The sequence below is a fragment of the Natator depressus genome, chromosome 3 (genome assembly GCF_965152275.1).
Source record: "Natator depressus isolate rNatDep1 chromosome 3, rNatDep2.hap1, whole genome shotgun sequence".
Classification (NCBI taxonomy): domain Eukaryota; kingdom Metazoa; phylum Chordata; order Testudines; family Cheloniidae; genus Natator; species Natator depressus.
In genome coordinates, this window is record NC_134236.1 from 9,179,878 (window position 1) to 9,323,502 (window position 143,625).

General features: G+C 46.4%; 1 protein-coding gene across 1 annotated transcript; it reads right to left on the reverse strand.

The window, feature by feature from the left end:
- Positions 1-66,215: 66,215 nt before the first annotated feature.
- On the reverse strand, positions 66,216-115,912 carry PNOC (prepronociceptin). The gene is made up of 3 exons (XM_074947391.1): positions 115,791-115,912; positions 98,164-98,306; positions 66,216-70,933 (listed from the first exon to the last, which is right to left on the reverse strand). The coding sequence occupies exons 2-3, from the start codon at positions 98,287-98,289 to the stop codon at positions 70,367-70,369; spliced, it is 693 nt and encodes a 230-aa protein (XP_074803492.1). The 5' UTR covers positions 98,290-98,306; positions 115,791-115,912; the 3' UTR covers positions 66,216-70,366.
- Positions 115,913-143,625: the final 27,713 nt, after the last annotated feature.

The window sequence follows — 143,625 nt, forward strand, 5'->3', positions numbered from 1 at the left end:
CAAGTGTCTAAGTAGCCCCTGGAATCGCGGTTAAAGTTGCCCCCGCCTCCCTCTACCAAAATCTGAAATGACTCCCCTGGCTGGGAGGCAAGGACTTTTCCTGAGGGTTGGGAGGGGGTGGGGGTCAGTGTGGGGGTTAACTGTGGGAGCCTGGGGCTAGTATTTAGCTCCCTCAGTTTGTGTGGTGACGAGCCAACTGGCTGTTGTCACTGCCTCCTTCCCTTCTGAGATCTAGCAGGAAAAGCAGCCAGAGGAGAGGTAATCTGGCTCCATGAAGCCAGGCTTGATGACCTCCAGCAGTCAAAAGGGTTTCTGCTCACAGCTCAGCTGGGTGGATGCAATTCAGACTGAGCTGTAGGCAGGTGAATAAGACCTGGCAGCCCTGCCACACAACGGGAATTACTACCAAATGCATTGTCCATTGGTGTCTATCTCACATACTTGTACTGCAGCATTTAGTGGTGTAAATAAGGGAAGAAAAAGCAGGGAGGATACTTATGCTCTTGTTTTTGTTTCAGGGGATGCCGTGTGCCCACAGATTTACCAGAGCTGGATAATGTGACTCTGTTGGTTGGGCAAGAATCACCCAGAAACTGGAAGTGCTCATTAGCTGTTTGAAGCTATTTAGGTGATTTCCATTGTGGGCATGCAGCCTGGCAGGACACACCCAGAGTCACTCTCTGAGAGTGGAACCAATGGGAGCTCAAGGGTAGGAGACGGAGTTTATAAAGAGAGGGAGCCAGACCAACAGGAGGACTCAGCTGTGGAGCAGTGCAAGGATCACCAGGGTTTGCTGTAAGAGTTAGGACTGTGTTCAAGGACTTTGACAGTTTGGATTTGGACAGCAGGTTCCCTCAGCCCACTGAGGAAGAAAGAGGACTAGAATTGCTGCAGGCTTAGTTAATGGCAGGCTATAGTGGTAGAGACCCCAAAGGAGTGTGAACGAGTCAGTGGAACTATCACTTATTTCCCAATTTTAAGGAGCTGACCCCATGCCACAGCAACTGAGGAAGGTAAGTCTGCCCAGAGAAGAGTCCTAGGGGGAGCATTTGTATGTACATGCAGGTAATATTTTGCATTTGAGCTTGTGACAGTAACCAGTACTACTGGGGGGTGCATGCTTCATCCCTTGTGTCAGCTGAGCTCATTACACATACCACTGACTCCTTGCATTCCTCCATTCGCCGGCACAAGCTCCCTGTGTGCCACCTCCCATCCCCCTCTATTTCAGGGAGTCCTTGAAATTCCTCCCAAAGCCCCCTGCCAGGCTTATGTGTGCCTCCCACACTAGGGTCCCCATTCTCTCTCCCCAGCGGTTCTATGTGCCCTCATTCCCACTCCCCCCCCCCCATTCCCCTCTTTCCTCCATTGGCAGGGTGCCCCCATACCCTTTTCCTCAATGGTAGGGGCTCTGTGTGCCTCTCCTTCCCCCCATGGCAGGGTCCTCCAATCTCCCTTACCACGGGTTCTGGGTACCCACTAGCATGGCCCCTCATTGTCTACACCATACGTCAAGGGATCTCTGTGTCATGCTTCCCCCTACCACATCCCCACCTTTCTTCCCTCCAGACTGGAAGAGAGGAGTAAACATCTGATGCCCTCTCCTCCCCATTTGGAGCAGGCTTCGAGGAGGTAGGGCATTAAGAAGGAATGAAAGACACTTCTTTCTTTTCTCCCTCTGGCTGTCCCTGCTGGGTGAGTATCCACCTCACGGGGAGAGCAATTCTTTCCCTTGTTGTTTAGGATTTGAACATGTTAAACTATAGTGGGAGAATGTGCTGGGGTGGCGTTTGCTGCAAGGTGTTAGTAGGTGCCATCAATAGATGACAGCGGCTCCATGTGTACCCCATTTTCCCTCTTTCAATGTTCTGATTGTCCCCAAAATCAATATGATGCCAAGAACATTCCCTGAAATCTTGGAATTGTTTGGATGCAGTGTTCAAAAGTTATTACATTACAACAAAGAAATGCTGTTGAGTGTAAGGCCTTGAGAGCTCCGTCAGAAGTTTGTGGGGAACCCCAGGAAAGTATTCTTTTTCAAGAGCTGTTATGACAATACTCACATTTGCTTGAAGGATTACAAGTGAACTGTTATGTATTCATTCACCTATAGATTCAGTAAATAATTTCCGTTAAGGATTTTGTCACACTCCTTCTATCAGAGATTTAACTGTATATTTTCCACCTCCCTCCAAGTCATGAAAAGACTAAGCTCTGATCTATACTACAGCAGAGTTTCAGAAATAGAAAAGAAATACTGACATTAGAAAATTGCCTTCCCCAATCTTTCACCACATCCCAAGCTCCCTGCATGAGAGGAGACTCAAATAGCTTGGCTTGTTTAGCTAACCAAAAGAAGGTTGGAGAGAGAGATGATTGCTCTCTATAAAATCATCAAAGGGATAGATACAAGGGAGGGAGAGGAGTTATTTAAGTTAAGTGCCAGTGTGGACACAAGAACAAACTGATATAAACTGGCCACCAGCAAGTTTTTAGGCTTGAAATTAGAAGAAGGTTTCTAATCATCAGAGGAGTGAAACTCTGTAACAGCCTTCCAAGGGGAGTCATGGAGGCAAAAAACCTAACTGGCTTCAAGACTGAGCTTGATATAAGTTTATGGAGGGGGTGGTATGATGAGACTGCCTATATAGCCAATCTGTGACTGCTAGCAGCAAATATCTCCAGTGGCTGGTGATGGGACACTAGATGGGGAGGGCTCTGAGTTACTACAGAGAATTCTTTCCCAGGTTCCTGGCTGGTGGGTCTTGCCCACATGCTCAAGGTCTAACTGATTGCCATATGTGGGTTTGGGAAGGAATTTTCCCCGGATCAGATTGGCAGAGACCCTAGGGTTTTTCGCCTTCCTCTGCAGCATGGGGCATGGGTCACTGGCAGGTTTAAACTAGTGTAAATGGTGAATTCTCTGAAATCTGAACTCTTTAAATCATGATTTGAGGACTTCAGTAACTCAGCCAGAGGTTAAGGGCCTCTTACAGGAGTGGGTGAATGAGGTTCTGTGGTCTGCAATGTGCTGGAGGTCAGACTAGATGATCACGATGGTCCCTTCTGACCACAAAGTCTATGAGATGGACCAGAACTTCTTTAGCTCCCTACATGATACACTGGTAGGGAAGCATAATTATTTCTGGTAGTTTCAGGAGCAAGCAGTACCGTCAGTTCCATTATACTGTTATACTGGAAGGGGTTAATGGCTGTCATCTTGTCTTTGATCTATGGGAAATAACAGACCGCCTTTGGTCATGCCAGTTGCTTTTCATTCAGGCTAAATAAGAGAAACAATTAAACTCCGTTATGGAGTAAGACAGCTGAAACAACAGAAGCCCCCATCCAAGGGATGGGCCATATGGAAAGGCCTGAGCAAGAACTTGGAGAAAATAAGAAGGGTTTCCCTGGGAACCGATTGCAAACACAAGGTCTGAAACAGGAACTGAGTGATTGCAGCTGTGTTTGTCTGTGGGTGTCAGAGGCAGAAAGCACCTGGAAAGCCAGGAGAAAGTAAACAGAAAGCCACAGAAGCAGTTGTGAATGTGGCTCTGAGAAGGAGCGCAGATGGAGCTCCTTCAGGCACAGGACTGGCTGAAAAGGCAGGCTTGGAGATTGTGAGCAAGGAAACTGCCTGCTGTTTATTCCTGCATGAGGAAGGAAGACCTAGTGATTAGAGCACTAGCCTAGGACTTAAGAGACCTATGTTCAAATCCCTGCTCCTCCTGACATCCTCTGTGTGACCTTGGACATGTCATTTAGCTTCTCTCTGCCTCAGTTCCCCATCTATGAAATAGGGATAACAACACTACCCTATCTCCAGAGGTGTTGTGAGGATAAATACATTAAAGATTGAGGTACTGAGACAATGCAGTAAGGGGCATCATATGAGTATGATAGTGTTCTGGAAAACAGGATTCTGTATGTATTCACTGTAAACAAATAGGATTGTGTCAAAGAATCATATAATCAGTTTCTCTTCCTATTGAAAACAATCCAGCAAGGCCTTGAATATTGATTAATTGCTCATTCCAAGGAGCAAGAATACTTTGTGGATGTAGTAAACTATATATGTTCCTAAAGAGTAAACGGTGACAAGTTCCTCAGGTGTCACAGAGGTTCTCATGTGTGGTCATTGGGCATTATTAGAATCCAAGTCCTCACAGCCACATGCCAGACAGTACAGGAGCCCTTAGTAGAAGGAGATCCTGAGACATGAGGCCTGGTATAAGGCCTAAGGTCTGCACTAAAGTCAGGCCCTGTTGAGATAAAGCAAAGTTAGCAAGAGTCAAGCTATGAGCAAAAGTCAGGCCCTGTTACAAAGCAGATGCCTGCTTGCAAGTTCACTGTCCAATACATGAACTTAGCAATACCAGGGCGGGTGTTACAAAAACACAAGCACTCCTAGGCACTAAATATTCACTTAAACACATTCCAGAAGGGTAGCATCACAACACCCCAATACAAGGTTATGGTATAAACACACTTTCTGAAGATAACAGGGACACACTGACCCCTCTTAAAGATAAAGTCAGGATGACAGGGTGATGGATAGAGATGTTTTGATCAAACCAACATGTACAAAGTAAAGGGTGGTAACGTGAGAGGGGCAATACGTAATTTGTCTGTATTGGTGTATAAAGAGGAGTCTCAGAGGGGGTGTCTTTGTCCAGCCAAGGGGGAAATGAAAAGTCCCTCCATTCACTGAGCCAAATTCTTTATCATAGGCATACATGCTAGTGTAATTGTAGACGTTGATCCGGGAAGCTAGGACCCATTGATCCGAGAAGCTAGGACCTTGCTTCATCAGTAATTAACCTGGCCGAGTGCCTTCACTACCAAACCGAGTCTGTGGTCTTTTGGAGCAGTTCGATCAGAGCCTGCTGTACAGGCAATCTGGCCAGAGTTAGTGCAGCACACAGACAGAACACACCTGCAGCCAACAACTGACTACAGCCTGTACTCTTTGACCCTCAATCCACAGCAGGGTAGTCTCCAGGCACCCTCCCTTCATTACCTCCTCTTACAGAACAATCTATGTGATTCCTGAGTAGCCTAAAACCACAGGTATTTTAGTAAAAGACAAAAGTCTCTAGTCTTGTGCTTTGAAACTGGGTGTCATCCATGTCAAATTTCTAACAGCGAAGCAGATTAGCCACCAGAACAAACTATTATGCTGTCTGAAGTGACTCATGATTGTGAGAACCAATCTCAGGGCAGACTGTCAAGAAGCAGGGCAGAGACCCCAAACTGGTTGTATGTTCTATAATTAGATTCCACCAACCCAGTAAGAACTGTGAACTCCAAAAGCACTGTAACCGTCTTACCATGGAGTCACAGACAGGCCCCTTGGGCATTCCAGTCTATCTTGCCACCCAGGCAAACTGGTCTTAGTGATAGATGGTTGCTATATACCAAGATCACAAAGGATTCAGGTTACTCCCAGTCCCAAAGGGACCAGTCACTTACCCCAGGTCAATTTGAAGCTTACATCTCACACCAAAGGCACTGTTTGTAGCCAATCCTATAGTAAACTATCTAAGGATGTATTAACGTAGGGCTTGTCTTCATGTACAGCGCTACAGCAGCATCAGTGCAGTTGCACTGCTGTAGCACTTTAGTGAAGACACTCCTACACCAAGGAAAGAGCTTCGCCTATTGGTGTAGTTAATCCACCTCCCCAAGAGATGGTAGCTATGGTGACCGGAGAAGCTCTCCCATCAGTTTAGCGCTGTTTACACTGGGGGTTAGGTCAGTATAGCAACATCTCTCATGGGGGGGGTGGATTTTTCACACCCTGGAGCGACATAGTTTTACTGATACAAGTTTGTAGTGTAGACCTGGCCGAAGAAAAGAAACGAATTATTACAAGGTTAAAGCAGGCAAACAAATATACACAAATGAGTTAGTCTATGGGTTCAAAGGGTGATGGAGTTGTAGTAATCTGTCAGCTAGGAATGTCTTGTAGGGCTTACCCAAGTAGACCCTGGGGATCTCTGCTTCTGTTTCGTAGCTCCAAGTCCAAACAGCAAAAGAGATGAAAATTTTTCTTGTCAGCTATTTTTATTTCCTTCTTCCAGAATTCAAGCTGATGGGACAAGCCCTTTTGCACATAAGCGAAATAAACAAAGTCTTGGTATTGTAATGTCCCACAATGGCCCATTTAGTTTTGATAGGCCTTATTGATGGGCAGGAGATCATAGATGATCACTCCTGACTGGGTTCACAGTTTCAGAGCAAACATTTTTTACAGTTAAAAAGCAAAAACTTTAATATTACCGTATACCATGTGATAAAGAAATTGTAAATGCATGCAGTAATTTACAAGCATTTCACAAAGTCTAAACAGCAAACACATTGTTAGAAGTCTAGTACTTCTCTTAACCATATTAACATACAGGTAAAACAGACTAGTTTCCACCAGTGAATTTGTCAGTGTTCAGCTGAGGCCCAAAGCCTTGGCAAGAGCTGGCACCTGGTTTGCCAGCATCACACAAATTACCAAAAGAAGGGGTGGATTCTCCATCTCTTTATGTCAAATCAAGATTTGGTCCCTTTGTGGAAGAGTTGCTTTGGCCAAATCTAATACAGAAGTAACTGGATGACATTCTGTGGCCTGTCTTACACAGGAGAACAGTCTTCTAGACGAGCGTCATGGCCCCTTTTGCCTTTTAAAATCTGGATCTGTGTCACTACAGGAAAATGAGCAATGTCTTACATTTCTGGAGAACTCTCCATCCCACATCCCACACCAGCTCTTGATTTCCAACCTCATGTTCCTGCCCTGAAAGACTTGTCCATGACTGTTGAGTCTGTATCACCTAGAAAATCACACTTTCAGTGTTTGGATATAAAAGCTGTCTCTAGATAAGAAAAGCTTGGTAAAAATCTGTCATTTATGGAAAATGTGGAGAGTCCAATGAGGTTAAGGTGGGAGGGATAAGACGTGAAAGGGACAGAGGGTAAAATATTGAGGGATGAAACCAGGTGGGAAAAGAGAAATGAAGAGGAAAGAAACCACAATGGAAAAGAAAGGAGAGACTAAAAGTGTGAGATAGAAGGAGAGCCCCTGGCCTATAAGTTGGAGCCGGGGGGCCAATGATCCCATAGAACTGTGCTCTGAAGCATGCAAGAGCGGTGGATTGGGATCCCTTTCACAAGTTCCCAGAGTCCTGCTCTGCAGGGAGGGACTGAGGATCTGCATCAAAGGGTATGTCTACAGTCTACACAGCAAAAGAAGACCCACAGCAGTAAGTCTCAGAGCCTGGGTCAACTGATTTGGGCTCACACTGCGGGGCTAAAACTAACCGTGTAGACATTCCCACTCAGGCTGGAGCCTGAGCTCTGAGACCCTCCCCCTTCACTGGGTTTCAGAGCCTGAGCTCCAGCCTGAGCCTGAAAGTCTGCATTGCTATTTTTAGCCCCATAGTGTGAGCCCTGCGAGCCCGAGTCAGTTGACCCAGGCTCTGAGGCTTGCTGCTGCAGGGGTTTTTGGCTTTGTAGACATAGTCTTAGTGATTTCATTCTAAGCAAACTGCACGAATCTAGAGGTATAAACTCTCCCTTAGGCCTTTTCTAAGGGCTCTATCTCTGTGTTGCAGAAACACGAAATGATAGAAAAATTAAACATAAGAGTTAACAAGAAGGTGCAAAATATGCCGTCTCTTTCCTGTGCTGCAGGGAACTCGCCCTAATCCAGCAGCAGGATGAAAACTAACGTGCACTGGCAGCTTTTCTAACTTGCTCACGTGGGCGCCTCTGACGCACTAGCGGCCAGAAGTTGGTGTGGAGTTAATTAGCTAACATCAGCGAGGAAAGGATTTACTAGTGTGACCTTGGACAGCAAGGGAGTGTGGAGAATGAGTGGTGGAGAGAACACTGTTTTGAATGAAAAATCATATTAAATCTACACATCATGCCCACAAGCCCAATAACTGATTTTTACGAGCTACTTGATGGTGATGCACATCAGCAGACTTGCTCTTAAAGGCATACCGATTGCTCAAGCTGGGCTGGTAAGGCTGGGTATGTAACACCAATGTCCAACCTCTGCCCCTTCCCAGTGCTGTGCTCTGAATGGAAGGGAGGACTGGGAGAAATGCACAGGCTCAAATGCCTGAGAAAGTGGACACAGCAGTTTGACAGTGACAAGACTGCAACTCTTGTGGTCAGTAACTGTTCCTGGTGCTTCCTTCCCTCGGTGGGGTACTCCTTTCTGTGCAGAGCTCTTCCTGAACCCACTCTGGATTGGGCTTCTCTGACAGCCCAACAAAAGTGGGAGGGGCAGGGCCCACAGTGTCTGTTTTTTTCCTTCCTGGGCTGGCTCCCCCACCCCACTCTCCTACTTCCAAGCAAGCCAGATGGAGGCCCCGGTGAGCAGCTCCTCCTTATGGTCCAGTCTGGAACTGTACCTTCCATTTTAACTTACCCTTTGACCAAAACACTTGCTGCACCCTTGTGTTAGACCCACTTCTCCGATCAATGTGAATGCTTTGCATGAGTAAACCCTAATACTAAAGGGTGGCTTTGTCCTGCCATGGCCCTACACCTACCTCCTGCTTGGATGGCTCCTGCTGCCGAGGCTGGGAGTGGAGGAGCGAGGAGAGGCAGATGCTGTTGATGGTTTCTATAACGGGACACAGACAAATGCAGAATCTGCGAAATGCCAGTTTTTGTCCCCGAATGGTGGGAACCATTGATTGGCTCCCGAAGTAGTGATACTGCACATTTGGTGGGCAGGAGTTGGGGGGCTGAGGGCAGGGAATGAGACAGGAAGGGAAGAAGCAGTCTGGATGGAGAGGTAGAGGTAGTGGGGAGGGATAAAAATGGCAGATCCACCCCCACAAAGGTTAAAGGGTAAGTGGAGCCTCTATCAAAAACAGCTGGTGTGGAGACTCACGTTTTTGTGCATACACTTAGTGTTGAATTTTGAACCTGAAAATAATCACACAAATCGGGAATGGAAAGCTTCCTCTTGGATCAGAAGGCAGGCAGCAAACTGTTATATTTGGTTAATCTTGTGATTCTGGGGTGCCTGGCTCCATTCATTTTGAATGCTTGGAGGTTGGAGTGCCCAAGCAATGCAAGATCAAATCACACAATAGTAGTCTCCTAGGCTGAGATCATCAAAGGTAATGGGAAAAATGGAAATTTAAGAGGCTAAATACCGCTGAGGATCTGGACCCTAGATCACACCTCGTCATTGCTTTTCTCTTGTGACCATAAAAACTTAGGCCTTCAAACAAATTAAAGCAAATCTATCTTCAGCAGTGACCACTCTTCCTGGATACTCATCATTTGTGTAAAAGTAACGTTAACACAAATTGACAGCATATCACATCTAGGTTTACAACTGAATTTTAAGTGTGGAATTTTCCCCAGAACTTGTCTTGTCTTTAGAGCTCAGCAAATAGTTATTTTTACGTGTTTCTTTACTAGCACTTTGGCAAATGAAACTAGCAAGTTAGCATCACTTGCAGGCTCTCTCTCTCTCTTTGAGTATATTCAGAGAGCTGCCCATTAATTCATATTTGTGAAAAAGTGGAAAGGGAAAGAGGGAGTTTTGGGGGGGCAGGAGACAGAGATGTTCTCCATTTTTTGACCAGCTGTCCATAGAATCCTCTAGGATTGACAAGCTCTGAAATTCTAATGTAAAGGCAGACAGAAATTTAAAAAATGCCTTTCAAGGCATCTTTACACCCCCAAAAAGAAGGGGAAAAGGTCAGAAGGCCAATTATTTTCTTTGACTGCAGGTCACCTTTAAAACATACATGGTAGGTCCCAAGCCGCTTATGCAGAGCCCTGGCAGTCAATCAAATGAGTCAGTACACACTTCACTTCACATTGAAATATAGTTAGTGACTGTGGGAAGCGAATGATAGCATGGCATAAAATGAACACCCATGGATTCAATCCATGCACATGGCAGATTGTGTGTGGGAATAAACAGCAGCTCCCCGAGACTCCCTGGCCAGAGCCCTCACACTCTGTGAATTAAATGAGTCAGACAAGGATCTGGCTGCATTCTTCACAAATGGAATATATAGACATGGTTACTTAGTGTCAATGTTTAAGAGAAAAAGAATGCAAAGTGTGCTAGATAATAGCCCATATATATTGCCCCTGTCCCCTGCTGCCCATCTCTGCTTGGAATTTTTAAGTCCAGGGTTCATGTATGTAGCCAAAAGAGAACACAACGATCTAAAATGTTCTAAGATTTGCTAGAGCTGCTCATTTCTTCCTATATCTTTGCCCACCCTCTTCTTGCAAGTCAATTTACCAGTGATTTCTGTAGGCGCGGCTTCTGTTTGTAAAGGTTAGGACAGTCAATCATAGCACTGTAATTATGTCATCTGATTCCAACAACCCAGCTGCAAACTGAATCCAGAATACTGAATTAATGCTTCTTGGAACCATTCGTAAAACCCTGGGAGTTCAAAAATGTGCACGTCTGACGTTTGGGCTGTTATGAATGGATGATTTGGGGAGAATCCTCATTGGCATATGGACAGTTCATGAACAGAAAACTAAGGGCCATTTCTGATGAATGGATTGTACATGTAACCCCCAAGAAGATGACCTAGATTCCTGGGGCTCTGTCTGCTGGCAGTTCAGAGAGAGGCACGCTATCCCTGGTAGGGAGGGGGAGCCCAGGCAAACTCAGAGTCTGCTCGGCAACCGACAGAGAGTGAGATGCCCTTCCCAGGGAGTTCAGGAAAGGGGAGAAGCCATTTTTGAGTCCGTCTGGAGCCAGCCAGGGCAGGATTCGCTGTGTGGGGAGCCGGCAGGGCTGTCCTTACCCATACGCAAAGTACGCACCTGCGTAGGGCACCAGGAAATCTGCGTACTGCTCCAGCCCCTGCTCCGGCTCTTCCCCAGGGCCCCTGCCCCTGCTCCACCCCACCGCACCTCTTCCCTGCCCCAGCCCCACCTCTTCCCGCGCCTGCTCCACCCCAGCCCTGCCCCCACTCCCCTGAGCTCTGCAGCAGGGCCGGGGCTGCACTCACTGGCGGCGGGAAGTGCAGCAACCCAGCCCCAGCTGTGCCGCTGGTGAGTGCTGGGGGGTGGGTCCCTCCTGCCCCCCAAGCCAGCCCCGCTCCTCCCCACCCCACCCCCCGTGGAGGCCTGGGGCCCATTCCCTCCCGCAGAGGCCTGCCGGCCCCCCCCCAGGGGGGCTGCATAGGGCCCCAGACTAGGGACGGCCCTGGGAGCTGGTGAGTCCTAGGCCTGCATGCAGGTTCCCCTTGAGAACTGGCCTCTAGGGCCCTGAAAGCAAGATCCCTCAGCTGGGCTTTTCCTTCTCCACTGATGATTCCCAGTTTCATAGAGTTTTACTGGGAAACTTCCCCAGCCAGGCTGAGTTAGCCCTCCAGTTCCCTAGGTGAGACCAGTCACCACTGGTCAGCTCTTCTCTGTCTGCTAGTTCAGGGCTGCTGCCTGCTGTGTGTGTGTCTGGATGCTGGGCTCGGAGACGACAGTTTGGATTTTAGTGTAGTTGTGTAATCTGCAGCTTGAGCCCTGTACCCCTTTGTGGTGAGGGGAAATCCTGGGACCAAAGCAGCCTGATTCCTGCTGGAAGAGGATCCCTGCCAGCAGAGATCAGCCCCTCTGCAGTGACTGAGGAGTCCAGAGTTATCTCTGAACCTGAGGATCATTCATGGAGTTTGTGAGTGCACCATCGTTTAGTCAGTCAGGAAATTTGTTTTGGGGACCCCCTACTCCCTGAACTGTGTCCTCAAGCCAGGGCGTAAGGGTTTAGGGATTTTATAACCTGCTGCATATTCAACCTGTGGAGGGATTTACCACCTTCTCCCACATGAGTCCTTTGGGCTGTACTGAACCCAGTCAGCCACGCTGCTAAACCCCTGCAGAGAAGAATTTTGTGGTCATAGGTCATCAAGGGCCCCAACAAAGTACGCGTACCAACGGGACACTAATCTTATGTTTGCTACATCAAGTCACGTGACTGGGGAAAGTCACAGGTATTAGCAGCGTGGGCACCGGTGAACCTAAAAATAGTGTTTTACCCTGTTATGTTATATTTGTCTCCTGTTTAATATAATTATTGTGTTGAACATATTGTATGTGTTTGTGTTATTTCTTGGAAGTTTCCAACTATCTGACAAGTAAGTGGGGATTACCCTGTGGCTAGAATTTTCCTCCCAAGCTGCCCTGGTGACCCTGCCAGGAAGGAGGGAGGGGGGTGGAGGCACTGCCGAATACATTCATAGGAAAAAATAAAGAAGATACACCCCGCTGAGTGGGTGGCGGGATCCAGAAGAACCCAGACCTGTCCATCAAAACCTGTCAGCAGATTGGCATTAAAGAAGGTAACCGGGTGGAGAGGGGGTGCTACATACATAATTAATCAGTAATTAATCATCCATCTCTGCGTTCTGTGGTGTTCTTATGGCAGTACACAACAACACAGCCAACAGTTCAGGGAAAGGAAGTGAATAGGAATCATATTTGAAGTGCAACTGCAGAGGGAATTGTGTTTTAATTGAGGAAAGCAAGCAGTTAGTAGAGTTAATTAGGATTCTTTGTTCATCAAATGTACGAATATGTAAGCAGCCTCCACTGGGGGAGGAGTCTAGACCCCTCCAGGCTCTCTAGTGTCCGCAAGTGTGTATTGCATCTATGCAGTTCTGCATTTGATACCACTGGAATGTAGAGAAGCAGAATGTAATTACCCTTAACTGATATTTAGCTTGCAGGCTAGGCTTGACTGATGATTGCAAATGGTTTTACAGCTCCTGTGCGTGACAACCACACAGCCCCCGTCACCATTATGGGGCATTGGTTCAGTGCTGACTCAGAAGGAACAATGCCACTAGAATAGTGCAAGAATGGAATATTCCTTCCCAAGGAAAAAAATTGAGATTTTGAAAAAATTCTTGTTCCAAATCAGAACCAGAAAAAAAAAATGAAATTTTTCACAGGAACAAAAGGGGAGGAAAATTCTGTTTTGGCAGAGCTGAAATGGCAAGTTTTGGCTTGCAAGCCGCTCATCTGAGGGGTGGGCAGGTTCACTGGCTCCATGGCAACCCACTTGGTGGGTGAGTGGGCTGCCTGGTTCCTTCGCTGGCCAGCTCCTGGCTACTTGCCTGTTCCTGTTGGGCAGCTTAGTAGCTGACTAAGAGCCCATGAACCCAAGCAGCCTCCTCGGTGAGCTGCTGGGGAGCCTGGGGAGGTGGGCGGGCCAGGAAAGCATGCAGGATGGCCAGCCTGCCTGCTTGGTTTCCGTCAAACGTTTTGACAGAGTCAGCATGTTCCTGTGGAATATTTAAGTTTAGCGGAATCAATGTTTTCTGGTGGGGAAAACTATTCCATCATAAAACTTTTGACCCGCTTTAAATTGCACTGATTGAATCATCATCATCACCTCTTCCTGTGCTGCATGAGTTTGCCTTCTAAATACCAACTCCCAAACCTCCCTAACCTTGTGAGATCAGATAAGGTCACTGCTCAAGGTGATGTGGAAGTCCTGCAGCTCTTTTCTGAAGTGTGTCATAGCCAGTTATACAAATAAAACTAACACCCTTTTAGAAAATGACTAACTTCAAAGTTGGCGGCTGTTGGCCCTTTCACCCCCTCAGTCTGTAAAACATAAATTACTCCAAACTACTTAATTGTCATGTCTCTCTCTGTTGGGCTGGCTTTATGACAGTCACTCAACCTCCCAAGTGTGACCAGGAATTGCAGTTTGACAAAAGGCTGGAACGTCATTCAAAACTAAATACTTCCAGGGCTTGTTTTATGAATGCTGACGACAAGAGTTGCTGCTGGTTATGCAAAATAAACTCGTTCTGAATCATTGAGCTCTTCATTATGTTGCCAACCTGCTTGTCGGCTGCTTTATTTCCTCTCTTATTTAGGCAATGGGAAACCATTCTTTTCTTAAAACTTGTGGATTAATTTCAACTTCAGGATGATAAAAATGCTGCAGTATTAGCAGGATCATCTGCCTAACAGTGTAGGCAGCCACTCTAAAGCTTCCTACGCACAGATCTGCCAATGCACTGGAGTCCTCATCAGAAGTACTCCTTCTATTGCAGTACTGGGGACCCCTGCACAGCTCTGTCACCACACCTTAGTCCTGATCTGCAGCAGCCTCCTGTTATTCCAGCCTTGCCCTCCACCAGCATTGATCTGCCATTGTACCTTAGGCCTGAGCTGCAGCATCTCTTCACTGTAATGTCTGAGAGCTTAGTAGGATTCCAAAAAGGATTGGACATTTCTATGTCTAATGAGAACCTCCACAGCTACATTAGCTAGTGTGTGTATATGTATGTATTTATGGAATGCTTGTCTATCATATGGATTCTTGTATGTTTCTCTGAAGCCTTTGATACCAGACTTGAGGAGCCACTGATCCAGCATGGCGATTGCTGTGTTTCTGTGTGAATGGTGCTTCTGCTTACTGAGAATTGGTGGGCAAATGTTCAGCTACTCCACCTCATTGCCTGAAGTGGATCTGTTGGCTCAATCTATTTACATATCCGTCTAGTTCTCGTGCGTGCCCCTACCATGTCTGGGCACCTTCAGTTCTTTGGTTGTGGTCTTTACATGTAACCCTTGCATGGAGAGCTTTGCCTCAGGTAGTCACGTTCATAATGCATAGCTTGACCACAGCAGGTGGAAGTGAGCCCATACCAGGTGGCATGGTGTTCTACAATTTTATTTCACTCTTGTAAAAATCCCACTGGATCTTTAAAGTCTCATCCAAAAGACTCCCATAGCCATCCTCTTGGTTATCAATTTACCGCAGAAAGACAAAAGGCTGACCTGACCCTGCTCGGAGTTGAATATGTGATTCCGGCAGAGATGGACCCAAGTTGTCCTAAAGTGGGTGGGAGTCAGATCCATGGTATTGGTTCATCCTGCTGTAGAGAAGAAGAATTGTCCAGTGGTTAGGGTGCTAGCCAAGGACTCTGGAGCCCTGATTTCAATTACTTGCTCTCCCATACTCTTGGACAAATCACTTAGGACCACATGTGCAAAGGTCTTTAGGCGTGTAAGTTCACAATTTAAGTGCCACTCCCTTCTCAAAACAGCTGTATAGGAACTGCCTGAGTTCTCTAGGTACCTAAGCTTCCACCAGTCAGCATTCACAAAGCCACCTATGTGCAGACAATGAGCTGCTTGGAGCCCTAGCTCAAGCCGAAGTTGGATTCTCAAACTAGGCAGGGGAGTGCATATCTGTCCAGCGGGATCCAATCCTGTAGGTGTGCTTTGAGCACACCTGGTACCTGTCATGAAAGACAGCTGGGGTGAGCAGATCAGGAATTTTTCAACAAAACCTTTGGGTACATAATTTTGAATAAATAATGCACTGGACCAGACAGAGAGAGTCTGATTCTATAGCCCATTGGTTACATCACTCACCTGGGATGAGTGGCTCAGGTTCAAGTCCCTGCTCCCTTGAATATTTAATTATTTATACACAATGGAATGGCTCCGGTAGGAGAAACTGAGAGAGGTCCACTGCAGAATAGCCAGCAGCCTGGGGGTTAGGGCAGTCACTAAGGACGTGGGTTCAAGTCTTTTGTCTGAATCAGGCAGAGTAGGAACTTGAATTTGGGGGTCCCACATCCTATGTTAGTGCCCTAATAATCAGTCTGCTGTGGAGGGGTGTCTCTTGCTCTCTCTGGTTTTTCTTGAGGCAGGTCTTTGTTTCAGCCAGATGAGTTTTTGCTGCTAGGGTGTGAGCTACCTAAGTGGCTGACTTGGTTAAGGTGCCTAACTACAGGAGAAGCTGGCTGAACATCCGAACCAGAGGGATGTGCCTGTCTCTGGCCCATCAGCCAGGCACTGAAGCCTTCTTTTATCTCCCTGCTCCTTTCCTCTGCATTTCACTCCAGATTAGCTTAAGTGGCTCCCTGCTCAGTGTGCTGGCTTCTGAAAATCTCTTCCTTAGGCACCTAACTCTCCCCATGCATTGTATGGAGAGCCTGGGTGTCTAACTCAGGGCTGAGGATTGCACTGCAATATTGTGGATATGGCTTTTCAGTACCTCAGTTATCCACCTGTATAATGGGAATAATAGCTCTGTATTATCTCATGGGGGTGTGCGGAGGATACATTAGCTGAGGTGCTCAACTACTGTTGTAATGGTATGAGTATCTAAGGTAAAAAGCCAACAACAAAGCTCAAAACCAAAGTTCCATCAACATCTGAATCTGGGATTATGGTTTGTGGCCCATGTCTAGATTCTAGGGAGTCAAACCTGGTGTCCTCTGTGATGGGGCATGCAAACACCACAAAAGGCAGGAGAAGGTTACTGGGCTATTGGATGCCTGGGGCAGGAGTCAGGCTTCCAAGGAGGAGTTAAAGACCCTGCTCAGTTGGAGAGAGGAAGACATGGAGAGCAGATGTGCAGCTCTCACTATGCAGAAGAGGGCTGGCTGGGGCAAGACTGATCAGGGCACGTGGGGGGAAAGATGTTTATTTTTTGTATTTGTTATGGACTTTGGGTATTCCAAAGGGGTAGAGCTGTAAGTGACCTAGTCACAGGGCTAAGTAACTGCAACCTGGAAGATGTTGGAATATTGGAAGCTGGGGAAAGCAGTGGAAGATCAACAGGGAAGCTGGGTCTGATTGGCTGCTACACTGGACAGTGTTGCAAGGGGGCGCTCTGGAATGGATATGCTGTATTATGCCTCCCCGCCCCAAAAGAGAAGGTGCATTGTGTAGCAAACAATGTAATGTGGCCATCAGTAAGACCTAAGAGAATGATGCTCCCTGCCAGTCTGGTCTTGTAGCAGTTGGTATGGGTAGAAATATTAATTAGTGGAATTTCCCTCTGGACAAATTTATGGTGCCGATGCTGATCTTGCTAACGAAATATACTTGTATCCAGTGGGGGTTTCTTCATATTTCTTTATGCTCAGTGCACTAGAAAATGTAGATGGAGATTTGTTTCTCTGAAATTAAACTGTGATTCTCTTATTTAACTGACTTCATCATTCCTAAGGCTATAACAGAGCCAACTGTTTGCTGGGAGGTGAAACCTGTGCTAATCTGTGTTTTATGGGCACTGGAAATGAGATGGGAGGAAGAAAAAATAGTTAGTAGTGTGAATAGCAGAGAATCAAGAAAAAGCAGGAGTTTTGGGTTTGAACGATCCCCCTGCAGAGTTCAGAGTGTGTGTGTTTGTGCCCAGACTTTTTTTCAGGCCCATCTTTAAAGTATTACAAGAACTTTGTATAGATAGAGAATAGAGGGATATTTGACCCTCCACCCCTTTCTCCCCAACCAACACCACCCATATGCATTTTGGGTATATTTGAACTGCAGCCACAAGACACTGGTTTCTATGGAAATGCTAAAAATAGCTCTGAAGTTCTCAGCCGCTATTTATTTGTCTCCCTGAATCCTGAGTTAACTCCTTCTTCAACTTCCTCCCCATCCCGGATGCATGCTGAGGTGAAGGAGATATTTTTTTTAAAGATAGGGAAGATAGGGAACTTACTAAAATGAGTCACTCCTTTGAAGTACAAAAACCATCCCCTCTTCCTCCGTAATAGCAAGTAGTTTACAATGACAAATGCCATGATGCAGAGTATACTGCATTGACAGCCCTGTAGACTGCCATCCTCAGCTCCCCACATTCCCTGCCCTGGAAGGACCCTCTGAGAGACATTTAATCCCCATGGGTTATTAACCCCTGGGTTCCTCTGACATTATCAATGAGGAGACCCATTAGTGTTTTTAGTGATGCAGACCCCTGCCTGCATGAAACTGGAGTGAGATCCACTCAACTAATTTCAGACCGGGGCCATTAAATAGCTGTGAGATGGTAGCAGTTTTATTGGCTACCAAAATGGGGTAGATTTGAACTAGAGACCTAATATTAAAACTCTCCCTGAGCCACTCAATGACTTTGTAATGAAATGTTCTATGGGGTATATTAATGAGGCTCTGTTTGTCCCAGTCCTGATTTCCATGGCAAAAAGAGCGATTTCTTCCACTTTTTATTATAAAGTCTTCTCCTAACTCTCCCATTCCTGTGGTATCTGAGCACCAATCTCTACTCGTGAATGACATCCTGGTTTCCATCGTTGCACCCAAATAAATCACTTAACTTCACACTCATTTTTACAGATGCCGGATCACAAACAATGCTAGGTCCCGGTCTGTCCCCACCCCCTATAATCCCAGCCCATTTAACCATGATATTAGAGTGTTACCAGTTGCCATGTCCCTGCTCTAAAGTGTGTAAAGACTTCAGAAGGTAATTTTATTCTAGCAGTCCTTCAGTACTGTCCTGAGTCTGTGTGACAAACCACCTTCAAATGTTTTTATTCACTTGATACTTGTTCTCCAGCTAGCTGTAATTGTTCTGTAATCTCTTGGGGGAGAGCTGCATGGGCATTTGCCGACTCAAGAACCACCCTTGTCTTAAAGGCACCAGTGTTTGAAGATCCTCTGATGGTGACATTTAGGGTTTAACACTTTCGTCATATTTTTCTTCCATAACATTTTGTGTGTTAGTTTAGTTCTCATGCTAATGTAATTCATAGATTCTGAGGCTAGAAGGGACCATTGTGATCATCTAGTCTGAGCTCCTGTATAACAGGCTATAGGCCTCTCCAAAGTAATTACTAGAGTAATTACAGATCTTTTTTAAAAAACATCCAATCTTGATTTAAAAATTGTCTGTCATGGAGAATCCATCATGACCCTTGGTAAAGTGTTTCAATGGTTAATTATTCTCACTGTTAAAAATTTACGCCTTATCTCCTGCCTGAATTTGTTGCAACCATTGTACTGTATTATACCTTTCTCTGCTAGATTGAAGAGCCCATTATTAAATCTTTGTTCCCTGTATGGACACTTATAAACTCAATCAGCCCTTAACCTCCTCTTTGTGAAACTAAATAAACCGAGCTCCTTGAGTCTCACTATGCCATATTTTCTAATCATTTAATCATTTTTGTGGCTTTTCTGTAAACCCTCTCCAATTTATCAAATCCTTCTTGAATTCTGGGCACTAGAACTGGACACAGGGGTCACACCAGTGTCAAACACAAAGGTAAAATAATCTCTCTACTCTTCCTCAAGATTCCTCCGCTTTAAAACAAAAGGGAAGTATATTTTCACACAACACACAGTCAAATTGTGGAACTTGTTGTGAAGGTGAAAAGTATAACTGGGTTCAAAAAACAATTAGACAAGTTTGTGAAGGATGGGTCCATCATGGAAGTTAGGACCATCAAGAAGTTCAGGAATACAATCCCATGCTCTGGGTGTCTGTAAACCTTCAACTACCAGAAACTGGGACTGGACAACAGGGGATGGATCACTTGACATTGCCCTGTTCTGTTTGTTCCCTTTGAAGCATCTGGCCCTGGCCACTGTCAGAGGACAGGATACTGTGTTATTTGTTCCTAGGTGTATATATTTTCACTTAACCTTATTTAAACACACATTGCTTGCACTCAGCTACTAAGCAATCCAAATTTCTCTGTATCAGTGACATGTCCTTTTCATTATTTACTACTCCTGCAAATTTTGTGTCATCTGCACACTTTATCAGTGATGATTTTGTGTTTTCTTCCAGTTTCTTAATAAAAATGTTAAATCGCATGGGGCCAAAAACTGATCCCTGCCAGACCCCACAGAGAAACACCCGTTCGATGATTCCTAGTTTAAAATTACATTTTGACTTACCAGTTAGCCAGCTTTTAATCCATTTGTGTGCCATATTAATTTTGATTAATGAGCCCCTTTTTCTAGAGTCCAATATGTTATTTTATTATTTGTATTATCAAGCATCTAGGAGACCTAGTCATGGACCAGGACCCTACTGTGCCAGGTGCTGTACAAACACAGAACTAAAAGACAGACTTTGTCCCAAAGAGATTACAATCTAAGTATAAGAAAAAAGACAACAGATAGCTGCAGACACATGTGGGAATCTAAGTGTGATGGGGGTGTACAAACCCCACACTGAGCAACAAGGGCTGAAGGGCTCATTTTTGGCTCAGCCAGCCCCACCCCGCCACATCTGCTGCAAATGTGCCATCTGCCGGAAGAATTAAAAGGCAGTGAATTAGCTCAGTTGACAGGTGGTGCTGAAGGTGAGCAGACCTGCAGCCCACAGCTCCAGCAAAGCAGAGTGAAGCAAAATCTAAAGGCTCTGATGCAGCTGCCCAAAGGGGCCCTCCATGAGGAAAGGGAGGCCCCTCCGCAGAGACAAGCAGAGAGGGAAGTATCCTGTGGCCCTGGACAGTGGTGACTCCCTCTTGCTTCCTTGTGATTTGGATTTTCCCACCAGGTGAAGGTCTTGGACTAAGGTGACCCCAGCGGGGAGACAAGAGGAAGAGGCCCAGGGAGGACAGCCTTAAGTAGTCTTGGTTGCCAGGTTACTGGTAGCCCAAAGGGCCCTGGGTTGGAGCCCGGTGCAGTGGGAGGGCCCTGGCTCCCCTCCCCACAACCTCCTTAGCAGTCCGGGGTTGTGGCTGTGACCACTAGGCCACGGTTCCCAACCAGACCCTGAGTGGAGACCATTACAACTGGTGGAGAATGGGGGCATTCAATCCCACCCCTGAGAGAAGGGGTGATTGACTGACCCAGGTGGCCAAACAGTCTGATTTAGAGCAACGTGGGCTGGTCGGCCATCCATGATGGAGTTGGAACGGTTGCTGAAATGGATGACCGAGAACCAGCAGCATCAGCAGGTGGCGCAGCAACAGCAACAACTCCTGCAGCAAATGGTTCGGACCTAGCGGCCCAACAACAGGAACAGCAGCAAAGGTTAGTTCAACAAGTTGTGGCGCTGATGCAGTCCCGGGGTCCCCTGGAGCCTCTCCATCAGGGGGCCTGGCCCCAAGCTCAGGAGCCCTGCCAGTACCCATGAAGCTCACAAAGATGGGCCCAGAGGATGACCCCGAGGCTTTTCTGAGAACATTTGAGCGGGTGGTGACGGCTGCCCAATGGCCCCCTGACCAGTGGGCCATCCTGTTGGCATGCTACCTAACGGGGCCGGCGCAGGCTGCATACCGGGGACTGGATTCAGAGAGCGCCCAAGACTACCCCCCAGGTCAGAGCGGCCATCTTGGAGTACCTCAACGTTACTGAGGAGACCTTCCTCCAGAGGTTCTGGAGGGGAAGGTACCCTCCAGGGGCCCGACCCCGGGTTGTCGCCTACAAACTGCGAGGCCAGGAAGGGTGAGGGGGCCAAGCACCTGGGGGATGACATCCCCCGAGGCCTGGGCCCTGACCAGCAGTCTCAGGGCTAACCATGGGAGCCTGTTTCTCCTGTGGGTGTCCTGGCCACCATTATCAGGAATTCCCCTATATGGAGTGCAGCTATGGGTAAGTATGGACGGCAGAGAGACGTACCCGGAAGTGCACCCCAGCAAAACTAACAGTTTCTGTACAAATAAATGGGACTGAGGTAATCAGTGTAGTAGACTCAGGGTGTGGGCAAACCCTGGTCTGGGACGACCTGGTCCCCAACCCTGAAGCCCCCAGAGAGACCATCTTCCTGCAGTGCATTCATGGAGACATCACACCAGTACCCGGGTAGAGGTCACCATAGGGGATAACACGAGGCCCCTTATAGTAGGGCTAGCCCCAGCCCTAGACTACCCTGTTATCTTGGGTCTGGATTGGGAGCACTTTTCTGACCTATTGAGGGGATGTAGACCTGTTCCCGGGAGCACGGAGGAAGTGCCTGAGGGAACCAGGGCAGGCAGGGAAGCCCCGCCCGTGACCCTGGTGGGAGTAGGTGAGGAGCAGGACCCCGGGGATGGGGGTTCCCGCCAAGAGGGAATGCTGCCGGAAGATCCGCCCAATCAGGAGATGTTACAAACTCCGCTCCTGGAAGGGGAGTTATTGACCCGAGAGACGGATTTTGTGAAGGACCAGAGGAAGGATGAGACTTTGACCCATGCATATGAACAACTCCCAGAGATTAACGGTGAGGTCATAGATCCCCACCGGGATGCGCAGTACCCCCACTTTGAACTCCAAGAGGAATGATTATATCAGCTGGAAAAGGACCATCGGTTGGGGGAAATCCATTCACAACTCCTTGTCCCTTGGCTGCATCGGCGAGAAGTCATGCGATTGGCCCATGCCATCCCCTCTGCAGGCCACCCTGGACAGGAGAAAACTCTGGCCCAGATCTTAGACCGCTTCTTCTGGCTTGGCGTACATCAAGAAGTTAAAAACTTCTGCAACTCCTGACCGGAATGCCAGCTAGTCGGGCCAAAATGGGGGATGAAAGCCGCCCTTGTCTCTCTCCCGGTCATTGATGTCCCCGTCAAACAAATTGGAATAGACTTTGTCGGCCCCCTGGAAAAAAATGCCGCCAGATACAGCTTCTCCAGCTGTGTGGGTGGGGGAGGGAGGCAGCTCCTCTGGCTGCGGGGGGCACAGAAAGTACCCCTCCAAAAGTGGCCAAAATTTTATTCCTGTGCACGCCCCTGCAATCAGCTAAATGGAAAGAAAAGGAAAGGGAGGAAGACAGGACAGGGCAGGAGAGGAGAGGAGGGACAAAGCTGGGGTGAAGCGACTGTGACAGGGAGGCGGAGGGTTGGAGCAAATAGCCAATTGGCACAGGGCAGAGAATCAGTCAGAGGACAATGTATGGTTTTGACTGTAATGTCCAGTCCAGACCAAAGATGTCCCTGCTTTGGATGCTGCTGTGTCCCTACCAGTTGGAGTCTGGCAGATTGCTCTCTGCTGTTTTCCCCCAAGGCCACACACTGAGGAAGGAAAGGAAAAGCACCACTTAGGTCCCTCCTGCTACAAGAGGGGGGTCTTCCCTGCACAGTTCCGAGGCTAGGGAGGTGCTTGAGGGGAGGGTGGCATCAGCTGCGCCCCATTTTACCCCCCTCCCCCGGTGTAGCAGCCCCTGCTTGGCTGTGGCTTCTCTTATTGGCTGGAGTCTCAGGTTGGAAGTTCTCTGCAGTTTTTCACTGCAAGGCCACACACTCCTACTACAGCTCTGCCAATGCAACCAAGCTCAACTTTGACGGTTTTGCCAAACCATGATGCTCTCATTCAAATCCCTCCTTAAAAAAAAATTTGTCCTGCCTGTGACAGAGTAGGGCAGGCTGGGAACCCTCGCTAGGCTATAAAATAAGAGTTACCAGAGAGGAGTCATTCTGAGACAGGCTAGAAAAGGAAAGACCAGCAGCCTGCCCTGCAGTAAAGAACCCCAGTTTGGAGGTATGTGTCACTTTTTTGTTTCTTTCTCTTGTGGCTGATAAACTGGGATTTAGCCTTTTATCCCTCCGTACCTTGTAGGTGTTAAGCTCTTAGCTCCAGTGGGTTATGTTTAAAATAATTAAACCCTTTCCAGTAACCCTTAGGCTGTTGAACATGTTGATTTGATCATAATGGACCCTTCTGACCTTAATCTATGAATCTGTGTGTACGTGCCATAACTGAGTAATCATGGATTTTATTGCTGTATTATTGCTTTTCCCTCCTTACTCTTTGTTGCTCTACTCCTTGTGTCATATCTAATGTTCGATTGTAAGTTCTACAGAGTAGGAGCTGTTCTCTTTACTTGTGGGGTGGTAAAAATAGCTTATTGAGCCCCTTACTATTCCACTTCTGGACCCCTCACGCAGCTCTGCCAATGCACCAGTCCAGACCTGCAACAGCCCCTGCTATTCCAGATCTCTCTTGAGCAGAGACTACATTATATAACTAATACATTAGCAACAAAGCTTGACTTCTTCTTGAATGTACTTGACAATTTAGCTGCTCAGCAACTGAGTTCTACCTGGATGTATCTGATGCATTCGGCTCCAGTACATGCGGGTAGCAACTGCTTCTTGTGATTAAACCAGAACTCCTTATTTGTTCCCCATTATGACCAACTCTCTGAGAGCTGACCATCAGGAGCATTTCACACAATAGAAAAGTGTGAAAGATAATGCAACAAAAATCTAGGCAGAGGCTAGAGTATTTAAAATTTGTCCCTTCTGACCCTCTTGCTGATGGCTAATTGTCTTGTAAATATAAAGTGTAAATGTCCCAGAGCAGCCTTCTCTCTAGCCTGGACATTGGCTTTTCCAGCACAGTGTTGCTGACTGATATTTAGAAGAATGTTGAATTTTAAAGGATTAAAATGCATGAGAAGGAGGGAATGGATAAGTCTTTTAGGTGGTAAACTTTTCTTCCCATTCTCCATCCATTTCTCTTCTGTTTCTTTCTCTTCATTCTTATATGGAAGCAGTTTTGGATCATTCGAGCTGGGCACTGCCCTTCTGCTTCCCTGCAAACAAACCAGAAGAGAAAGAGGGTCAGAAAGTGTAGCAGGATAACAAATCACAATGAGGAGCTGTCAAATGTTGGGCACCCTTGTGTGGAGCACTGTGTGCAGGCTCAGTCTCAGATGTGGTAGAGATGGAAAAGGGCCAGATAAGGGCAGTGAAGATAGCTAGATGGAGGGAGAAGTCCTGATGGGACTTGCATATGAGAACAAATGGCAGAAAATGATTCCTTAGACTGGAAAAAGGTGACCTATTAGAGGAGACTTTAGTCAGGTAGTTCTGATTATGACAGGTCTGGTAAAACCAATCAGTCCCTATTGTATACACTTGCCCATAATGTAACTGCAAGGGACAGTGACATAAGAGGAGATGGTGGGTTCTCCATCATTTGAAGTTTTTAAATTAAGCCTGGATGTCTTTTAAAAAGATACACTCTAACTCAACCAGAAGTCATGGGCTTGGTGCAGAAATTCCTGGGTGAGGTTCTCTGGACTGTGACTCTGGACTGAGGAGGTCAGACTAGTTAATCATAATTAAGGCTAAGATTATATCACAGAAGTCATGGATTCCATGACTTCTGTGACCTCCGTGACATTTTCTGTTTCAGCCTCAGGGCAGCGGGGCTGGAGCTGTCTGCTGGCAGAGGGCCCCGCAGTTCCCAGCTGCCACAGGCAGTGGCAGATGCTGGACCCCCCCCACCCGATCCGCAGCAGGGCTTGGCTCAGCCTCATTTTGTCATAGTTACTTTTAGTAAAAGTCAGGGACAGGTCACGCACGGGCTTCCGTGAAGTTTTGTTTATTGCCCGTGACCTGTCCCTGACTTTTATTAAAAATAACTGTGATGAAATCTTAACCTGAATCATAATGGTCCTTTTTATAGTTATATCTGCTAAGATGAGAGAAATTAAATCTCATGATTCAAGGCCCCATAGCCTGCTAGGGTCAGGAGGGAATATCTCACTTCCTCAAATGGATCGTCTGTGGATTTTGCCTTCCTACAAGGTATCAGCCCTGGTCCCTAGTAGAGGCAGGGTACCTAAGGGACACTTCATCTGATCTGATGTAGCTCATCCTATATCAAACACTGTTTTTAACTTTATTTTGTCCCATTTCAGTTGTTAGTATCTTGTGGCTAATAGATTCATAGACTTTAAGGCCAGAAGGGACCATTATGATTATCTGGTCTGACCTTCTGCATAGCACAGGCCATAGAATCTCTCCCAGTGATTCCTGCAGTGGAGGGATATTGCCGTCTCCAGCACCGTTCCCTCTGATTTCAGGCTCAGAGAATGATACACGCTAGCCAGGCCTTAGTACTCGACACAGCCGTGGAGAGAGCCCAGATAGTCCCACACAGCACTGGCGGTGTGGGGGAGCATGCTCATGTAACGCCGACAGACCCCGGTTGTCGGCAGGCGGGATCGAACGTGGGACCTCTGGAACTTAGTGCATGAACCTATATTGCGTGAGCTAAAAGCCATATGACTGTGGCATATGAATGTGTCTGTAGAACAGACTCATTAATCTCTCTCTGAGTGGTCTTGGTGCCAGTAAAGGGGACAGAACACCACACCCAGGAGGTGAGTGGGTCACATTCACTTCTGTGAGATGGCCAAAGACTGTTCAGTTATGACTCCTCTGGCCTTAAGGAGCTGTGCTCACAAGTTCTGAGTTCATTTTATCTAGTGCTTTTCAAAAAGTGGTGGTGGTGGGTACATGTGGGTTGGAGGCCCTCAGGGTCTGGATGGGGAATAGGGAAGACTGCTGGGAATGCCCCATTTCTAGTGGTAATGAATGGCTTGGGCAGAAGCCTTCCCTTGTAAGTTACCTTCTCCTCCCATGATTAGGGTCTCTGTTCTCTTTCCTCTGTGCTGATTGGTCTCAGTTTCTCCATCATCCATGGTCAGCTTCAGTCTTCTCTTCCTCACTCCCCTTTCTCAGAAGTATTTTGGAAATGGCACTAAAGAGCGTCACAGTCTTAAGGCTGCTGCATCTCCCCTTCACTGCAACCAAACACAGAGGGTGATGGCAGTGCTGCCAACTCTTTCTTGGGATAGTTGGTGCATTTCCCAAAGCCCTAGCTCCTGGAGGTGTGTGAGGTGAGAATCTCAGGCTTTTGTTAAAATAAGTAAGTTTCACAATTGCATAGAAAAGCTTGAAAATGTGACTCAATTGCACCCCCAAAGGCTCAAACAAGAAGGTAAATGGAAAAAAGATGACTTTTATTTTAAAATTTTCATGACTTTTTTGGGCCTGACTCATGATTTTTAAATGCTTGGGCTTGGCAATATTGTGACAGGCAGCAGGGAAAGGGACAAGGGAGAGACCCACTGGCAATGGAAACCAGACAGATGGATACGGGAACATGACTCTCCAGGGAAGGGAAGAGAACATCACTGACCCAGCCACACACAGGAGCTCACAGGTGGCCAACTAGACTCCTTCACAGGCATACTGACAGACTGCCCCAAAGGTGAGGAAAGGTGGGATCTTTGAGAAGTGGGTCCAGTGGTCTGTGGGGGCCTGGACAGAGAATGAGACAGAAGTTCAGTTTGTGCCAGGAGGCTAGAAGCAGGGAGACCAAGAAGTGTATCGGAGTTGGGTGAAGGGAGAAGAGGAAGTGTATTTGGGGAAAATTCTTGGGTAGGGGGTGGGGCTGGTGGGTTTTAGAAAGAACCCAAATGTTGGCGTCTGAGCTCTATTTAGTCTAAATTCACCTACGGAAGATCTCATCAGACATCTGAACACAACAAGACAGTAGGGAGTGGGAGGAGGGAGATGGATTGACTCGTTCATCTGCAGGCAGGAATCGTTAAGAGTTTATTACTAGTACAAAGAGGGGAAGTCTCTGTACAACACACAGCATGGTCTCTAGCATGGTCCATGCTGTCTGAGCCATGCTTAGTACATTCCAACGCAACCAGGGCCATGATGTAGAGAAGGGCAAGTGTCCTTGCTTGAATAGACATTTCTAAGGCTTATTAGAGAGACAAGGTGGGTGAAGTAATATATTTTATTGGACCAACTTCTGTTGGGGAGGGAGACAAACTTTTGAGCTACACAGAGCTCTTCAGGTCTGGGAAAGGTACTCAGAGAGTATGTCTGCACTGCGATTAAAAAACCCGTGGCACTTAGTCCTCAGAGCCCAAGTCAGCTGACTTAGGCTCCTAGGGGCTTGATCTGCAGGGCTAAAAATTGCATTGTAGACACTCGGGCTGGAGCCCAGCCTCTGAGACCGTCTCCCCTCATGGGGTTTTGGAGCCCAGGCTCCTACCTGAGCCCAAATGTCAACACTGCAATTTTACAGTCTCACAGCCCAAGTGCCCCCCTACCCCTGAGCCTGAGTCAGCTGACCTGGGCCAGCTGTGGTCTTTTGCTGCAGTGTAGATGTACCCAGGGTGTCACAGCTACGTACAAGGTGGAACGGATTGTTTAGTATAAAGTAGTTAACAACTATTGTAAGAAACCATTACATGAGTTGGCCTCAAGCCCTGCAGCCTGAAATAAAAAGAATCTCACTGTCGGGAACAGTGAAGGAGCATCACCTGTAGGGGATTCAATTCTAGCCTTTCCTAGCAGGGGATGAGTGCAGGAGTGCTGGCAGTGGGGGGACCCCAGCAGGAGGGTGTGGCAGTGAGTGGTGTAGGATGTTAATTGTTGGGGAGTGCCTAGCTTGTTCAGTCTTGACCTCTGCGAGGGGGGGAACTGTTGCAGTATTTAAAGGGGATGAATATGTAAAAATGTAACAGGATCTGTTTCATACCTGAAGTCTGTGATGATGTGTTTGTATCCTTAGCTTTTTTGTCTGTCCTGTCAGACACTGCTGTATTTTCCCTGGAAGCAAAGAACCCAGATTAACACAGACAACTCAATCATTACTGGTAGGCTCTGTACTGTCACACTCACCTGGATATCCTGGTGCAGATGTGATTAGCAGCATAAGTGCTGCCAGGGTATCCATCCCCTCACTACACCGTGAATGCCTGTCACTCCGGTCTCCCACTTTTTGGGAGATAGGGCCCCGGTCTACTTGGGATTGGCAGAGCTGTGAACAGGACCCTACGTTGGTGGGAGCCTAATAAATATAGCCAAGATATAATCCAGATGCTCCTTCCCTCTGGAAGTCTCTCCCAGCCCCTGTGGAGTTCAGCGGAGTGAAAGAAGAGTTGCTATTTTATCCCCAAAGCTCAGCCTTTATCACTTTGGGTCCACATTCATTTCATGGTCTGCACCACCAGTCCAGATTCAGGAGCAAGGCCCCCATGGCAGAAAGCTCCACCTGGAGCAGAGGCTACTGCAGAGCAAAGGTGCTGCAAGCTTCTGTCCATCGAGATGGGTAACGCTAGCCAGGAAAGGGGTGTGGCTAGCTCAGATGGGGTGTGTGTGAACTGATTCAGTTTCCCCATGGCAGCACCTGTCTCAGGGATACAACCAAGTACAAGAAGCAGTTAGAGGCCAAAAAGCATCCTTTAAAAAGTGGAGGTTAAATCCTATTCAGGAAAATAGAAAGGAGCATAAGCTCTGACAAGTGAAATATAAAAATATAATTAGGAAGGCCAAAAAAAGAATTTGAAGAACAGCTAGCCAAAGACTCAAAAAGTAACAGCAAAAAATGTAAGTACATCAGAAGCAGGGAGCCTGATAAACAACCAGTGGGGCCACTGGATGATCAAGATGCTAAAGAAGCACTCAAGGAAGGCAAAGCCGTTGCGGAGAAACGAAATGAATTCTTTGCTTCGGTCTTCATGGCGGAGGATGTGAGGGAGAGTCCCAAACCTGAGTCATTCTTTTGAGGTAACAAATCTGAGGAACTGTCCCAGACTGAGATGGCATTAGAGGAGGTTTTGGAATAAATTGATAAACTAAACAGTAATAAGTCACCAGGACCAGATGGTATTCACCCAAGAGTTCTGAAGGAACTCAAATGTGAAATGACAGAACTGCTAACTGTGGTATGTAACCTATCAAATCAGCCTCTGTACCAGGTGACTGGAGAATAGTAAATGTGACACCCACTTTTTTTTTTTTTAAAGGCTCCGGAGGTGATCCCGGCAATTGACGGTAAGCCTGACTTCAATACTGGGCAAATTGGTTGAAACTATAGTAAAGAACAGAATTATCAGACACATAGATGAACACAATTTGTTGGGGAAGAGTCAACATGGTTTGTGTAAAGGGAAATCATGCCTCGCTGATTTACTAGAATTATTTATGTAACAGAATGTTGGGAATCGATAGGAAAGGGATAGATAATAAGACAAAAATATCATATTGCCTCTATATAAATCAATGGTACACCCACATCTTGAATATTGTGTGCATATGTGGTCGCCTCATCTCAAAAAAGATGTATTGGTATTGGAAAAGGTACAGAAAAGGGCAACAAAAATGACTAGGGGGGTGTAACAGCTTCCATAGGAGGAGAGATTAATAAGACTGGGACTTTTCAGTTTAGAAAAGAGACAACTAAGGGGGATTTGACAGAGGTCTATAAAATCATGACTGGTATGAAAAAGTAAATATGGAAGTGTTATTTCTCCTTATAACACAAGAACTAGGGGTCACCAAATGAAATTAATATGCAGTAGTCTTAAAATGGACAAAAGAAAGTATTTCTTCAAACAACACAGTCAACCTGTGGAACTCTTTGCCAGAGGATGTTGGGAAGGCCAAGACTATAACAGGGTTTAAAAAAGAACTAGATAAGTTCATGGGGGATGGGTCCGTCAATGGCTATTAGCCAGGATGGGCAGGGATGGTGTCCCTAGCCTCTGTTTTCCAGAAGCTGGGAATGGGCGACAGGGTGGATCACTTGATGATTACCTGTTCTGTTCATTCCCTCTGAAGCACCTGGCATTGGCCACTGTCGGAAGACAGGATACTGGGCTAGATGGACCTTTGGTCTGACCCAGTATAGCCAATCTTAAGTCCTATGGAACTGAAAGCCGCATGAACTCCCAAGGAAAGGCAGGAGTGGAAGTGTTTTGTGGCCTCTCCTGGAGTTGGATATGTCCCTGGATGCAGCAGCTCTTACTGGCACAGCCAGGAGCCAGTTGTGGGACAAGGACAAAACTAGCTCTAGTTGTGTGGGCAAGTCTGGATCTCACATTTGCCTTGACCAATGGGCATGCAGGTACATTCGGGGCTGCCTAAGCTTTGCCCAGTCGAGGTCTGCAGTTTGATTTGTCAGGAGCCTGAGGGCTGCAGCCAATTTAGATGAAAGTAAGCAGACTGTAATCACTCAGATCTTCAGTACAGAGTTATCGCCCATGGAGAGTACAGGTCCCAGAATGCATTGCTTTCATGTTGATCTGAGCAAACCCTTCACAGTTTTACATAATCTCCTGCCACCTTCCCTGCAACCTATCCTCTTCTTGCTCTTCTTACCTTCACTCATATTTCCTCCTTGGCTTGAAACAATCTCCCACTCCCTTTTGGCTAAGTATCCTCTATCCTTCAGATCCTTCCTTAAAACCCACTCTTCCCTTCTCCTCGCACCCTCACCTGTTGTCCTGTTTCTTTTCTTTGCTGGCTTAAGATGGAAGCTCTTCAGGGGAAGGACTGTGTCTCATTCGATGTCTGTAAGTTTACAACACTAGGAATGGTTCTTAGTAGTGATTTAATGTACCAATCAATTCTGAATTAAAAGATCCCCTGCATCTGAGGTCTATGCCATGTGGCATCCTCTGAGAATGGTGTGTGGCAGGCCCCTCAGTCAGAACCACTATGCCCCTTTGCCACATACCTGGCCTGATCTAATGCTGTGCTGGAGTGCAGTGAGCTGCTGTTGGCCCTTTCTCCCAGATCCCCTTCATTTCTCACCACATCTGTCTGTGTGAGACTCTCATGCTCTTTGGACTCCGAGTTGAGCTCCGGCTTGGTGTCTGTGCTTGGCCCTTGGGTGAGGCTCTCTCTGCTGCTGCTCTCACCAAGAGGACTTGCAGCATTGCCCACCTCCTCCTTTCCCTTCTCTTCTGCATCTGCATCCTCCTGAGCCTTGTTCTGGCTTTCTGGCTTTAGGGAGTTAAGTACAGTAGCAAATCAGAGACTGCAAACATACAGCAAGACAGCTACATCAGGAGACTAAAGCTTATGGTGTGACGGTGAGGGGAGAAAGAGCTGTAGCAATGCAGCATATGATGGGCCAGAGATAATGAAGAGGCTACAGCACCATAGATTTTAGGGTTAACTTACAGTTTGAAAGAGACAGTGGAGAAGCTATATGGGAGGGGATGATCATGGGAGGCAACTGTGGATGCTTGGATGGACACTGCAGGCAGGTTGTATTTGAGCTTATCTTATTTGCATATGCTGAAGGTGAGGCTTGTGCCCACTGTGGACTCACCACCACCTCTTCTTCCTCCTCGCTTGCTAGGATTTGCACACTGAGGTTGTCTCTGCGCATGCAGGAATTGGGGCGCAGGTAGCAGTCCGGGGGGTGATGCAGCAGGTAGATGAGTGACAGCCAGCGATCAAAGAGGAGCTGCTGCTCACCCGGGGAGGCATAAAGCTGCAGGTAGTAGGAGCGCCCGTTGATCAGCTTGAGCTTGATGCGCTGCCTGTCGGGATCGTGAACGGAGATGCGCACAAACTTCAAGGGCAGGAGCCTACAAGGAAACCCCAGTGTGAGACCAGATGGTGCCTCTTCGCTGAACCTCTGCACCCATCACTGTGTGGAGGAACTCGGAGTGCAGAGGGAAGAGCTTGAGTGGAAATGCATGGGGAGTATGCTGGTAATGTGCTGTTGGCTTAAGAAGAGACTCCAGGAGCCATTTCTCAGCCAAGCATGCAGTAGTATCTGTTGGGAGCAAGCTGGGCCTTTTTGCCCTTAATTTTGGGAACAAGCTTTTTGCCAGAGCTTTGAACAACAGCAGCTCCAAAGAGCTAGTGAAAGCTTAGCGTGGGGGTCATATCATCTTCCCTAGGGATAGCCTAGTCTTTTGCAGCTTCTGCTTGTAGGTGAGTGGAATCCTAGAACTCTATTCCCTAGGGAGATGCTCCAGTCTCAGACAGGCAATATAGCCCTGGGAGACTCTAAAAAAAGAAGCTGGGATAACTATAGGGAATCAATCCTACTTTGGAGATGCGTTCTGTCTCCGGGTACCCAGTACACTGGGCAACAGACAGGGAGTTAAAGCACCAAAGTTAAGCGCCAAAGCACTTTGCAGAGCAGGGAGTCTGGTGCCAGGACCACGCAGGCTAGTGCAGCGGCTGTTCTGTGCACATCAATTTTATAAACAGATGATGATGCTGGCCAGAACGCCTGGGTTAGATCCCTGCTGTGTCTGAGCAGAAACAAAGTCATCTTGACTTTCCACCTGGACAATCCCTAGAGCTGGGGAAAAGAGTTCAGCTGCGTTACTCCCACTAGCACTGTGCTCCAGGGCTGGCCTTACAGGGCACCTCTACACTGCTGCTGGAGGTGTAATTTCCAGCCTGGGTAGACATACGTATGCTGGCTTTGATCGAGGTAGCGCAATGAAAATAAGTGTAGCTGCAGTGGCACAGGCTAGCCACCTAAGCACTTAAGGTTTTGGACAGAATTATACTGGGGTGGCTAGCTCATCCCGTTACCTGCACCCTTACAGCTGCATTGCTGGTTTTGGTGTGCAAGCTCAATCAAAGTTAGCACACGTGTAATTTCTAGCTTGGGTGGACACCCCTCTAGCTGCAGTGTAGACATACTCACCTGAGCGGAAGCCCTGTGGTGATACTAATCTACAGACTTTAGCCCAGGGTATAACTGTGTTCTCTCCCTTTCCTTTAGGAGTATGTCTGTACTGCAGCTGGGAGGTGGGATTCCCAGTGCGGGTAGACGAAACTGAGCTAGCTAGGCTTAAGCTAGCACACGAGTGTGATGGGTTGGGTCACAGAAACTCCCTCAGGACTGTCACTAGATGTGTCTCACCCTTAGAGATGTTCCAATAAGCTTCTTTCACAGACTGGACTCCTTCCTAATCTGGGCCAGATTCTTTTGAGACCAACGTTGTAGTTTATGGCCTGGGTCCAGCAATCGCGTACACCCCCGTAGTTACTGTCCTTTGTCCAAGTTTCTTTCAGGCATGTCTTTGGGGAGGAGGGGCCATCTCTTGAGCCAGCTGAAGACAGGAGTGGAGGGGAGCGTTTTCCGGCCGGGGGTTTGTTCTCAGTGGTATCCCAGAACATCTAGTGTCAGTCCTGGGGGAGTTTCTGTGCCCCAACCCGTCACAACTAGCCGGAGCCATTCGGACGTTGTGGTGCAGGCAGCAGCTCAGGCTAGCCAGCTGGGCTCAGACCCAGGGCCTCAGGCAGGCTTGGGCTTGGGAGGCTGGCTCCAGCTGCTGACTGCAGCAACATCCACACTGTTACTTTTAGGGTGCTAGCTTGAGCTGAGCTAGTGTGACTATCTACTCGCTCTGGGAATCAAACCTCCCGGCTGCAGCGTAGATACACCGCAGGAGGCTACATGAGTGAGTAGAGGTCAACACCCCCGCCTCCCAAAGCCAGCCCGCGTAAGGGCAGGACCTTTGTGAACTCACCTGGTGAGCACCAGCTGCTCAGTGCGGCACCCTGCGGAGACCTGGCCGTTCTGCCTGGGCACCGGGCGAGCGATAAGCATTATGTTGGGCAGTGGCAGTTTGTTGTCGGTGGAGATGATGCCGATGGTGGCCTCGGTCGGATGATTATGGACATCCACGTTCTTGCCCTTCCTAGTAATCTGTGCAGAAAGGCTGAGATATCATGGCAATAGCTACATTGCAATACAAGGGGAGTGGATACTGTACAATAACTTGCTCACTTCACTGCTACTTCCCCCTCAAATCTCCATCTGATTTATTTGCTTTGTCCACTTGCTGCTTCTTATCATAACCTAGACTGTGAGCTCTTTGTGACAGGAACTGTCATTCTCTGGCATGTCTGTACAGTGCCTGGTGTGGTGGAGCTGTGATTGGCACGCCTGTATATGGCACCCGTATAAATACCAGCATGTTGAGAAAGGGGGTTACACCCAGGGATCTCTTTCAGCTCTGGGATTGGGGGCAGTAGATAAACTCTTCAGCATTTATGTAACCTTTAGGGTATCTTCCCTTCCGACCCATGGGAGCAGAAGGGAAGTGTCTGAGGCCTCTCCCGTGGACTAGAAGGGGACATATTCTGCTTTAGCAGTAGACTGATAAGACCCAAGTTTCTAGTATGATCCAGGAGGGGGCCTGTGCGCATGGGAATGAACCTCCTTGCACTATTCCACCTGGCCACTCCCTCCTTCTGTAACACTGCACACCTGTGTGGGTAGTGTGCAGTAGGGATCGACCCTGGGAACTCTGGGTCTTAACATATGAGCTTTACTGCCTGAGCCAAAAGACGCACCTCAGCTAGTTAACACGGTAGCTGGCTCATCAACCCCTATGTGTGACCCGGCCCCCACCGCTACACAGGGACAGCGCCACCCAGTGTGGATTACAGCTGAGAGATAGATGCCTAAAACTGCCAGGGAGATGCTTCTACTGATCTCTGGTTCCAATAGCTGTTAAATCTCTATGCCTGTTGAACAGGTGTGATGTTACTATCCCCTTTCTGCCCCATCCCCATTTTGCAGATTGGTGATGTGATATGCCCAAGGTCTCAAAGTCAGTGGTAAAGCCAGGTGCTGGAACCAAGTACTCAAGGCTCCCAGGTCTGCGATCCAACCCTCCCACTTCAATGTCCAGTCCCCATTTACCTGGATGAAGTTGCTCTCAAACATTGCAACAGACCGAAAGGGAGGATATTCCCCTTCATCCAGGTATCTTTGAAGGTCTTCCCTGTGGGGGATCCAGGCCATGGAAGAGACCTTGCTTTCTGACTGGCTGATAGTGGAGTTCATCACACTGCGGTGTCTGCAAACAAAACCCTGCAGCTTCAAGACTGGTACCAGAAACCCAGAGTCCATGATGACAGAATGAACCAAAGGCAGGAGGCTCAAGGGCTTTTCTAGCTCACCTTGTGGCAGGTTCTGTCTCTAGCTACATACCACACTCCAAACAGACAAGCATGCACACAAGCAAACATGCACATGCAAACACCCATGCGAAGAATCAAACTTTCTAACTCACACATGGGACTCTCTCAAGGGTCTCTACAGTCATCTGAGGGCTCCATTTTACACTTACTGGGAACTCATGTAAATGTCCGAAAGTGCAAAGTAGTGGAGAATCAGGGCCATCATATGGAGAGTAAATGGAAGCATTCAGTCATCAGCTTGCTAACTAGAGATGGCCCTGAGCTTGGACATGGACATACACATTCAGCCTTCTCTGGAGTTCTGATCAGCTGTCTCAGCTCTGGACTAATAGCTAAGGCCCTGTGTAAATCATGATTTCATGGAATGCCTGGAAATCATGAAAATACTTCAATACCATAATTTTTTTCAATATTCTCAAGTGTATAATATAAAGTAATTTATCCAAAAAACCAGCGTAGCAAACTGTGCAGCCCAGCTGTTACGCACCCGTGTGTCCTGTTCTTCTGCATGCGCAACATAGAGTGCTGTGTAAGTGAATTGATCTAAATGCAATCTAGGTGAGAAAAGCTGAAACAGGAAACTGGATGTCTCTAAAAAAAGCTAAAAAGGTGTCTGCCGCAGATCTCGTCAAGTACCAGCCACCGATATCCACCAGGAGTTTTACACAGTGATGGCAGCAACCTCCTCTGTACCTCCTGCAATGCTACCGTTGATCACTACCAAAAAGGGTCTGTTGACAGGCAGCTGGATTTGGGTTTTCACCAAAAGAAAGATGGAAATTCAAATTGTGGCAATGGCTTTACTTGTGAAGGAACAAAAATTCCTCATTTCAAAATTCTGTGGAAAACTACGTAAAGTACGTAACTCTAAATTTTAACCTTACACAGGGATTTGTTTGCACAAATATGGACAACCAAAAGCTAAGGGAATTCTTCAGTCCTAATGTAGCAAATGGTTGATCGATTCCTTCATCAGCCTCACTAAGACATGAATATATAATGTTACCAATTGTCACAAGGATGAGATTATAGCATTGGTAAAGCAGTCTGATTGTTTGTCCATGATCACTGTCAAATCGACTGATGCTCACAATCCATATGTGTCACATTTTATTTTGTTTTGCAAGGCCTAAACGATGAAGACACATCTGATTCAGAACTGAAACGCTGTGCTGGCTGATATGATTTGTTAATTACAACACCATTGCACAAGCTATTGTAAAATGCTAGAATACCTTTGGGGTGGATTTTGATGATAGTGCTGCATTTATCGCTGACAGTGCATCGTACATGTTAAAAGGTTACAGTCCAGTACATCAGGGATCTCTGCTTAACTCAAGGTACGTCTACACTTACAGTGGTGTGTAGAGCACAGACACTGCATGCCCAGCTACCATGGGTATAAATAGCAGTGTAGACTGTGAGGTGTGGCTTAAGCTAGTGGAGTGCCCTACATGCCTGATTCCCCCCCGCTTCCCCCAAGGGTATGTAGGCTCTCTACATGCCCAGGCAGTGTCTCCAATGTCTATGGTGCTATTTAAAGCTGGGTAATGTCCTACTGCTTCCCCCTTGCCAGAGCCTTTCACTGCCCTGTGCAGCTAGACATAACCACATGGTAGCCCTTGCTAGTGACGTTTAGGGAACTGTATATGTTTGTGTTTACTGGTGACTTTAGTTGTAATATTACTTATGCATGCACTGCGACATTCAGTACTTTGCCCCTTTATACTATCATTAATTTTCTAAACAAAATTTTGTGATTTACACAGAGCCCTGCTAATAACAAAGGGGGATAGGTACTGGCGGGTGTGTGTGTGTCTAGGGAAGGGAGAAAAGATCTTAGCCCAGGTCTTCCAGTCTGGCTGAACTGTATGGAGCAGAACACCCAGAGTGCAGGGGGAGTGAACAGGTGTCTTTAGGCCCTTTTGTGGCCCCTGATCTTCTTGCTGTAAACTGAATTGTCTGACGATGGTCCCGAGGAACTGTTCTTGCTGCTGAGGCTTGCAGGGGTGTAGAAATGCCCCTGTTTCCCCAGACGTGCCGCCAGCTTGGCGGGTTAGGAGAGGGGTGGTATTGGAGCAACAGCTGTCTCATATTATTCATCTCTGTAAAGGATTTTGCAACATGGTCAGCATGAATCTCTACAGCATCTGGATGGCACCAGAGGATTTCTCTGCACTCCAGTGATCCTTTCTGGTAGCTGGATGTACCAGTTTTAAGGCAGTTTTGCCGTAATAATGAACAGGAGACTCTGGCCTAAGGCTTGAAGATGAGATTTGAAACTGGAGTGAGTCAGGTGGAGAAATACAGGTAAGCTCTTCTAGGTGGCATGAGCTTTATAGGAGAGCTGAGAGTGCAAAGACTAGATAGTCAAAAAGGCCTGGCTCCTGCTGGATAAACAGAGGGAGCTGAGAAGAAGGCAGGCATTCCTATGGGGGTCTGTCTACACTGCACACTAAGCCTGGGCTCTGACTCAGGTTTGAGCCCAAACCTTCCTTCCGTCCACACACAAATCAGTCTGATTCAGGTCAGCAAGCACTCAGTACCCATGTGCTAGGACACCAGTAGAGGGATGGGTCAGAGCCTGAATCCTGTTCTGACTTGGATACAATTCCTCTCATTTTGCAATGTGGATGCAGCTCAAGCCTCAGACCTGAGTCAGAAGGTCTGCGCAGTGTAGTACAGAGGCGTTAGCACAGCTGTGAGACCTGGGTCCAGCAAATGGAAGTCCAGATTTACAAAGCGGTGGGGATGCTCAAATGTGGACCGGAAACACTGAGTCCACAAGCCTGGGTCCTGCAGACCCAGGTTCACAATGCAGCTTAGACATACCTTGGCAGGCAGGAGAAAGCAGATGGAGAATTTCATCCCTTTGTGCTGAATTATCTAGCAGAATGTGGGACAATTTGATCAGGGAGAACTCTGATGCCTTTGTTACTGTAGGCAAAATTATCATGTTACAACAAACATGGAATAGGGTGTAACAATACAATGGGACGGGATGGAGAAGATAAGCAGAGCTAAGTCTTTTGATTTAATGCTGAGGCTTACAGGTGCGTCACTTACCTGGAAGCTACAGGTACAAGCTGATTCTTAGAGACCTTCTCTGGAAATCCCTTCTTTAGGATTCCTTCCCTATTGGCAAGACAGTCTTTTTTCCAAGCACCCTACATTTGGTAGGTGAATAACATCTGGATGGTGTCCTCAGAAACACATCCTAAGCCAGCTGGGAAACAGGCTTGATGCCAGCTCCCTGTAACCATAGACATGATGCCTACATTATGATGTCATCAGAGGCTATCTGTGTTCACCCTGTGTTCGAATAAAGCCTTTCCAGAGTGTTTGCCTTCTGTTATGACCCGCTCCTGCCTGCTTCTGCAGGCTCAGGCCCCTTAAAGAGGAGTGGAGAATGATAGCATGCTGAAGGCAATGGGGTTTTGTAAAAACCCTGTGTGTGTCTGATGATAAAGCCACAAAACTACCCAGCTGCTATATGATTGAAAATGAAAAGAGTGTTATAGATATTGTTTTTTTGGAGGGGAGGGAGATTTCATTTATTTAATTTTTTTAAACTATTTATTTGGGAAGTTTTTAACAAGTTTACAAATCCTTGCCATGCAATTATCAGAAACAAAACAATCCATTACAGCAGTTATCTTTTGTTTAAAGAGACATGATACAGGAATATAGTCACTGGATCTTTCTATTTAACAGGGTGCTACCATGTTACAGAGTGAGCATCATTACAACACCTATGTTTCGAGTGATTTTATTAAATTGAGTGAAATCTTTATATACACATTTAACAGACAAGGTATGTCTATCAAATGTTAATATTAAAAATAATTGGACAGGTGTGCTGGGCTTTTTGCAGGTGAATGTACTTTGTCCGAGTACTGAATAAAAGATAACCAAATATCTTCGTATCTATCTGTCCTCTGTCAATTTTGCTGAGTACGTAATTGGTGTGAATTCTTCCATAACCACAACTTCCTATATATTTTTAACCATCCTCCATGGTTGGGCTATTTTTCTTTTTCCAGTGAGAAGCTACCAATAACCAATGAGAGATTAAATCTTCATTTCCTTTTGTGTGACCCTTTCTGATTGGTTATCCTCCTGGGGCTTCCTAAGGATCATTTGGGTCGTTTACATAGTCTTGACACACCTAAGTACATACCTTATTACAGAATTACCAATACTAAGCAACACATTGTATATTGACCATCTATAGTTATAGCACTCCCTCCCCCAGTTATTTAAAGACAACCTGAACATGCTATACCATTCATATTAACTTCTTTGGGGGCGGGGAGGAAGCAGAATGTTTCCTGGTCAGGGAAGTATCTCAGGAGAATAGAAAGAAAGGAAAGATAAAGGAGAAAGAGGGATGTAATTCTGTTGTTATCCTCCGTGTATATCCTTCTTGATTATCCTATCAGAATAGGAATACCATGTCTGTATCAAAGCATCTTGATGATTTCAGTATTTCTATTGTATTATTTTCCTGGGCAAGGCATACTATTACTTTTAATCATTTTATTGTGAATTTTTCCGGCACTGTTCTCACAAAATTTGTCAGGTCCTCCACTGGTGAGGCTACACCTGGAATATTGTGTCCAATTTTGGTCCCCCCACTACAGAAGGGATGTGGACAAATTGGAGAGAGTCCAGTGGAGGGCAATGAAAATGATTAGGGGGCTGGGCACATGACTTATGAGGAGAAGCTGAGGGAACTGGGGATATTTAGTCTGCAGAAGAGAAGAGTGAGGGGGGATTTGATAGCAGCCTTCAACTACCTGACGGGGGATTCCAAAGAGGATGGAGCTCGGCTGTCCTCAGTGGTGGCAGATGACAGAACAAGGAGCCATGGTCTCAAGTTGCAGTGGGGGAGGTCTAGGTTGGCTACTAGGAAACACTGTTTCACTAGGAGGGTGGTGAAGCACTGGAATGGGTTACCTAGGGAGGTGGTGGAGTCTCCATCCTTAGAGGTTTTTAAGGCCCGGCTTGACGAAGCCTTGGCTGGGATGATTTAGTTGGTGTTGGTCCTGCTTGAGCAGGGGATTGGACTAGATGACCTCCTGAGGTCTCTTCCAACCCTAATATTCTATGATTCTATATTCTATGGATGGTTGAGGAACAATAGCAGGCTCTTATTTTATTTAAGGGCATTGATGCATATGCAGTGCTAAGGCGAGCTGGGTATCTTGTTAGAGTAATATATCTTTATCTCTGCATTTCCTGGGTATCTAATGCTTGAGAGTGTTTTAACTCCTACATTCAAGGAAAGTAATAAGCATTCCAACCATTGATATGTGCCCGCAGCCTTAACTTCATTTTAATGAAGTTTGTTGGTGTAGAAATTTCCTTAGTTTTTAAAACAGGCATGGCATGGTACTGGTGAATGATGGAAGTTTTCAGGTTGGGGACTTCCCCTCCATTCCTCCTGGCTTCCTGAGGTTGGCAGGGTGAGATCCAGACTAATGCACATCTCCGACATTCTCTAGGAGGGGAGCCCATTTTCTGCTGACCATAGGGGCTCCACAGGAATAGAGCTGTTCTCAGACAATTGTATCACCTGGTTGGCAAAGGGTCCCACAATCCCTGTGAGCTTTAGGAGGGCATGGGTGCCTCCAAACTCCTATCCCAGAAGCCCTATTCCTATGGACTGGTCATGTGACCTAAGAACATGGGGGAAGAGGCTTTTGTTGGGAGAGCTGCAGGGATTATTGAGGGTTGGTAAGGAAGCTAAGGAGCAGCTCAGCAGGAGAAGAGGATGGGGAGAGAAACACCAGTGTTTCCCTTGTTTCTGCAGCTGGTGAACCCCTTGGCTTACAGCAACAATATCCCAGTGAAGCAGAAAGATATGAGCTGTATTTTACAGATAGGGAAGCTAAGTCACAGAGGTGGTGACTTTCCCAAAGTCACTTAGGAAATTCTTGGCAGTAGAGCTGGGATCTGGGTCTTTAATTACATGACCAGACTTCCTTCTCCTTCAGAAAAAAGGTGCAAGTATGTGGCATTTCCAGGGAAACGAATTCCCTGCCAAGAGCTGATTGCTGTGGGCCATTAACATATAAGAAATCCTGTAAGCCAAGACCATTATTCCTGTTCGGATAGAATATGGTTTTATAACTAGTGTCTTTCATACTCTAGGCACTTAACAAAGCAATGAGCTCTATACTTCCTGTGCTGTGACTGTTGCAGGTAAATGCGTCAGCCCTCCTGCACTCAGCTGTAGCTCACGCGCAGCTGTGGGTGTTAGCAGCTGTTTTCCTGAGAGAGTAAAGGTTAGCTGGGGCCAGGGCACTCCCTACCCTGATTGAACGTGGCCATGGCATCTGTAACTTGCTCCTGAACAGAGACCAGGAATGGGCCTAGGGGAACTTGCTTTGACATCTCAGGTTCCTCAAGCACAACTGTAAAAATCCCATTCCCCTGCCTGGATCATTGTGTTGTGTATATTGAGGCTCTCAGTCTGTCTTTTGAAAGAGTAAACGATTGAACAGGGAGTTGCACTAAATGCAGACCAAATTACAACTGTTCTTAATCAAAATCGGGTTACAGTAGAACCTCAGAGTTATGAACACCAGAGTTATGAACTGACCAGTCTACCACACACCTCATCTGGAACTGGAAGTAATCAGGCAGCAGCAGAGTCAAGGGGGAAAAAAGCAAATACAGTACAGTACTGTGTTAAATGTAAACTACAAAAAAAAAGGGAAAGTTTTTTAAAAAAAATAGATATGACAAGGTAAGGAAACTGTTTCTGTACTTGTTTCATTTAAATTAAGATGGTTAAAAGCAGCATTTTTCTTCTGGATAGTAAAGTTTCAAAGCTGTATTAAGTCAATGTTCAGTTGTAAACTTTTGAAAGAACCATAACGTTTTGTTCAGGTTACGAACATTTCAAAGTTACGAACACTCTCCATTCCTGAGATGTTCTGAACTCTGAGGTCCCAGCAGGTTCCTTTCCCTACAGCTGTTGTGTAGTTTTTATTAAATGCAGCTTTTTGGGAAGCTCATTCCTTTCCTCCCTGCATGTACACCAAGAGATGTTATCAGCCAGTATGGCTGGATCAGCTCTTGGATGGGAGGCCATGTCTACACTACAAATGTTGGTCGATGCAAGTTACATTGGCATTCAGCTGCGGAAGTTAGTGTATTGTTCATGTGCGTGCATACCTGGCTGTTTTGCATTGGTGCTGCACATACCAAGAGTGCTTGAGTCTTGATGCAAAATGCAGTGCACCATGGGTAGGTATCCCAGTGTGCCATGTGCTACCATCTTGTGCAATGCCTTCTGGGAAGCTTTTACAAAATAGTTTGGGGGACAGATAACTCACGTAGGGATCTCTGGAAGGTAGAGGTCAAGTTCCCAGCATGCAACTTTTTCCCTCCCTAATGCCAATTATATCCCATAATTTTTGCTTAAAAAAAATCCCACAAATCCACATGGCACTATTCAGTGTCTGCCAACTCTGACAAAAGCATGGAGCCCACACAGTTGTGTACTAGTGTCATGCATCCTGTATTTGCAGTTTTCAAAATTTTCCAGTATTATCAGAGCTGCAGGAAGGTCCGTAACAGTGGGGGGGACATGATTTCTTTGAGGACAATTTGCTGAGGGACATAGTGAAAAACAATTCAAGGTTCTTAGTGGTGTTCACAGAGCAGCTGCAGATGGTGGAACACCACTTCTGGGCTTGAGAAATGAGCACTGACTGGTGGGATCGCATTATAATGCAAGTTTGGGATGATCAGCAGTGGTTGCAGAACTTTCAGCTGCAAAAGGCCACATTTCTGGGTCTGTATGCAGAGATCGCTCCAGCCCTTCAGCGCATGGACACCAGAATGAGAGCTTCCCTGACAGTGGGGAAGTGAGTGGTGATTGCACTTTGGAAACTTCAATGCTGCATTGCTGCCAGTCACTGGGAAATCATTTTGGAGTAGGAAAATCCACAATGGAGGCCATTGTCATGCAAGTGTGCAGGGCCATTAATTGTGGCCTGCTATGCAGGATTGTGACTCTCACTATGAACTCTGATGGGACAATAGATGGCATGCATATCCCTATTTTGGCACCAGCCCATGTTGCTATAATCTACATACATAGTATATGGTTTCTATGGTTATGTAATGGTGTATGATTATGGTTAATAGTTTCTATGGTTATGTAAGCTTTGGTGGATCACTGGAGATGCGTCTCTGACTAGCCAACATGGATGCCAGTGAAGGTGCATGACACTTGCATCTTTAAGAACACAGAACTGTTCAGAAAGCTGCAAGCAGCTTCTTTCATGACCAGCAAATTATGATTGGTGATATTGAAATGCCAATAGCGATCCTGGGGGACCCAGCCTACTCCTTGCTCCCCTGGTGCATGAAGCCATACACCAGCCACCTCATCAGCACCAAGGAAAGATTCAACTATCTGCTCATTAGCTGCAGAAAGACAGTTGAATGTGCTTTTGGTAGATTGAAGGGTCGCTGGTGTTTACTCACTAGATTGGATTTAAGTATGAAAAATATTCCAATGGTGTTAGATGCCTGTTTTGTGCCGCATAGTATATGTGAGGTGTCATAAATATAAAGGGAAGGGTAAACCCCTTTAAAATCCCTCCTGGCCAGAGGAAAAATCCTCTCACCTGTAAAAGGTTAAGAAGCTAAAGGTAACCTCGCTGGCACCTGACCAAAATGACCAATGAGGAGACAAGATACTTTCAAAAGCTGGGAGGAGGGAGAAAAACAAAGGGTCTGTGTCTGTCTGTATGATGCTTTTGCTGGGGACAGAACAGGAATGGAGTCTTAGGACTTAGTAAGTAATCTAGCTAGGTATGTGTTAGATTATGATTTCTTTAAATGGCTGAGAAAATAGCTGTGCTGAATAGAATGAATATTCCTGTCTGTGTGTCTTTTTTGTAACTTAAGGTTTTGCCTAGAGGGATTCTCTATGTTTTGAATCTAATTACTCTGTAAGGTATCTACCATCCTGATTTTACAGAGGTGATTCCTTTTTACTTCTATTAAAAGTCTTCTTGAAAACTGAAATGCTAAGAAAACTGAATGCTTTTTCATTGTTCTAAGATCCAAATGTTTGGGTCTGTGGTCACCTATGCAAATTGGTGAGGATTTTTACCAAACCTTCCCCAGGAAGTGTGGTGCAAGGGTTGGGAGGATTTTGGGGGGAAAGACGTGTCCAAACTACGTTTTCTCAGGAACCCAGATGAAGTTTGGTGGTGGCAGTGGAAATCGAAAAGGGTAAAATAATTTGTACCTTGGGGAAGTTTTAACCTAAGCTGGTAAAAGTAAGCTTAGGAGGTTTTCATGCAGGTCCCCACATCTGTACCCTAGAGTTCAGAGTGGGGAAGGAACCTTGACATGGTGGCAGAGTGGTGGGATTAACCTGAAATCCTTTTGAGATCAATTTGAGATTTTCTGAACCAGAAAAACAGATTTTAAAAGGAAATTTTTTTTTTCCTTTGGGGCTGCTGGAAAGGAGGTCCAGCTGAAAGCAGCTATTTTTTTCTCTGCTTTGGGGCCAGAGCAGAGACAAAAGGGGATTATCTGTGTGAATTGCAGGTTTTCTTTGCCTGGAGGCAGAATAGTTAACCTCCTGCAGGGAAATTCACAGTCTTCACAAACCTAAGGTTTTTTCCCCTAAAAGTAAATAGGGGGGTGTTCTACCCATTTGCCTGGAGACAAAAGTGGTAGGGTTTTTTTTTTTTTTAGGATTTTGATTTTTTTTTACAAGGAGCACAGATTTGAAAAGGAAATTTTTTTTCCTTTGGGGCTGCTGGAAAGCAGGTTTCCAAGTAGTTGGGGGTTTTGCTTTGATTTGGGGCCAGAGCAGAGACAAAGGGAATTGTCTTTTTCTGTAGGCTGACAATCACTATCAGAGAATAGGTATCCTATTCCAGCACAGCAAAATTTTACAAGCCAAGTTTTGTTTGTTTTATTTCTAAACCCCGGGTATAAAGTTAGTTAAAAACAGAGAGGTTAGGATGACAGACTCCATGGCTTAACAAAAGCTGGAATTAGCCAGATTTGAGGCTGCTGAAAAACAAAAGGAACATGAAAGACAGATAGAACTCATGCGGATGGAGAAGGAGGTACAGGAGGCTGCCCACAGGAGGGAAATGGAGGCAAGGAAGCATGTGGAGGAGGAGAAGGAAAAAGAGAGGAAGCATGTGGAGGAGGAGAAGGAAAAAGAGAGGAAGCATGTGGAGGAGGAGAAGGTAAAGGCTCAGCAGAATATACCAACAAACCCTAGCAATCCTTCTCCAGGTACCACTTCCCATCCCAGAAAGTTCCCCACCTACAAGGCAGGCGATGATACTGAGGCCTTCTTGGAAAACTTCGAAAGGGCCTTCCTTGGGTACAGCATCTCTACCGACCAATACATGGTAGAGCTGAGGCCACAGCTCAGTGGACCCTTAGCTGAGGTGGCGGCTGAAATGCCTAAAGAACACATGAACAAGTATGAACTGTTTAAATCCAAGGCGAGAGTCAGAATGGGGATAATACCCGAGCATTCTCGTTGGAGGTTCAGAGCCCTAAGGTGGAAATCAGACGTGTCATTTACCCGACATGCCTACCACATTGTGAAACATTGGGATGCCTGGGTATCAGGAGCAAGTGTTGAATCTCCAGTAAATTTGCCCCTCCTAATGCAAATGGAACAATTCTTAGAGGGTGTTCCTGAGGAAATAGAAAGATACATCCTAGATAGGAAGCCCAAAACAGTAATCGAGGCAGGAGAGATTGGAGCCAGATGGATAGAGGTGGCAGAGAAGAAGAAAACTGGTCGCAGTTGGAGCGGAGACCAGAAGGGACAATCCCAGACCATACCCTATTACTGGGGGCTGCCCAAGGCCCCACCTACCTCCCAAAGAACCCTCCAGACACCTTATCGTCCCACCACCCCGTTCTCCAGCAACCCGCCTCGCCCCAGTGACCCGTCAGCTGGACGATGTTTTAAATGTAACGAGCTGGGGCATGTAAAGGCCAACTGCCCCAAGAACCCCAACAGATTACAGTTCATTGCACCGGAATCACACCAGAGATCCGCAGGCCCCGATACCTCCCAGATACCCTTGGAGCGGAGGGAAACTGTGAGTGTGGGCGGGAAGAAGGTCACCGCGTGGAGGGACACCGGAGCACAAGTGTCAGCTATCCATGCTTCCTTAGTGGACCCCAGTTTAATCAACCCAGAGATCCAAGTGTCGATTCAACCCTTCAAGTCCAACTCTTTCAATTTGCCTACAGCCAAGTTGCCTGTCCAGTACCAGGGCTGGTCAAGAACGTGGACTTTTGCAGTCTATGATGATTATCCCATCCCCATGCTGTTGGGGGAAGACTTGGCCAATCATGTGAAGCGGGCCAAGAGGGTGGGAATGGTCACCTGCAGCCAGGCTAAACAAGCCGTGACGCCTAGCTCTGTTCCGGAAACTTCTATCAGGCCCCATCAGAGGTGATGGACCCGGACCCCAGGCCAATGTCTGCAACAGCAGTAGTGGATCCAGTCCCAGAGACCCAGACGGAACCAGTCCCAGAACCGGAACCAGCCGAACAACCAGCACCAGACCCATTGCCAGCACTGAATCCAGTACTTGCAACCTCAACACCAGAGAGCGCCACTGAACCTGAACCGGCAGCAGCCCATAACCCTACACAAGAGGCTCAGCTGGAGCCTGAACCCCAACATAGTATTCCAGCGGAGAGTGGTTCACAGTCAGCGGAAACAGCCCCATCCCCTACATCGCTTCCAGAGGGACTAAGCATAGGTCCACAATCCAATGAGGAACTGATGTCTCCAGCATCAAGGGAACAGTTCCAGATCGAACAGGAAGCAGATGAAAGCCTCCAGAGAGCTTGGACGGCGGCACGGAGCAACCCACCACCTCTCAGCTCTTCTAATCGATCCAGGTTTGTTGTAGAAAGAGGACTTTTATACAAGGAAACTCTTTCTGGTGGACATCAGGAAGACTGGCATCCTCAGAGACAGTTGATAGATCCAACTAAATATCGGGCCAAGCTCTTGAGCTTAGCCCACGATCATCCTAGTGGCTATGCTGGGGTGAACAGGACCAAAGACCATTTGGGGGGGTCATTCCACCGGGAGGGAATGGGCAAGGATGTTTCTACCTATGTCCGGTCTTGTGAAGTATGCCAAAGAGTGGGAAAACCCCAAGACCAGGTCAAAGCCCCTCTCCAGCCACTCCCCATCATTGAAGTTCCATTTCAACGAGTAGCTGTGGATATTCTGGGTCCTTTTCCAAAAAAGACACCCAGAGGAAAGCAGTACATACTGACTTTTTTTTGCCACCCGATGGCTGGAAGCAGTAGCTCTAAGCAACACCAGGGCTAAAAGTGTGTGCCAGGCACTAGCAGACATTTTTGCCAGGGTAGGTTGGCCCTCCGACATCCTCACAGATGCAGGGACTAATTTCCTGGCAGGAACTATGGAAAACCTCTGGGAAGCTCATGGGGTAAATCACTTGGTTGCCACTCCTTACCACCATCAAACAAATGGCATGGTGGAAAAGTTTAATGGAACTTTGGGGGCCATGATACATAAACTCGTAAATGAGCACTCCAATGATTGGGACCTAGTGTTGCAGCAGTTGCTCTTTGCCTACAGAGCTGTACCACACCCCAGTTTAGGGTTTTCACCATTTGAACTTGTATATGGCCGTGAGGTTAAGGGGCCATTACAGTTGGTGAAGCAGCAATGGGAGGGATTTACACCTTCTCCAGGAACTAACATCCTGGACTTTGTAACCAACCTACAAAACACCCTCCGAACCTCTTTAGCCCTTGCTAAAGAAAACTTACAGGATGCTCAAAAAGAGCAAAAAGCCTGGTATGATAAACATGCCAGAGAGCGTTCCTTCAAAGTAGGGGACCAGGTCATGGTCTTAAAGGCGCTCCAGGCCCATAAAATGGAAGCATCATGGGAAGGGCCATTCACAGTCCAAGAGCGCCTGGGAGCTGTTAATTATCTCATAGCATTCCCCACCTCCAACGGAAAGCCTAAGGTGTACCATATTAATTCTCTAGAGCCCTTTTATTCCAGAGAATTAAAGGTTTGTCAGTTTACAGCCCAGGGAGGAGACAACGCTGAGTGGCCTGAAGGTGTCTACTAAGAAGGGAAAAGTGCTGGTGGTGTGGAAGAGGTGAACCTCTCCATGACCCTTGGGCGTATGCAGTGACAGCAGATCAAGGAGCTGTGCACTAGCTACGTGCCGATGTTCTCAGCCACCCCAGGACTGACTGAATGGGCATACCACTCCATTGACACAGGTAATGCTCACCCAATTAAAGTCCAACCTTACCGGGTGTCTCCTCAAGCTAAAACTGCTATAGACCGGGAGATCCAGGATATGTTACAGATGGGTATAATCCGCCCCTCTGGAAGTGCATGGGCATCTCCAGTGGTTCTAGTTCCCAAACCAGATGGGGAGATACGTTTTTGCGTGGACTACCGTAAGCTAAATGCTGTAACTCGCCCAGACAACTATCAAATGCCACGCACAGATGAGCTAGTAGAGAAACTGGGATGGGCCCAGTTCATCTCTACCTTGGACTTAACCAAGGGGTACTGGCAGGTACCGCTAGATGAATCTGCCAAGGAAAGGTCAGCCTTCACCACACATGTTGGGCTATATGAATTTAATGTACTCCCTTTCGGGCTGTGAAATGCACCCGCCACCTTCCAAAGACTTGTAGATGGTCTCCTAGTGGGATTAGGAGAATGTGCAGTCGTCTACCTTGACGATGTGGCCATATTTTCGGATTCCTGGGCAGAACACCTGGAACATCTACAAAAAGTCTTTGAGCGCATAAGGGAGGCAGGACTAACTGTTAAGGCTAAGAAGGCCTAAACAGAGTGACTTACCTTGGACACCAGGTGGGTCAAGGAACTATCAGCCCTCTACAGGCCAAAGTGGATGCTATCCAAAAGTGGCCTGTCCCAAAGTCAAAGAAACAGGTTCAATCCTTCTTAGGCTTGGCCGGTTATTACAGACTATTTGTACCGCAATACAGCCAAATCGCCGCCCCACTGACAGACCTAACCAAAAAGAAACAGCCAAATGCCATTCAGTGGACCGAAGAGTGTCAGAAGGCCTTTAACCAGCTTAAAGCGACACTCATGTCTGACCCTGTACTAAGGGCCCCAGAGTTTGACAAAGCGTTCCTAGTAACCACAGATGCGTCCGAGCGTGGTGTGGGAGCAGTTTTAATGCAGAAAGGACCTGATCAAGAATTCCACCCTGTAGTGTTTCTCAGCAAAAAACTGTCTGAGAGGGAAAGCAACTGGTCAGTCAGTGAAAAAGAATGTTATGCCATTGTCTACGCCCTGGAAAAGCTACGCCCATATGTTTGGGGACAGCGTTTCCACCTGCAAACTGACCATGCTGCACTACAGTGGCTTCATACCGCCATGGGAAATAACAAAAAACTTATTCGGTGGAGTTTAGCTCTCCAAGATTTTGATTTTGCCACCCAACACATCTCAGGAGCTTCTAACAAAGTGGCTGATGCACTATCCCGTGAAAGTTTCCCAGAATCAACTGGTTAAAATCGTCCTTGAGTTGTGGAAAATATTGTTAGTCTTTATGTACTTGGTAGTATATTTAGAGATGCATGTGTCTTATTAACTCTGTTTTTTCCTAGAGCTCCAGGAAGAAATCCCAGCCAGCGTTTCACCCTAGCTGAGATTTGGGTTGTGTGCCATAAATATAAAGGGAAGGGTAAACTCCTTTAAAATCCCTCCTGGCCAGAGGAAAAATTCTCTCACCTGTAAAGGGTTAAGAAGCTAAAGGTAACCGTGCTAGCTCCTGACCAAAATGACCAATGAGGAGACAAAATACTTTCAAAAGCTGGGAGGAGGGAGAAAAACAAAGGGTCTGTGTCTGTCTATACGATGCTTTTGCTGGGGACAGAACAGGAATGGAGTCTTAGAATTTAGTAAGTAATCTAGCTAGGTATGTGTTAGATTATGATTTCTTTAAATGGCTGAGAAAATAGCTGTGCTGAATAGAATGAATATTCCTGTCTGTGTGTCTTTTTTGTAACTTAAGGTTTTGCCTAGAGGGATTCTCTATGTTTTGAATCTAATTACCCTGTAAGGTATTTACCATCCTGATCTTACAGAGATGATTCCTTTTTACTTCTATTAAAAGTCTTCTTGTAAGGAAACTGAATGCTTTTTCATTGTTCTAAGATCCAAATGTTTGGGTCTGTGGTCACCTATGCAAATTGGTGAGGATTTTTACCAAACCTTCCCCAGGAAGTGGGGTGTAAGGGTTGGGAGGATTTTGGGGGGAAAGACGTGTCCAAACTACGTTTCCCAGTAAGCCCAGATAAAGTTTGGTGGTGGCAGTGGAAGTCCAAGGGCAAAGGGTAAAATAGTTTGTACCTTGGGGAAGTTTTAACTTAAGCTGGTAAAAGTAAGCTTAGGAGGTTTTCATGCAGGTCCCCATATCTGTACCCTAGAGTTCAGAGTGGGGAAGGAACCCTGACATGAGGCAAAGTCGGAAAAGTTGCTGCTGCGGTGGAGAATGGAGGTGGAGTGGCTGTCTGCTGAGTTTATACAGCTGGACACAAGGGCCATTGCCAGAGCCCACCGTGGAGCTATGTGGTTAGGGGAGACTTTGAAGGAGCATTTTAACAATCAGCTACAGTAATGTGCTGTGCCTGACTGTGCTCTGGCCCTAACGGTTTGTTAGGAATGTAACGTTGTAGTGCTTGGTGTACGTTTATGCTTATAACCCTGTGTCTTATAGTGAACCTAGGAATTATCCTGTTTTGCTGTGCATTTATAACTGACACTCTTTCACTCACACAATGCATTATGCAGTGCTTGCTGTACATTACACACGATTGGGTGGTTTCTTGAAGGTACGAGTACTGTTGGGCTGCACGCTTAAAGTATTGGGTGCTTTGATTCCTACTATACACTCTGCAGTATGTGCAGTGAGCTAATGAAGCTATATTGTTTTTTAAATGGAATTTTATCAACTGACAAAAGCAGTGTAAAAAATGTATAAGTAAGAGGACAATACAATGCAAACTTCAAACATAAATTAACCAAATTAAACTTTAAATATAGAAAGGCAGCAAACAGCTCTGTCCATTTCAGTGCAGAAATACAATCCAGTTTGGCTACACATACACTGACCTATGAGAGGCATGGTTGGTGTATGTGAAGCTGTGGTTGTCCTTACTGTCCCCCAGCATACAGTGGTAAGGATGTGACCCATGGTGCCACCTGGATTGTTGGAGGGGGTGTAGGGAGCTGCCATCATGGAGTTCTCCAGGAACTGCAAAGGGTAGTGAGTCCATGATTGTTGGACCTGTAGGTCAACCTAGAGTCTGCAGCATTTGTGTTTGCTGCCTGAGAATCCCCATTGTGTCCTGGTGCATCTCCCTCTCTTTTTTTCCTGATGTGATTCTTGGCTCTTTCTCCATTTTCTCCTGTCCTAGCTATCTCTCTCCATGCTGTCTGCCATGTTGGCCTGCCAGGCCCTTTGTTCACAGTTCGATGCAGAACTGGCTTGCAGCATCTTGCTGAACATGTTCTCCCTAATCCTCTTCTTTCTCCTCTGCAACAGGGTCAGGCATTCTGTGGGTGTGGGGAAGATTCCCCCTCAAGGCCACAATGGCGGCAGCTATAGATAAAACAGACAAACGTATTGTCTTTACCATCACAATGGAAAGTGAAAGATACATTTCAAAACTCTCTTCCTTCGTCCCCATTAACATTTTTTTAATGAGGCATGTCTTATTGACACTTCTGCTGTGCACCGTACTGCTTTCCAGCCCCAGCTATGATGAGTATTGCCCATGAGGGACTGGGACTGGGGGGGAAGGAGAATGAAATTAACATTTTAAGTTGCATGAAACAATTTGGTCCATATATCCATGGGTACAAGCATAGGGCAATGGCACTGAAAATTGGCTCTAATTTCCACAGGCGGCCATGATTTTAGCTGATATCTCACTCCTGAGAGTGACAAAGGCACAGAGAACACAGCTGCTGCTGGCATCCAAAAGCCAGTTGGACCCACATGCCACTAGCCTGTTTACTGCAATGATGCCAGACGAATTCTGTAAAGAGTGGTGTGGGAATGCGTCCTACTGTGAAGGAAGAAATAAGGCTGCCATCCCTAGAATCCTTCAGGAGAAGACCACAGAGTATCTCCATGAAAGTTTCATTGAGATCTCCCAGAAGGATATGAGGGACATCAACAAACTGCTCTGCATGCCCCCCAAATCCTTGCCTAATCCTACGGGGAATGAAAAGCAGATCATAACTCTACCTCTGTTTGTTGTACCACTACCTCTTCTTGTATGAGTAAAACAATGAAAAATTGATACATGGTATGGTTCAGGGCAACTGTACCGACAAACTGGTGACTACAAAGAAACCCCTAGAGTCAGGTGAAGGATTTATCCTACCAGAATCTATGTTAGTGTAAGCAGAGTCAGGATGGGCTCCACCCTGACATCTGGTGGTGAGGTGTGGCAAGTAGTGGAAAAGAACTTCAGAGGCTGATCTCAATTTGCATAGGCACACCCACCCCACCTAGAATGAGGCCATAACTGCCCAAATGGTCACTTTGGCTGTTGTGGGATCCCCAGTGTCTTTGTTATTGGGGCGGGAAGAGTAAATTGTTATTACCCTGATTATGGGAACTGTGCTTGGAACTGTACTTGGCCTTTTGTTATGATGGAGGGACTCACCATCAACTGAGTAGCACTCGCTAGGCAAGGGACATGGGTTCCAAAACTCTGTGAAGGGAGAGAGACTTGAGACAGGTATTAGTACCTGGTGGTGTGGGCCCCTTTGTGAGGGCCTGAAGCACCAATTGCACCTCTGTCTCTCTCCACTGTGGAATGTCAGAGCTAATGTTGGGTCTATTAAGAGTCTTGCTACAGGTACTGTGCTGCATTCACTTTGGCCTTATGGTGCACCAGCACTAAGGCCCCCACTACTATGAGCTGAAATCACTGAGAGCTGAAATCACTAAGAGCTGAAATCACTGAGCACTGTGTCAAGTAGTGGGGAGCCGGAAGATCTAGAGTGCAGTGGTGCTGTTCGTGAGACGGCGAGCTGTGCAGAGCGGAGCCGTTCGCGAGACGGCTAGCTGAGCAGAGCTGTTCGTGGGACAGCGGTGTGTTCGCGAGACGCCGAGCTGAGCAGAGCTGTTCGTGGGACGGCGAGCTGTGCAGAGTGGAGCCGTTCGTGAGACAGCGGTGTGATCGTGAGACGGCGAGCTGAGCCGAGCTGTTCGTGAGACGGCGAGCTGTGCAGAGGGAGCCGGTCGTGGTGGAGCGGAGCCGTTCGTGAGACAGCGGTGTGTTCGTGAGACGGCGAGCTGAGCCGAGCTGTTCGTGAGACAGCGAGCTGTGCCGAGCGGAGCCGGTCGTGGTGGAGCGGAGCCGTTCGTGAGACGGCAAGCTGAGCAGAGCTGTTCGTGAGACGGCGAGCTGTGCAGAGTGGAGCCGGTCGTGGTAGAGCGGAGCCGTTCGTGAGACAGCGTAGCAGAGCAGAGCCCTGTGGGGCAGTCAGCTTCAGGACACGTAAGGTACCCCTTACCTCTTTCCCCCACACACAGGCACATTTTAGCCAGACTGGGGAGTAACACTCTGCAGATGAACTTTTGAACTCTGGGGCTGGACCTTTTGGATTTTGGGTGATTTGAGGATTGCTGGACTCAAGAGACATTTGGGTTCTGGGACTCAAGAACCCGAGGGAAAGGATGTGGCCCAATTTTCTGGGGTGGGTCTTTGCTCATGGTTTGGTTAATGAACACTAGTTGTGGTGTTTTCCCAATTTAATGCTGATGTCGTTTACCTCATGTTATTAAAGATTCTCTACTACACCGAGACTCCGTGCTTGCGAGAGGGGAAGTATTGCCTCTTCGAGGCGCCCAGGGGGTGTGTAAGATTTTCCCAGGTCACTGGGTGGGGGCTCGAGCCAGTTTTGTATTTGCTTTGATGAGAGGGAACCCCTGTGTACTGAACCCGGCCCTTGCTGCTATCAACTTGGCCTGGCAGAAGGGTTACATTTTTGGGGGCTCGTCCGGGATAAGACTGGGTCAGTACCCCTCGCAAGCACATCTTAGGTGAGTCATTAAATTGGGAAAACCCAGCATCTGGTTGTTGTTGTATTGATCTGTTATATTTGGGAAAGAAATTACAGTTTGTATAATGGCTCTACATTTGCTAGAGGATTGGTGCAGGGGGATGAATATTAACCCTAGGAACTGTGTCCTGGTGACCGGGGTGCCGGAGGCGTTCGATGAAGGCTCGATAGAGCCTACCTTAAGGGCATCCACTGAGTACCTGAGTAAGTGTAAAATGCGTGGGCGCATGTTTGTGAGGGAGGACGGAGATTTTGCGGTACTGTGTGAGCTGCCGTCGGCTGTGGACCCTCTACAGGTTCCAGGCACGATAGCAGTGGAAGATGGTGAGTGGAAGGTAATAACTACTGGGAGCCAGCCCTCACCAGCCCCTGCCTCTGACGTGGAGTTTTTAAAGAAAATGTCAGCCTTTTTGGGGAAAGAGGGGAAGACCCTGGCTGATATGCCGGGTCTGTTGGGCCTTGACCCAGGAGTCCCACCCCGGGAGGCTGCTCCATCACCTGATGAGTGGGTGAAGGCTTTGGGGCAAGCATTAGAGAAGGTTGTGCCACCCCACCCTGAGGCAAACCCCTATCGTAAACTAAGGTTGTTTTCTGGGGGTCCCACCCCAATACCTGGGGAGGAAGCATTTGAACCCTGGCTGGAACACACCACTGAAATGCTGCAGGAGTGGGCAGTACCTGATGCTGAAAAGAGAAGGCGACTAGTAGAGTGCCTCAGGGGGCCAGCCCTAGATGTGATTCGCACCCTGAAGCTCAGTAACCCTGGGGTCAAGGTAAAGGACTGCCTAGAGGCCCTTGATCATGCCTTTGGGAGAACCGAGGGCTCAGAGGATGTTTATTGCAAGTTCCTCAATGCCAGGCAACAAAAGGGAGAGAAAGTTTCTGCCTATATACAGAGGTTGGAGAAATTATTACAGAGAGCCATCATGAGGGGAGCAGTAGCGGTTGAGCAAATGGACCGGACTAGATTGGCTCAGATTGTGAGAGGAATTCAATATCAGAACCCAATCCTTCTCCACCTTCGATTAAGGGAGCGCCAAGACAATCCACCAGGTTACTCTCGACTGATAAAAGAGGTCCGAGAGGAGGAAGAGAGGCAGGCAGCTGGTGAGGTTTGGGAGGTTCAGCCACCCCAGGCAACTGCCACAACATCCATACGAACACCCAAGGCGCTGATGGTGAATCCTCAAGAGGAACTTACCCAACGAGTGCAGGTCCTGACACAGAAAGTGGCTGAACTAGAGAATACTATCGATTCAGCAAAGACTTCAGGGTACAAGGAACCCCCCGTTACCACGGTCCAGAAGACTACATTTAGAACCTCTGCCCCACCCCGGCAACACGGGAAAGGGCAATCCTTCTTCTGCTACCGGTGTGGCCAGGATGGGCACATTGCTGCCAGGTGTCAGAATGCAGAGAATCCCCCGCTAGTATACCAAAAGCTGAGGACCACCTGGGGAAAGTCGGGAAACGGCCCCAGGGCCTGGGAAGGGAGCCGCCTAGGCCTGCAGGGTTTGGAGGCTCCCCTGCGAAGAACCATGCCACCCGAATCCCCCCAGGATTGATAGGACCTCGAGCAGAGGTCACTGTAAAGGTTGAAGGGACAGAATGTAGAGCAGTGCTTGACACGGGATCCCAAGTGACTATCATATTCCAGTCTTTCTACCAGCAGATACTTATGCATCTGCCTATACAGCCCTTGACAGGGCTTGGCCTATGTGGTCTCAGCATGGATGAATACCCATATCAGGGGTATGTCATTGTACACCTGGAATTCCCAGAAGAGATCGCTGGGGTAAGACAGGAGGTGGACACTGCAGCTTTAATATGCCCCGACCCTAAAGGTGTCTCTGATGTGTCCGTGCTAATAGGGACCAACTCCAGCCTCTTTAAGGTACTTGCAGATTACTGCAGACAACGAGCAGGGGACCAATACCTGAATACCTTGGTGATACACACACATTGTGCCGCAGCCTACAGAAAAATTGAGGACGCAAAAAGAGTGATGCCTGATTTGCCGGTGGGAGCACTGAGGTACGCAGGCCCGATCCCCTTAGTGGTGCCTGCAATGACAGAAAAGGAGGTGATTGTCATGAGTACCTGCCTGAAAGGCAGTAAGAGAACATTAGCAGTGGTAGAGCAGCCGACCGAGGGAGGGCTCCCTGAAGGAGTGCTGGTTCTTAGTGGAGTCATAACCCTACCTGCTGAAGCCCAGGAAGAGGTGACTATACTGATTGCTAATGAAACGAGTCGTGATATTTTTGTGAAGCAAGGACAAAAGATAGCAGACCTCTTTGAGCCTGAGTCAATTGTAACCCCCCAGTGGGAAACTCAAGTTCCAACGATAGACCCAGCAAAGTTTGACTTTGGAGATTCACCAGTGTCCGAGGAGTGGAAAGATCGCCTGAGGAAGAAACTTTGTGAAAGATCCAAGGTGTTCTCACTGCATGAGTGGGATGTGGGATGTGCAAAAGGAGTAGAACACAATATCAGACTACATGACTCTCGACCTTTCAGGGAGAGATCTAGGAAGATTGCACTCTCTGAGATGGAAGATGTGCGACATCATCTTCAGGAGCTGGCTGCGAATGGCATCATTACAGAGTCCCGCAGCCCATACGCCTCACCCATTGTGGTAGTCCGTAAAAAGAATGGGAAAATCCGGATGTGTATTGACTACCGCACCCTAAACAGCCGTACTGTGGTCGACCAGTACACTATGCCTCGAGTGCAAGATGCCTTAGACTGTTTGCTGGGAAGCCAGTGGTTCTCTGTGTTGGATCTTCGAAGTGGGTACTACCAGATCCCTCTGGGAGAAGAAGATAAGGAGAAGACAGCCTTCATCTGCCCATTAGGGTTTTATCAGTTCGAACGCATGCCCCAAGGGATTTCTGGAGCACCTGCCACCTTTCAACGTCTCATGGAGAGAGTTGTGGGAGACATGAATTTACTGCAAGTGTTAGTTTATTTGGATGACCTGATTGTGTTTGGAAGAACCTTAGAGGAGCATGAAGAAAGACTTCTTAAAGTGCTTGATAGGTTGGAGGATTATGGTCTGAAGCTTTCAATTGACAAATGCCAGTTCTGCAGAACCTCAGTGAAGTATGTGGGTCACATCGTGTCCCAAGAGGGTGTGAGTACTGATCCTGATAAAATAGAAGCACTCACTACATGGCCACGTCCAAGTAACTACAGAGAACTCAAGACCTTTCTCGGATTTAGTGGCTACTACCGCAGATTTGTGAAAAACTATGCTACAATTGTAAAGCCTCTGAATGATCTTACCAGGGGACATCAGTCCAGCAAGAACAAATCTAAGTCCAAGAATAAGGGGAGGTCCCCAAAGCCCCCCGTGCAGAGACACTATGGCCCATTTGAACCATTTGGGCCACGGTGGGATGAGAGATGTGAAAGGGCTTTTCGAGAAATCATTATTTGTCTAACTCATGCTCCAGTCCTAGTTTTTGCTGACCCAAGCAAACCATTTATCCTGCATACTGATGCCAGTTTGGAGGGTCTGGGAGCAGTCCTGTACCAGGAAGTGGAAGGCAAACGTAAACCTGTAGCTTTTGCCAGCCGAGGATTGTCTGATAGTGAAACTCGCTATCCCACCCACAAGCTGGAATTTTTGGCCCTGAAATGGGCCGTCACTGAGAAATTTCGAGACTACTTGTATGGTGCTCAGTTCCAGGTGTGGACAGACAACAATCCACTGACTTATGTGTTAACAAGTGCTAAGCTGGATGCTACAGGGCAGAGATGGGTGGCCGCCTTGGCTAGCTATGAGTTCAGCATTCAGTACCGATCAGGGAGAAGCAATGTAGATGCAGATGCATTGTCCAGGCGTCCGCAGGCTCCAGAAGTTGCTGTGATACCCACAGATGGAGTGAGAGCTATTTGCAGTGTGAGTCGCCGAGAGCCAGAGGGCCGTGAGAGCCTTCAAGGATGTGTTGCAGAAGCTTTGGGCCTGCCCCCTGAATGCATGCCTTCTGCTTCAGTGAACTATATTGCATTGGACCAATCTCCTTTGCCCATGCTCAATGCGGCTGACTGGCAAGAAGCCCAGCGGCAAGATATTGACATTCGTGATACACTACTTGCCAAAAGGGAGGGGCGAAGCCCAGCTGCGGTTGTCCCACCTAACCCAGAGGGTAAACTACTATTGAGAGAATGGACCAAACTACAACTGATTCAGGGAGTGCTACACCGAATGACCACCGACTCTTTACAAAAACAACGAGCACAACTAGTGCTGCCAAAAAAGTACAGAGCCCTGGCCATGAGGGCCCTGCATGATGACTTTGGGCATTTAGGGATGGAGAGGACCCTGGAACTTATTCGTAGTAGGTTCTATTGGCCCCGAATGGCTGAAGATGTTCGCAGGAAATGTGAGACTTGCGCTCGATGTGTTCAAAGGAAAACTCTGCCCACGAGGGCTGCATATCTCAAGAACATCACCAGCAACAAACCTTTGGAATTGGTATGCATTGATTTCTTGTCTGTAGAGGTAGACAAGAGGAATGTTGGGAACATTCTAGTAGTGACTGACCATTTTACACGGTATGCACAGGCATATCCCACACGTGATCAGAGGGCCACCACCGTCGCTCGAGTATTGTGGGACAAATATTTCTCAGTCTATGGATTCCCGGCTCGGATACACTCTGATCAGGGGCGGGATTTTGAGAGTCACCTTCTGAAGGAGGTGCTGAAGATAGCAGGAATTAAAAAGTCTAGGACAACGCCTTATCACCCCCAAGGTGATCCTCAGCCAGAGAGGTTCAACCGAACCCTATTAGATATGTTGGGAACTTTGCGACCAGAGCAGAAGGCAACCTGGAGCCAGCATGTCGCATTTCTGGTGCATGCCTACAATGCCACAAAGAACGATGCTACGGGAGTCACCCCATATCTGTTGATGTTTGGGCGAGAACCAAGATTACCCATAGACTTGTGCTTTGGTGTATCAGAGGATGGAGATAGCTATGAAACTCACCAGCAATATGTATCCCAACTAAGAGAAAAGCTGCGGGATGCTTATCGCTTAGCTACCGCTGCAGCTCGGAAAAACGCAGACCGCAACAAACATCGATATGATGCTAGAGTGCGTTCGCAGGAGCTCCAGCCGGGGGACAGAGTCCTGCTGCGAAATTTGGGTATTGCTGGCAAACACAAGATAGCTGACAGATGGAAGGCAATACCTTACCTGGTGATGGAAAAGCTGGGAGATCTGCCAGTCTACAAGATCAAACCTGAAGACGGTCCAGGGCAAATAAAGACGGTGCATAGAAACCTTTTGCTCCCTGTGGGGGAATTGGTAAGCATCCCTTATGAGACGGGCCACGACAGGGCAGCCGGGCAGAACAGAGGGGCTAGACCAAAGCCGCCATCCAACACAGACAGCGGGCCCCGTGCAGCTAACTTACCCCTATTCTGCACATCTGAGAGTGAGTCTGAGGAGGAAGACACAACCCTGGTGTATCCTGGGATGGAGACAAGATTTCAGTCTCGATCAGCTGAACCAAACGAGAGTTTTCCCTCTTCCGCCCTAAACCCCATGGCGGAATTATTTAGGCCCATTGCTGACACCCCTGTGCCGCTGATGAGACCCCCGTGTGATGACACACACAGGTTATTGGCCAGTGGAGACACACAGGTAGAGGATGTCCTGGGCACCTTGGACCCTCCCGCGTTAGAACTAGGAGTGCAGGGGCCTACGCCAGTAGCCAAGGGACCCTCAAAGGAAGCCTCTCCATCCGTCAATCAAGAGGATGTTCCCCCTACCTCGGCAACAGAGAGTCTCAATAGACGAGACAGGGTGATAAGACCAGTAAAACGGTTGACTTATGATGCACCTGGGGTGACTAGTGAGGAGCCAATACATTTAGCACACAGGATTGTGGAAGCCAAAGTGGGCTTCCTGAGGCCCTTTAGAGGAAACCAATGAGTTGGTATAAAGGGAGTATGATTTGTCGGGACGCCAAATTCTCGGCTGGGGGGAGGATGTAAGCAGAGTCAGGATGGGCTCCACCCTGACATCTGGTGGTGAGGTGTGGCAAGTAGTGGAAAAGAACTTCAGAGGCTGATCTCAATTTGCATAGGCACACCCACCCCACCTAGAATGAGGCCATAACTGCCCAAATGGTCACTTTGGCTGTTGTGGGATCCCCAGTGTCTTTGTTATTGGGGCGGGAAGAGTAAATTGTTATTACCCTGATTATGGGAACTGTGCTTGGAACTGTACTTGGCCTTTTGTTATGATGGAGGGACTCACCATCAACTGAGTAGCACTCGCTAGGCAAGGGACATGGGTTCCAAAACTCTGTGAAGGGAGAGAGACTTGAGACAGGTATTAGTACCTGGTGGTGTGGGCCCCTTTGTGAGGGCCTGAAGCACCAATTGCACCTCTGTCTCTCTCCACTGTGGAATGTCAGAGCTAATGTTGGGTCTATTAAGAGTCTTGCTACAGGTACTGTGCTGCATTCACTTTGGCCTTATGGTGCACCAGCACTAAGGCCCCCACTACTATGAGCTGAAATCACTGAGAGCTGAAATCACTAAGAGCTGAAATCACTGAGCACTGTGTCAAGTAGTGGGGAGCCGGAAGATCTAGAGTGCAGTGGTGCTGTTCGTGAGACGGCGAGCTGTGCAGAGCGGAGCCGTTCGCGAGACGGCTAGCTGAGCAGAGCTGTTCGTGGGACAGCGGTGTGTTCGCGAGACGCCGAGCTGAGCAGAGCTGTTCGTGGGACGGCGAGCTGTGCAGAGTGGAGCCGTTCGTGAGACAGCGGTGTGATCGTGAGACGGCGAGCTGAGCCGAGCTGTTCGTGAGACGGCGAGCTGTGCAGAGGGAGCCGGTCGTGGTGGAGCGGAGCCGTTCGTGAGACAGCGGTGTGTTCGTGAGACGGCGAGCTGAGCCGAGCTGTTCGTGAGACAGCGAGCTGTGCCGAGCGGAGCCGGTCGTGGTGGAGCGGAGCCGTTCGTGAGACGGCAAGCTGAGCAGAGCTGTTCGTGAGACGGCGAGCTGTGCAGAGTGGAGCCGGTCGTGGTGGAGCGGAGCCGTTCGTGAGACAGCGTAGCAGAGCAGAGCCCTGTGGGGCAGTCAGCTTCAGGACACGTAAGGTACCCCTTACCTCTTTCCCCCACACACAGGCACATTTTAGCCAGACTGGGGAGTAACACTCTGCAGATGAACTTTTGAACTCTGGGGCTGGACCTTTTGGATTTTGGGTGATTTGAGGATTGCTGGACTCAAGAGACATTTGGGTTCTGGGACTCAAGAACCCGAGGGAAAGGATGTGGCCCAATTTTCTGGGGTGGGTCTTTGCTCATGGTTTGGTTAATGAACACTAGTTGTGGTGTTTTCCCAATTTAATGCTGATGTCGTTTACCTCATGTTATTAAAGATTCTCTACTACACCGAGACTCCGTGCTTGCGAGAGGGGAAGTATTGCCTCTTCGAGGCGCCCAGGGGGTGTGTAAGATTTTCCCAGGTCACTGGGTGGGGGCTCGAGCCAGTTTTGTATTTGCTTTGATGAGAGGGAACCCCTGTGTACTGAACCCGGCCCTTGCTGCTATCAACTTGGCCTGGCAGAAGGGTTACATTAGGGTTGGGGTTAATTCTGGTGAGCTTATTAGCATGTATCTGAAGAAGTGGGCTTTTTACCCACGAAAGCTTATGCCCAAATAAATCTGTTAGTCTTTAAGGTGCCACCGGACGCCTCATTGTTTTTGTGGATACAGACTAACACGGCTACCCCCTGATATTAGCATGTGCGTAGGTTCTTTTATCATTTTTAATATGGTTTCTCTCTAATGCTTCTTATCTGAAGAATAAAATAGGCTTGCAGAGAAAGAACTGTGTGGTACTGATAACTCTGGCAATTACACCTGTTAACCATCCCTGAAGAGAAAGCCAGCAGATGTGCTTGGGCACCCAGTCTGCACTGGGGAAGACAGTGAAGGTGGGGAACTGTGCAGCCTGGAAATACCTGGGACAGAAGGGAGAGGTGTCTCTCCTCCACCCAAGAGAGGCAAAAGCTGGGAACCTAAGAGTGGGTGTCCTTGCTGGGCCGCCTCTTCTTGTATGAGTAAAACAATGAAAAGTTGATACAGTAAAACAATGAAAAGTTATGGGTTCAGAGCAACGGTACCTGTATTTCCCCTTCTGGCCTAGGCTGGAGAGTCTGGCACCCTAGGGGTGGGGTGGCAGGGGGTAAGGGGACGTGGGCCTGCCCAACTCCACCGCATCCCAGCCCAGGACCCTAACAGCAGCGGAGTGGTCTGCCACTGGGTCAGCCGCAACACGCTGCTCTAGAGTCAGTCAGCAATTTAGCCAGACAGTTGTCAGCTGCCCCCGAGCTACTGCCTACCTCCCGGGGGTTTGGTACCTCTGTAATCCACAGGTCCTCTGGGTACACAGCTGCTGGCAGTCCCGACAACTCCTCTTCAGGGTCAGTCTCCACTGGGGGCAGGGTGCGGCAGAGCACAGATTCAGATCCAAAGTGCTTCAGCAAAGTGGAGGTGTCCATCTCCTTCCCTGGCTTCCGCTCAACTGAGCTGCAGAGCCCTCCCTTTATACTTCTTGTCCCACCCTGGTACTTCCAGCAAGGAGCGTGTGGCTCTGTCCACCAGGGGTAGTGTAGTAGTCCCTCGCTCTCAAGTGGGGAGGGAGGCCACTCCACCTCACTACACCAAGTATTATTTTATTAACTACAGTTGATTAATAACATAGTAAAAGCATCATGATTGGTTAATACTTAAATCACACAATGTTTTAATACCATGTGCTGCAAAGAGCTACAGGAGACACAATGTTAAAGGTGATATTCACAATGACCTAGATTGTTAAATTCCTGAGAAACCTGTGTATCTAATCCAGGCTTTACATTCAAATGTGAATGACCATGGCTTGGAGGGCGGCAGAGCGGATATCGGTATCCTTAGGGAAGTTTAAAAATTTCTACTAGCGAGTGAAAGAAAATGATCATGTATTCAGGAAATGCTCAGAGGCAGGATGGGAGTCAGAAGCACAATTGGTGCTGCTCCTTATTATTATCCCAACACTCAGCCTGGAGGAGGCAATTTCTAATAAACACTGGAGACGAGTCCTGATGGCATCAACTGCTTTTGTAATCATTACTTTAATTTTGTTTTGCACGGCCTGCCTTTCACAGCGGAGAGATTTCTCAGGAGCTAAGTGTGTATCCTCTCTAGGCCCAAAAGAATAAAGGGGAAATTTGTGTGTGTGTGTGTGTGAGAGAGAGAGACGGAGCTCAGCACGGAGTGGGAGTGGCAATCCATCTGTCTGGGTAAGGTATTTCTAGGGCTTGTGCAGATCTATCTTTGCTATCTCCGTGACATTCTGAGTAGCCGTGGCCCGCGGCACAGCTGCTGCTGTGAAGTCCTAGCTGGCTGCAAGTTAGTTGTGTTATTATCCCCCCGAAATAGTTTGCATGGTGGGAGTTGGTTAAAATGTCTCTTCCGGTGAATTTGAAGCTGACTAAAGGCACTGAGTTGATGGCATTGGAAGATGGAAGCCCCCTGTTTAGCCACAGGGCAGGCATAAGGCGGGCAGTGGGTAGTACAGATGAAACACACTGGCAAAGTGTATGTAGTGTCCTTGGCTGAAGGGAAATAGCTGACTGCCGCTGCCATCTAATCAAGTTAATCCTGTACCTCAGGGGTTAGAGATCTGTGTTGTGGTGCTGAAGGTCCTCCCTTAGCATGCAAATAGAATGAAGGGTACAAACTGATGGAGCGGTCATTACACAGGTATCTCCTCCCTAATCTAGGGTGAGAGAGCCATTCAGTAATCATATCCATCAGACTTGGCCTGGTTTCCAGTAAGGATACAGACTGGTCTGAGATGTGGACACCAGCATCTACTGAGACAACCCCACCTCCCACCCCAGGGATCTCATGATTGGACTAGCTTTGCTGTGCTGATCTAGATGAATTTCCCTCCCCACCCCCCCATGCTATGCACAAAGACTTTTTGTTTTGTTTTCTTGCCTAAATAAAAACTCTGTTTTTCATTATGGATAGAAGATTGTGTATCACTCAGAAGAATGTGTATGCATGTGTCTGCAAACTGAGAGCGTGCCAGCTAGTTCGTTTGTATAAACCGGTTTGGAATTTTTATCAGTGAATGTCGACTGAAATGTCGAGATAGGCAAAGTAAGAACAATGCTGCTTTAGAACTTACTAGTGTTTGATTTAAGGATATTTACTTTGTGTATTTTGACCTGTGATCTTACAATTTGTGTTTTAAGGGTTATAAAGCTTTAACTACAGTATTTGAATCTCAATGTCTACTCTAATTAAATAATGATTGTCTCATCCCCCTATTGCAATGGTCCCCATACTGTGGGGCGCGCCCCTCCTAAGGAGTTGAGGAGGAACATTTGGGGGGCACAGCGGGGCCCCGGCTAGCCCTCCTGGCCCCAGCTCTGCTTCAGCCCTGGCTCCTGTTGCAGCCCCATCCCCAGCTGTGGCTCCTGGCTGCGACCTAAGTCCCTGGGTCCCGGCCGTGGCCCCTGGCTCCTGGCCAGAGCCCTACCCCAGCCCCACGCCCAGCCCCAGCTCCAGCCCTAACATTGTTCCCTGGCTCCTAACCATGGTTCTGGCCCCAGCTGTGGCTCTGCTCCCAGCCCTGACCGCGGCCCTGCTCCCGGCCTCACCTCCCAGCTGTGGCTCCCAGGGCGTGCAGGCAAATTACATTAGGCCTGGGGGGGGTGACTTAAAAAATTTGGGGACCACTGCCCTATTGTGTGACACCCCCCATAATTTTGTGCAATTATGAACATTTAAATAGATAAAAATCTAAACGAATAATTAAAAATAAACATCAATATTATCTGTCAAAATTATAAAAAAATAATTGAATTCTGCCAAGCCTATGTCTACATTAGCTCCACTTGCATGCTGCACATCAGCTGGCTACGGTTACATCCTTCATGGTCCTGAAGGTGTAAGTGACTAGACAGACGAAATGGATGTGGTTGGTAGGGCGCTGGATAAGATCCAGCTCATAGGCGCTGACTCCGGGGCTGGGTGGAGTGGGGGTGGGGCCTGGGCAGAGATGGGGGTCGAGCACCCCCCGGCACTTTGGAAAGTCGGCACCTGTGTCCAGGAGAGGTGGATGCAGGCATGGCATGGGGCACAAATGACTTCTTGGAATTCCACAGTTCTGTGAAGACTTGGCCCTGTATCTCCTTGTGGGTGTGAGACTAGTGGGAGGTAATGCTCATTGCCTTACCATCCTCTGTAAGGATCCAGAGGCAGGATCAGAATGGGGTCCACAAGTCGGTTCCTTCCCTATCTCCTCCCCAGAAGCGAGACCAAAGTGGGAAGGAACTGACCCATGGTCCTGGTCTCTTCTTCCTTCCATACCTAAGGGAAGCCTGCTTTCCTCCATGCAGGCATGGCAACTCTCAATGTTTGTCATGAGTCCAGCAGTACTTTTTCCTAATGCCCCCACACCTGGAGTCACGTGATGATGTGAGAATCTCAGCCTTCATTTTAAAAAAAACCAACAAACTTCTACCCTTGTGGCAGTAGAGAAAAGCTTCAAAACCTGAACCCAAATGCACTCTAAAGACTCTGAGGCCAATAACCCAAATGCTTTATTTTATTAAAAATTTTCATGGTTTTTAAACTAATCTCATAATTATGTTGAGGTCTGATTGGTGATTTTTGAACAGTTTGGGGTTGGTTATATTGTCCTGTGGGACCCTAGCAGTGGAGGTGGACGTTTGTGGGTGGGGTGCTCAGGAAGCCAGACCCAGTGATTGTGTCGATCACAATGATACAGTAGAAATAGTAAACTAATTTATTAATCATTTTTTGCTATGTACAAGTTTAATGGAGAAATATTTGTATGAAACAATTAAAAAGAACTGGTTCTTTTTACAAACAGTAACGGCAGTGACGCAGGTAAGACCCAGGCTTGTTGTTTATTGGTCATGCTTTCGTCTGCGAGTTAGGCAGAATAGGGCAGAGCGGCAGGCCCGGCTCCATTTGTCATCCTGGGAGTTACAAAAATACACCCTCTAAAGTGACAGCACTGAGACAGCAGCTAGGACAAGATACATGCCATGGGAAAGAGACATAATGAAAACACAGACACCTCTGTATCGCTGAGCAAAGAAGTCAACCCCGGAGTGATTATAAAATCTCAAGGAATGCTGACCAGGAAACCTTGTTTTCCTGCTGCTTCCTGTACCAGCCTTTAACTGACAGGCTGGTGCTGACTCTGACAACCCTTGTATACCTTACTGGAATTGAACTGTAAATGGATACCTGTGTTCATGGCAGTAAACAGTTCAACTCTTAACTGGGATGGAAAGAGAAGTACTTGGTAATTAAAGAAGGGGACTAAGAGTTGGGACATCTGGGTTCTGTTCCCAGCACTCCTCTGGGCTCACTGGATTACCTTGGTCAAGTCATGTGACTTCTCTGTGCCTCGGTTTCCCTATCTGTAAAATGAGCTATAACAATCCAAGAGTGATGTGAGGCTTAATGCTATCAAAATTTAAGTGTTTTGTGGCCCCTGGGGGAAGATGGTAGAGAAGTGTGAGGCATTTAAAATAATTACAGTAGGATCAAATTCTGATGCCCTTATTCATACAAAATAGCAATTTACTCCATATGTGGGTCCACTCATGCAGTAAGGCATTATTTAACATCAGTAAGGGAAGCAGAATACAGTCCTTAGGTTTCATTTACGCTCTTATATTTCTGTAGTTTCTAATAGCAATATTGATCTCCTAGTCAGACATTTCCTGGCAATTAACGACCAGCTGGGTAAAGGACTCAGGGAGGTGGGGGGGCATTGATCAACATTCTCATCGCATCTCCGTCAGTACCTGGCCCAAGCCAGGGAAGCTAATGATCCAACCAGCGGACCAAATTCAGTGATGAATCCTGGTCATGTGCCACCTGAGCCATGTGCATATGCGAAGAAGGAGGAGGACTCAGCACCTCGCCTGCCAATACTCAGACAGGGAGATGACAGCACTTTGTATTGCAATAGCACTTGTTCTCTAATGAACTCAGTGCACTCTCCAGAGTAGTAAGGGGGTAAATATGATCATTACCCCCATTATACAAAGGAGGAAACTGAGGCACAAAGAGGGGAAGCGATTGCCTGTGGTCTCACAGTGAGTCAGTCGTGGAGCTGAAAATAGAACCAGCATGTATTAGAGACACAGAGGACATAACAGGAGTATCATTTTAAATATCCTTACATAGTATCACCACTTGGAATGGTCTATTGCTTTTTACAGGGGGATGAAAAAAAATTTCTGTTGAAATTCCAGACCCACAGATCTAGTTTGGTATTTTCAGTGACCAATCAGATGTTAACTCTTTTGTAAAATCTGTTTCCTCCACCAGTTGTACAACCCATAGTCCTTTGCTCCAGTAAATTCACAATCCAGTTGCAGATGGATGCACCCTTCTTTACATCCTGTCTTTAACTGTTATTGTTCTGTTAAACTGTAATGTTAAACAGCTTTCATGCCCCACCATAGAGGTGGCTGCATTGTGGTAGTTGGTAAAGTGATTCCTGAATAAGAGTCTGAAGTGCTTTGGGATCCACCAGAATGAGTTGGATGCTATATAGATGTATATGAGATATTTTAATCCAAAGGATTTTTCTAAGGACAAACTGAAGCAATGTTCTCACGAATGAGTCTGTATTTACACACAGTGAAGGGGCCATTAAGCTTCTTTAATTTTTTTTAAAAAGGCAATGAATTTGGTGCTGGATGAGCAGTCCTGAAAACTGTAGTCCTCTTTAACCACAGAGCACGTGCAGTACAGGCAATGGTAATGCCCACTGTCTTTGATCAGATATTACCCACTCCCAAAGTGCCTTGATTCTGTCCTGGAGGGACACTTCTAGTGGTAGAGCTCATTTCCCATGGCCCAGTCAGCCCTGAGTCTCTGCTGAGGCTGCCAGCTAGTGGCTCTCCTGTTCAGGTGTGTATGTGAGCTCTCATTTGTTTCATGAGAGCTGAGTATTTTGGAATCTCTAATCGTGTACAGTTCTCTCCCTCTGTCCTACCATGGCTCTTTCACCTCCAACTCTGAAGAGGCCGCCTTTTTACTTTGAAACCCTGCACTGTAACCGTGCAGCTGTCGTGTATATATGCCCTAACTCTCCTCCAGGCGGTGCAGGTACATAATCAATCCTCTGATCCCAGAATAATCCTCCTAGCCCACATAACTGATTCTGGTGTCAGAGTTCTTTTTCCTCCCCAGCTGTGAGCATGGGGGTTCATCTTGTAAGTGACACTGCAGTGTCTGGATAAAGTCAAAGAGTAAGGATGGTTGCCAGCTTCACTGAGAAAGGAGGGCAGTGGGCAGGAGCGAGGTGAACTCATGCAGAGAGGAAAGGTTTTTTCTGGCTTGGGGGGGCTGTGGTTACAACACAGATAAAAATTGTAGTAACCGTGTCCCTGTCACTAAACCCTTGATCAGTCCAAGGTGTTAACCTGGTGTGGGGACACAAATAGGTCCCATCTACACTACAGATTTATCCATGTTGAAACTGGGCTATGTGATGACCATGTTCTAACCCTGTCCTCTGCCAAAGTTACAGTTGGAGTGTACCTGGAGCCTTCTGGTGTGGGTTAAGTCTCAGAAGAGAGCTCAAAGAATGAATGGGCATTGGGAATCAACTCTCCTCTCTGCCCCCAGGGCAGGGCTCAGGCATGGTGGTGGGGCAGTGTGTACTGAAGCTTCTGTAACCACTGGGAAATTTATATTACAGGTCCCTGTTTGTGCCTGGGCTTAGACAATGATTCTATCACAGCCAGAGCTATAGAGCCTGTCTCTTTAGCTCAAGCTGTAGCAGCTCAAGCTTTCACGCTCAGGAGATTCCCGATTCAGTTCGTGGTGTGGTGGCCATCAGACTTGCACTCCTGCTGGCCCATGGCATACTTGTTTTGTAGTTGATTAGCCTCCAGGGATGTTAATCCAGCACATTTAACCCAAAGAAAATGCATTTAAAATAAACAAACAAAGTCCCCATGTGGAGCAGGGAGAGCAGCATGGGTGTTAGGTTTGGAAGGGCTACATTTTTAAAAGCAAAAGCCCAGATTGAAGAAGGAAAGAGTGACATGACTGATTTTAACAACTCCATCTTGTTGGGCTAGAAATTGTATCCCCCAGGGCATGCTGGTCCCAGGTAGAGAGGGTTGGCCATGGGATTTCCCTTGGCTGCTCTGGAGGGGGATTACCTTGGTGGTAATGGGTGCCAGCACTGCCCCTGGAAGTCACAGGCCTCATAGGTTTGTGGATTCTGTAGTTAGCGGAGCTTTGAGTTACTCATGTGGCCCTGTGAGACTACAGGGTACATCTACGCTACAATTAAAAACTGGCTGCTGGCCTGTGCCTGCTGACTCACGCTCAGGGGGCTCAGGCTAATGGGCAGTTTAATTGCAGTGTAGGCATTCAACTCAAGGTTTAGGACCCTGCAAAGTGGGAGGGTCCCAGAGCTCAAGCTGCAGCCCGAGCCCATGCAATTAAAAAGCTCCTTAGCCCAAGTCCCACTAGCCTGAGTCAGCTGGCACAGGCCAGCCACGAGTGTCTAATTGCAGTGTAGACGTATCCTAAGGGACCAAAACACTTGGAAATCCATTTTGAATGTGAAAAGAGAAACCTGACTGATTCTCTCTCTCTCCCCTCACAAGTAAATTCCCATTCTAGTAAACCTAGACTGTAAGCTCAGGGCAGGGACAGTTGTCTTGTATTTGCAGTCAAAAGTGCCATGAAAATGTAGAAGAATTAATACATTGGATGATTCAGAAACCACCACCACAAGGCTTTCCCCCCTTGATTCTGAGCAGCAATGAATCCGGTTGTGTCTGGTGAACCATTCCTAACACAGGCTCTTTGGGATCAGGGAAGGGGTTGACTTCTTTGGCCATAGCAGACTTAAACCGATTCACTATGTGTCAGTGACGTGAAACAGAGTTTCCAGTTAGATCTCGTTCTGTTCATTCAGGTCATTGGTTAAGCTATCGTACTCGCTGGAGCGCGGTGACATGCCCAGGTACTGCTTCAAGAACTCGCTAAATCTCTTCTGGTTGTTCCACTTCCGGGCTGACTTCCTGACCCCGATGAAGCCCCCGTACCGCTTCTGCACCCCCTGCACGGTGGGCTCCAGCACCTGCCTGTAACTGTACTTTCCTTTGAGGAAGCCACCAAGCCGCTTGGAAATATCCTTGGGCTGCTCTTGGAAGTCACCCAGCGGGGTCTCACTCCCATTGCTGACACCCTTGTCCACCTCCCGCTGGTGGATCAGGCTGCTCACCTTGGAAACTCTCTTCTCACCTTCCACTTTGCTAAGATCCACCACTTTGGTGAGGTCATTGAAGTGCTTCCGGCTGCCTCTGAACAGGCCACTGTTTTCCATCTCTAATGGCTGGTAGGAATCTTCTTCCAGGCTGTCAGTGCTCACCTGTATGGATGACTTCCCAGCCACTTTGGTGCAAAGCTCCCAGGTAGTACTCGAAAAGGCCTTCCCTTCGCACTCCATGATGCAGACCTGCAGAGAGGAACAAAACAAGGAGGCTTTCAATCGGCCATGCAACCTTTTCTCCAGCAAGTGGAAGTAACCTCCTGCAGGACACTAATACAAGGTCTGTGCTCTGCTTCAAGCCCTACTTAAGCCCTCAGTGACAATTGCTCACCAACGTGAGCTTGTGTAACCTCCTGGGTGTGGTGTTCTGTCCCAGCTAGTGGCACTGGGACCACTTAGAGAAAGAGAGAGAGATTAATGAGTCTGCTCTACAGCCTTAGCTAACAGCCATATGGCTTTTAGCTCATTCAGTAGAAGCTCATGCATTTAGCAGAGGTCCCAGGTTCGATCCCGCCCACCAGGACTGGGGTTTGTTAGTGTTACAAGTTAGGGCTCATCTGGGATTTCAACTGGGAAGTCTCTGAAGCTTGGGACGCGCTTCCTCAGCTAGGGGAAGTGTAACCCACACACCTGCTGGGTGTGGTGTTCTGTTCCATCTAGTGGTACTGAGACCACTTAGAAAAAGAGAGCGAGATTAATGATTCTGCTCTACAGCCTTAGCTAACAGCCATATGGCTTTTAGCTCATTCAGTAGAAGCTCATGCATTTAGCTTCAGAGGTCCCAGGTGTGATCCCACCCACCGACAACCAGGGTCTGTTGGTGTTACACTTGGGTTTCCCAAGCTGGCTGTTTGTTAGCCAACAAGTAATAGCTGTAGACCATTGTACAGATCTGGCAAAGACCTCAGAGTCTTTCCAGGATTCTGCCTAAACTGCTAAGGAACCAGTAATCTCAAGATGTTTGAAAAGGGCTGCACAGAATAAGGATTAATTGAAGCAAGTAATTATGCTAATTCCCAGGCCTGCAGGCAGAGCTAATTTTGGTATGCATGGAGTTCTGCACATCAGAGGAATGGCATGACTTTGCTTTTCTAGCTGGCATGCCCATGACATAGTGTTGCTTTTTTGACCTAGGCAACTAGTTACATTTTGGGGCCACAATAGGGTGACCAGATATCCGAATTTTATAGGGACAGTACTGATATTTGGGAGTTTGTCTTATGTAGGCACCTATTATTCCCCAGCCCCTGTCTTTCACACTTGCTATCTAGTCACCCTAGGTAATGGGGATGTTCTAGCTGGAAGTAGAAATTGATGGAATCTGGTATTTAGCTTTGATACAATCTTGTTTATTTACAAGGAGTGAACAAGGACCTGCTTCCCCAAACGCAGTAGGAACCACGAACAAAAGCAGCTGCACGCTCTCTAGCCTTTTCCAGGGTCACACTGTGTTCACTGACTACTGCTGGGCTTTCTTGCCTCTCCCGCCGCCTCTCTTTGTTCTGTCTCTCAATTTCTGTGTGTTCTGCCTACACATGAACACCCCCCCTACAACCAATACTCAGCAAAACCCTTCCACCCACTCAGTCAAAGAGCTCCTGGGTGGGCTCTCTTAGGCCTTAGTTAAGGGGCCACACCCAAAACGCTTCACAGCTATTTTAAGTGAAGGGTGAATTCTCACATCAGTTTCAATGAGGTTTTTATTTCACCCATCACAAGGTTTAATCCAGTTCATAACAGCAGCATTTAAAATACAGAGTGTGTGCGTTAAATGCACCCTTCTGCTGGAGGACATTTTGAAACAAATCTTTTGTTTCAGCCTCGTGGCAAAATACATTCCCATCAGCCACAGCTGTAGAAGGTTGTGCAGAGCCCCCCCTGCTGAGGGGGCTAGATCCCATTCATGCTCATCCCAACTGTCCGATTACAGCAGCCTGTAAAATGCCTGCAACTGTGTAATGTTGAGGTTATAATACTGCATAACAGCCCCTCTGATCTGCAGAATGGTATTTAATTAGCTTTTTGTAAGTGACTAAAAGATCTATGGGGAAAGCAGTTGTGCTCACAATGGGGCTATCTAGCCAGCCCTGTAATCCTGTCACTGAAGCATGTTTGGAAATTGTATAGTTAACACCCTTCCACGTTTTTCCTTCCTTTCTCTGCTTTGGCTGCTTGGCAGCACTGAACTGTCTGTGCAGAGGATTCACAGACAATATTCAAACCTGATGTTGGAATTATCATACTGCACCCGTCGTAATAGTACCTGGGTAATAGTATCTGGGCACCTTTTACAGCCCAGCAGGCATCCCTTTAGACACTGTAGACACAAAGCTAGATTTTCTTCTCAGTTATGCTGGTACAAAGCCAGAGTAACTCCACTGACTTGCATCGGGTGAACTAGTCTACCCAAAATCAGAACTAACTAGCTTGAAATGATCCTTTTTTGAGCTTTGGAACTGCTCCCTCTCCCTTAGCTTTCATTTGTTTAAAAACCTTCTGGTCTCTGGTTCTGGCATCCCCACTATGAAATACACATGTGGGATGCTGTTCTCACCATATGTCTGACTTAACATTACTGGTTATCTTTACAATAACAAGTCTGACCCTGAGAGGCTTCCCCCCCAACTATAGGAGAGTTGAGAGATTCCAGTAGGTCAAGTAAGTATCTGAACTTATGGGTTCTCAGACACTGTCTCACTGTGTGATCTTGGGCAAGTCACTTCGCCATATGTCTGTTTGCTCATCCATCAGCTTGGAATGATAATACTTGCCTATCCAGGGGCAGCTAATGCTTGTAAAGTACTATAGATTCCCCTGGGTTGAAAAGAGCCACAGAAATGCAATGCCTTCTAGAAGTGCACAATGTATTAATTATCCAAACTGATCTTCAAGACTGTTCACTTCACCTCCATTTCGCAAGGACTTATCTGTGCATCCTCAGTCTGACTACTGGGGAAGCAGACAGCAACTGCTTCAAAAAACAATATCCACTCATTGGTGAAAATGATTCACATTTCCCTTTGAAGTTTGTGCTTCTGTTCCACTCTCCCTCTGCTTATTACCGCTCTGTCCTTAATCCAGGCATCATCCGCATGCTTCCTCCTTTTATCAGACCTAGTTCTCCCCAGGCTAGGATGCGGATCAAACAATGGGCCATGTGGCCACAGCTTTTGCTGTTAGTCATGGTTAGTAAGCCTCATGTTGATGACTAAACCAGCCAACGGGGAAAACTGGTTCAGGGAGAAATAGTATTTTTTTGTTATCTTCAGAAAGAAACCAATTTGGTCCTCACCAAAGTTGTTTGTATGACGCAGGCTGGGCCCAAATGACACACTGGTTGCAGCAACAGATCGATCAAACTAAACGATGTGTAAAAAGAAAAGGAGTACTTGTGGCACCTTAGAGACTAGCAAATTTATTTGAGCATAAGCTTTCGTGAGCTACAGCTCACTTCATCGGATGCATGCAGTGGAAAATACAGTGGGGAGATTTATATACACAGAGAACATGAAACAATGGGTGTTATCATACACACTGTGAGGAGAGTGATTATTTGAGATGAGCTAATACCAGCAGGAGAGCAGGCGGGGAGGGAACGCCACTAGCCATCACCTTCAGCCCCCAACTAAAACCTCTCCAACGCATCATCAAGGATCTACAACCTATCCTGAAGGACGACCCATCACTCTCACAGATCTTGGGAGACAGGCCAGTCCTTGCTTACAGACAGCCCCCCAACCTGAAGCAAATACTCACCAGCAACCACACACCGCACAGCAGAACCACTAACCCAGGAACCTATCCTTGCAACAAAGCCCGTTGCCAACTGTGTCCATATATCTATTCAGGGGACACCATCGTAGGGCCTAATCACATCAGCCACACTATCAGAGGCTCGTTCACCTGCACATCTACCAATGTGATATATGCCATCATGTGCCAGCAATGCCCCTCTGCCATGTCCATTGGTCAAACTGGACAGTCTCTACGTAAAAGAATAAATGGACACAAATCAGACGTCAAGAATTATAACATTCATAAACCAGTCCAAGAACACTTCAATCTCTCTGGTCACTCGATTACAGACCTAAAAGTTGCAATATTACAACAAAAAGACTTCAAAAACAGACTCCAACGAGTTACTGCTGAATTGGAATTTAATTTGAAAACTGGATACAATTAACTTAGGCTTGAATAGAGACTGGGAGTGGATGGGTCATTACACAAAGTAAAACTATTTCCCCATGTTTATTCCCCCTCCGCCCCCCCACTGTTCCTCAGACGTTCTTGTCAACTGCTGGAAATGGCCCACCTTGATTATCACTACAAAAGGTTTTCTTCCCTCCCCCCCCCTGCTCTCCTGCTGGTATTAGCTCATCTTAAGTGATCACTCTCCTTACAGTGTCTATGATAACACCCATTGTTTCATGTTCTCTGTGTATATAAATCTGTGTGTAGACCCTGCTAGTTTGGGGGCTCCAGAGATGTAGCTTGCACAGGGAACAGGGCCGCACAGAGACTATCTACCTGGGCTGGGGAGTGGACACACCAGAAGTGTGATTGACAACCTGGGTTTCCCCTGGGAGGTACTGTCCGAGGGACTGCATGACCAGAGCAAGAGAGACCCAGAAGAGAAGGGGGGGGGGGGTGATTGTTAACCTCCACTGCCACATGGAGAGGAAGCCGTTTTCTGACTGTCCCAATCAGAGGGCCTGAGTCTGCCTCAGAGCCCCAGAGAGCCCATGGGCCACTCCCCACACTGGAAGCCAGGAGTCAGCTGGGCCTTGATTCGACTGGGACATCAACCAGCTGCATGCAGAAGCTGCCTGCAGCTCAGACAGTGATACCTATCTGCCCCTCAAACAGCTCTCTTGATCAGGCTGCGGGTGGCCTTTGGGGAGAGGTGAGGTTCTCTCCTAATACTGCTGGGAATAATTAAGAAAGGGATAGATAATAGGATAGAAAATATCATGTTGCCTCTATATAAATCCATAGTATGCCAACATCTTGAATACTATGCGCAGATGTGGTTGCCCCATCTCAAAAAAGAAATATTGGAATTGGAAAAGGTTCAGAAAAGGGCAACAAAAATGATTAGAGGTATGGAACGGCTTCTGTATGAGGAGAGATTAATAAATCTGGGACTTTTCAGCTTGGAAAAGAGACTGCTAAGGGGAGATATGATTGAGGTCTATAAAATCATGACTGGTGTAGAAAAAGTAGATAAGGAAGTGTTGTTTACTACTTCTCATAACATAAGAACTAGGGGTCACCAAATGAAATTAATAGGCAGCAGGTTTAAAATAAATAAAAGGAAGTATTTCTTCACAGAATGCAGAGTCAACCTGTGGAACTCCTTGCCAGAGGATGATGTGAAGGCCAAGACCATAACAGCATTTACAAAAGAACTAGAAAAATTCATGGAAGATAGGTCCATCAATGGCTATTAGCCAGGATGGACAGGGATGATGTCCCTAGCCTCTGTTTGCCAAAAGCTGGGAATGAGCAACAGGGGATGGATCACTTGATGCTTACCTGTTCTGTTCATTCTCTCTGGGGCACCTGGCACTGGCCACTATTAGAAGACAGGGTACTGGGCTAGATGGACCTTTGGTCTGACCCAGTATGGCCGTTCTTATGTTCTTATGTACTGGTATCGTGGTGGGTTTTTACTAGGTGTTGTAAAATTGCTTGCAGCTTTTAGTCACCATCCCTAGCTCCGTCTCCTGTCCCTTTCTCCTCCCTTAATGATCCCCTTTCCTGTTCCAGGGCGTAAACTGTTGTTATTTTTGATGTGGTTTAGATTTGCTATGTTAGTTTTATCTAAGAGGTCATGGGATATTAGCCCTGTGTATGCCTGCCTTTAGGTGGGGGCACCTATCACCTGGACCCAGAGCCCATGGGTCCTAAGGGGAAGGGAGAGGGTCTGAGAGTAACGAAGGGGGGTGGAATCAGGGACTACACCACCTTTACAGATTGGGGCCCTCTAGGAGGGAACTACCCTTAGAAACCATAGGTGTAGTTTGACTTCTATATTTGTGTGTGTGTGGGGGGGGGAGCTGCAGTCAGGCCAGTGGGGCTGCGTTTGCGGGTGGGGGGCGGGGAGGAATTCTGTGCCTGCCAGTGCCCTGCCAAACCACACCCATGTTAGAAACCAGTAGGTTTATTAATTATGTAGCTCATGGGCCTGTCTTACCAAAGTCCAGGGGTGTCTGGACCTGGCGTCTTGGTTGTGACCATCTTTTTTGTATATCTAATAATGGGGAGAACACCTTACATTAAAACAGAGGGCTCTAGGAGTATGGAATGCTATTCTCAGCACTCCTGGTAAGATCTATCCTGAGTTGTGAATGCTCTCTTCAGAGGTAAGTATAGACCTGTTGGTGAACCGTATGCCACTTTCATTGTAACTCCTATGTGGTGGTATGGTTTTACTCTGGTCCATGTGGCATTTTTATAGCATCTTGCTTCTGGGGAACCCAAAGTGCTTTACAAACACAGTAAAGGCTCACCCTTGTTATATTGGCATTATGAAAAGGGGGCAGCCTGTCCATACAGTAGTTAGTTGCAGCCAGCTTCTGTTATAAAATCCTATTTCTAACACCCTACAGCTTTGGTTCGGAAAATTCCTTTAAACTAAAAAGTGCCACATTTAGTCTGAAACAACGGAGGACTGTTTCTGCAAAGTTTGAAGAAAATCAGTCTAAGTGACTGACTGGTCAATAAATACCTAGATTTGAAGAAAAATGGTCTAACATTCCTTTGTCTCCCTCTAGTGCAGACTGGTTATCACTATCCCTTCAAACTTTTTATAGTCACCTCTCCTTGCAAGCCCAGGCACTAGCTGTGTTTGAAGAAATTAGATCATTAATAAGTTTGCTTGCTTACAGTGTTTTTGTGAGGGATAGTTTGGGGCTCAGTCCTCTGGCAAAAAATGCCCTTGACATGAATGTCAACAGACTTCATTGGTAGTAGGATTTGGAACCAATAGAACCAAATAGAACCAAATATTTGGAACCAAATAGAATACCATTTATTTAAATATTTGATGTTTTCTACATTTTCAAATATATTGATTTCAATTACAACACAGAATACAAAGTATACAGTACTCACTTTATTTTTATTTTTATCACAAATTTTTGTTCTGTAAAAACAAAATAAATAGTATTTTTCAATTCACCTCATACAAGTACTGTAATGCAATTTTTTTATCATGAAAGTTGAACTTACAAATGTAGAATTATGTACAAAAAATAACTGCATTCAAAAATAAAACAATGTAAAACTTTAACGCCTACAAGTCCACTCAGTCCTACTTCTTATTCAGCCAGTCACTCAGACAAACAAGTGCAGGAGATAATGCTGCCTGCTTCTTGCTTACAATGTCACCTGGAAGTGAGAACAGATATTTGCATGGCACTGTTGTAGCCGGCATTGCAAGATATTTATGTGCCAGATGCACTAAAGATTCATATGTTAGGTTGGATATTAGGAAAAACTTTTTCACTAGGAGGGTGGTGAAACACTGGAATGCGTTACCTAGGGAGGTGGTGGAATCTCCTTCCATAGAAGTTTTTAAGGTCAGGCTTGACAAAGCCCTGGCTTGGATGATTTAGTTGGGGATTGGTCCTGCTTTGAGCAGGGGCTTGGACTAGATGACCTCCTGAGGTCTCTTCCAACCCTGATATTCTAAGGTTCTATAAAAAGAAAAGGAGTACTTGTGGCACCTTAGAGAAGTACTCCTTTTCTTTTTGCGAAAACAGACTAACACGGCTGCTACTCTGAAATCTAAGATTCTTCATCTTCAGCCACCATTTCAGAGGATATGCGTCCATGCTGATGACAGGTTCTGCTCAATAATGATCCAAAGCAGTGCAGACCGATGCATGTTCATTTTCATCATCTGAGTAAGATGCCACCAGTAGAAAGTTGATTTTCTTTTTTGATGGCTCGGGTTCTGTAGTTTCTGCATTGGAGTGTTGCTCTTTTAACACTTCTGAAAGCATACTCCACACCTCGTTCCTCTCAGATTTTGGAAGGTACTTCAGATTCTTAAACCTTAGAGTGCTATAGCTATCTTTAGAAATCTCACATTGGTACCTTCTTTGCGTTTTGTCAAATATGCTGTGAAAGTGTTCTTAAAATGAACAAAATGTGCTGGGTCATCATCTGAGACTGCTATAACATGAAATATATGGCAGAATGCAGGTAAAACAGCAGGAGACATACTACTCTCACCTAAGGAGTTCAGCAAAATGTAATTAACGCATTATTGTTTTAACGAGTGTCCTCAGCATGGAAGCATGTCCTCTGGAACAATGGCTGAAGCATGAAGAGGCATATGAATCTTTAGCACATCTGGCACGTAAATATCTTGCGATGCCAGCTACAACAGTGCCATGTGAACGCCTGTTCTCTCTTTCAGGTGACATTGTAAATAAGAAGCCGGCAGCATTATCTCCCGTAAACATAAACAAACTTTTTTGTCTTAGCAATTGGCTGAATAAGAAGTAGGACTGAGTGGACTTGTAGGCTCTGCAGTTTTACATTGTTTTGTTTTTGCAGTTATGTAACAAAAAATATTGACATTTGTAAGTTGCACTTTCACAATAAAAAGATTGCATTATGGTACCTATATGAAGTGAATTGAAAAATACTATTGCTTTTGTTTATCATTTTTACAGTGCAAATAATAATATAAAGTGAGCACTGTACACTTTGTATTCTGTGTTGTAATTGAAATCAATATAATTGAAAATGTAGAAAAACATCAAAAAATAGTTAATAAATTTCAATTACTATTCTATTGTTTACTAGCACAATTAAAACTGCGATTAATCACAATTAATTTAAAATAATTTAGAAGAAGAATTAAGTCTTCTTTTCCTTTTTTTTTTTGAAATGTTTGGGAAGTGTTTAACATTTGTACCTTCTCTCTACTCTCTGAAATCACATTGCACCACACTTTGCACTGTGGTAGATTCAAACACACTGGCTCAAGCTAGAGTACCTTATCCAGTTAGAGCTACAGAGGAATTTTAGGCACAATGGGAAGTTAGTCAAGACATTAGGGTTGATGCCCCCGGCTTTAGTGGCCTTTGTTCTGTAGCTCATCCATAAGACAGCACTGCTAGTACTTAGTGCTGCTTGTCCTCATGCATTAACATAGCACTGGCTCAAAGGAAAGAGCATCGTCATTTCCACGTCCTACAGCAGTGAGATTTCCTTTGGAGGTTCCTAGCCACCCCTCTTAGTTTATACTGTCTGGCCAAATGTTATGGCCACAGGAAGTTGTCCCACCGGAGCCTAGGACTGCAGCCTTTCCCTGTCTTTTGCTTTAAACCTGACCATGCAGCGCACACACTGAGGACAGCAAGTAGAGCATTACTTCCCCACAAAGATCATGCTAACGGTCAATTTAACAAGTCAGCTAAAAGACACTATCAACTGTGCCTCCCCGTACCGTGCCACCGCTTCACTTCCAAGCCAGTGAGCAGAAATAGAGGTCCTGAATGCTATTGACTGAGCTGATGGGTGCGGGGAGGGGGAATGACATCTGTCTCTCCTTCCCCCACGCTGCTGCCCCCAGACTATTCTCTGTCAGAATGAGAGCAGGTGCAATTTTTAATGCTTCATTTCCAATAAAAGATAATGAAACTCCTTTGTTGCCACTCAAGCGTACTTGCAAATGGGTTTCCACTTGCCGTTTAGGCACTGATCTGTGTCTACATTAGGAACATTACATGCTAGACATGGCTTCCACAGGAGGATTCAATGGAGCTCTAATGGAGCGAGAGGCCCTCGTTGTCAGGGTTCTCCTCTCTCTCTCTCTCTTTAACTTGTGCCTTCCAGGGCACACAGGCACCTACTGATTAAGGCTGACACAGTGACACTGCCAGGGGTTGGAATGGGGGTGGGAGATAAGGGTTGGGACTGTCCCAATGAATGTTACATGCCAGATCCACTTCCCTACTCCCAGTTTCTAACACCCCTTTATTTTTAATTTCCCAGAGCCATAATGGTAGATCCTGAGCTGTGAATAGCGCCCCATTGATTTACACCAGGTGTGGGTCTGGCTCAGAGTGAACTAGACTGAACAGCTCATCTACATTTGCCAGATAGACCTGCTCCACAGAGTTTCTCCCCCCAGTCCTTTACACCTCACCCCAAATTCCTGCCCCCACTGACAGCAAGTTGATATGATGACGAAGGACTTGAGGTCATGCCCATAACTTTGCAGGATCTGAAGCTGGCTAGGGCATCATTAAGAAGTCTTAACCAGCCAGCCAATTAGGTCACAACACTGAAAAACTACTCCTACATTTTCAAAGTGTTGAGTGGGGCTTCACCTGCCCATGAGACTGAATGAGAATTAGTTGGCTGATGCTTAGAAAATGTAGGCATCCCATATCACATTTCAGTATAATGTTCTCACTGTCAAAACCAAATCTTTCTAAGTCTACTGTGCCTATCACTTTGGAATCTGAGCCTCCCTGATTCAAGTCATCCTCTGCTTTTGTCTCAGTGTCACACACTGGCCCACCACCAGCCAGTCATCTCCTCTCATGAAACAATTATTTCCAATGCCACTAGTCACCTACATTTTACTGGTCATTGTTGCTGGTGGCTGCATGCCAGCTATCATTCATATCCGTCCTGCCACGTTCTCAAGTGGAACAAGAAACTTAGCTCCTTGCAGGGCAAATCAAGTCTGTCATAATGTAAAATGCTCTTCTTCGGTGCTCAACTTGCATCTGGCTTGAGACAAAATGTGAGATTGTACTGGACACCACCCAGTGTCCCAGAATCGCGAGCTAGCAGGAAGTCTGAGCTCTCGCCTACATCTCACTTTCCTTCATCTTGCCTGGAAATATTCCCAACATGGACAACTGTCAGTACTCAATGGGCATAAGGTCTAACTACCTGTCATCCTTGCTATTAAACTCTGTTTCTTTAGGGCAACCACGTACTAACCTTCTTGGCCTTTAAGGCTAAGGAGACAGTCCTCACTACTAGTGCACCAGCAAAAAGTGTAGCTGAGAGACTGGACAGAACCAGATCCTCTCCAAAACAGAATATGTCTATATTCCTCAGGGAAAAGCCTAATCTCGCTTACACCAGATGACTCCTTTGACTTCAGCAGTTATGTCCAAGTGTGACTGAGATCTGAATCTGACCTGTCACTCTATAGAACTGGTAGCCTGGATCAGTTTCCCCAATTCCTATAAAAGGGAGCTCCAGCTATGTGCTCAGTGCTGCACGAGCCACAGCAGTAAGGAGCGCTGCCTGACGAGCTTATGGATAAGCTGTTTACTGACACAGAGAAGACCTGATATGCTGCGGAAAGCAGAGATGGGAATAACTGAGCATGCTTCAAGCTTCAGCCTTTTGAGGTAGTTCTGTGAAAAAATGGTGGAGTGGGGGCTAGAGCCAGCTATGGGAAAATAATTTTTTGCAATAAAAGAAGGAACTGGAGGGACTTTGCTCTAACTTTCAAGAGGAAAAAAATAAATCTTTGAGTCTTGAATCTTAGCCTGAGCTGGGAACGTGTCAGAAATCTGAGCATATGATAATGGGGGTTTATAGTAGCTGATTCACAAATTATTGCTATTAATACAGAAAGGGAGAGCAACCTCCTGGGCAGACTATGGTCCTGATCCTGTTTCTCTTTAAGTCATTGGTCCTATATTAATAACTATGATAAGTGAAAAGAAAAGGAGTACTTGTGGCACCTTAGAGACTAATCAATTTATTTGAGCATAAGCTTTCGTGAGCTGTAGCTCACAAAAGCTTATGCTCAAATAAATTGGTTAGTCTCTAAGGTGCCACAAGTACTCCTTTTCTTTTTGCGAATACAGACTAACACGGCTGTTACTCTGAAACCTATGATAAGTGAGCAACAGGATCATAGGAACAGCCTTGCTTTATCACCTTCTAGTTCTTATTTACTTCCCCATGCAGTCCATTCTTTTGTACTCATTTGCCACCCTCCCTCCTGCTCCAAATACCCGTTCGCTTAGCTGCCTGCCAGGGGCCACTCATGACGCCAGCTGCTAACGCAGATTCTTCCAGTGCATGCATTCGTTCATCATCCCTAGTTATTGCCTGGGCTACTGAGCCAGAAAGTGACCATCTGCACAATCCCTCGCTACGAGGCCATCACATCGCTGCTCCCAAGCACAGCAGCAGCAAGAGCTCACAGAAGCCTTCTCCCTTCTGCTGTGCCCTTGAAGGGCTGTTGAAGGTGCAGCATGTTATGGCAGGGATTAGTCATAGTGCTGAAGCACAGAGACCACGGGAAAGCACAGCATGGGATGATGATGGGTGTTCAAAACTAACCGTAATGATGCATCAGCTGTGTTAACTGTCTGTTGTCCTTTACAGGGAAATTGGGGGTGGGGAGTCAAGAGCTGTAGAGGTTCCAAAGCCTCCTCTCACAGACCAAGTCAGCCAGCAGGAGTGTCTTCATTAAAGTGCTACAGTGGTGCAACTGTGCAAATGTAGCATTTTAAATGTAGACTTGCCCTCAGAATGAATCCAGGGCTTGGTGTACAATATAAACCAGTACCTTCCTAGGACCAAGTCATTTGCACTGCATGTCCTGTGCATGGTTACAAGGTAGAGCGTACAGGAGGAGGTAACTCTAACTGGGGGTCTGTTGTGCTCAAGGTTCTCAACTGGGGGGCATCAAACTTTAGGGGAGTGCAGTGAACCAGGTCAAATTTGAGTTAGTGGTGTTGAGACCTGGCACAGAATTCCGGTTGCACTTCTCAAACTAGGCACTCTAATGACTTCAGCTCTACTCCAGCAGCTATGCCCTGAGTGTAGGGAACTCAGCCCACCTTATCCATCCACAACAAAGAGTTTCATTTGTCAGTGAAAAAAACAATCCTAATCATACAGTGGCTGAGCTACTTCACAACCTTCTTTAAAGCCATACATAGCACACACCAAAACATTTTACAAATTGTTAATTAGACACAGAAGGCAGTAATTACCCACACCTTATTAAGAGCCTGATCCTTCAAGGTGCTGAGGATACTCAATACAAATACATTAGAAGCAAGAGAAAGACCAAGGACAGGGTAGGCCTGTTACTCAGTGAGGGGGGAAAAACAATAACAGAAAATATGGAAATGGTAGAGGTGCTAAATGCCTTTTTTGTTTGTTTTCACCAAAAAAGTTAATAACAATTGGATGTGTAACATAGCAAATGCCAGTGAAAATGAGGTAGGATCTGAGACTAAAATAGGGAAAGAATAAGTTAAAAATTACTTAGATAAGTTAGGTGTCTTCAAGTCACCAGGGCCTCATGAAATACATCCTAGAATACTCAAGGAGCTGCTGACTGAGGGGATATGTGAGCCATTAACGATTATCTTCAAAAAGTCATGGAAGATGAGTGAGATTCCAGAGGACTGGAAAAGGGCAAATATAGTGCTAATCTATAAAAAGGGGAATAAGAACAACCCCGGGGAATTACAGACCAGTCATCTTAACTTCAGTACATGGATAGATAATGGAGCAAATAATTAAGTAATCAATTTGCAAACATAAGAACAGCATACTAGGTCTGACCAAAGGTCCATCTAGCCCAATATCCTGTCTTCTGACAGTGGCCAATGAGAGGTGCTTCAGAGGAAATGAACAGAACAGGTAATCATCAAGTGATCCATCCCCTGTTGCCCATTCCCAGCTTCTGGCAAACAGAGGCTAGGGACACCATCCCGGACCATTCTGGCTAATAGCCAATATCCTCCGTGAATTTCTCTAGTTCTTTTTTGAACCCTGTTATAGTCTTGGCTTTCACAACATCCCGTGGCAAAGAGTTCCACAGGTTGACTGTGCATTGTGTGAAGAAATACTTCCTTTTATTTGTTTTAAACCTGCTGAAATTTATTAATTTCATTTGGTGACCCCTAGTTCTTGTGTTATGAGAAGGAGTAAATTCCTTATTTACTTTCTCCACATCCGTCCACACCTAGAAGATAATAAGGTGATAGGTAATAGTTGCATGGATTTGTCAAGAACAAATCATGTTAAACCAATCTAATAGCTTTCTTTGTCAGAGTAACAAGTCTCGTGGATGTGGGGGAAGCAGCACATGTGTATATCTTGGCTTTAGTAAGGCTTTTTATACTGTCTCGCATGATCGTCTCATAAACAAACTAGGGAAATACAAGCTAGATGGAGCTACTATAAGATGGGTACATAACTGGTTTGAAAACCATTCCCTGAGAATAGTTATCAGTGGTTCACAATCAAGCTGGAAAGGCCTATCAAGTGGGGGTCCCACAGGAATCAGTTGTGGGTCCGGTTCTGTTTGATATCTTCATCAATGATTTAGATAATGGCATAGAGCAATGGTTCCCAAACTGGGGGTACTGACCCCTCAGGAGGTCATAAGGTGGTTACAACTCCTTGGGACTGACAGCTCCCAGCCTCCATTAAATTAAATTACCCCTCCCATTTTTAATGGATCAGCGGGGGTCACACTCAGAGGCTTGCTGTGTGAAAGGGGTCACCAATACAAAAAGTTTGAAAACCACTGGCACAGAGAGTACACTTATAAAGTTTGTGGACAATACCAAGCTGGGAGGGGTTGCAAGTGCTTTGGAGGATAGGATTACGGATCACAGAAGCTACAAGATCGCATGCCCTGATTCTCATGGGTGACTTTAATTTTCCTGATATCTGCTGGGAGAGCAATACAGCGGTGCATAGACAATCCAGAAAGTTTTTGGAAAGCGTAGGGGACAATTTCCTGGCGCAAGTGCTAGGGGAGCCAACTAGGGGGGGCGCTTTTCTTGACCTGCTGCTCACAAACCGGGTAGAATTAGTGGGGGAAGCAAAAGTGGATGGGAATCTGGGAGGCAGTGACCATGAGTTGGTTGAGTTCAGGATCCTGACGCAGGGAAGAAAGGTAAGCAGCAGGATACGGACCCTGGACTTCAGGAAAGCAGACTTCGACTCCCTCAGGGAACGGATGGGTAGGATCCCCTGGGGGACTATCATGAAGGGGAAGGGAGTCCAGGAGAGCTGGCTGTATTTCAAGGAATCCCTGTTGAGGTTACAGGGACAAACCATCCCGATGAGTCGAAAGAATAGTAAACATGGCAAGCGACCAGCTTGGCTTAATGGTGAAATCCTAGCGGATCTTAAACATAAAAAAGAAGCTTACAAGAAGTGGAAGGTTGGACATATGACCAGGGAAGAGTATAAAAATATTGCTCGGGCATGTAGGAAAGATATAAGGAGGGCCAAATCGCACCTGGAGCTGCAGCTAGCAAGAGATGTCAAGAGTAACAAGAAGGGTTTCTTCAGGTATGTTGGCAACAAGAAGAAAGCCAAGGAAAGTGTGGGCCCCTTACTGAATGAGGGAGGCAACCTAGTGACAGAGGATGTGGAAAAAGCTAATGTACTCAATGCTTTTTTTGCCTCTGTTTTCACTAACAAGGTCAGCTCCCAGACTGCTGCGCTGGGCATCACAGAATGGGGAAGAGATGGCCAGCCCTCTGTGGAGATAGAGGTGGTTAGGGACTATTTAGAAAAGCTGGACGTGCACAAGTCCATGGGGCCGGACGAGTTACATCCGAGAGTGCTGAAGGAATTGGCGGCTGTGATTGCAGAGCCCTTGGCCATTATCTTTGAAAACTCGTGGCGAACGGGGGAAGTCCCGGATGACTGGAAAAAGGCTAATGTAGTGCCAATCTTTAAAAAAAGGGAAGAAGGAGGATCCTGGGAACTACAGGCCAGTCAGCCTCACCTCAGTCCCTGGAAAAATCATGGAGCAGGTCCTCAAAGAATCAATCCTGAAGCACTTACATGAGAGGAAAGTGATCAGGAACAGTCAGCATGGATTCACCAAGGGAAGGTCATGCCTGACTAATCTAATCGCCTTTTATGATGAGATTACTGGTTCTGTGGATGAAGGGAAAGCAGTGGATGTATTGTTTCTTGACTTTAGCAAAGCTTTTGACACGGTCTCCCACAGTATTCTTGTCAGCAAGTTAAGGAAGTATGGGCTAGATGAATGCACTATAAAGTGGGTAGAAAGCTGGCTAGATTGTCGGGCTCAACAGGTAGTGATCAATGGCTCCATGTCTAGTTGGCAGCCGGTGTCAAGTGGAGTGCCCCAGGGGTCGGTCCTGGGGCCGGTTTTGTTCAATATCTTCATAAATGATCTGGAGGATGGTGTGGATTGCACTCTCAGCAAATTTGCAGATGATACTAAACTGGGAGGAGTGGTAGATACGCTGGAGGGGAGGGATAGGATACAGAAGGACCTAGACAAATTGGAGGATTGGGCCAAAAGAAATCTGATGAGGTTCAATAAGGATAAGTGCAGGGTCCTGCACTTAGGATGGAAGAATCCCATGCACCGCTACAGACTAGGGACCGAATGGCTAGGCAGCAGTTCTGCGGAAAAGGACCTAGGGGTGACAGTGGACGAGAAGCTGGATATGAGTCAACAGTGTGCCCTTGTTGCCAAGAAGGCCAATGGCATTTTGGGATGTATAAGTAGGGGCATAGCGAGCAGATCGAGGGATGTGATCGTTCCCCTCTATTCGACACTGGTGAGGCCTCATCTGGAGTACTGTGTCCAGTTTTGGGCCCCACGCTACAAGAAGGATGTGGATAAATTGGAGAGAGTCCAGCGAAGGGCAACAAAAATGATTAGGGGTCTAGAGCACATGACTTATGAAGAGAGGCTGAGGGAGCTGGGATTGTTTAGTCTGCAGAAGAGAAGAATGAGGGGGGATTTGATAGCTGCTTTCAACTACCTGAAAGGGGGTTCCAAAGAGGATGGCTCTAGACTGTTCTCAATGGTAGCAGATGACAGAACGAGGAGTAATGGTCTCAAGTTGCAATGGGGGAGGTTTAGATTGGATATTAGGAAAAACTTTTTCACTAAGAGGGTGGTGAAACACTGGAATGCGTTACCTAGGGAGGTGGTAGAATCTCCTTCCTTAGAGGTTTTTAAGGTCAGGCTTGACAAAGCCCTGGCTGGGATGATTTAACTGGGAATTGGTCCTGCTTCGAGCAGGGGGTTGGACTAGATGACCTTCTGGGGTCCCTTCCAACCCTGATATTCTATGATTCTATGATTCTATGATTAAAATTCAAAATGATCTGGACAAACTGGAGAAATGGTCTGAAGTCAGTAAGATGAAATTCAATAAGGACAAATGCAAAGTACTCAACTTAGGAAGGAACAATAATTTGCACATGTACAAAATGGGAAATGACTGCCTAGGAAGGAGTACTGCAGAAAGGGATCTGGGGGTCATAGTGGATCACTGCTGCAAAAAAAGCAAACATCCTGCTGGGATGTATTAGCAGGTATGTTGTAAGCAAGACATGAGCAGTAATTCTTCTGCTCTCCTTAGCATTGATTAGGCCTCAATGGGAGTATTGTGTTGAGTTCTGGGTGCCACATTTCAGGAAAGATGTGGACAAATTGGAGAAAGTCCCGAGAAGAGCAACAAAAATGATTAAAGGTTTAGAAAACATGACCTTTGAGGGAAGTTTGAAAAAAGGTGGGTTTGTTTAGTCTGGAGAAGAGAAGACTGAAAGGGGACATAAAAGTTTTAAACTACATAAAAGGTTGTTACAAGGAGGAGGGAGGAAAGTTCTCATTGACCTCTGAGGATAGGACAAGAAGCAATGGGCTTGAAGTGCAGCCAGGGTGGTTTAGGTTGGACATTAGGAAAAACTTCCTAATAAGGATAATTAAGCACTGGAATAAATTGCAGAGGGAGGTTGTGGAATCTCCATCATTGGAGATTTTTAAGAGCAGTTTAGACAAACACCTGTCAGGGATGGTCTAGATAATACCTAGTCCCACCATGAGCGCAGGGGACTGGACTAGATGATCTCTCAAGGTCCCTTCCAGTCCTATGATTCAGCTGGTGCTCAGCATAACCTGCTGAATCAGGTGGCCAGCTCTCCAAGTGTCATTAGACACGTGGCTAACATGTCTCTGTATGCAAACTTTATTTGGTCAGATCATGAAGGTAGAGCACTTGTATGAAAAAGGAAAAGGTTGCCGTGGTGTCAAAGCAGCACATTTACTACCAGAGCCCTGTATGAGACGTTAGAAAGCTAATATCCTGAAACGCACAATTTCAAGACTGGACGTGTGAATAAGATAAGCTGGCATCTCTCTGGGGGCAGAGTTAGGGTAGTTTGGGTGCCTTGTCTGAGGAGTACATGGTTATGTAGCGGTATCATTTTTGCTATTGGAAAAAGGGATGGGGCTCTAAGTTTAAAAAAAATGTCTATGGTGGGGTGTGATTCAGACAAGATTAAGGACCTCTGCTTTAGTACAGCGGTTCTCAAACTATGGGGCGGGCCTCCCAAGAGAGGCACAGGAATGTGTTAAGGGAACCACGAGCTGTGTGCCTTTTTTTTTTTTTTTTTAAAGAGCTCCAGCTGTCAGCTCGGATGGTGGGGCTTGTGCACACCCGGGTTCTCCTCCTCCCCGCCCTCCGCAGGAATCCCTCACTGGGAGGCAGCCCAGACTCAGGATCTCCTCCCCTGCCAATCCCTCACCTGGTCAGCCCCAGGGTGGCAGCAGAAGTGCAGAAGTAAGGGTGGCAATGGGGCGCTAAGTCTGCTGTGAAAAGTGATATTGACAAATATCACTTTTCACATTGCCACCCTTCTGTGCTGCAGCTGGCACAGCACTGCCTTCAGAGCTGGGCACCCAACCAGCAGCCGCTGCTCTCCGCTCTGCCTTCAGAGCTGGGTGGTGATATATGTACTTGGGGAGGGGGCATAAATGACTACAGACACAAAGAAGAGGGGCCTGATCAAATAAGTTTGAGAACCACTGCTCTAGTAGATTGAATGATAGGATGACTAAAAACAAGTGAAGAGCTATAAATGTAATTAAGTCAAATTCTCATTATGCTCCTGACAAACTGGAGTAACTCCATTGACATCAGTGGGTCATTTGGATTTACACTACATGACTAAGGAGAGGGATCAATTACCAGTACGGGACTGAGTACTTCTGAGCATGTCCTGTGTGAACTTGATGTCTCTAGACATCTGAGCAGATTCAGACTGAGCTGAATGCTCATGTAGTTGATCCAAGCGCTGTGCCCTGTAGTATCTGAGCATCTTCCAGGTGGTAGCACTCTTTCTACAAGATGGTAAATTATTTATATGTGCTGCCCCTCTGAGAGCTGTTAAGCTGTGTGAGGTATTAAATACCCTGTTGCTGCTCTCCAGGTCTAAAAGAGTGCAGACTGAAAAACGCAACTGTCAGTCCATGTTTTTTTTAAGCAGGAGAATAGAGAGGAAGACTAGTTTTGTGGTGAAGGCCTTGGGGGAGGGTTTGGGAGATATGGGTTGAGTCATTTGCTCTGCCACAGAATCTGTGGCTTTGGGCAAGTTACTTAATCTCTGTTCCTTATCTATAGAATGGGGACAAAGACGTTTCCTTTGTCTGTATATATTTAGGCTGCAAACTCTTTGGGATAGTCCCTGCCCTGAAGAACTCAAAATCTAAATCGACAGGCACTTGCGCAATAGGCCCTGATCTTCGCTGCGGCCTCTTGGTGCTACTGGAAAGCACTGCACACAATAATTCTCTCATTTAGAGAACTGTAAAATCCACATATGTTAAAAGACAATCCATGTGCAGTTTATGGTGAGTCTTCTCCTGGCAAACAGAGCCAGCCAGCTCAGAGGGTATGTCTACACTGCAAAGAAAAACCCACTGTACCAAGTCTCAGAGCCCAGGTCAAGTGACTGGGGGTTGTGGGGCTTGTGCTGTGGGGCTAAAAATACTAGTGTAGATGCTCCAATTTGAGCTGGAACCCGGGCTTCAAGTCCCACCCCACTGGGGGGATTTCAGAGCCTAGGCTGCAGACAAAGTGGGAACTTCTATGCTGTTATTTTTAGCCCAGAGCACAAGTCAATTGACTTGGGCTCTGAGACTCAGCGCCGTGGGTTTTAATTTGCAATGTAGGCATACCCAGAGAAGTGCAGTGCATTCCCTACTGTCCCAACCATCTCCTCCCTCTCCCCCTGCATTTCCAGGTTGGCACTGGCCAGAATCACACTTACAAAACATAAGCCTAACACAAAGATTTGAAAGATTTGGAAGATCCATGTTTGGTTCCAAAATCACTGGGCTGGGTGATGTGGAGGCAGCATGATCAGCTGATGTCTTGGTTGGCTGTAGCTAGGCAATTACACTGTGCTCATCACCATAGTATCTGGTCATCATCATCTAAGCATTATTATCCCCATTCTACAACTGGGGAAACATGGGCACAGAGAATGATTTGTCCAAGGTCGCTTGGCAAGTTAAAGGCAGAGCTAGGATGGGAGTGCAAGACTTTTGAGTCCTAGGGTAGTGCCCTAACCATTGAGCCATATTGCTTCCCACTCCTGCAGATAACAGGTGCACTGAGGGTCCCTAGAAGAACCCCCCACAATAGGAATTAACTTCTTCAGCACATTTATAGGAGGTTTGCTGAGGCAGAAGGTGCCTCCTGCAGGCCAAGTCTGGCCCATCTGCTGCAGGGTGATGGATCCTGCAGGGCATTCAGTGCAGAAGATGCATCCTGTGAAATGTACCCAAGTGACTCAGGACTTGTCACCATGACAAACTCAAGTAAAACACTGCCGTGATGTACTGTCTTGGGCTTGTTAAGAAATAGAAAGGGGGAGGGGAAATCAATACATACCAAGTAGAAAAGAACAATAGGGAAAGAGAGGCGCCTACCAAGGCTGTCACAGAGGATCAATAGAGAGGAAAAGAAAGCATTATGAACTGTGAAAAAGTACTGGCCAGAGTCTTTAATGGCTCTCATCCCTGTGTGCTCTTTAATCAAGTGCTGAAGGCAAGTCTCATTTTCCTGCACAGCAGGCTAGAAAGATCGGAGCAGTGATAACCAAGGAATGAGAAGATACTGATCTAGACACCCAAACTTCCCTAGGGAAGCTAGGGCCTGATCCGGAGAGTGGTCAGCAAGTGCACCTCCTACTGACTTCCATGGGAGATGCAGCTACTCATCACCTCTCGGGATCAGGCCCTTCACTTCCATCATAGGTTAGGGAAGATAGAAATATCCTTTTTCCTATCCTTCCAGTCCTGCTCTGCCCCTCTCCACATGTGTGATCTGCATCAGGAGATGCTCTGAACTAAGTAATGCTCATTAATCAGTTTACATGTTGAATCAGATCAGAACGTCGCCTTGTATCGGCACAGTGAGCCTCGCTGGTCTTGACAAAGACAGTTTTCATTTGTACGTGTAAGGCTGAGTCCTGAGGGACAAACAGCTGGCAACAGGGATGAGTTGTTGAGACGAGTTAGAGTGGGAGTGACTCAGGAGACTAGCAAAGCTTAGCATGGTTTCTGAAAATGTGTCTAAAGACTAGATTATAAAGTTACGCGCCAGCTCCCAAGGCTCATGTCTGTTGGGGTCGGGGAGTCGGGTCTGACATGCTGATTCATTCCTTTCCAATTAAAAGTTTCCATTCTGAATGCACTTACTGCTAGCTTGACAGCCCTGGAGTTTGAAGTCCTCTTGTTATCCCCAGAACATTTACAACAGGAGTGATCATGTCAGCTTCCTCCTTCGCCATGCCTCAACCTTGCCCAGGAGGAGAGACCACTTCTGGGAGTCAGATGGCCACGCACCCTCCATGGACCATGCAGTTGTTGGTGTCTGTGTTGAGAATGCTGAGAAAGGGGACTAGCTATTGTCCATTATGTTAGGGGTACCTGGGTGCTGGAAAGGGGGTGTAAAGACACCAAGAGTGTCACAGAGGCCACCAAACAGGCAGCAGCTGCTTTTGATTATTACCAACCCAGGCTGGATTCAGCCAGAGGTGTTTGTTTTTGTGTGTGTGTCTTCAACGCACTATTTTACATGTAAAAGAGAGGATGAGACTTAAAATACTTCAGAGTAATATTCATGCATGAAACTATAATGTGGCCAACGCCTTTATTCTAAATGGTGGTTTGCATTAGCAGTGGCTGAGCTTCCGAAAGGGTACAGAGGTTCAGATGAACATCCAAAAGTTTGGCTTACATTACTGAGACTGTAAGCTCTTTGGGGCAGGGACTGTCTCTTTATTCTAGGTTTGTACAGCACCTTGCCAAGGGGTGCTGGTTTATGACTGGGGCTTCTAGGCATCCCAGTAATACAAAAAATGAAGAATAATCTAGACATTTTGGATTTAAACAGCTGAGGCTGGAAATCACATGAGAACTGCTTTTCTCTGAGTATTTAGCACTTTCCCTTCTAGCTGCAGTGCACAGGGTTGTATGAAAGAAACAGAATAGGGATGGCAAAGTTCGCCCAAACCCAACTGGAACTGAGGAGGACGTGTGGGGAGTTCTGCTCCCTTGAGCCTGGTAGAAGAGGGATATTTCTCCCTTGGCTTTTAGCTGTGTATCCCCACACCTCCCTTATTGTAACCCATGTCCAGCCCTAGCTTGGAGTGGGAAGGCAGATTGCACTGTAAAATTGATATGAATAATTGGCTCTTCAGAGCCCAACCGGCCAGAGTGGTCCCTGTTAAGCAATGGGAGCGGCTGAGCAGCCTTCCTGCACAACCCCTTACTGCCACTGACGCAGGAAGCAGGAGACTGGATGGAATCTAAACAGTTGTATGGATAAGAGCACTAACCACAGCCAATCTGCATTCAGCAATATGATTCATTTGGCCTAATCTGTCATCATCATGTGCCCAGATTAGTGTGACCAACTTTGTAAATCCTTTTCCTGACACTTCAATCAGTACCAGGAGGCATCTAAAGCCAGCCCTGAACATGAGTATGTAAGCAGAGTCAGGATGAGCTCCACCCTGACATCTGGTGGTGAGGTGTGGCAAGTTGTGGAAAAGAACTTCAGGGGCCAATCTCATTTGCATAGCCATACCCACCCCGCCTAGAATGAGGCCATAGCTGCCCAAATGGTCACTTTGGCTGCTGTGGGATCCTCTGTGTCTCTGTTATTGGGGCAGGAAGAATAAATTGTTATTACCCTGATTATGGGAATCAAGGACAGTGGAACTGTACTTGGCCTTTTGTTATGATGGAGGGACTCGCCATCAACTAAGTAGCACTCGCTAGGCAAGGGACATGGGTTCCAAAACTCTGTGAATTGAGAGAGGTTGAGGATAGGTATTAATACTTGGTGGTATGGGCCTCCTGGTGAGGGCCTTACATGCTAATTGCACTTTCTTCTCTTTCCACTGTGGAATATCAGAGCTAATTTTGATTCTATTAGGAGTCTAGTTACAGACTGCTGAGCTGAATTCACTTTGGGTTAATGGTGCACCAGCACTGAGGCTCCCCTGCTACAAGCTGCAATCACAAAAGAGCTAAACTTACTAAGAGCTGAAATCACTGAGTGTTGTGTTAAGTAGTGGGGGAGCCTGAAGATATATGGTGGAGCAGTTTGCGGGACGGTGAGCAGAGCAGCTGGTGGAGCAGAGCAGTTTGTCACATGCCTAGAGCAGCTCATGGGGCGGTTGGCAGAGCGGAGCCCCATGGAAAGTTGGAGCCATCAGATTTGGACCACATAAAGTGCCCCTTAATTCCCCCCCCCCCAATCTCCACCCAGGTTGGGAGGTAAAACTCTGCAGATAAACTTTTGAACTCTGGGGCTGCCCTGACCAGGGACAGAGACTTTTGGGTCGTTGGACTTTTGGGACTTTGGGTGATTTTGGGTTGCTGGACTCAAGAATCAAAGGGAAAGGACACCCCCCAATTTGCTTGGGGTGGGTTTTTTTGCTCATGGGTTGTGTTATGAATACTGTTGGTGGTGTTTCCCCAACATAATGCCACATTGTTTCTCTCTGTTATTAAAAGGCTTTTTGCTACACTCAGACTCTGTGCTTGCGAGAGGGGAAGTATTGCCTCTTGGAGGCGCCCAGTGGGGGTGGTATATATTTGTCACTGGGTGGGGGCTTGAGCTGGTTTTGCATTGTGTTATTGGAATGGAACCCCTAGATACTGAACCCGGCCCTTGTTGCTGCCAACTCTGACAGGCAGAAGGGTTACATGAGTGTTTGTGGATCAGGACTCGCAGTGCAGCAGGTATCCTAGCAGACTGTGTCAGTCTGAAGTCAGAGACACGGTAAAGCTGGTGCATTAGGTCCCCCAGCTCTGCCACCTCAACCCTGTGATGAGGGGGTGGGGGTTACTTCAGGCCCTTTATCCACCTCTTCCAGTGTAAATACAAATCCTTGGAAATTCTTCCTCTGCACAGGACACCAATAGAAGCTACCATTACCCATACAGATGGGCATTCTATCAGCCACTTCCCACTGATTATTAATATGCACCAGACGGGAATCAAATCCTGACTCTCCTTGAGCCCAGCTGTAACTCCCTAGGCAAACTGCAAACCCTTCTCCTGGGTGCAGTTACTGAGACTTGTTTTTTATGAGCTGGGCTTTTCCGCTCCTTTGCCTGGTGCATTCTGTGGTACCTCTCGTGAGCCATAAACTTCAACAGAAATTTATAGAGCCAGACAAGGCCTTTCAAACACATTGTTGCCAATAAAACTGGTCAGGACTCACTGCCTAACAAACACTGTGCTAGAGAGAGAGAAGGAGGTGTGAAGAAGAAGAAAAGTAGGACCAATCTTCTGTATGGACTTAAAGCTTCAGTAGAATAGTGGGGGGAGCAGTGAAATGGTTCAAGCCAGCTATGATCTAGGTGCTGTAATTAAGTGTCCCTATCACTCCCAACACTCTTGTCTCTGTCTGGGCTGACTCGAGGGTTGACACTTCGAAAAACTCTTTTGTCCTCAGAACAGAGTCACATCAGGAAATGGCTCAGATTCTATCTATGAGCAGTTTGGGCCTAGAGATTGTTTTGGGGTAGGGTGGCCAACTTTCGCATTTGTGAAAACTGGACACTGAGCACTGGAACCTCTCCCGCCCCCTGCTCTGCTTCTTTCCCTCGAGGCCCCGCCCCTGCTCCTCTTCCTCTCCCCGCCCCGTCGCTCGCTGCTATCTCCACCACCCTCCCACTCCCAGCTGAGCAGGGCTCTAGAGGTGACTGGGGCAGGACATTGGAGAGAGAGCCGGGCTCCAGGGGTGAGTAACTGGGACAAGACGCGGGAGGGAGAGCCAGGCTCTGAGGGTGAGAGGGTGACTGGGGTAGGGCAGGGAAGAGAGAGCTGTGCTCCAGAGGTGGGGTGCAGGGGGGCTGAGTGGGGCAGGGAGAGCCACACTCCGGGCACAGGCGGTTGGGGGTGGGTGAGTGGGGCAGGCAGAGCCACACTCGGGGCAGGACAGGGGAGCCGCTGGTGCCTCCTTCCACCCAAGCCCTTCCTGAGTGCTCTTCCAGGCTACAGCAGCCCTGGTGTCAGAGGCTGGTTACAGTAGGCAACCAAACTTTTAGTGTCTGGTCAGCAGCGCTGACCGGACCCGGCCAGGTTCCCTTTTCTACTGGACTTTCTGGTCGAAAACCAGACACCTGGCAACAGTATTTTGGGGGGTGGGAAGCTGACAACACCAAGATCTCAGCTTTCTGATTGGGGGCCCTCAACATATCAGATTGAAACAGCCCACTTGTGTGTCCACAGCCCCAGCAAGCCTGTCTTTCTGCGTTATTTTTAATGCACCCCTTGCTATAGTGTCGAAAGTCCAAGAAGCAAGTGTCCTAATGTAATCAATCTCAGAAATTCTAGGATTGTGGGTGGAAATAAGACCTCTCAGTGTCTAACTGACCTGCACACAGGTGACATCTGGGTGAGAACTTGTAACCTGCTGCTCTTAAAACACAGGCCTTTACCATTGCTAGCCATGTATATAAGGCCATAGCTGTACACGGTGCTATGTTATAGGTACGCTGTGCCAAACATACAGGTCCCACAAAGTATTCCAGCTTTATGAGGTGCCTTCCAGGGCTCCTAACAAATTCAGAGAAGAGAAGGGTGGACCTGATTCACCACTGTGCTATGCTAGTTTTACACTGGTGTAACTCCATTAACTTCTATAGGATTACTCCTGATTTACACCAGGGCATGCTAGCTCAGAATCAGGCCTTTGTTTCTATGCTTTGTATTTACTTGACTGTCCCTCTAGCCATTGATCATCTTAATCTGTAGCCATAAAAATATAGCTGGATGTCTCACACATTCATAGATAATATAGCTCTCCTGCAAAGCAGCCCCCAGGTCTGTCCCTGGAAGCCCTAGGAGATGAACGGATCTGATCTCCCACCTTACTTCCAAACGCTCCTGAGAGTCCTTTGCATGGGGCTGCCCTGGCTGCTAATGCAAGGAATAAAGGATTCTGGAGTGGATGGGTGCAGGTGGGGATCTCACTATGGGGTACAAGATGACCCTGGTATATTTCAAACAAACAAACAAAAAAAGAGGGATAGAAGGTGTCATAAATATAAAGGGAAGGGTAACCACCTTTCTATATACAGTGCTACAAAATCCCTCCTGGCCAGAGGCAACATCCTGTTACCTGTAAAGGGTTAAGAAGCTCAGCGAACCTGGCTGGCACCTGACCCAAAGGACAAATAAGGGGACAAGATACTTTCAAATCTTGGGGCGGGGGAAGGTTTTTGTTTGTGCTCTTTGTTTACATGGTTGTTCTCTCTTGAGACTGAGAGAAGCCAGACAGAAATCCATCTTCTCCAACCCATCCTAATCCAAGTCTCCAATATTGCAACCAGTATAGGTAAGCCAGGCAAGGCGGATTAGTTTATCTTTTGTTTTATGTGAATTTTCCCTGTGTTAAGAGGGAGGTTTATTCCTGTTTTCTGTAACTTTAAGGTTTTGCCCAGAGGGTTTTGCCCTCTGTGTTTTGAATCTGAATACCCTGTAAAGTATTTTCCATCCTGATTTTACAGAGATGATTTTTACCTTTCTTTTTTTTAATAAAATCCTTCTTTTAAGAACCTGACTGATTTTTCCATTGTTCCAAGATCCAGGGGTTTGGGTCTTTGATGATTTTGTAACAAATTGGTTAGCATATTATTCTCAAGCCTCCCCAGGAAAGGGGGTGTGTAGGGCTTGGGGGAAGACGTCTCCAAGTGGTCTCTTTCCCTGTTCTTTGTTTAAAATGCTTGGTGGTGGCAGATTACTGTTCAAGGCCAAGGAAAAGTTTGTACCTTGGGGAAGTTTTTAACCTAAACTGGTAAGAATAAGTTTAGGGGGTCTTTCATGTGGGTCCCCACATCTGTACCCTAGAGTTCAGAGTGGGGAAGGAACCCTGACAGAAGGGCTCATTTATTCCCGTGAAGCACTTTACCAATTCTAATGCCCCCCATCTCCGGATGTGGCTCTAGGTGATTGCTTGTGTTATCTGTTCCTAATGCTGGTGACATCGGGACAGGGCAGCGTTACTGGTGCACCTGGGACATCTGCATGTCAGTCGCTGGAGAGTGAGTGAGGCTATGGCCTTGACTGACTTACGAGAACATTGAAGTTGTCCTGTTGGTTGTACAAGTGTCTGTTGCAGCTCAGACAGTCCCTCTGACAGTCGCCGAGCACGTGGGCAAACAAACACAGCAGCAAGAGATCCCACAGCAGAGCCCCCATGGCGGCAGTTGCAAGACCTAGAGAACAGAGAAACAAAGACAAGTAGCACATTGAAGAGATCACTCCCGGTCTGTTAGAAAGAGAACTTCTCCATTGCTGAGTCACCAGAGCGGCAAAAGCTCTTAAGCAACCAGATTATTTTCCCAGTATACTAACAAGGTGCATGTGGTCTGACTGGTCAGTAACTGCCAGGATCACGCTTTCATTTTTGGAAACAGATACTGCATTTGCTTTTGCCCCAGTCAGTTGGTTTTTCCCCAAACTGTCCATGATTTTACAAAACTAATGGTCAGGACTCCATTGTTCTGTTACCAACTCTGCCACTGATTCCCCATGTGACCTTGGATGAATCATTTAATTTCTTCAGATCAGTTTCCCATCATTAAATTGCAGGTCGTGTCTCTCCACAGGAGCAGTGTGAGACTTAATTGTTTGTAAGGCACTTTAAGATCATGGAACAAAAGGTGCAAATAGTCAAAGTAAACTGTTAATGAAGAGCCTCTGGTCTGAAAACGTATCTGTCGAAACTATTCAGCAAACGTGAGTAATGAATACACTCATAGGCGACCAAATTTGGCTTCCAAACAATTTGATAATTTAAAGAGCAGCTAAATCCATAACAAACAGTATTACTCATAATACTCCATCAGCTCTTAGTGACACATGTAAGGGAGATATTGTCAAACATATGGGACCAAATTCTGCTGTCAGACACATTCATACATTTCACATTGTCTTCAGTGATAGATGTACTTGTCTGGTACATTAATTTTATATTTGAGATGGTGCTGGAGGAAAACTGCATATCAGTGAGCTAAAGTGGGCCAAGTTGTACTGTCACTCTTACAGGGGTATACCATTAAAATCAATGGGTGCAGCTCTGCCCTTCTTTGTGGCACTCTTCAAACCCAAAGCAAGTTCTGTTAAGCTTTAGTGTAACTGAAACAGGTTTTAAAAGTTAATTCTATGTTGATGAAGGATTGGCTGGAGATGGAATTTGTCTAGACAACAGAGGTATCCAGATGTGAAGTTTACCTCGACCCTGGAGTGATCACATGTTGGCTGTGAGGGGAAGTAAGTTTTTGTGACCCATCATAGTTTCTGAGCTGAGGCTGCCAGCCAAGGCAGCTGATTTAAAGCCAATTAGGGACGCAGTTTGTGGGATGTAGATCCTGTCTGCTAGGAGCTGAGCAGAGACCACCTCCCGTCTGAGCTAGTAATCTAGAAGTGAACGTGTTTGCATCTCATTCCCAGTCCTTGGAGCCATCCTCTTCTCCAGCTTCAGCTTGTTTGTATTCACTTCACTTCTCTCTGCCTCTCTAGTCTCTCTCTATTTCCAACACAACTAGAATACAAGTTTCTCTTCTATCTAAGGTTTCAGAGTAGCAGCCATGATAGTCTGTATCCGCAAAAAGAAAAGGAGTACTTGTGGCACCTTAGAGACTAACCAATTTATTTGAGCATAAGCTTTCGTGAGCTACAGCTCACTTCATCGGATGCATGTCATCTGATGAAGTGAGCTGTAGCTCACAAAAGCTTATGCTCAAATAAATTTGTTAGTCTCTAAGGTGCCACAAGTACTCCTTTTCTTCTATCTAAGTGCTTCCATAGCTCTTGTCATTGACAATATGACAACCCGAGCCCTCTCCCCAGGTTTGGTTGGCTCTAGGGCTCTACCTGAAAGACCTTTGTACCTCAGATCCTAATTTTCTATCCCACTTCCACCTCCACAAGTGCCAAAACTAGTTAGCAGGAATCAGTCAGCAGCTGCTGAGAATGTGAACGTAAGAACGGCCATACAGAGTCAGACCAATGGTTCATCTAACCTAATATCCTGTCTTCTGACAGTGGTCAATGCCAGGTGCCCCAGAGGAAATGAACAGAACAGGTAATCATCAAGTGATCCATCCCCTGTCGCCCATTTCCAGCCTCTGGCAAACAGAGGCTAAGGATACTGTCCCTGCCCATCCTGGCTAATAGCCATTGATGGACCTATCCTCCATGAATTTATCTAGTTCTTTTTTGAACCCTGTTATAGTCTTGGCCTTCACAACATCCCCTGGCAATGAGTTCCATAGGTTGACTGGGCATTATGTGAAGAAATACTTCCTTTTGTTTGTTTTAAATCTGCTGCCATTAATTTGGCATATGGATGACTCCTAGTTCTTGTGTTATGAGAAGGAGTAAATAACACTTCCTTATTTACTTTCTTCACACCAATCATGATTTTATAGACCTCTATCATATCCCCCTTAGTCATCTCTTTTCCAAGATGAAAATTCCCATTCTTATTTATCTCTCCTCATATGGAAGCTGGTCCATAGTCCTAATCATTTTTGTTACCCTTTTCTGAACCTTTTCCAATTCCAAGATACCTTTTTTGAGATGGGACGACCACATCTGCACGCAGTATTCAAGATATGGATGTACCAGGGATTTATATAGAGAAAATGTAATATTTTCTATCTTATTATCAATCCCTTTCCTAATGACTCCCAACATTCTGTAGGCTTCTTTGACTGCCACTGCACACTGAATGGATGTTTTCAGAGAACTATCCACAATAACTCCAAGATCTCTTTCTTGAGTGGTAAGAGCTAATTTAGACCCCATCATTTTATATGTATAGTTGGGATTATGTTTTCCAGTGTGCATTACTTTGCATTTATCAACATTGGATTTCATCTGCCATTTTGTTTCCCAGTCACCCAGTTTTGTGAGAAAGGGATCTTCGCAGTCTGCTTGGAACTTAACTATCTTGATTAGTTTTTGCAAAAAGAACAGGAGTACTTGTGCCACCTTAGAGACTAACAAAATTATTTGAGCATAAGCTTTCGTGAGCTACAGCTCACTTCATCGGATGCATTCAGTGGAAAATACAGTGGGGAGATTTATATACATAGAGAACGTGAAACAATGGGTGTTACCATACACACTGTAACAAGAGTGACCACTTAAGGTGAGCTATTACCAGCAGGAGAGCAGGGGTGGGGGGGAAAGCTTTTGTAGTGATAATCAAGGTGGGCCATTTCCAGCAGTTGACAAGAACGTCTGAGGAACAGTGGGGGGTGGGGGTGGGAGTAAACATGGGGAAATAGTTTTACTTTGTGTAATGATCCATCCACTCCCAGTCTCTATTCAAGCCTAAGTTAATTGTATCCAGTTTGCAAATTAATTCCAATTCAGCAGTCACTCGTTGGAGTCTGTTTTTGAAGTTTTTTTGTTGAAGAATTGCCACTTTTCGGTCTGTAATCGAGTAACCAAAGAGATTGAAGTGTTCTTCAACTGGTTTTTGAATATTATAGTTCTTGACGTCTGATTTGTGTCCATTTATTCTTTTACGTAGAGACTATCCAGTTTGACCAATGTACGTGGCAGAGGGGCATTGCTGGCACATGATGGCATATATCACATTGGTAGATGTGCAGGTGAACGAGCTTCTGATAGTGTGGTTGATGTGATTAGGCCCTACGATGGTGTCCCCTGAATAGATATGTGGACACAGTTGGCAACGGGCTTTGTTACAAGGATAGGTTTCCTGGGTTAGTGGTTCTGTTGTGTGGTGTGTGGTTGCTGGTATTTGGTTCAGGTTGGGGGGCTGTCTGTAAGCAAAGACTGGCCTGTCTCCCAAGATCTATGAGAGTGATGGGTCGTCCTTCAGGATCGTAGATCCTTGATGATGCGTTGGAGAGGTTTTAGTTGGGGGCTGAAGGTGGTGGCTAGTGGCATTCTGTTATTTTCTTTGTTGGGCCTGTCCTGTAGTAGGTGACTTCTGGGTACTCTTCTGGCTCTGTCAATCTGTTTTTTCACTTCCGCAGGTGGGTATTATAGGTTTAAGAATGCTTGATAGAGATCTTGTAGGTCTTTGTCTCTGTCTGAGGGGTTGGAGCAAATGCGGTTGTATCGCAGAGCTTGGCTGTAGACAATGGATCGTGTGGTGTGGTCTGGAGGAAAGCTGAAGGCATGTAGGTAGGAATAGCGGTCAGTAGGTTTCCGGTATAGGGTGGTGTTTATGTGACCATCGCTTATTAGCACTATAGTGTCCAGGAAGTGGATCTCCTGTGTGGACTGGTCCAGGCTGAGGTTGATGGTGGGATGGAAATTGTTGAAATCATGGTGGAATTCCTCAAGGGCTTCTTTTCCATGGGTCCAGATGATGAAGATGTCATCAATATAGCGCAAGTAGAGTAGGGGCATTAGGGGACGAGAGCTGAGGAAGTGTTGTTCTAAGGAAATGGCTCACTTTGATTATCACTACAAAAGGTTCTCCCCCCCCCCCCCCCCGCACTCTCGTGCTGGTAATAGCTCACCTTAAGTGATCACTCTCATTACAGTGTGTATGGTAACACCCATTGTTTCATGTTCTCTGTGTATATAAATCTCCCCACTGTATTTTCCACTGAATGCATCCGATGAAGTGAGCTGTAGCTTACGAAAGCTTATGCTCAAATAAATGTGTTAGTCTCTAAGACGCCACAAGTACTCCTTTTCTTTTTGCAAATACAGACTAACACGGCTGCTACTCTGAACCCTTGATTAGTTTTGTATCATCTGCAAATTTTGCCACTTCACTAGTGTTTACCCCATTTTCCAGATAATTTATGAACATGTTGAAAAATACAGGTCCCAGTACAGACCCCTGGGGGGCACCACTATTTACTTCTCTCCATTCTGAAAATTTATCATTTATTCCTACCCTTTGTTTTCTTTCTTTTAACTGGTTACTGATCCGTGAGAGGACCTTCCTTCTTATCCCATGGTTGCTTACTTTGCTTAAGAGCCTTTGGTGAAGGACCTTATTAAAGGCTTTCTGAAAATCTAAGTACACTATATCCACTGGATCACCCTTGTCCACATGCTTGTTGACCCCCTCAAAGAATTCTAGTAAATTGGTAAGCCATAATTTCCCTTTACACATACCATCTTGACTCTTCCCCAACAAATCATGTTCATCTATGTGTCTGATAATTCTGTTCTTTACTATAGTTTCAAACAATTTGCCTGGTACTGAAATTAGGTTTACCAGCCTGTAATTGCCAGGATTGCCTCTGGCGCCTTTGTAAAAAATTGGTGTCACATTAACTATCCTCCAGTTATCTGATACAGAAGCTGATTTAAATGATAGGTTACAAACCACAGTTAGTAGTTCTGCAATTTCACATTTGAGTTCCTTCAGAACTTGGTTGAATACCATCTCGTCATAGTGACTTATTGCTGTTTAATATATCGGTTTGTTCCAAAACCACCTCTAATGACACCTCAATCTGGGATAGTTCCTCAGATTTGTCACCTAAAAAGAATAGCTCATGTTTGTGAATCTCCCTCACATCCTCTGCCATGAAGACTGTTGCAAAGAATTCATTTAGTTTCTCTGCAATGGCCTCATTTGTTTAGTTTAGTTTAGTTTTAGTTTCTCTGCAATGGCCTTATTGTCCTTGAGTGCTCCTTTAGCATCTCGATCGTTCAGTGGCCCCACTGGTTATCAGGCTTCCTGCTTCTGATGTACTTAAAATTTTTTTTGCTGTTGCTTTTTGACTCTTTGGCTAGCTGTTCTTCAGATTCTTTTTTAGCCTTCCTGATTATGTTTTTTTTACACTTGCCAGAGTTTATGCTCCTTTCTATTTTCCTCAATAGGATTTAACTTCCACTTTTTAAAGGATGTTTTTTTGTCTCTAACTGGTTCTTCTTTGTTGGTTAGCCATGGTGGCACTTTTTTTGTCCTCTTACTATGTCTTTTAATTTAGGGTATACATTTAAATTGAGCTTCAGTTATGGTGTCTTTAAAAAGTTTCTATGCAGCTTGCAGGGACTTCACTTTTGGCGCTGTACTTTTTAATTTCTATTTAACAGACTTCCTCATTTTTGTGTGGTTCCCCTCTCCGAAATTAAATGCTACCAGGGTGGGTTGCATTGGTGTTTTCCCCCGCAGAGGGATGTTAAATTTTATTATGTTATGATCACTATTACTAACAGGTTCAACTATATTCACCTCTTGGACCCGAACCTGTGCTCCACTTAGGACTAAATCAGAATCTCTCCTCTTGTGAGTTCCAGGACTAGCTGATCCAAGAAGTAAGCATTTAAAGTGTCAAGAAACTTTATCTCTGCATCCCATCCTGAGATGACATGTACCCAGTCAATATGGGAATAGTTGAAATGGGCCAATAGAAGACTATGCTACCTTGTTTCAAGCACCTTTCATCTGAAGATCTGAATACACTTTTAGCCATGAATGAAGACTCACACTTCTGTGAGACTGGGGTTGTTTATTGCCATGTTATAAATGGGGAAACTGAGGCAAATAGCGGTGAAATGACAAAATCAAGGTGCAGCAGTGAATCAGACCTGAAGAAGTGGTACCCAGGACTCCTGCCAGTGGCTTGTTCTTTTAACCATCCTTCCTCCCCTTGTTAAGGAGACTTGGTACATTTCAAATTAAGATATCAACTTAAACAAAAGTGAGTAAAGCAGGTGGCCCACCATCTTTTCCCTTGTCCCCCAAAGTTCTCACCACTGCAATTCCAGCACTGGATATATTATTGTTTATTGTTTGTACTATAACAGCACCCAGGCGCCCCGGTCAAGGATCTGAGAGTCACTGTGCAAGGTGCTGTACAAGTACATATAGGCTGAGGTCTGACCTATCTGAAAGCTCTCTCTTGAGCTGTTATATGTAATCAGCAGGGCTGGGAGAAGTGGAACAAGGACTTGGGTCCTGGCACACAGGAGAAGCAGGTTTTCTTATTTGCATGACAGTAAGAGAGGAGACATGACACGCAATTACTCATGAACAGAGTCCAGGAGCAGCGCTGTATTGCAGGCAGGGTGCCTGTCACCAGGGTGATTTATGCTGAATACAGTGGGGATGCCAGTCTCTCTGCTTCCTGTGAAATTCCTGATCTGCATTTCCCCTGCATGGGGCAATGACTCCCACAAAGCAGGGTGGTGTGACAGATGTTCAGCATTATGTCTCCTGTCTAATGAGATGTTCTGTTTGTGATTCGCATTCCCGTCCTCAGTGTCAAGCAATCTCTGCATGTGTGGCACGAAGCTGGCAGGCTTCGGAAGGCCCCCTCCCTGCACTGTGACTTTCATTTCCTTCCCTGACACTGTAAGATTCTGCTCAGAGGTGACAATCCATGAATGGGGGTCCGCCCTATGAACTGGACATGAGCTGGGACAGCATGGGGCATTGCTTTCGATGGCACTGTTCTCCCTGAGCAATACACTGAGGGCCAGGAGCTCCTTCTGATCAGAGACCAAGGACTGGATCCAGAGACGATGTGTAGAGCAGCACAGATTCTACTCACTCACACATCAGTGGATGTGGATGAACAGAAGAACAGTGGGATTCAATCCTGAGCCCCACTCTGGCCCTGTTGGGCATTGGTCTTGGTGCGAAGAAGTTAGAAAGCAGCCAGATCTCCCCAGCTGGGAAATCCCCCCACATGGAAAAGTTCTCCACTGGCAGAGAGTCAGGCTAACTGACTCCTACACCAGCACCTTCTGCAGCCCATAGTACAGGGGGCATGTCAAGTCATTCTTGGTGGCAGAGGGAAAGATGGCATAGCCAGAACATGATGTGCTCTGGCAAGTAGATGGCAGATGATTCCTTGGGATCATGGCCATCTGGGTGTAGTTTAGACTAGCCAGGGCTTCCCTGAACTGGCCCCAGGCTGCTGAAGGAGTGGGCAGCCAAAAATGCCACGACAGATCTAAGATGTGCCTGTAGCATTTAAAGAAGCTGCTTGTCTCATTCCTCACTTTTGTAACCTGTGCCTTAAGACTACCATTTTTTTGCCACTGTGAATAAACTTAGCTTAGAAGAGGCAGACGTGAATCTTATTCCAGAGGCTCATTTGCCATTACTCAGTTAGGTGAATAGCTTGAGCAAGGTCTTTAACCTTAGCGCACGTCACCATTCAAAAACAAAAATAATGAATCATTTTATGTAAGGAAAGGCAATTCCCTCCACACTGGTCTTATTTGTCACAGTGTCGTTCTCCACAGTGGGGATAACAGCTTTTATTCAAATGATTAGCAGCTCAGAGCTGAAATTCCCATTCACCTGTATAATCAAAAACATTTTGTGAACTAGTTTTTTTTAGGGTGTTTCTGATGACAATAGTAAGGGATAAACAAATTCTAAGAGGAAACTGTCTAATTGGGATGATTTGGGAGGCTACAAGGTTAACTAAGCACTTGAGTATGCTTTTTACCAACTCCTTGTTGCAATAAGAAATCAGGTATAGTGCTTGTGATTGCAGCATTTGTTGCTCTGCCTGCTATCCAGCTTGTAATTGCCTTTGAACAAATGCAAAAGTGAGATGTTTGATACAGACCTAATAAACGAGGGCCAAATCCTGATGCAGTTGAAGTCTGTGGCACAATGCCAGTTGGACCTGATTCTGACCTTGCTCACGCCAGGGTAAATTGAAAGTAACCTGATCAAAGTCAGTGGAGTTCAGCGGGTGTCAAACTGGTATGAGAGCAGAACTGGGCCTGTTGACTTCAGTAAGACCAGGATTCGGACCACAACATTTCTTTTTGCTTCTGCTTGTGGTTGCTGTGTGAAACAGGATCTAGTGCAACCCCTAAAAGTCTTTGTGGGGAAAGAGAGAGAGAGAGGAGGTGGGAAAACAGAGAAGGCTGGAGAAGAAGATACTTTGAGACTTAGGGCCAAATCCTGGTTCTGTTCCCTTTGTGCCAGCTATCTCATTCCAGACAAGGATGAGAATCCAGGCCCCTAGCTCATGCGAAGAGGATGGGCATAACTCCCTCATGTATAGAGTTTGCATGCATAGCTCTCTTGACTTCAGTGAAAAGGGTGTATAGGACTTGGCTCAGGGTGCCTCACTGGAAGAGATTTAAAAGGGGCTTTGTTACAGAGAGATGAGATGAGTCCACTTGCATAACTGAAGTGTTGCATATTACATTGTGAATCCTCTTTAAAATCATTCCCCTGGGTACAGTTTACTGCAGCGATACCGTCAGTGGGTTGGAATGTGGTCACAGGATAATGTTACTTAACCACCTGCTGCTGCAGCATCAATTTACCGAAAATAAGTGATCAGATCCCTGTCAGAGCTGCCTCACGTAGCACAGATCTGAGGTTGGGGTGGTGCCCACAGCTGGTGCTGCCCCATTCACCCGACGTGGCACCTTTGCAGTGTAGAGCTAATCGAGGCACACATATGCATGTAGCCTGTGGAAGAATCTCCCAAAGGGAAAACTAGACTGGACAACGCACTGGAGTATATACATAGGGAATCACCTTGTACTGGCATCTGAGGGATGGACTAGATCTGTGGCTCTCAACGAGGGGTACGCATATTCCTGGGGATACGCAGAGGTCTTCCAGGGGGGTACATCAACTCATCTAGATATTTGCCTAGTTTTACAACAGGCTACATAAAAAGCACTAGCCAAATCAGTACAAACCAAAATTTCATGCAGACAATGACTTGTCTATACTGCTCTGTATACTATGCACTGAAATGTAAGTACAATATTTATATTCCAATTGATTTATTTTAGAATGATATGGTAAAAATCAGAAAGTCAGCAATTTTTCAGTCGTAGTGTGCTGTGACACTTGTATTTTTATGTCTGATTTTGTCAATAAGTAGAATTTAAGTGAGGTCAAACTTGGGGTATGCAAGACAAGTCAGACTCCTGAAAGGGGTTGTGATGTTGCACTCCATCTGTTTATGGAAATATGCTTATGAGTATGAATATAATGTAACTGAAATATGCTTCATGCAAAAGATAAGGTATCTTTACAAAGCTTATGATCTACTGAGTGTGTTCGTCCTATTTGTATGAACGTATCATTCTTGTATCTGAAGCTAAAAATATGAAGTATTACTCTAAAGTCCTATTGTAACTATGCAAAGTGTGAGCCATTAATGGTGGCTTAGGATCTTGATGGCTCTCATTAACTAGAACAATTGGTTGTAAATGGCTCTGTTTACTTGTAAGCCTTCCTGTTATTGTGTGACTCAGGCCGGAAAGAACGGAGGCTTGGGGGTCTCACAGAACATGTGACCATATCACCTGGTACTGGAATCCATCTTAAACCTGGTGCTTTTCCATTTAGAAGGAGGGGTGGGGACCCAGAGAGACAAAAGATTCCTGCCTTGTGCCAAAGCTATAAAAGGGGGTGGAACAGAACAAAGCGGCTGCCAGTCATGAGAAATCCCTGAGTTACCACCTGAGTTGGAACTAACAAGGTCTGTACCAGGGGAAAGGATTGGGCCCAGATTAAGAAGGAGTCTAGTCTGTGAAAGAAGCTTATTGGAAAAAGAAAAGGAGTACTTGTGGCACCTTAGAGACTAACCAATTTATTTGAGCATAAGCTTTCGTGAGCTACAGCTCACTGTAGCTCACGAAAGCTTATGCTCAAATAAATTGGTTAGTCTCTAAGGTGCCACAAGTACTCCTTTTCTTTTTGCGAATATAGACTAACACGGCTGTTACTCTGAAGCTTATTGGAATATCTCTGAGGGTGAGATTTACCTGTATTCAGCTTCTTAAATGTATTAGGCTTAGACTTGCGTGTTTTGTTTTATTTTGCTTGATAACTTACTTTGTTCTGTCTGCTATTACTTCAAACCACTTAAATCCTACTCTTTATACTTAATAAAATCACTTTTGTTTATTAATTAACCCAGAGTAAGTGATTAATACCCGGGGGAGCAAACAGCTGTGCATATCTCTCTATCAGTGTTATAGAGGGCAGACAATTTATGAGTTTACCCTGTATAAGCTTTATACAGAGTAAAATGGATTTATTTGGGGTTTGGATGTGAAGGTAAGAGACCTGGGATCATTTCCCAGCTCTGCCACTGTGTGGTCCTGGGCAAGTCACTTTACCTTGCTGTGACTCATTTATCCCATCTGCAAAATGGGGATCATTCATCTTCCTCAGAGGGATGTCAGGGTGTGGAATCCATTAGGGCCCAAGCATGCCTGATAAGCGCTGCCCTGAGCTGGTGTCTCAGCGCTACCCCAGAGGGAGCTGCGGAAAGGATTATGGCTCCTTGGGCCTCTGCTGCACCTTAGGATGGTACAGCATGTCTGGCCCTGGTGTCTCCAGCTGGCTCTGCTGGCTGGTGTTGGGGCCATGGCATGTTTTCCCAGCAGTTCGTGGAGGAAACAGGTGCAGTCACATGCAGGGCATGAATATGCCATCTCACGTACAAGACCAGGCAAAGTAATCAGAGCAGTTCTGAGATTTGGAGCTAACATGTAGTTTGTTTACCTTAGGGGTTTCTACCGCCACCCATCACCCCGGCATCTGAGCACACCCTTGTGTATGTCACTGCTGAACTTGGCGCAGAGATATCTATGGATGTTGCAGCTGCTTGTTCCAGGTTGCCTTGTTGAATGTGGTCCCGTGACTCTCGTCCTATTGTAAATGCTCATTTCACTGGTTGATCAGAACCCAAGTGAGAAAAAGGGGATTTGGGTAGAGGGAAGCAAGCTGAGTGTAAACAGTTTGAAGCTGGGGGATCGGACAGGCATAGGAGGGGACATCTGTCTATTACTGGAAAATCAAGGTTGCAGTGCCATGAAAAACTAGTTTGTCCAAAGCTCTGACGCCTGAGAACAAAGACTCAGTTTGAGCCAGGGTCAGCTCTAACTTGGGGAAACATTTGAGCTGGTTCCAATCTGATCTGGTTTGATCTAGTTAACTTCTCTGGGGCTTGTAATAGTGGCAAATGTAGAGAGGAAAAGGCTGCCCTCAGGATCCTCAAACCATGATTCTTTTCCCAGGCTGAGTACAGGGAACACATAAGGCAGTAAAGAAATGAAAGCTGGGCTTCTTCTTTCTGCTTGGAAGTGAAGATATGAAGGGCTGGTTCATACAAAGTTTCCTTAATTCAGTGTTACCAGCAGTGTAGGAGTGTTACCCAGCTTCCCATAAAGTCTGGAGTATCAGATTCATAGCACTTTGGTACCAGGGTCACACACAGTTTCTCTCTGGCTGGAGTAGAGTATGCCGAGGGCATGGAAGGGTTAATCTCAGTAGCTTGTTTGTTGTTTGCCGACTGTATAAGGGAGAGAGCTGATAAGGTTTGGAACTACTTTAATCTTTGCTGAGTCTCATTAAAGCTGGATGGCAGAATGAGTCAGAGGATTGGCAAAAGCTTCCAGAAGAGGGGCTGGGAATGGCAATCACCCTTTCAACTCACCCCTAAAAGTCATTCGGATTAATCTCTCTCACGATGCACAGAGGTAGAGTGACCTAAAGGGCAGAGCATGGTTTAGAGGGTCAGGCAGTGCTGTGTTCTAACCCAGTGCTGCCACTGATTCCCTGGGTGTCCTTATGCACATTGTGTCACCCCTTTGTGCCCCAGTTTCCCCATCTGTAAAATGGGGGTTACTGGTTCTGGCTGATCTGTCTCACACAGTGTTATGAGGGCTAATTACTGAAGTGCATAGAATATCTTGGAGATGGGAAAAACTCTATAGAAGTGCTAACTGTTACTATCTGTGGCATCTCTCTGTCTGTGGCATCTCCTGCTTCTTTACCTGGTCACTACAAGGCTCTGGTTTTAAAGCCTGTTCTCATTTTTCAACTCTTACATTTGGGCAGCACCTGAGATCCTTGAATGAAAAGTGCTGTAGTGGTAGGAAGTGCTATCAAGCTCTTACACTGGCCATTCAGGCCAGGCTAGATGATCTTAATGGCCCTTCTGACTGAAATCTGTTAATCATTCTACAAAGCGCAGTGGTTATTTTAGAATTAAGACTAGGATAAAGAAACAACACCCTACCAATACGTATTCATTTACAGCCCTTTTATTGGAGTCTAATGTTTAAGACCTCTTCTTTCCCTTGACTTTATTAATTATTATTTCAGCCCAGAACGGCTGGCACCACACGCACTGACGTCAGTGAGAGTATGTGGCTTCCATCCTGCTCTCATGCAAGGCAGTGGGAAAGAGGCAGGTGTTGGCTGTAATTAATATAAAGGGGATTCTTTTGTGGCAGCTGCTGGACATATTCAAGACCCAGTAGTTCTTGCTACTTCCCAGACTAACTAGACAAAGGCTGTGCTCTCCCCCGTACTACAAAGGGCAAAATGCCAGTGAGCCTGATTTTGACCTCACTCACACAGTGTAAACCATGTAACTGCAACAGAGTTGATCCTGATTCATACCAAAGTAACTGGGATCAGGATCAGGCCCTCCAGGCAGCTTACCACACTCCTTTAGTCCCCAAAAGAGGTTTCAAGTTCACTGTGCCCTAGAAAGGCAGATTGCAACTGGCTGTCACAAAGTGGCTGAGGGAGACACACAGACTACCATTGAGTCTTTTCTTTCCTGCTAATTGAAAGATTTTATCAGCCCAGTCTCTCCAGGCACTAGCAATCATCACCCAGTGAATGAAGCGCACCACAGAGAATTGGCTGGGACAGACATGTTCTGGTTAGAGAGATAAGCGAAGCAGCTGATTTGTACTGCTGTGCAATGTGAAATCCTGGCTTGGCACACAATTGCTTGTGGCTCTCAAGAGATCAACCGTGAGGTGGGGTCAGAGCAGCAGCTATGAACCTTCCTGCTGTCATAAACCTCCCAAAATCAGCCCAGTCAGAAAGGGATGGGGGGTCCCAGGGATGGAGGGCAGAGACCTGAGCAAGGGCACAGAGGGCTGAGATATGGTCAAGAAGCAGCCACAAGTCCCCAGCTAGTGAATGTAGAGCCAGCGTAAACAGTTCCTACCCTGGCCTCACCCACCCCACCTCCCACGCAGCCCCAGGTGTAGGGGCACATGGCCAGAGCACTCTGGCAATCTTGGTTGGTGGACAGCCTTTGGAGCCCAGAGCCAGCCAGGGTAGTTCAGAGCAGCCCCTAGGTTGTCTTAAGTTACACGAGGGCTGGGCGGACTTGCAACCAGCCCCAGGATTGGGAAGCCACCCCCACCCACACCCTTCTGCTGGTCATAGATGAGGTTCTGGCCCATAGACTTGTAATAACATTCAAATTCCAAATTTGGTGTCATTAAATGTAGCCAAAAATATGCCAGTCTAAGTCTAGCAGTGAGCAAAAGGAGAATTTCTCTCCAGATTCCCTCTCTGGGCATCAGCTTGGTGACTGCCCTCTCCAATAGGAATAGCATTTAAGGTACCAAGGTATGAAGAAGGATTTGAACTTGTCTTCTGAATGCTCAATGACACAGGGCCAGGCCCTGGAGCCCTTCCTTCATAGTTGAAATCAACAGAACTGCAGGGTCAGAACTATGAGGCTTTATAAACAGCAGGGAGCATGGGAGGAAGAATGAGTGTGAAGGCAGGGAACCAAAGAGATGCCAATAGCTTCTGTGAGAGGCATTCCAGTAATGCAAATGGTGGCGTAAGACACTCGAGCGTACTAGCCTATAGTCATCCCATCTCCACCCACAGGGTGTCAAGAGGAGAATGTACCCTTATTCACGGAATTAGCAAAAAGTATAGATGAAGCTGTAAAGATTTTTCCCCCAGAACAAATATGTGCTCAGCAGAAATCTCTGCCTGGAATAGGGGTATTGATGTAGCTTCCAGAGGGGAAGGGGGTGGGGGAACAAGGCGTCTCTCCCTTCCAACCTGACAGGGAGGGGTGGGGGTATGCAGATTCATTCATGTTTTGTAAAGTGTTTGGGATCTCTGGATGGAATGTGTTAGGGAAGCATAAAATATTGGTAATTATTATCACTCAATGTAGCTTAATTGTGCTCAATTTCTATTGTGAAGTAGCCAAGTTGTAAAGCACTATGGAAATCCAGCCTACCAATTCAGATATTAGGAGTCTGGCTATTGGAGGGATATCTGTGGTTCCAGACAGGAGCATGTTGGAGGTATATAAAATTATGAATAATACTGAGGCCACTTGTACTGAGCACAGCTCATGAGATCAATCAAGCACGTCCATTAATAACCCTTTTCCATATGATACAAGTGGAAAGGGAGGCATAAAAAGAATATGCTATTTTTAAAAAGCAGCGTATGATTAAGCTGTGGAACTCGCTGCTGTAGGATGTTGTTGCGTTGAATGGGTTAGTAAGATTCAAAAATTGATTAGACATTTAGATGACTAAGAATAGTACCGGCCAGTTAGAATAAAAACTACAAGGCCCATCAGTCCTCATGCATCAGGGCACAAACTGATCAGTAGCAGGCTACTAGGAAGAAATTCCTCCCCATCAGATAACACTGCAGAAAGCACTTTGTCGGTCAAAACATGTTGCCATTTGGTAATACTGCTGTGAAACAACCTAAGAAGTCAAGACTGAACCTGTTCCTGTGACCTACTGTATCCAAGCCAGCCAACTCTTCAGCTCAGAGCTAGTCTTACTTCACGCTGCAGATAAGCCTAATGCTGGAGTCTGGCAGTACTAAAGACCGAATACTTCCTCTCATAGGCATTTTCTATTGCACTAAAGCACTTTATCCAGGCAGAGAACCAGTGGCAGGATCTTTGCCCTCTTGTTTGTCTTTGGAAAATTAATTTAAAAGGTACTGATGCTTTTATACTGAGCGTTTGTGAGAGCAGGCTCAGAATCATTAATTCCCCCTCCCACCCACTGGCTGCTCAGCAATCTCCTAAAGGACGTGGCAGAAGCCCCATTGCTTGGGACATGAGGCTGGACACAATGTCTAAGAGGGAACCATCCCACAGTGGGGAGAGGGGATGGGCTGGATGGTCTAGTTTTCCTTCTGTAGACTCAATAGCCGGAAAAGTTAGAATCGGTGACAATATGATCAGTTTTCTATAGCTTTGTTGGTGTGTGTGGAGCTGTTGCTCTGTGGGTGAAGTGATACTGAATCAGTCATGCTCTTACTGAGCTAACAGACAAGGAAAAGGGTGATTTCCATACCAGGGAATGACAAAGAATTGTACCCTGCATTCTTTAAAGTTTTCATTTATAAAGTTAATCCATCCATAACATTCTTTCATTCATTCATGCACACACACCGAAGTGAGGCCTGAGCGTAAGCCCAATTGGAAAGACTCCCATTGTCTTCAATGGGCTTTGGATCAGGCCCTTGGTCTGAACACGCTGTGGCTAGCAGATGTCAGCTTCTGTTAGTCACAGGGAATGTGTCCAACTGATTTCAGCAAATAGCCACAACATTGCCCCATAGTGCCCCCCACTGGCAACAGTTAAAACATTGGCAGTTTTGCTCTCTGAATCTCTCTTCCAATGCTAAGTATAAAGTTATGACTAGCCTGTCTGTAAGCAAGGAAGAATCTGATTCATAAAACAGAAAATGCTGTTTTAAAAGATGTATGTATACAAAATAATAAGAATATTTAACATGTCTAGAGTATCTTAAAGCAGTTCACAAACATTATTGAAATCACACTCCTTTGCAAGAATGGGCGGATAAGAAGAAAATTTTATTTCTGTCTTTAGTGAGATTTCAGTGAGGGTTTTTATTGGCCATAGATTCCTCTAGTTTATTTGATGCTTGCAGAAAAGCAAGTGTATTCTCTTGTTAATTCACTAAATTGTTCAATTGGTCATAATTGGCCAAATTATAAGATGGAGTAAATCTATAGATTCAGAAATGCAATTTAGAGGTAGAGCAATGTTGGGAAAAGGTTTCCTTGCCGTTCTCCTTCCAGTATAACCCAGTTTGAATCTCAGTCTTCCTACCCTTTCTTGTCCTGCACGGGTGACTGCAAGAATACTCTGTTTACCTTTTTGTGTGTTTTCAAAAAGATCAAGGCACCGCCCCTAATTCAGATGTCTTTGAGAACACCTTCCAGTCAAGTTCCAAAGTTAGTGATCTCTTTTGTTCTTGCTTTAAATTAGATGAGATAGAAATACCGAATGGGGAAAATAATAGTGCAGTGCCAGAGGGAATTCTGAGCCTGGGTCAAAGAAATTCTCCTGGGAATAACTGCACAAAGCTCATAGCAATTTATTTTTTAAAGATAGCAAACAAAAAATCCCCCATTTTGTTCAACTGAGGATCAGGCACCTGCAAAATATTTGTCTAGAATGAGCAGTCATGTAAATGATACCTGTCTAATAAATATCAATAGAAATAACAGGGAGGGTAGAAATCAATAAACATATTACCAAGAAGATGATGTGGTTTTTCCACAGGGTTAGTAGATTTCAATACACTGAGCAATTCCATCTTCAGTTACATTTGGTCTTTCATGTAATTAGGTCCAAGAAAGATTTTCTAGGCAGCTGGATTGTGAAGGCAAAACTTTTTTTTCTGAACCACTCACCCAAACTAGCATCTTAAGCAGGGTCTGATCTTTTAGTCCCTTTCAGCCAGAGAAACTCCTTAAAGAGAATGTATTTATTGTAACCCTTTAAACGGGGGGGAAATCTCAGTAAAACCAAAAGCCTCTCCCATTGTCTTTATACTAAAAGGATGTCCTGATCTGAAGAAGCACCTGCATGCAGAGAGAGAGAGAGAGAGAGAGCCCTTGTGGTCCTCTGTTCCCCAACGACACAAAGAGAAGCAGTGCTGGTATTATCAAGCAATTACCTACCTGAGGGTGTGTTGTCAGTAGCAAGGCTTCCTCTGATATGTGAGTCTTCCACAGTGTCTCTGTCACAGTGGTGTGTGTATATATATATATATACAGTATACACACACACACACACACACACACACATACATCCACGTATCTCCCGCCCCAGCCTACCACCACGTGCATCGATGAGCCCACCCCCAGGATGCTGGCTGGCTGACACGCTAACTAACAGCCGGGGAGCAGCACTGTGCCCTTAGCATCTCCCCCCCCCCCACTTCCCCCCAAACCCTTCCAGAAACAGTGTCACTTCGCGATCTCTTTACCGGAACCTTTTAACGTACACGCCGTGACACCGGCCTGCTGCGGACAAGCAGTACCTCACAGCATTACTCATTCTTAGGAGGTGCAGCAGTAACTGATGCTCAGACCTCCCAGTGCCAGCTAACTGCAGCACAGAACCCCAAAGCAGCTCAGTCAGAGCCACGGCATCCCAGAAACGAGCCAAGAGAATCCCGGGTTTCCAGTCAGGAAGGGACTGAGCTTCCCAATCCCCTGGCCTGCACCTCACTCACAAAGCACTTCAGCTGAATCCAGAAGGATGAGGTGTGAACATGTAGCACCTCTTGTTCTCTTCCCAGGGCTTGTATCATTGCATATGAAAAAACACTGACAGGGAGACTGTGTGGTGATGTGCAGAGAGCCCTGGACTGGGAGATGGATTCTGTTCCAGTCACTTTATTGCTTTGTGACTCAGTTTCCCTTTCTGTAAAAGTGCCTGGAGATCTAAGGATGAATAGTGCTAGATAAACGCTTTGTGATTTTTTTTGTACGCTCTGGAGAGTTTGAGAGTATTATTAATAATTCTTTGCCTTTATATAAAGTTACCGGCAGCTTTCATCCAACAAGCTCAATGTATTAAGCTTCACAAGACCCCTGTGAAGTAGGAAAAAGATCGAGAGGGATCACTCCACCCACCACTGAAACACAGGCAGTGCTGGAATGGAATTCAGCCGCTGTTTAGAAGCACATCTGAACCTACCCAACAGTATAAGCTGGAGTGCTAAGGAGAATTCTGGATCCCACTGAAACTGCAAAGGGGAATTTTAGGAAGATGCTAGCTAGAATTTTGCCAGAACATCGGGATTAAGTGGCATTTTTATATGAAAAGTACCAGGAGATCAAAGATACCAAATGATAGGCCCTGGGTTTTCCACCTTTCCTGAAAGATGGTGCCTCCCACAGCACAGCACCTTCCCCGGCCTGCACCTTGCTGGGGTGTTGGCTCAGTACTAACTCAGGAAGGAGTGCCAGCTACGGAATTGCCAGCACTACTTCCTGCATCTCCTAGATGCTCTCTGGAGATCTCCCATTCCACCCCATTCTAAAATCTAAGCACCACCCCCTTAGCCCACTCTCCAACCCTGCTACACCAGCATGTACTATCTATAACAGGCCATTCATGAAGCTTTTTCACAAGATGACAGCAGCAGAAACACTACGCTGGAGGGCAGGAGGGAGAATATGGGTGGGGATGTCAGGAAAAGAGGTGGTAACCGAGAAGCATTGGGGATCAGGGCTGTGTCATACAAGGGTTGGGAGTCAGGTTCCCAATTTCATCCTGCTGCAACAGCAGCAGGCATAGAAATAGCCTCTGCTAGTGGGGAGGAGGAGGGAGTGGGGCTGCATAGGAGGGGCCATAGCCATGTGTAGAGATGCAGTGGGAATTCAGAGTGCCTGGGAGGCGGTGGAGATCGCTGAGGTTTGATGTGGTTGTGTCCATGTGGATAGGTGACGGTGCAGACCTCCTGGGAGAGCAAATGAATGGGTCCTGCTAGCCAGATATAGGTGAGTGCTCAGGACAAAGTGATCTTGCATCTGCAGAGCACCAACTGAGTGTGAAGCCCCACCTCCAATTTGCTCTATAGGGAAATGCGGCCATCACTTGCCTCTCCCATGGTCTTGCCCCTCATCTGAGGTCTACTGGGTGGCAAGCTGCTAAACAAGAAGTCTCTGAGCAGTTACCTGGTTGTCTTATTTTTCTGGCTGACCTTGACTAGAGGCTGCAGTATCCAGCAGAAAATCCCTGCATTGGATTATTTAATCAAGCAGTGATCACCATGGATTGTGAAGAGACAGCCACTAATTTCTGTGCAAAAGCAGTGAATGGATCTGATCCTCAAAATTTAGACCCCGAAGAGCAGCACAAGGTAACTAAAATCCTTTTCTCCCCTAAGACGCTGCAAAGGCAGCTGACCACTGATATGAGAGACACCAGCGAACATCCTCTCCAGACAGGACCTTCGGAAAGTATGTCACCCTGCTCTGTGAATCGGTGTATGCTAAACAACAACTGAAAGTCAGAGAGCAAAGGGATCAGCGTGAGTCACTGGCCACTCAAGCTGAAACACTCAGAGTGATGGTGCTGGAAACAAAACCCATAGAGCAGTAAGAGCTAGACAAGGAATGTCAGTCTGGTGTGTCAGATGAAACAAGAACCTAACCACTCCTGATCAGCAAAGGTCCTGTAGAAGTGATCCCCAGAGCAGGCGAGTTAGTCCCATTTCCCTGCTGAATTCCAACTCTAGCAGTTACATTCTGCTTTCTCCGATCCCCCACTCTGCAGTCTTAGTTGGAAATAAGATTTTTCTCTGGTTCCTGTATTAACTGGTGTTACTGTTTGTTGTGAAACAGCTGCCACATACCACCACACTAGAGGTGGCTGCATCAGAGGCTGATGAAGTGATCTAGGAACTGTATTTGTGGGAAGTTGGGAAAGCACTTTGAGCTCCTTTAGGATGAAAGATACTATAAATATGAGCTATTATGCTTTAAATAGGTCATATTTACTGAACCTCAAACTAGAGGGGGATCACACATTATCTGGTAGAGAGTCACTATCAAATATCTTCATCCCAAACTTTGACCTTCTTAAAATAGTTCATAATCCTATGAGGAAGATCATCTGGATTCTCAGTCCATTTATTTCAGATCCATTCCGGAGGCATTTGCTGTAGCTCCTTACACACAAAGAACGCAACATCCTTTGTTCTTAGGTACTTATCTGGCCTCCATTCCTGTAGTATCTGAGCTTCTCTCATTCTTTAATGTATGTATTCTAACTGCACTCTGGTGAGGAAGGGCAGTACTATTATCCCCATGCTACATCTGGGGAACTGATGCAGAGAGAGACTAAATGACTTGCCCAAGGTCACATAGGGAGTTTGTGGCAAAGCACTGAACTGGACCTAGTTCTTCTGAGTCCTAGGCAAGTTCCTAACCCCTGTGCCATCCTTATTCTCTATTAACACACTAAATCTCACAGTACCCTGTGTTGCTTCCTGGGCAGTGAGCAGTGTGAGCAGTGTTCCCTCTAATTTTTCCCGCGCAATGCCCGAAATAGGAGGATCCTCTTTTTAATTATGGTGGAAGGGTTAATGGCACCAAGGGAGGGAGGTGGCTGCCGAGGCACATCGCAAACAAAGGGCAGAGAAACCCTAGGCACTCTGGTGGGGCTGTGTGTCTGCAGGAGCTGTGCAGCCTTCTGTGCAGATGCTCAGGCTGGGGTTTCTATAAGAGTAGCTCAGATGCAGGGGCACAGGTTGGGCCAGAGTAACAGGCTGAAACTGAGAAGAGGGAATGTAGAGTGAATCTCACCACTAAGCCAAATGCTGCATAGCTCCATCACCAGATGCCTGTAGTCTTGGTCAGACTGGTACAGGGTGTCCCCCTTAAAGTCATGCACTGGGTCTAGCCTTTGTGAACATAAGTATTGTGGCCCCTGACTTAGCGCAATAGCATTTGTATAATAATATTTCTTAGCTAACCCACACAACACTCCTGTGAGATAGGGAAGTATTAATCCCATTCTGCATGTAGCCCATAGAGCCTGATCTTGGGACAAGTACCTGTCAAACCTCAAAGTGATAACTGGAATTCTTAAGCAATCAATATAATTAATACACAATCCATAGATCAGGCAACTGGCAGGGAAACTGAGGCACAAAGATCAAGTGCCTTGAACTAGTCATACAGCTAAACCAGTGGCAGAGTCAAGAATAAAATATAGGAATGTGCACCTGCTCTAACCACCAGAATGCATTCCCTCCCACAGCCAGGAAAACAACTCAGGAGTACTGATGCTCAACCCCTGTGCTAGCCACCAGACCACTCTCTCCATGTTCAGAGTTTCTGATAGTTCAGGGGTGGGGGCGGGTCCTTCTGAATTAATCTTTTCGAGCAACCCAACACCGACAAAGGATGCTCCTGAAGACTAAACAAACTGGTCTGGAAGGGTCAAACTTTTGTTTCTACTGAAATCAATGACAAAATTGCAGGTAACTCAAGTTCGACCATGATCTGGCCCAAGTTGAGTGTCAGAGAGATGAGAAAAGGCTTCCTCAGCTCAGTGTTTTAAACTAGACAACAAAAGGCTCAGTGGTGGTGAGATTTAATCTGTGTAATTTTTTGTAACAACACCCTAGAAAGGTCTGAACATCAGTCAGACCGAGAAGGATTTGTATTTGTGTGTTAAACCTTTTTGTTTCCACATTGCTTTTGGTGTTACTTGACTGGATTTTATGTCTTACATCTCACAAATAAATCTTTTTTTAAAGATGTAACTAGTAGACCTGCAGCACAAGTGCATTTGCAGAGAGGTGGGGATGGGGTGCCCAGGGCTGGAATAGCAGGGGGGCTGTGGGTTAGGATTGAGGTTCACTGGCAGAGATGGGGCACAGGACTGGAATAGCAGTGGGGCTGCGAGTTAGGATTGAGGTGCACTGGCAGAATGGGAGAAAGGGTCAGGACCGGAATAGCGGGGGTGGGGGACTGTGAGTTAAGATTGAGGTGCATTGGCAGAACTGGGGAGGGGGCCAGGACTGGAATAGCAGCGGGGCTGCGAGTTAGGATTGAGTGCACTGGCAGAACTGGGGAGGAGGCCAGGACTGGAATAGCAGGGGGGTGTTAGGACTGAGGTACATTGACATTGCTGTGTGTAGGAGGCTTGTACAGACCTCACCTGCAGTTTGCCTGGCTCTAGCCAGTCCTCTCACCACCTCCCTTTTCCCGGAGGTTTGCTGCTACCCCAAGTCTTTCATTGAGTCTGGTAGATCTTAGCTTCCTCCTCCCACTCTCCTTAAAAGGCCCCATGCTGTGACTTTCCTTCCAGGAAAGAGGAGCCAAAACGTCTGAGTCACTTATTGCTGCTTTATGCATCCACTGGACGGGGATCAATGTGAGGTCCTCCTTCTTCCCTTCCTCTGCTTAAGCATGCTGCCTTTGCACCATTCTTGATCCTTGAACTCAGATCCTTTTATATGGTGGCCATTCATATTCATAGATTCCAAGGCCAGAAGGGACCACTGTGATCATCTAGTCCAGGGGTGGTGAACCTACGGCCCGCTTCATTTAAGCCGGCACCGTGGGCCGGAAGCCCCAAGCCTGTCTCTGCAGCCCCTAGGTGCAGGGGCGATCAGGGAAGCTCCGCACACCTCCCTGACTCCCAGCGCTGGCTCTGCAGCTCCCATTGACCAGGAATGGCAGGGGGCGGAGCCTGTAGGTGCAGGCAGCACGCACCGCGCAGAGCCACCTGGCCCCTCCCCTGCCTTAGCCCTGCTGCACTGTCAACCGGGAGCCACCTGAGGTACGTGCCGCCCGGCCGGAGCCCACATCCCAAACCCCCTGCCCCAGGTCGGAACCCCCTCCCACACCCTAACTCCCTCCCAGACTCCCACCCACACCCCAGCCCCCTGCCCCAGCTCTGAGCCCCCTCCCGCACTCAGACTCCCTCCTGGAGTCCACACCCGAGCCTCCTCCACACCCATGCCCTAGTCTTGAGCCCGCTTCCACACTCCAAACTGCTTGGCCCCAGTCCAGAACCCCCTCATACGCCCCAAATGGCTCATCCCCAGCCCCACCCCAGAGCCCACACCCCCTCCCATACCCCAACCCCCTGCCCCTGCCCAGAGCCCCCTCCAGCTCCCTGAACCCCTCCTTTCTGGCCCCACCCAGGAGCCTAGGGGAAGCCCCAAGCCTCTGGGGGCCACCGCGGGGCTGTGTGTGGCCCATGACTGATTTTTTTCTGTGAGTCAGTGGCCCCTGATAGAGAAAAGGTTCCCCGCCCCTGATCTAGTCTGACCCCCTGTAGAGCTCAGGCCAGAGAACTTCCCCACAATAATGTCCAGAGCAGATCTTTTACCAAAACACCCAACCTTGATTTTAAAATAGTCAGTGATGGAGAATCCACCATGACCCTTGGTAAATTGTTCCAATGGCTAATTACTCTCACCGTTAAAAATTTACACCTTATTTTCAGACTGAATTTGTCTAGCTTCAACTTCCAGCCATTGGATCATGTGATTCCTTTCTCTGCTAGGTTGAAGAGCCCATGATTAAATATGTGTTCTCCATGGAGGTACTTACAGACTGTGATCAGATCACCCCTTAACCTTCTCTTTGTTAAACTAAATAGATTGAGCTCTTTGGTAAGAGATATTTTCTAAGCCTTCAGTCATTCTCGTGGCTCTTCTCTGAACCCTCTCCAATTTATCCGCATCTGTGCTGACCAGCTCCCAGAATGTAGGCCAGATTTTCAGAAGCACTGAGCACCCACAACTCTACCTAAACTCCTTGAGGAAGCTCTTGCTCAGTGCTGCTGAAACTCAGGCTCCCTATGACTGTGCTACTTTGGGACAGGACTGCAATATGGGCCTTTCACTGCTAAATGGCAAGCTCCAATCCAGCCCAGGGCTGTAGCGACTGAAAGCTCTTATTACCAGATGGCTGTGAAATTATTTTAAAGGAATAAGTGTAGTCTGGTCTCTGCCTTGGCTACAGAAGCCACCATCTCAGGGTGGCACTAATTGTCACCCTCAAAGAGAGAGGCTAAGGAATGAATGAACCATGGAGACTGAGCTGTGGCTGAAGGTAGTCAGTCCAGCTCAGGTTACGTCATCAGGGAGCATGAGGGAAACTTTTGTTGCTGGCACTTACCCATTGCATGTGTAATGCCATGCTTTTGGGTGGGTCATCGTTATTGGGGATGGGACCTCCGTATCTGAATGGATGAGTCTCTAGTGCTTGAAATTAGCTTATTGCAGGCTCATCAACCTCTATGTGACCCCGCCACCACCTGACGGGGACAGAGCACCACACCAAGTGAGCATGGGTTACACATGTATGAGCGGAGGGTGGGAATCTTAAATTCTGACACTCCTGTCATCACTGTGGAATTCTGAAGGAAAAAAATATGCAGATGTGGGGCAAATAGTCACTTTCCAGACCCTGAGGTGGAACTTTAAAAAAAAAAAAGACTTTTTGTTTGTAATTCTAAAAATGGTTTCTTTGGTGAATTTTGTGGTGAATATAAATTGGTATTATTAATGTATTATGGTAGCCCCTAGCGACTTCAGCACAGAGCGGGGCCCCATTGTGCTATGCGCTGTACATACTCTTAATGAGAAACAGTCCCTGCCTCCAAGAGCTGACTGTCGAAATAGACAAGCTGACAAAGGTGGTCTCATCATTTTCTGAGCCTTCAGTTGAATTCTAATTGAAGAACACTGCATGTGCTTGCTTAGCTGAGCCACTTACCATGAAAGCCAGCTTGTTAGTATAGCTGTGAGCCTTTCCTCTCAGCACAGCTGCAGCTGTGCCACTGTAGCACTTCAGTGTGGACACTTTCTGCAGCAACAAGAGGGGTTCTTCCTTTACTGTAGCAAATCCACCTTCCTGAGAGGAGGTAGCTAGGTCAACAGAAGAAATCTTCTGAAGACCTAGCATTGTCTACGCTAGGGCATAGGCTGGTTTAACTACATCTCTCCAGGGTAGCTGGGTTGCCCCACCTTTCTAGTGTAGACCAGCCCTTATCATGCTGAGTAGCACATTACCCCATGAATGGGCCCACTAAATAATTGGGTGAGGTTCTGTGCTATGACTCCAAGAGGTGTAGCCCAGAACTTGAAGCCCAAGGTGAAGGGGGGGAGGGGCTGAGGTAGTTGTAAGCCACCTTTGCCCCCTCCTGATCCTGGGCTGCTCCATGGCCCCCAGCACAATTTAGAAAGTCCTGTGGACCTAAGTTATAGAAGCCTTCGCAACTGCCTAGGGGCTGCAGCACTTGGCCTCATCAACAACACCCTTCCTAAGTCCCACCCATGTACCTTAAACCAGGACTTGTGAGGAGGTCCTTGGAAGGCAGCCTGTGGCTGTCTTCCTCAGTCTCTGAAAGCTAGGATTTGCTCTAGCTGTGAAAAGAGTAATTGCTTTTCAATGTTTTTTTGAAGCATGACAAGGGTAACCTTTCACTGCTAATCTATTAAAGCAAGACTATATGAGAGGGATGTTTTTAAAGACTATGATTATCATGACAATTCAAATGCTCAGCAACTAACAACATCTTATTAAGACTAGCTGGCAGGACCCTCCAAGATTGTACGGTAACCGTGTAACTATGATAGGTCTGGAAGCTTTGCTCTAATGCGCACCAGTCAACACAAGAAGGTGACTGTGGGGTACAAACTGGTGGTTCAAGTTGTTGAGTGCCAAGTTATTTTATCTCAAAAATTACTCAAATGTATAGTCTGAAGAAACAAGAAATGGGAGGCCAAATCTCAATAATCGTCTTTCAATGCCAGTTCAGGGATGTGACTCCTGCTATTTTGGCCACATGGAATTCTTTGCTAGGCCCAAGAACGAGCAAAGACAAGCAAAATGGTCACAATTATTAACTATGACAAAAAGAGAGAAAGAAACAACACAAACAATGGCTATTTCAATTGTAAACTCTTCTTTGTGGAGAACTTGCAACAGATTGCCCCTTAAGAGAGAGTCTATCCTGGTGAGGGTTCTCTTCTCTAAATAACTTTGGACCAAAATTACAAGTGAATTCTGTCTCAGTGTTTCATAGATACCTGAAACAAGGCAAGGGAATTTCATTTCCAGGCAGGTGAGAGTCCTATTTGGTTTTTCATGGATAACCTGAACAGTTTATAAAGGGGCAAAGGTGAGTGGACTTAATTTGTCCTATGAAACTGAAAAAAGGATTTAAATTCAGTTACTTAAAAGAAGCCATTCCAGGAGTGGTCTTGAGACAAACAATGAATATTAAGACTCTTAAACTCAAATTAAATCTGCTATTTTTCTCTTTTTAGCTCTCCAGAAATACATAGTCTATCAATCTGATGTGTCCCAGAAGAAGCTGTTAGTATCTTAAATTACAAAAGCATTTCGATATCCCATTAAAATCATTACAAGAAAATTTTAAATCTAATCTCTTGGCAGCACTTTTGCAAACTCCATCTCTCTTTTGCATGTTGAAGTCTTGGTGATGTCATCATATTGCAGAAACAGTACTGAACTAGAAAGTTGATGAGTCTTTGTTCTTGCTGCCTTTTTACTGCTGTTGCCACTTGTTAGCTTGAGATGAGATAAGCTTGTTACAGCGGAGAGAGGAGCAGATTGCATTGGCTGTTTGGTTTGCTGAATTCAGAGATTTGATATGCTTCTCCTTCCACAGTTTTACTGGAGGAGGCAAGCACACTTCCTTCAGGTGTTGGCTGGATTTGGAGATCAGCTGCTCTCATCCTTTCATTGGCTCAGCACCTTCCTGGGCTGATTTTGGAAGCATCTTCACTTCATGCATATGCAATCTGTTAATGCATATGCAACAGAGTTCTGATTGCCTTTATTTTTGTGGTGGGAACTCTTAGAACACCTTTACAGTTGAGAGTTTAAATTCTTTCTTTTATTCAGTCTGTTTCTGAGGTTTCCCTTTAGTTCCATCATGGTTTAATAGGAGATGAAATTCTGCTTCAAACAAGTCCAGACACTCTTAAGTCCCATTAAAGGTCTTTCAGCTCTCAAAATAATTTAAAAAAAAACTTAAATACTTCTTAAAGAGAGTCTTTGATGTAAAAAGTCATCAAGGAAGTTATTGTCCCTCCTTCTTAACAACCTTTAAAGAGATGGGTCTTGTCTTGGGCAAGGAGTTGTTTAACCATTGCCAGGTAACTAACTAATTCCCCAGTATAAATAGGTTTCAGAGTAGCAGCCGTGTTAGTCTGTATTCACAAAAAGAAAAGGAGTACTTGTGGCACCTTAGAGACTAACCAATTTATTTGAGCATAAGCTTTCGTGAGCAGCTCACTTCATCTGATGCATCCGATGAAGTGAGCTGTAGCTCATGAAAGCTTAAGCTCAAATAGATTTGTTAGTCTCTAAGGTGCCACAAATACTCCTTTTCTTTTTCCAGTATAAATAGTCCATACTCAAGTGGCTTCTTATTTAGCAACTAGTTCTGGTATCAGATAACCTTCCTCTAATGATACCTAAAATATTTTGTTTTTTATAAACCAGTGGTATCAAAAAAGTATTATAAGGTTTGCATTTAGATACAAAATGTTTGCAATATACATCTCAAAAGCAGCTCATACTATCTCAAGCCTTTAAGGAACAACCAAAGTTTGCGCCTTTAAGTGGAATGATGGGTTGGATGTAAAAAAAAAAAAAATCTTTTGTAAAACTTTTTTCCAGTCATCAGTGTTCTCTGAAAAGTTTAAAGAATGGAGACTATACAGTGCTTATAAGAGAAATCACTTTTAATAAGGAAATCTCCAGCACCTTTTGCAAGGGAAAGTTGGGATGGGGTGTAAAGAAAAACCCACTTTTATGACATAGTTTGTGGCTCTTGATAACATATCACGAAACATTATTTCTATTTGATTCTGAACAAGGCTTCCTTACATTCTTTTTAAGTTAGGACCCTTTCTAAAACATAAATATCTTATAAAGTTTGTTCTCTTCAAATAAATTCATATCTATACCAGCTGATACCTTATGCCACAGGGGTGTGCTCTGGTCATCCATAACACAGTCTTGATGATTTGTTTGCTCTAGATCAAATGATTTGTAGATTTACAATCTGCTATTTGTGGTACATTTACAATTTGCAACTAAAGACGACATCTAGCAAATATTCTCTACAAAGCACAAATCCCAATAACCAATGTGCATGTACATTTTTCAAAGAATATTACAAACTATCAGAAAGTTAAAACAAAATGGAAGTTATAAAAGCTGCATTTCAGAGTCTTTGTGAACACACTAAGGGTACTAAACATAGTGTCCATGAGCCTGTCCCGGGTGACAGAGCGCAGAGACCTCCTAGGAATTAGGAAGTACCTAGCTTACATCTTTCATATAATTAATTAAGCAATTAGAACACAAGCATGTAAATTGTTATATTCTCCAAGCATCATGCCTATGAATGTAACTAAGTATTTCTTAAAAGTTTCAGAAAAGGCAAAGATAAGTTTGTAATAACATAGAAGAATAAAATGATAATAATTTTATTAATAACCATTTTGCATCAGTATTTCAGTCTTTACCAACTCACTCAGGATTCTCCCAGGGACTTAACCTTTGGTGGTGGCATGGGCTGAATATACAGAGTCTAGGCCTTCTTTCAAGTCTTTATTCAACAGCAAAGGGCAATCATACAGTCATTTTCCTGACTCTAAAAGCTAGCTATCGGTAACAATCAACGCAAGTCTTACCCTACAATGTCTGGGGAGCTCAGTGGGCTGAAAGGGATCCACCATCCAGATCTTCCTTCCTCCGGCTGATCTTTCTTCCTTCTGTCACTCAGCTCCCCCTTAACTATTTATAACTTTCCTATGATCCTTGCACTGAGAGAGCCAAGCTTTAACGATACATTCAAGTTAACAACAATCAACTAGAGCAAGGACTGGAACATTTGTTAACCCTTACCTAACCACTTGAGAGAGAGAGAGAACAAATGGAAGGAAAACCTAACTGAGGGCATGGCTACACTTGCAGATGTAGAGCGCTTTGAGTTAAACCAGCCTTCGGAGAGCACAGTAGGGAAAGCGCTGCAATCTGTCCACACTGTCAGCTACAGGCACACTGGCGTGGCCACATTAGCAGCTCTTGCAACGGCCACAGAGAGCAGTGCATTGTGGTAGCTATCCCAGCATGCAAGTGGCTGCAGTGTGCTTTTCAAATGTGGGGAGTGGGGTGGAGTGTGACAGGGAGTGTGTTGTGTGTATGTGGGGGGAGAGAGAGTGGATTTGGGGGGGGGCTGAGAGCATGTCAGCATGCTGTCTTGTAAGTTCAGACAGCAGCAGACCCCCCTTCCGTCCCCCGCCTCTCTTTCTCACACACAGCATTCCACAGTAATGGTTGCTTTGTTTTGCGGCAGATAAGCAGCCAGCTGTCAGAAATGGAGCTTTCAAAGGGCATATCCGCATTCCTGCAGCGAGTTCAAAACAATGAGAAGAGTGGTCACTTGACTTAAGGGGATTATGGGATGTTTCTGGAGGCTGATCAGAGCACAGTAATGCAACACCTCATTCACAATGACGCCTGGGCGTTTCAGCCAAGGCGCAACGAGTATTAATCTTCTCGCTGAGGTGGAGTCAGAGCACTCTACGTGCCTTGCCAGTGTGGACGGGTAGTGAGCTAGGGTGCCTGGGGCTCCTGTAATGTGCTCTAACTCGCAAGTATAGCCAAGCCCTAAGAACATTCAGTTCTACAATTAATGTGGTAGAATAGGTTAAAACACTGCGGCCTGGTCTACTCTAGTATTTTATATTGGTATAGCTATGAGGTGTGAAAAATCCACCCCCAAAAGACTAAGCTGTATTGTCCTAACCCCTAGTGTAGACAACACTAGGTCAATGGAAGAATCCTTCTGTCAACCTAGCTACCGCCTCTTGGGGAGGTAGATTACCTATGCCAATGGGAGAATCCCACTTGTCAGCATAGATAGTATCTACACTGAAACACTACAGCTGCACCACTGTAACGTTTTCAGTGTAGACAAGCCCTCAGTTAATCCCGCAGTGAATTTGGCAGAACAATTAAAACACTCAGCACTCAGTTCAGCAGTTTGAGGCAGAGCAAGTCACATGCACTCAAAGAGTTAACCCTCAGCTCTGCAAGCAGCAAGATCAGCTACATTAAAGCTGTTCCAGAGGAGGAGGCATAAGAGAATTCTCTCTGTGCCTGCTACACAGTCCATCCCCTACATAACACTGCGGAATAATTTGAGTGAAAAATAGTCATTAGTGAAAAAAATGGAGTCTGTTACAATGGTTTAAGGCTGTTATATGGGTGATCTGACATCATTTTTATAAGGTTGTTTTCATTGTTTATCTTATTCTGCTGACACGTTTGTGTAATGTAGAGAGCCCTTTCTGTGCCATTCAGTGGTGAAAGAAACTCAGCATGAACTGAGAGAGGACATGAAAGAGGGCTGTCAGCAGCCAATTAAAACCACAAGCTGCACTTCCAAGAGCTGGAAGATTTGAGAGACAGAAAATTCTTGAGACTGGAGATGCCTGAAGCTGGAACAACCTAGGGCTGTGCTATGTCCTAAGTTGTCTTAAGAGTATCAAAGAATTAATTATCTGAAAAAGGGGGTGAACAGCAAGGTGGCAAAGTTTGCAGCTGATACAAAATTACTCAAGACAGTTAAGTTCCAAGCAGACTGCAAAGTGTGAAAGGGATCTCGCTAAACTGAGTGACTGGGCAAGAGAATGGCAGATGAAATTCAATGTTGATAAGTGCAAAGTAATGGAAAACATAATTTCAACTATGCATATAAAATTATGGGGTTTACATTAGCTGTTACCACTCAAGAAAGAGATCATGGAATCATTGTGGATAGGTCTCTGAAAACATCTGCTCAATATGCAGCAGCAAACCAAAAAGCTATCAGAATGTTAGGAAAGAGATAGATAATACGACAAAAAAATCATAAAGCCACTATATAAATCCATTGTACACCCACACCTTGAATACTGCATGCAGTTCTGGTCACCCCATCTCAAAAAAGATATATTAGAATTGGAAAAAGTACAGAAAACAGCAACAAAAATTACTAGGGTATGGAACAGCTTCAATTCAAGGAGAGATTAAAAAGGCTGCACTGTTCAGCTTAGAAAAGAAACAACTAAGCGAGGATATGATAGAGGTCTAAAAAATCGTGACTGGTGTGGAGAAAGTGAACAGGGAAGCATTATTTATCCCCTTCATGTAACACAAAAACTAGGGGTCAGCTGATGAAATTGATAGGGGGCAGGTTTAAAAAAACATACACATAACGCACAATCTGTGGAATTCATTGCCATGAGAGGTTGTGAAGGCCAAAAGTATAACTGTGTTAAAAAAATAATTTAGATAAATGCACAGAGGATAGGTCCTTGAATAGCTTATAAGCCAAGATGGTCAGGGACACAACCCCATGCTCTGGATACCCCTAAATGTACAACTGTCAGAAGCTTGGACTGGATTACAGGGGATGGATCACTTGAAATTACCTTGTTCCGTTCATTCCCTCTGAAGTACCTGATACTGGCCACTGCCAGAAGGCAGGATACTAGGCTAAATGTACCATTGGTCTGACCCGGCACCATCAGCGTATCTCATCTGACTTCCTGTACATCACAGTCCACATAGAACCGACAAACAAACCCATCAATTCGAATTAGACCAAAGTACTACACCCCTGGGGTGGCTCAGCTATTATGCGCTACAGGCAGAGAATAGGTGGGACTAAGGTGCACCAATGCCTTGGGCCCCTGCAAAGGCAGGGAGTTGATTAAGTGAGGCATAAGAAGTTGTTCCTTTCTTAAGGCTCTAGCTGGGACAGTTGGTCTTATAGATGTGTCAGCCAGAGAAATTTAAAATATGCACAAAACCAGGTGCCTTCCAAGAAAAGATATCTTGAGCTGGAACATTAGTTGATTTTATTAACTCCGTCCCTCTGGGGCATCTGGCGTTGGCCACTGTTGGAAGACAGGATTCTGGTCTAGATGGACCTTTGGTCTGACCCAGTATGGCCGTTCTTATGTTCACGTATTGAAATTCAGGTTTATAGGGCAGTGTTCCTTGGAGCATTTGCTCCTCTCTGTTCCATCCGGAATTATTTTCCCCAATGAATGTTGGCTTTATAAATCCTGCTCCTAGACTCTTCATGTGGTCAGAATAACCTATTAAATACAAAAAGAAAAGGAGTACTTGTGGCACCTTAGAGACTAACAACTTTATTTGAGCATAAGCATCCGATGAAGTGAGCTGTAGCTCACGAAAGCTTATGCTCAAATAAATTTGTTAGTCTCTAAGATGCCACAGGTACTCCTTTTCTTTTTGCGAATACAGACTAACACGGCTGCTACTCTGAAACCTATTAAAATACAGCAGTTCCTATTAGAGATGGTGAGTTTTACATTAACATTTCAATGAACTGATTAGATGGGGGCCAAATTCTACTTATGATGAAACTGGTGTAATTTCACTAATGTTAATGGTTCTGTGTGTCAGGGTAAGCTGGCCCTTTAAGAGATTTGTGCTCTGCCGCACCTGTACCTTGTTATCCAACCCCAGCTGATGGGTTTGGGCTGGTGGTTTGGATCAGATGACCAGGCATCACATGGAGGTGGCCTATAAGAGGGAGCCTGCTCCGTCAAAGAAAGAGGGAGAGGGTCTCAGAAAGAGCATGGAGAGATTGCTCTAGAGAAGCCCAGAATGTGGGTGAGCCCAGCAGAGCTCCCTTGCTCGGAAGCATTTAGGGAGTGAAGAGAATGCTGGGCCCTGAAGCCCTGATGGAAGGATAAATGAGGAGAGAGACCTGCGATGACCCAGGGTCAGGCAAAGAGGAGTGGGGAATGCACTCCTTATACCAGCCACATGAAGAGGCCGGAGTTTCCTGCAGTGAGGGGCAGGAGCCATTAAAGGAGGCTGGAGGAAACACCAGGCAGTAGAACCTGGGTTTTGGGAAAGAACTGTTGAGCCAGCCAGGGGCTGAGGAAAATGTGGAGTGGGGGAAAGGCTTGTTCTGATTTCAGCTGACTTTTGACCTATGATGTTGCTTTAATAAATGAGATTTCTCCCAAGAAGGGCCGGCGTTTGACTCAAGAGAGTCTGGGTGCAATTTTTGAGATGCCCCAACATGGGAAACTGAGGCAGCAGCAAGGTCCAGCACTGGATTGGGTTAGATCCTGTGACAGGCTGCAGTGGTGTTGCTGAGCGGGGAATTTGGTCCACTGGATGCCACTTGCAGTGTCTGCAATAGCCAGTTGACAGCTGTATAACACAGAGCAGCAAGCAGCACTGGGAGGTGAAGACACACACCACGCATTCAATGGCAAAGGGTCTGATGAAGCATTTCCGAGCAGTCACAGTTGGTGATGACTTCGAGAGACTCAGGTTCTACCACTGTGATGGAAAAAAGTTCATTCCCCCTTTCAAATCTGCGCTAGCCAAGCAAGGTGAGAGAAGGCCATTGGAGCCCTGCAGTACCCTGGAGAGCGGCACCCATAACGCTGCCGACCCTGAAGCCTCAGGCTGGGAATAAGTGAGGCAGTGTGGGGTTTGTGGCTGCTGTCTTATCAGTTTCCCTTCCTTTTCCTTAGCTGGTATTGTTTGTCATCCAGTTTCTACCAGCAATGATCCAGCCCATTTTATTATCTCCAACCCTGAAGGGAGCCCCTCATCGCATAGACCTTCCAACATTAAATACGAGGCTTGAGCTTTCCAGTGATGAAATTATATTTTTTAACTCATGCAGGAGGATGAAGCTGCCAACCTGTCTTATGGGGAAGGAAACTGCTCCCACTTAACCTACCATATACTATAGGGGTCACTTCTGAGAGGTGGTCTTGTAAGATTCCTTATGGTCAGTGCTGGGAAATGACCTTGGTTTTGTCTTTGGGCAGTGGTGGCTCTCCGTGATTCTCCCATCATCCCATGGAGGAAGCTGTCTCATGTGCTTTATGTATGTTTCTCAAGTAAGTGCAGTGGGTCTCTAGATAGGGGTGGACATGATCAGCTGCAGTAAGGACTGACCTAAATGCCACCTCTCTTTTTGAGGCTCAAAAATGTTCAATGAACTCTCTCTCTCTCTCTCTCTCAAAAAAAGTCAAACTGCTTTACTTCCTTGTATCTTTGCATCACATAAGAACATAAGAACAGCCATACTGGGTCAGAACAAAGGTCCATCTAGCCCAGTATCCTGTCTTCTGACAGTGGCCAATGCCAGGTGCCCCAGAGGGAATGAACAGTACAGGTAATCATCAAGTGATCCACCCCCTGTCTCCCATTCCCAGCTTCTGGCAAACAGAGGCTAGGGACACCATCCCTGCCCATCCTGGTTAACAACCATTGATGGACCTATCCTCCATGAATTTATCTAGTTCTTTTTTGAACCCTGTTATAGTGTTGGCCCTTCCAACATCCTCTGGCAAGGTGTTCATTGCTCTGTAATCAGAAAGCAGACAAAAGGATTGCACAAGTCCCTTGCATTGGTTAGTGACACATTCTCGGGGCTCTGCACATGTGGCCCAACTCAGAAGGTAGAAACGGACTTCTTCAATCCAATGTTGCTGGGGAAGAAACTGAAACTCTTGAGTTATTTTGAGTAGCAATATATAGGAGCCAGATTATTATTGTGAAACACTGGCCAGATCTTCTGAGGGATGTTCATTGTTTTCGTGAACATACAGGGCTTTTACAATGCAGTCTGGAACTGCTTCATGTTACCACTTGACCAGGGGAATCCAAGTTTGAGTCCCTAGCCCTAAGTGGCTCATTCCTAGGACTTAGAAACACCGCAGAAGTGATACAGTGATTTGGCTGAGGGATATGCCTTTGCCAGGGCACCCCATTGATCAGGGAAAGGGGAAGATGCTTTGGAGTGATAGAAATGGAACCTACAAAACTTTTTTTTAAAACCTCCTTTCACTGCATCCCAGTTAGTCACAGAGTCAATGTCCTGGTAAGTATGTTTTCCTTGCAGTATCTCACTAGCATATGTGCCTTTGGCATGTCGCTTGGAAGGCAACAGTTGGCTTTGATTTTCTCTCACTCTCTCTGGTTCTCTGCCACTGAAGCCAATGGGAGTTTTGCCATTTGCTGCAGAGGCATGGTATGGGAATGGAATGGAGTGCACAGACCTAGCGAGCAGTGTACGATAGCTAAATCACATAGCGTGTGCCTCGTTTGCATGATGGGGATCAGACGTACACCCACATATCCTCACCGCTGCCCAGCCCCTTTTTGTACTGGTCTCTAGTGGGTAAGTATGTGGACAAGCGAGGCTTGTGACTGTGCTGTCAGCTGCATCCAGTATGTAGCACGACTGTTGCACCCACAGGGTAGCCTCCACTCACACTTTTGCTGGAGCTCCACAGTTTTACACACCCTGCTGAGCAACCTGCAAGGACTTGCAGGAGCAGAGCTTTAGCAGATTGTTTTTTGTGTGTTACCTCCCCTGCTCCTGATATTGATGAGTCTTAACTAAGATGTCTAACTCAAGTCCATGCAAAAGGAACTGGGGCCTGGAGGCCGCTCCGCTTGCCCTAGGAGATTAGCTGGACTTATTCAAAACAAATGACTGAAGTCATGCTGAGGATGCTTTGGGTTGCCTGGAAACCGACCTGCTTTGGAGGAGAGAGAAGCAGATGCTCTGAGAGGTGGTGGTGAATGGCAATTAAAACACAAACGCTCCGAGTCAGATTACTATGTATTCCTGAAAAAAAAAAAAAAAAAAGAGCAAGAGACAGACTGATTCTTAGCAAAACATAAGCTCAGTGATGATCACAACCTGGAAATAGAAGGCAGACGGTGGAAGGCACACAGGAGAGCCATGAAGGCCTGGCTGTGTCATTAACCAGGCAGAGGAAAAATTGAAATGGAGAGACATCCCCTTCTCCATGGAACAACATGCAGAGAGCAAAGTGAATGCTGAGACCCAGAGCTCTGCACTGTGGGAGAGAGCTGTAACGAAAGGGCCACGCAGCATGTAGCAGCCTGATACACAGGATTGGAAATGGGCAGTGATGCAGAAAGGGACACACGGGGCCAGTTTCAACCCCATAAGCCAGCAGCAGGGCCCTGGTGCTAGGACATTAGCTGGGATGGGAGCCTGCAGTGATGCAAAACAGTCCCAGTCTCCAGGCCATCAGGAGGTCTGCGGGGGAGAAGGGGGGCAGTGCAGCCCAGAAAGCGGGAGTGCTGGCTGGGAGGGGGCATGGCAGGTGCAGCCAGAGGAGAAACTCTGATTCAGCATCCATCACCAAAGCTCCTGTGGACCCAGTAGTGTAAATAGCTCAAAACAGAAGCGGGACTTGCCAGTTCTGTGGGTTGTCGTGACGGGTCTAGAGGTCCTGGGAGCCTGCAGCGTTGGGTGGGCTTTGGGTGATGGGATACACCATGTGGAAGAGAATGAGGACAAGATATAAAATGGTGTTTGAAAAGTCTTATGCCTAAAGCAGTCCGTAGCCGGCTAAGTGAAAATGTGTATGTAGCAGAGCCAGCACAAGGGAAGGTACATCTCTGGGGGTCTTCCTCCTTTTTCCTATAAAACCCACCATTTAGACTTAAGCAGGATGAAGAATCTCTGTATTGATTTTAAAGCAACAAATGAAATGGAGAGGCCAGCGCTCCTTCTCCTGGAAAATGCGGAATGCCCCCCGAACCCATTCTCCTGCATTCTAGAAAATAGTTCAGTGGGGGGGTTTCCTTCACAAAATCCTTATGTTCTACTGAAATGATCAACAGCCATGTATCAGCTCCCCCAGGAGCCACCACACGTACCCAGAGTGTGTTATCCCTTCTACCTGGGCTCTTCTGTGCAGTTCCCACCTGAGTCCAAGTCTCTCAACCCCCCCTTCTCCCACCCCTAGGCTGTAACATCTCTGGAACAGGGGCTGTCTTTGTTACTTGCTTCTACAGGGTCTAGCACAGGGGTGGGCAAACTATGGCCTGCGGGCCCTATCCGGCCCACCAGCTGATTTTATCCGGCCCTCAAGTTCCCGCTGGGGAGTGGGGTCTGGGGCTTGCCCTGCTCCCGCACTCCTGCCGGGCTCGGGGGCAGTTCCGCACGCGCATGCTGCTGCTCTGCATGGCTCCTGGAAGCAGCGGCATGTCCTCCCTCCGGCTCCTATGCTTAGGGGCAGCCGGGGGCTCCACATGCTGCCCCTGCCCCAAGAGCCACCCCCACAGTTCCCATTGGTCAGGAACTGCAGCCAATGGGAGTTGCAGGGGCGGAGCCTGTGGATGGGGCAGAGCGCAATGCGCAGAGCCACCTGGCTGCACCTCCATATAGGAGCCAGAGGTGGGACATGCTGCTGCTTCCGGGTGCTGCTTGAGGTAAGCGCTGCCCGGAGCCTCCACCCCAAGCTCCTCCCACGTCCCAACCCCCTACCGCAGCCCTGATCCCCCTCCCACGCTCCGAACCCCTCGGTCCCAGCCTGGAGCACCCTCCTTCACCCCAAACCCCTCATCCCCCCAGCCCCACCCCAGAGCCCACACCTCTAGCCAGAGCCCTCACCCCCGCCCCATCCACATACCTCAACCCCTGCCCCAGCCCGGAGCCCCCTCCCGCATCCTGAACTCCTCATTTCTGGCCCCACCCCAGGGCCCACACAGCCAGCCAGAGCCCTCACTGCCTTCTGCACCCCAACCCCAATTTCATCAGCATTCATGGCCTGCCCTACAATTTCCATACCCAGATGTGGCCCTCGGGCCAAAAGGTTTGCACACCCCTGGTCTAGCAGAATAGGTCACCGATCCTTGACTAGGTTTCCCAGGGGCTACCATGGCATAAATAATAATAATGTGGCCCTTTTGGCCCAAGAGGATAGCAAAATTTGGGACCTTACAGGGCTGTTTCCATTTGATTGTGAAATCAGTGACATGAGTCAGGTGTATTCCTGGTGCAATCATGTATATTTATAAGAAATGAACACCAAGTTCTGTTTCCCTGAAAATGGTAGAAACAAACAGCAGGCAGCTTCCTTGCTCAGGAACCCCCAAATCTGCCACACCAGTGAACTCTGTGCCCAAGAAGCTGTCTCTCTGCTTGCTCTCAAGGTCATGCTCACAACTCCTCCTGCTGGCTTTCCTGCCTCCTACAGACACAGCCTGCAACCAACCTCTTAGCTCCTGTGTTTGTAACAAGGGAAATCCCTGTTAGGCTACCTGGTTAAGCTCTGCCTATTGCCTGCATCATCATCACTATTGTCTGCAGTCGTCTTTACTACATAAAAGGGCTTGATTGCATCTTCTGTTGAACCAGAGCATGCTTGGCACCTCCATTGGCTTTAACATGATCTGTGATTTTCTTTGGATCCAAGGCTCATCTGCTGGTAGTCTTCAGCATAACAGTGACACATGGTCATATCCCCTGACATCTATACCAGACATGGAAGGGCACTTGATTGCAATGTGAGTGCTTAATATGTTCCAGAGGAACTAAAATCAATGTGAGGTAACAACACCAACACCATGAGACTACAGTAGAGTAGACGGGTAGTTTGCAGCAACGCCTTGTAGGCGCACTTATACTTGTAAGACGCTTTGAACTGTCGATGCTCCCCGTGACAGCAACAGTTGCTTTGGAGCAACATAGCAAAAGGGCACCAATATGCTGCTACTAATGAGCGTCTACTCTAGTGCTGTCCATCGGGAGTTAGAGCTCTTGGCAGAAGTTTGTGGTGGGCACGTGCTGAGGCCTTGAAGATTTTCTTCTTGTCTCATTACAAATTACAGTTTTATTGAAAGAACAATTTCACTCATTTAGCTGTCACTCAGCTGGTGCCGCAGCCACTTATTAGCATTGAAACAGTGCTACAAGAAGGAGCAATCTTCGATATTTCTGGAGATCACGGGTCCTTTCACGAATGACCTCTTACTGGTCAATTAAGCTTGTCAATACGAAGCTCGCCTGGCTGTGCTTTAAGGGTATAAATGTCTGAATTTAAGAAAGAAATGAAGAAGATACAGCACAGACCAAATGCAAATTTCACATATGATACACTGTATCATGTAGCAACCACTAGAGTTAGGGCTGCAGAACACTTTCCATTCTAACCACCTTTCTTTTCATGTGCTTGTAACTTTGAGTCATTCCCTGTTGGAATGAAGGGCTGAAATTTCTCATGGTCTCCATTGTGGAAACGTGAAATGGTGAAAAAGAAGCTGGCATCTGAAACCTAACTTGGCCAGGATGCAGTGCTCCATTGCCTTGCTTAGCATGAAAATAGATTAACTTTGATTTAAACAAAGACACCAATGTTTGAAAGTTGCAGTGGAAGTAGAAAACATCCTTGCCTGCAGGTATGCACTTTCACATATATAATTCTGTATATCAGTGAAAAGTAAATTTAATTGTGCACTGGTTGGTTCAAGTAACTTCTTACAAGCTCCCCTGGTGGCAAGGTGCAGAGCAAAGAATTTACAAGCTGTGCTGTTAAAGGTCCTACTCTTACCATAATATCTGCACAGGCAGATCCTTGTGTGAAGCCCACGGGGTCTCTGTGTAGCAGCAAGGATTCACCTGTGCAGATCTGATGACTAGATGGGAGCCTAAGCCAATAAAGTTTGTAAGCTTCACAAGCAGACTAGCTGCAAACATTTATACTTATATTTTTAAACCTGCAGTGTTTCCCATCTCATTTTCCTTGTTGTACTGTGTGACACTCATTGAACTTCTCAGTCAAGACCTCGGCCGATAATTTCAGAATGCAGTACAGCTGTGAAACAAGAAAATTGCAGCAGCATTTAAAAGTGGTGCAGTACAAAGAGGCTGGGTGCCACGGTTGGGTTGGTTTCAAAGTCGGGTAGAAAATAATAAATGAAATGAGTTTGCTGGTCCTCCTTCTAGCCCCCTTTGGTGTTACCAAACCTCTCTACGATTAGCTGTAATTTGCCAGGAATGGCACTCCCCACTAGAGGCGGTGAGGAACAGAATAGCAGGGCTTGGTGCAAATCAGGATTGAGATGTATTGGCGGGGCTGTGCAGGTATGTCTTCACGCCCGAAGCAAGCCTCCCAGCGTGGGTTAACCGACCCAGGCTTATGGGACTCCCACAGTAAAAACAGCCATGTAGTTTTTGAGCTGGAGCTCAAGCTCTGACTCCAGGGAGGGGGTGGGCTTCAGAGCCCCAACGGCAACTTCAAAGCACTGTCTATGCAGCTATTTGTAGAGTGCTCATGTGAGTCCTGCAAGCCCAAGTCTGTCAATCTGCACTGGGAGGCTCGATTCCATGGACTGTGTAGACCTACCCTATGAGGAACAATAAGGGTTGCTGCAGGTCTGGATTGTGATGCACTGTGTGTTGTGGTCCCAGCAAGGGAGCGCTGCAGTTCAGGATGGAGGTGCATTTGCAGAGCTGTGTGGGAGCCCACTACTAGATTAGCTCAAGGGGCTGCAGGTAATGTCTGAAGTACAGGGGTAAGATGGTGAGTTAAGAAACTTGCACAGCATCTATTGTTATTTGTTTGCACTGCAGTAGCACCTTGGAGCCCCAGTTATGGGCCAGGACCCTATTGTGCTGGGTGCTGTACAAACACAGAGCAAAAAGATGCTATGCCTGGCTTTAATCACACAGTGGTCCCTCAGTTTAACAAACAGTAATATAAAAGTGGACTAACTGGAGCTATTGGAGATTGCGGAGCTGCTTTTTACTTACTCTGGGCAACTGAGCAAAACAAAGAAACAACAGTACCAAATACCGTTTTCAGCATTAATAATACAAAATCTGTTGGATTTAACTTATTTCATCCTCTGTTGCAGGATTTCTCAAACTGGGGTCTGCAAACCCCTGGGGGTCCGTGAGGGTACTCCAGGGGCTCCGCGAGTCATGTCTGGGCTGCCGGCCACACTGATCAACTCCTTGCCGTTCCTCCCAGTGCCTCCTGCACGCCACGGAACAGCTGTTCCGTGGCGTGCAGGAGGTGCTGGGAGGAGTGGGGACGGGGTGCGCTCAAGGGAGGGGGCAGAAAGAGGAGAGACAGGAGTGGAGCAGGGGTGGGAAGAGATGGGGTAGGTGTGGGGCCTTGGGGGAAGGGGTGGAGTGGGGGGCGGGGCCTGGGTCTGAGCTGGGAGCTTGAGGGTCTGTGAAAAATTTTAAATCAAAATGGGGATCCTCGGGTTGCCAAAATTTGAGCACCACTTCTCTATTGCAAAGATGTTGCTTTGTGCTGGTTGCAAGGTCTGGGATCAGATGGTGGCTCTGATCTGATAAAGGTTTCTTCTATTAAGATATGGGAAGGCTAGCAGCAGGTTTTCCTGTGAGAAGCTTTCCTGATCCACCTAGATATTTTATTAAAGTTCTTTAAAGCCCAAGCTGCTCAGGGTTCCCTCATCCTTAAATACTATACTATTACTGAGCACTTTATTAAAGCATCTTTCTTCCATGGATCTCAGCGGGCTAGATTCACAAAGAAACTTAAGCGTGGTGACACTGAACATCACCACACCTAACTTTTAGGCACCAAGAAAAATCAATGGGCTTCACAAAGCATGGGTTAGGCATCAAGGCTCCCTACACAATGAATGGGGAGAGATGGGCACCTCAAAATCGGATTCACAAAAGCTCACTGGGTAGGCACCTCCTTGCCAAACTAGCCAATGGGAGATGCCAAGGTGAGGGGTGTGTGCCAAGCCCCACACCTCTCAAAGAGGCAGGCACCTCCCTCTGCTTGGGATTCCCAGCTGCAAACCTTCTCTTGGCAATAGGGGCCCATGCCATTTTTGCAAGAAGCTGGTGGGGAGGCCCGTCCTCATAACTTTTAGCCCAGTGGTTAGAGTACTCACCTGGGATGTGGGAGAGCCCCAGTTCAAGACCTTCCTCCACCTGAGAGGGAGAAGGGATTTAATAGGGAACTGCCACCTTCAGGTGAGTGCTGTAAGAATGTACAAGAACATAAGAACGGCCATACTGAGTCAGACCAACGGTCCATCTAGCCCAGTATCCTGTTTTCTGACAGTGTCCAATGCCAGGTGCTTCAGAGGGAATGAACAGAACAGGGCAATTTTGAGTGATCCAACCCCTGTTGTCCAGTTCCAGCTTTGGGCAGTCAGAGGTTTAGGGACACCCAGAGCATGGGGTTGCATCCTTGACCACCTTAGCTAATAGCCATTGATGGACTTATCCTTTTTTGAACCCAGTTACTCTTTTGGCCTTCACAAACTCCCTCAGCAATGAGTTCCACAGGTTGATTTCATTGGGTAAAGAAGTACTTCCCTTTGTTTATTTTAAACCTGCTGCCTATTAATTTCATTGGGTGACCCCTGGTTCTTGTGTTAAGTGGAGGGGAAATAACACTTCCTTATCCACTTTCACCATCCCATTTATGATTTTATAGGTCTTTATCACATCCCCCCTTATTCATCTCTTTTCTAAGCTGAACAGTCCCAGTCTTTTACATATCTCCTCTTTTGGAACCGTTCCATACACTAATCATTTCTGTTGCCCAGCTGGGCGGTGGGATATTCTGGTGTAGGGCTCCCTCTGGCTCTCCTGCTGAGGCTGTGCCATTGTGGATAAACTATTTAAAAATGAATTGGAGCAGGGGGACTGGCTCCAGTCACTCGGGAGGTCAGACGCTAACCCCCAGGCTATAGAGTTATTTTTATGTATGCTCACGCTCTCTCTGTCTTTGGTCCAGTGATTCTTCCATTATTTATTCACAGTGGTGCAGCTTCCACAGGAGAGACTGAGGGAGCCCCACATCAGACTGTCCCATAGCCCAGTGGTTAGAGCACTCATCTGCAAGGTGACGTATCCCTGTTTGAATCCTTTCTCCACTCAGGCAGAGAGGGGACTTGAACTGGGGTCTCCCACATTCCAGGTGAATACCCTAACCACTGGCTAACAGTTATGAGGGAGAGCCTTCCCACTGTCCCTGCTGTGTAAGCTCATCTATAGGGTTCTGATCTGATAGACAAGGTCTGAGGTCACACTTACTAGATTGGGCCCCGAGAACACCACCCATCTTTCCCCAATTTGTGCATTGGTCTGGGGCTTGTGCGTCCATTCACCTGGCATGGGGCTGCAGTATGCATGTACATAGGCAGAAACATAGGCACCGAGGGAAATTTTACTGCAAAAATTTAGGCATTGAGTGTGTGTATATGCCTACAGGGTTCAGTAGCAGCTGAGCAGAGGCTTTGTGAATCCCTCACTTAGACTGGTGCAAATCAGGAGCAACTCCATAGATATCAGGCATAAGTGATACCAGAATTAGCCCACAGATGGCTATACTTGAAGTTCCCTGCTCTAACCACTAGACAGACTTCCTTGAAATTTTATGATTCATCTCTGTTCCATTTGCAAATTACTCTTGTAAATACTTTGTGTCCACTACTGTGCTTCCTCTCAGAATGTTGAGTCTACGAATGGATGTGAAAGAAGAATGTAATGGAACAAGTGTGCAAGTGAGGGACCCCCACTAAAACTAACAGGTGGTGGTAGTGTTCTCTGCCCCCATCGATGCTTGTCTTCCAGTTCCTCATCCCTCACCATCTACCCCCTATACACAAGAATCAGAAAGTGACAGCAAAAGCCACTTAGCACTTTTAGTCAAAGCTAGAGAATCAGGCTATTAAACTCCACCACCAACTGCTGTGAGACAGATAATGAAATCCCCCGGCAGCCTTCCACTGAGTGACACTTTCCATATTTTCTATCAGGCACCACAACAATTACTTACCGTATTGCATATCTGACAAGAGATCACAGATCAAATTTATGCCAGCTAATAGTAACAATCTCACTCTCCCCATTCCATTGAACCCAAGAGGGCAGCTTCTTTAAAGGGGACATAAATTTATATTAGCCCTGCCAATGCACAAGCTGATTCCTGATTCCTTCCGTTTTGCTCTTGTGACATCGGTCGTTAAGGATCAGTATACTAGGCCCATAGGACCATGTCCAGACCCAGTGTAAAGATGTGGAACTGCACTGAAATCAATTGGAGTTGCGCCATATTTGAATTTGCTTCCTACTGTCAGAGTTGATGTCAATAAACCTGACAAAAAGCTTGATTCGCTGCGTAGTCATGTACACCGGTACGAAGCGAGTGGGAAATGCTACGGTGTCAGAAGGGGAGTGTGTTACACCCACTTTGCACAGGGGAAAATGACTGCACAAGGCGCAGGGCAATGGTGAACTGGCCCAGAATCTCTGAGGGATAGCATCCGGGCCTGCAGTAGCTGGGACAATCCACAGCAGGAGATCTCTATGTAACTCACTAAGCCACTAACCCAGCTGTAATTTGGTCACAGTTAATGTCCCCACCTTGCACAGTGTGCTGTGGGGCCTTTTAACACAAGGAAGTCGGGACTTTGGTTTTACGTCAACGCTGAGAGAAAGCTTTGCAAGTTCAAACAGCCTGTTGGGGTCAGGACTGTGTTTGGAGTAAAAGCACCAACTACTCACTTGTCGGCACTACCTCCTGCAGCGTCTGGATTTCCCTCCATTCAAGGATGTCCCTGCCTAGAAGATGGAATAGGATGCCAATGCCTGTGTGATTTGCCTACAGGGCACAATGGGTGATTGTTTATCCTCCATTAACTCTGATGGAGTCACGTCCACTCCAGAGCATGGTATCATTCAATTTTGCTCTAAGAATCCTTCCTCCATCATGTCTCAGACTCAGTAAGCTACTTGGCTCCAACAGACTCATAATGCGGGGTTGAGCTCGACACTAAAGGAGAGAGACTCCAACCATGGTAATGGGATGGATGAGCACCAGGAATGTAACTCACACAAGACTCTAAATAACATTTGCTTGTTTTCCAGCGTGCACTTCTTCGCATTATCTCTCATGTACAGATTCCCCCCACCCTCCTTTCAGAGTCAGAGCCTTTAAATGGCCTGAGACTAAATAGGCAGCCCCAACACCTGTGCCCTCATCTCCTGAGAAAGCTTCATAATCATATGTCTGAGCTTGTTGTCTGCAATCTCATCCATCTAAATGGGGATTTTAATAACAAGGTCTAGGCCTCAGTTGGCTTCAGCTCCTTTCTTCTCTGGTTGGGGCCACAG

Coding starts and splice junctions, on each gene's coding strand:
- PNOC (XM_074947391.1), bottom strand. CDS start 98,289: ATGGGGGCTCTGCTGTGGGATCTCTTGCTGCTGTGTTTGTTTGCCCAC. Junction 70,934..98,163: donor AGGACAACTTCAATGTTCTC/GTAAGTCAGTCA, acceptor TCCTCTCTGCAG/GTCTGCATCATGGAGTGCGA.